The 137387-nt window shown below is 47.6% G+C and overlaps 1 protein-coding gene and 1 long non-coding RNA gene across 2 annotated transcripts; one reads left to right on the top strand and one right to left on the bottom strand.

Moving 5' to 3' along the window:
* Positions 1-15777: 15777 nt before the first annotated feature.
* LOC147119062 (uncharacterized) lies at positions 15778-25933 on the bottom strand. Its single transcript, XR_015077983.1, has 2 exons — positions 25884-25933; positions 15778-16639 (listed from the first exon to the last, which is right to left on the bottom strand). It is a non-coding gene; the product is annotated as an uncharacterized LOC147119062 (long non-coding RNA).
* A 2118-nt stretch (positions 25934-28051) lies between these two features.
* Positions 28052-68009, top strand: LOC147119061 (uncharacterized). Its single transcript, XM_085984760.1, has 3 exons — positions 28052-28262; positions 59858-60272; positions 67570-68009. Exons 1-3 carry the CDS (start codon positions 28104-28106, stop codon positions 68007-68009), a joined length of 1014 nt encoding a protein of 337 aa, XP_085840886.1. The 5' UTR covers positions 28052-28103.
* Positions 68010-137387: the final 69378 nt, after the last annotated feature.

Genomic DNA, 137387 nt, shown 5'->3' with positions numbered 1-137387 from the left:
AACTCCATGGTATGTGTAAAGAAAAAGAACAATGATCTAAGAGTATGCATGGATCCAAAGGACTTAAATGCAAACATAAAACGTGAACACTACCAGATTCCCAAGCGAGAAGAAATCACCAGTGAAATGTCAGGTGCCAGATACTTCACAAAGCTCGATGCCTCAGAAGGATTTTGGCAACTAAAACTGGATGAAGAGAGCACCAAATACTGTACCTTCAACACACCATTTGGCAGGTATTGTTTCCTCAGAATGCCTTTCGGGATAATATCTGCATCTGAAATCTTTCATAAAGCGACGGAATACATAATTGAAGGTCTGGAAGGAGTTCGGATCTATGTTGATGATATCATCATCTGGGGCTCCACACTGAAAGAACACAATGAGAGACTGACTAAAGTGCTACAGAGCATACGCCAGAATGGACTGAAGCTCAACAAAGCCAAGTGTCAGTTTGGCGTCCAGGAAGTCACTTTCCTAGGAGATAATCTATCTGGTAAAGGAATAGAGCCAGATATGGAAAAAGTAAACGCCATACTCAACATGCCCCGACCCACTGACAAAAAAGGAGTGCTATGCATCATGGGGATGATAAACTTCATTGGAAAGTTCATTCCTAACTTGTCAGCCAAGACAGCCTGTCTGCGAGACCTGCTACATAAAACAAATGAGTTCGCATGGACAGAAAGACATGAACAAGAGTGGATGAACCTTAAAACAGTGCTGACAACCACACCTGTACTCACCTTCTTTGACCCAACAAAGAGAATCAAAGTGTCAATGGATGCATCAAAAGATGGCCTAGGCATGGTCTTGCTACAAGCAGAGGGTGAAGATTGGAAGCCTGTTGCCTATGCCTCCAGGTCTATGACTGATTCTGAGTGTCGATACGCCCAGATTGAAAAGGAATGTCTGGGCTTGGTAGTTGGACTAGAAAAGTTCCATGGCTACATATATGGACTTCCCACCTTCACAGTTGAGACAGATCACTGCCCACTGGTTGCCATCATAAAAAAAAACCTGAATGAGATGTCTCCAAGGATTCAACGACTCATGATGAAGCTGCAAAGATATGACTTTGAACTGATCTACACACCAGGCAAACACATAGTGTTAGCAGATGCACTATCCCGAGCACCCACAATGAGTCATGTGAGCTCTACTGAGGAAGACGTGGATGTTCATGTGAGTATGGTCACTGCTGCGCTACCCGTGTCAGACACAAAATCAAAGCAAATAGCAGAAGAAACAGTAAAAGATACAGTGTTACAAACAGTAATAGAGAACATTCATCATGGTTAGCCAAAAGGTTCCTGTCCAAAGTACTTTCACATTAGGTCAGAGTTGAGTGTCGCAAGTGGACTATTACTAAAACAGAACAGAATAGTCATTCCACAGGCTCTACGTCGAGACATGCTCAAAAGGATTCATGAGGGACACCTCGGAATTGAAAAATGCAAAAGGAGAGCAAGAGACACTGTTTATTGGCCTGGCATAAATAAGGACATTGAGAACATGATAGGTGAATGTGAGACATGTCAGAAACACCAAAACAAACAAGCAAACGAACCAATGATAGTAGCTGACTTACCAACAGCACCATGGCAAAAGGTTGGTATGGACCTTTTTCATTTGAATGGTAAAGACTATCTAATAGTGATTGACTACTATTCTAACTATCCTGAGATGGCACTGTTCTCAAGCACATCAGCAAGCAGTGTCATAATGCATGTTAAATCCATCTTCACCAGATATGGAATTCCCAGGATTGCCGTTAGCGACAATGGTCTGTGCTTCAACTGTAAGGAGTGGCAACAGTTTGCAGCACATTATGACTTTCAGCATATCACATCCAGTCCTCTGTATGCTCAGTCAAATGGTAAGGCAGAGCAAGGTGTTCAAGTTCTCAAACAGCTACTGAAGAAAGCAACAGAAAGCAAGTCTGATCCTTATCTCGCCCTGCTGAGCTACCGAGCCTCCCCTTTAGACTGTGGTTCTTCACCTGCTGAACTCCTAATGGGTCGCAAGTTGCGCACCATGCTACCCTGCTGTGCAAAAGAAAAGCAGAGTAAGGAACTGAGACAGAGACTTCAACTGTTAAAGCTGAAACAGAAATCACACTATGACAAGTCATCCAAAACTCTGAAACCATTGACAAGGGATGATGTTGTCAGGATTGAGGATCCAAATGCATGGAACAGGAAAGCTACAGTTCTTGTGGAAGTAGGACCAAGGTCATACACTGTTAGAACTGAGGGAGAACAGATTCTCAGGAGGAACCGCCGTTCCCTCCTGAAAACATAAGAAACTATCCAAGAGCAAATCGATGACAATGCTGCAACTGAATCTTGTCACTCACCACCAGAACAATCTAACACAAACACACATACAGGCTCTCATGCAAACACATCAGACTTACCTGTGCTGAGAAAAAAAGAATGAAAAGCTTAGAGTTCATAAAGTAAAGCTTTGAAAATGTGTTGACTGTTGTGAAGATGTTTATGTCATTATGTAAAAAAAAAACAAGTTCATTCGAAGGTTTATAGAGCACTAACAAAAGTGTTACTGATATCATCTTTATCATTTTTCTTGAAAGTTGATTGATATTGATTTTGTTTAACCTCAAAGAAAGGGGGATGTAATGATCAGTAACATGTCATTCTAGAATGGTACACTAGGTGGAGCTGTATGTTTAGTAGGGGCTACCCACGATGCAGTAGTCAAGATGGATGCTGTACACTAGTCCACATGGCTGAATAAATGACTAGCTCAAGCTAGCTGTTCATAATGAAAACGTCTACTTATTTATGAACATAATAACACTTGTGTCTCTCCAGGTTGGACGATCGGTTGAAGCCTCGTCCACACACAGAACACGTGTACGGTTTCTCCCCGCTGTGAATGGTGCGATGTTTTTTCAGGTTGTGTAACTGGTTAAAGCTCTTTCCACAGTCAGTGCACTGGAACACTCTCACTCGGGTGTGTGTGTCTCCGTGCTTTTCCGGTCACACTGATGTTTGAAATCTTTTCCCACAGACAGAACAGACAAATATTCCTCCTTCCACATTCAAAGGCCGATGATATTCAGGTCCTGATGAATGGAGTGACTCGTTCAGATCTTGATGTGATGTTTGGTTTGAGTTTCCCATCTGCAAATCCTCCCCTTCTAATACCCTGTAAAAGGAGTTTACAAAAGTCATCACTGTAAGTACAGGATAGAAATTCAGAACAGACAATTCTAGTTTCTATGGAACATTCTTTCCTCTCTTGCTCCCACAAAGCTGTAAATCCCCATCCCACACACTCTCCCTCCTCCCTGTGCTGAAATCCAAACCCATCGCACCATCTCCAACATTTCTTTCCTCCACTCCCAGTTTTTCCCCTCCCTCTACTCTGGTTGGGTTCAGTTCGCCACCCACTGTGTGCAGAGTGAGAACAAAATCAATGAGTCAATGATTGTCTCTCCTGGTCACTGGGACCCTGAAGCCCCACCCACTCTCTGTTCCTGTACCAAGATGGCCGCACAAGCGCCGTGCTGCAGGTGGAACCGATCCGTCTTCGCTCCACCAAGATGGCGGCGCGTAAATGATGAGTGGTTTTGATCGAGCAAGTAGGGAGAAACTGTTCACTCTGGCAAGTGGGTCGGTAACCAAAGGTCACAGATTTAAAATAGTTGCTAAAAGAACTAGAGGGAAATGAGGAGAATTGTTTTCACATAGAGGGTTGTTAAGATCTGGAACGCACCATCTGAAAGGATGCTGGAATCAGGTTCCACAGGAACTTTCAAATGGTAATTGGACATGTACTTGAAGAGGACTAGTTTGCAGAGTTATTATGGGGATAAAGCTGGGGTTTGGGACTAAATTGGACAGCTCATTCAAAGAGCCGGCACAGGCACGATGGGCTGAATCACCTCCTTCTGTGCTGTTAGATTCTATGATCAGTGTGAAGACGCTGGTGTCTCTTAAGGCTCTTAGAGCTTTTAAAGCTCTTCCCACAGTCAGAACATTTAAAGAGTCTCGTCAGTGTGAACAAGCTGGTGTGACAGGAGGTTGGATGACTCAGTGAATCCCTTCCCACACATGGAGCAGGTGAACGGCTTCTCACCAGTGTGGAGCAGCCGATATCTCTTCAGCTCCCTGGAGCTTTTAAACCTCTTACCACAGTCAGAACATTTAACGGGTCTCTCTCCAGTGTGAACTCGCTGATGTTCCAGCAGGTGGGATGACTGAGTGAATCCCTTCCCACACACGGAGCAGGTGAACGGCCTCTCACCAGTGTGTAGGTGTTGGTGTCCCTTCAGCTCCTGGAAGCTTTTAAAGCTCTTCCCACAGTCAGAACATTTAAAGGGGTTCTCTCCAGTGTGAACTCGCTGGTGTCTCTTCAGCTCCCCGGAGCTTTTAAAGCTCTTCCCACAGTCAGAACATTTAAACGGTCTCTCATCAGTGTGAGCTAGCTGGTGTTGCTTCAGCTCCTGGGGGCTTTTAAAGCTCTTCCCACAGTGAGAACAGTTAAAGGGTCTCTCGTCAGTGTGAACTCACTGATGTGCCAGCAGGTTGGAGGGCTGAGCGAATCCCTTCCCACACACGGAGCAGGTGAACGGTCTCTCCCCAGTGTGTAGGTATTGGTGTCTCTTCAGATCCCTGGAGCTTATAAAGATCTTTCCACAGTCAGAACATTTAAAGGGATTCTCTCCAGTGTGAACAAGGTGATGTGACAGCAGGTGGGATGATTAAGTGAATCCCTTCCCACACACAAAGCAGATGAATGGCCTCTCCCCATTGTGAACTCGCTGGTGTCTCTTCAGCTCCCCGGGGCTTATAAAGCTCTTCCCACAGTCAGAACACTGAAATGGTCTCTCGTCAGTGTGAACAAGCTGGTGTCGCTTCAGCTCCCCGGGGCTTTTAAAGTTCTTCCCACAGACAGAACACTGAAATGGTCTCGCCTCAGTGTGAACTCGCTGGTGTGTTTGCAGGTGGGATGAACAAACAAATCCCTTTCCACACACGGAGCAGGTGAACGGACTGTCCCTGGTGCGACTGCACTGTTGAACTTCTAATGCAGATGGGGAACTGAATCCCTTCCCGCTGTCCCCACCTTTACCCGGTTTCTCCCCGGTGTGATGGTGCACGTGTCTCGCCAGGTCAGGCGATCGGCTGAATCCGTGCCCACACACTGAACACGTGTGCGGTTTGTCATCGCTGCGATCACTGCTTTCTCCTTCCATGTGCAAAGGCCGATGATATTCTGATGAATCGAGTGACTCTTGTCAGATCTTGACGTTATGTTTGGTCTGAGCTTCCCGCCTGTAACTGCTCCACTTCTATAACCCTGTAAATTGAGATCAGAAAAGGATCAGAGACAAACTGTTGTTTAACTTTCCCCTTTCCGACCCTAGGGGCAGTGAAGCTGATTTTCAGGCCCCAGCTGCTGCACAGATTGGTTGAAAGGATCAGCAGTAATGGCGGCTGCAATACCCACAAGCCCCCGCACTCCAGACAGCGCTCTGTTGACGCTGAGTCCCGCGCATGTGCTCATGGCCCCCGCACTCTCCCTCCAGCTCCATAATCGCCCATCCCGATCGGTCCGCAACGCGCATGCTCAGCGCACAAAACCCCGCGGTTGAAACATCGGGTGCACATGCGAAGCCGCAACATCTGGTACGCGTGCGCGGCTCAGGTGGGGGCGAGTCAGTGTTTCGCCTCAGCCGTCAGGGAGGTACGCATGCGCAGGATGACCCAACATTCTTCCTGTCAGCAATCACTCCCTCGTTTCTTTAATAAAAACAGAAAATGTTGGAAATACTCAGCAGGTCAGGCAGCATCTGTGGAGAGAGAAACAGAGTTAACGTTTCAGGTCGATGACCTTTCGTCAGAACTGCTTGTTCTTTAGTGTCAGCCAGTGGGTAGCACTCTTGCCTCTGAGTCAGAAAGTTGTGGGTTCAAGTCCCACTCCAGAGACTTGAGCACAAAAATCTAGGCTGGCACTCCAGTGCAGTGCTGAGGGAGTGTGGCACTGTTGGAGGTGCCATCTTTCAGATGAGACATTAAACTGAGGCCCCGTCTGCTCTCTCAGGTGGATGTAAAAGATCCCATGTCACTATTTTGAGAAAGAAAGACTTGCATTTATATAGTGCCTTTCATGACCACCAGATGTCTTGAAGTGCTTTACAGCCAATGAAGTACTACAATGAAGTAGTCACTGTTGTAATGTGGGAAAGAGCAGGGCAGTTATCCCCAGTCTCCTAGCCAATGTTTATCTCTCAATCAACATAAAAAGATAGATTATCTGGTCATTATCACATTGCTGTTTGTGGGAGCTTGTTGTGCGCTAATTGACTGCTGCGTTTCCTACATTATAACAGTAACTACACTTCAAAAGTACTTCATTGGCTGTAAAACACTTTGGGATGTCCGGTGGTGGTGAAAGGCGCTAAAGAAATGCAAGTCATTCTTTCTTCACTGGTCTCACCAGCGACCTCTTCTAGCTGTTGGTTGATTGACATTACAAGAGGATTTGAGTACAGGACTAAAGAAGTCTTACTCCAATTATATCGGACCTTGGTGAGACCACACCTGGAGTACTGTGTACAATTTTGGTCTCCTTACCGAAGGAAGGATATACTTGCCATAGAGGGAGTGCAACAAAGGTTCAACGAGATCGATTCCTGGGATGGCGGGACTGTCAGGTCGTAGAGAGAAAACGGGGAATTATAGACCGGTAAGCTTGACATCGGTAGTGGGGAAAATGCTGGAGTCCATTATAAAAGATGTAATAGCAGAACACTTGGAAAACAGTGACAGGATCGGACAAAGTCAATATGGATTTACAAAAGGTAAATCGTGCTTGACTAATCTACTGAAATTTTTTGAGGATGTAACTGGTAAAATAGATAAGGGAGAACAAGTGGATGTGGTGTATTTGGGCTTTCAGAAGGCTTTTGATAAGGTCCCACATAAGAGATTAGCATGTAAAGTTAAGGCATATGGGATTGGGGGCAAGGTACTGACTTGGATAGAGAACTGGTTGGCAGACAGGAAGCGAAGAGTTGGAATAAATGGGCCTTTTTCCAAGTGGCAGGCAGTGACTAGTGGGATCGGTCCTAGGACCCCAGCTATTCACAATATATATAAATGATCTAGACGAGAGAACTAGATGTAATATCTCCAAGTTTGTAGACGACACAAAGCTGGGTGGGTGTGTGTGCTGTGAGGAGGATGCCGAGGAACTCCAGTATGATTTGGACAGGTTGGGTGATTGGGCAGATGCATGGCAGATGCAGTATAATGTGGATAAATGTGAGGTTATCCACTTTGGCGGCAAAAACAGGAAGGCAGATTATTATCTGAACAGCAATAGATTGGGAGAAGGGGGAGTGCAACGAGACCTGGGTGTCCTTGTGCACCAGTCGCTGAAGGTAAGCATGCAGGTGCAGCAGGCGGTTAAGAAGGCAAATGGTATGTTGGCCTTCATAGCAAGAGGATTCTAGTACAGGAGCAAGGATGTCTTGCTGCAGTTGTACAGGGCCTTGGTGAGTCCACACCTTGAGTATTGTGTGAAGTTTTGGTTGCCTTATCTGAGGAAGGATGTTCTTGCCATGGAGGGAGTGCAGCGAAGATTCACCAGACTGATACCTGGGATGGCAGGAATGACGTATGAGGAAAGATTGGGTCGATTGGGCTTATACTCACTGGAGTTTAGAAGAATGAGAGGGGAGCTCATTGAAACTTATAAAATTCTATCAGGACTAGACAGACTAGATGCAGGAAGGATGTTCCCGATGGTGGGGGAGTCCAGAACCAGGGGTCACAGTCTAAGGATAAGGGGTAAGCCATTTAGGACAGAGATGAGGAGGAATTTCTTCACCCAGAGAGTGGTGAACCTGTGGAATTCTCTACCACAGAAGGCAGTTGAGGCCAATTCATTAAATATATTCAAGAAGGAGTTGGATATATTTCTTAAGGCTAAAGGGATCAAGGGATATGGGGAGAAGGCAGGGAAAGGGTACTGAGTTTGGATGATCAGCCATGATCTCATTGAATGGCAGAGCAGGCTCGAGGGGCTGAATGGCCTACTCCTGCTCCTATCTTCTGTGTTTCAATGGTTATCCCTCAGTTAACATAGCAAAATGATAGATTTGCGGCAGAGACCACAAAGGGACAATAAACACAATTCACTTTGTATAGCAATGCTGTGGTATGTACATGCTGGGTTGGGTTATTGGTGCAGGGTCCCTTTAAGAGCATCGGGAACGTGATGACATCATGACGTCGGTTGCGTGATGACGTCATAGCCCCTGCATAGCCCCTGCACGGGGCTGGGCTTAGCAGGCCTCGTGGAGATGTGATTAAAGTAAGACACGTTTTGTTGTTGCCTAAAGAAAAGTCTCAGTCTGTTGTTTTCTGTCGATCCCAACAGATTATCAGATTGCTGTTTGTGGGAGCTTGCTGTGTGCTAATTGGCTGCTGCGTTTCCTACATTACAACAGTGACGACACTTCAAACAGTACTTCATTGGCTGTAAAGCGCTTTGGGACGTCCGGTGGTGGTGAAAGGCGCTATATAAATGCAAGTCTTTCTTTCTTCACTGGTCTCACCAGCGACCTCTTCTGACTGATGGTTGATTGACAGCTGAGAGTCTGCGCATGCGCACGCGGGTCGGCGGTTTGGGCCGAGTCCGGCACAACGACCCCTCCCGGTCACCAAGGGTAATAACTGCGCATGCCCATAGGAGACCAACCCCCTCCCCCACTCGGAGCTGCGCCTGCGCACTGGGACACTGTCGGACGGAGTCGGTGTGCGGCATTCCGGGAAAGGTCTTGGTGTCGGTTACAGAGTCGCAATCAGTGATGCAAAGTGAGTTTTCTCCGCTCCGATTGGGTGGAGAATCGCGCAGGGTGGGGGGGAGGGGTGGATCGGGAGAGAATAAAGAGAAATAGAAAAACCTGAGAGTCCGCGAGGCCCCGGACCGAGCGGCGTCATTTGGACGGCGGACGTGATCTCCTCGGGGACACATGACCCGGGCCCGCGGCCTGATTGACGGGAGCTTCCGACCAATAGGGAGCGAGCGGGGCGGGGCTGGAGGAGCGAGCCGGCGGCGGGTCCTCCAACCAATCGGGGAGCCCGAGGGGCGGGACTAGCGCCGGCTGATTGTCTGATCCGCAGGGCAGCGAGTTTCTCCAGTCCCTTGTTCAGGGCCCGGGGCCAGGGGAGACTGTGGGCCTTTATTCCCCTTATTGGACACAAGGCTCTTTGTCTCATAACACACTGGCTCAGGTTTTAAAAATCAGTTTACAGGGAATAGTGAATTGAAAATTGCAAAACTGAGATTGTTAGAATACAGGATATACGGCACAGAAACTGGCCACTCGGCCCAACCAGTCCATGCTGGTTTTTATGCTTCACTCGAGCCTCCTCCCGTCTTTCCTCATCTAAATCTATCAGCATAACCCTCTATTCCCTTCTCCCACATATGCTTGTCCAGCCTCCCCTTAAATACATCGATACTATTCGCTTCAACCACTCCCTGTGGTAGCGAGTTCCACATTTTCAACACTCTCTGGGTAAAGAAGTTTCTTCTGAATTTCCTATTGGATTTCTTGGTGACTATCTTATATTGATGGCCTCTAGTTATGCTCTTCCCCACAAGTGGAAACATTCTCTCTGTATCCACTCTATCAAAAAAAATTCATAATTTTAAGGACCTCTATTAGGTCACCCCTCAGCCTATTTTCAAGAGAAAAGAGACCCAGCCTGTTCATCCTTTCCTGATCTGTATACCCTCGCATTTCTGGTATCATCCTTCCAAATCTTCTCTGCACTCTCTCCAGGGCCTCGACATCCTATTTATAATATAGTGACCAGAATGTACGCAGTTTTCTAAGGGCTGAATTTTGCCGATGCTCAGAGTGCGGATTTAGAGGCGAGTCCGCTGTCAAAACCACAAAGACTGACAGCGGGTCGTTATCCCTCCTTGTGAGTTTCCTAAGTGTCGGGTCTGTCATCCCTGACCTAGCACAAAGGAAGTTGGCTGTGGTTGTTGGAGGTCATTCATCTCAATCACATGACATCACTGCAGGAGTTCCTCAGGGCAGTGTCCTAGGTCCAACCATCTTCAGCTGCTTCATCAATGACCTTCCCTCCATCATAAGGTCAGAAGTGGGGATGTTCGCTGATGATTGCACACTGTTCAGCACCATTCGAGACTCGTCAGATACTGACGCAGTCCGTGTCCATATGCAGCAAGACCTGGACAACATTCAGACTTGGGCTGACAAGTGGCAAGTAACATTCGCACCACACAAGTGCCAGGCAATGACCATCTCCAACAAGCGAGACTCTAACCATCTCCCCTTGACAGTCAATGGCATTACCATCACTGAATCCCCCACTATCAACATCCTGGGGGTTACCATTAATCAGAAACTGAACTGGACCAGCCATATAAATACTGTGGCTACAAGAGCAGGCCAGAGGCTGGGAATTCTGCGGCGAGTGTCTCACCTCCTGACTCCCCAAAGCCTTTCCACCATCTACAAGGCACAAGTCAGGAGTGTGATGGAATACTCTCCACTTGCCTGGATGAGTGCAGCTCCAACAACACTCAAGAAGCTCGACACCATTCAGGATAAAGCATCCCGCTTGATTGGCACTCCATCCACATTCAACATTCACTCCCTCCACCACCGGCACACTGTGGCTGCAGTGTGTACCATCTACAAGATGCACTGCAGCAACTCGCCAAAGCTCCTTCAACAGCACCTTCCAAACCCGTGACCTCTACCACTTAGAAGGACAAGGGCAGCAGACGCATGGGAACATCACCACCTACAAGCCACACACCACCCTGACTTGGACCTGTATCGCCGTTCCTTCACTGTCGCTGGGCCAAAATCCTGGAACTCCCTTCCTAACAGCATTGTGGGTGTACCTACACCATATGGACTGCAGCGGTTCAAGAAGGCGGCTCACCACCGTCTTCTCAAGGGCAATTAGGGATGGGCACTAAATGCAGGCCTAGCCAGCCAGCGACGCCCACATCCCATCAATGAATGAATAAAAAAGACCCGACACCAAGCGGCAGGTCAGCCAATTTAGATACTTTAAAGCTTGTTAAAAGGTAGTTGGGCACCATTTTCCCATGTACTTACCATTTTCCCAGGTTTTTAACAAGGTTCCCGGAGAGTGACTATCACGTCAGGTAAGTATGTCGGGTTCTCAATGACTGTGGATTGCTGTGAATAGGTGAAAGCTGCAGAAGTGGTCTAAAACCTACCATTTCACAGCTGTTCACTTCCCAATCTTAGAATCTGGAGCATTAATGATTTGGAACCCACTTTTGAGCTTTATGCAAACACGATTTCATAAAACCACGCTGACTCTGCCTAATCATATAATCATTTTCTAAGTGCCCTGTTCCACTTCCTTAATAATGGATTCCAGCATTTTCCCCAGGAATGATGTCAGGCTAACTGGCCTGTAGATCCCTGTTTTCTCTCTCCCTCCTTTCTTGAATAGCAGGGTTACATTTGCTACCTTCCATTCCACGAGGACCTTTCCAGAATCTAGTGAATTTTGGAAGATCACGACCAATGCATCCACTATCTCTGCAGCCACCTCTTTTAGAACCCTAGGATGTAGACCGTCAGGTCCAGGGGATTTGTCGGCTTTTAGTCCCGTTAGTTTCTCAAGTACTTTTTCTCGACTGATATGAATTACTTTAGGTTCCTCACTCTCATTAGTCCCTTGGTTCCCCACTATTACTGGAATCTCAACCTTCTCCAGTGTAGCTCACGTGGCTCCAGCTCGCACAGCCTAAGCCCGGGCTGTCCGCAGTGCGGCCGCAACATGCCCGTAGACTTGTACGAGTGGTCGGGACCTCTCGCCCTGACCGAGGTGGACGAGAAGCCTGCGCAGCCCCTCCGTGTCAAGTATGACAACATGGACAGAGATGTGCTGGGTAAAGTGCTGACCCCAGCCCAGGTACTGACTGCAGCTGAGAGCTGAACACACAGGAACCACTCCAGTGCCTGGAGCCAGCAACAAGAGGCAACAAAAGCAAGGAAGGCACAGAGTACAAAAGCAGAGAAGTTATGATGAACCTTCATAAAACACTGGTTCGGCCTCAACTAGGGTATTATGTCCAATTCTGGGCACCGCACTTTAGGAAGGATGTGAAGGCCTTAGAGATGGTGCAGAAAAGATTTACAAGAATGGTTCCAGGGATGAGGGACTTTCAGTTACATGGATAGACTGGAGAAGCTGGGGTTGTTCTCATAAGAGCAGAGAATGTTGAGAGGAGATTTGATGGAGGTGTTCAAAATCATGAGAGTTCTGGACAGAGTAGATAGAGAGAAACTATTCCCATTGGCGGAAGTGTCGAGAACCAGAGGACACAGATTTAAGGGAATTGGCAGAAGAACCAAAGGCGACATGAGGGAAAACTTTTTTACGCAGTGAGTGGTTAGGATCTGGAATGCACTGCCTGAAAGGGTGGTGGAGGCAGATTCAATCACGGCTTTCAAAAGGGAATTGGATAAGTATCTGAAGGAAAAACATTTGCAGGGCGACGGGGAAAGGGCAGGGGAATGGGACTAGCTGAGGTGCTCTTGCAGAGAGCCAGCACGGGCTCAATGGGCCGAATGGCCTCCTTCTGTGCTGTAACCATCCTCTGATTCTAAGCTTATATTGTGGTTAATAACAGACACACCCTGTTCTTTCCCTGATCTGATTACAGATTCCAACCAGTCGATTCAGTGATAACAACAGAAAATGCTGGAAAAACTCAGCAGGCCAGGCAACATCCATGGAGAGAAAATAGAATGGAATGTCTTATCAGTGATGCAATGGTGACATGTCTGCAGTGAAACACCTGTTTGAGTTTCTAACTCAGACTAAACTTCTCTTTCCCATAATACACACTGGCCCAGAAATTCGGCTCTCCACGGGTGAGTACGCATGGGGTACTCACCCGTAGGCTGAATGGAAGTGCCGGTTTTCTGCATGCACTGCGCATGCGCGGGAAACCGGCACTTCCAATCCTCTGAATGAAGAGGTTCAGAGGTCGAACGCGCGCGCAGGAGAGGCTGCGCATCGAACTTACGTTTTTTTTGCAGGTTTTCCCGGGATCGTAAGCCTGCAGGATTTTGAAATGTAAAAAGCAGGCGTAAGGCCTGCTTTTTACAAGGTAAGTGGTGAATTAATTAAAATTAAAACATTTTTTCCACAGGTTTATTATTTTTAAATACTTTAAAGCAAGGTAAGTTTATTTTTAGCCCCATTAGAATATAAAATAATTATTTTCAAAAATTTAAATTATTGTTTAAAATAGTTATTTCATGTAATTTATAGTTTATTTAAAAAATGTGATTTAAAAAAAATGTATTTGAATGTTTAGTGCTATTTTGGGGCCGTAGTATTTATAAGTTTAGACAGGTCTTCCTGTCAATCTTATGAATGGGCTTTTCCCTCCTCCGGTTGGCTGCCCATGGCCCATGTAATCCCAGGGGACGCATCGCACTAACTGCGCCCCTGGGATACGCAAGCACTGCACGCCGGCAGCTGGGCCAGGCCCCGGAGTGGAATTCCACGGGGCCCTACAGCTCAACGGCCGACGCGCAAGTTAAGTGCAGGTCGGGAAGGCCCCGACCCGAATTTCTGGGCCATTATATCAGACATTTGATGTCAATGTATTTCAGCCATGTTATGTTAATATCTCTAAAATCTACAGGGATATAAGATATAAAAATCTGTAAAAGTTGGAGGACAAGTTTATAAAGTGGTTTAAAAATGTTACCCGAGGTTTTTTATAAATGGGGCGTAGAAAACAAAATCATCGGTTCGGCTGCAGTTAGAATAAGTTTTGGGAATCTTACACTGGGAAGGATGTCGGGGCCACAGAGAGGCTGCAGAATAAATTCACTGAGGTTATACCACGGATGAGAGGCTTTAGTTATCAAAGAATCATAGAATGATACAGCACAAAAGGCGGCCATTCGGCCCATCATGCTTGTACCAGCTCTTTGGGAGAGCTATCCAATTAGTCCCACTCCCTTGCTCTTTCCCCATATCCCGGTAAATGTTTTCCCTTCAAATATTTATCCAATTCCCTTTTGAAAGTTACTCTTGAATCTGCTTCCTCCACCCTTTCAGGCAGTGCATTCCAGATCATAATAACTCACTGGGTAAAGAAATGTTTCCTCATGATGGCCTGTCTGCAGTGAAGTGCCTGTTTGAGTTTCTAACTGAGGTGAACTTCTCTTTCCCAGGAGGAGAGACGAGAGAAACTGGGGCACTTCTCATTAGAACAAAGCAGGGTGAGAGGAGATGTGAGCGAGGTGTTTAAACTTGATCAACGACACCAACCAAAATATCAGAGACACTCCCTATCCTTCAGGACCTGTGTCCAGGGGAGAAGCTGATGGGTTTATCAGATCATCTTTGGGTTAAATGTTGTGCTCGTGGAGCTGAGCCCCTAGTGTCAGCATCAAACACTCTCCAGTCAGGTACAGCACGGGTTAGATACAGAGTAAACCCATCAGCCGCTCCCCGACACAGATACCGAGGGACAGGGAGTGTCCGGGACAATAACATTTCTCACTCAATAAGGTATAAATTGATCCTGTACCTCTCCCCATTAATCCTGGGCTCCACACGGGGCGAATCCTGCTCCTGTTTCCCTTCCTGTAACAGCACTGAGCTAAACCCAGCCCATAATGAGCAGGGCCCAGGGAGGCTGGTTGCTAGGTGCTGCAGTGATGTCATAAAGCAGGGCCATTCAGCCCAGCTGGTTGTCTCCTTGTCCCTTTAAAGGTGGAGAGCCGGGACACCCTGTCTCCAAACACATCCCACCTGTTCATACTGAGAATCCCCGGGGAAGGCCCAAGGCCCAGAGTGTGGAACACAACCAAGGGGGAAAGAGGAGGAGAGAAGGGGAGGTAAATCAAGGAGTCGGGACTGAGGGACGCCAAGCTTCAGTTTTAGAGCCTGTAGACTTCAGGAGGGGAAGAGTGAGTTCAGTAGTTTTAGGATCCCGGGAGAGAACAAGGAGCAGATGGGGAGACTGGTGTGGATTCCAGCACAGTGAGGATGTAGGGGGAGGGAGATTGTGTCGGGCCGTGTATTAGGGGTGTAGGAGGGACAAGAGAGGAAAGGTCAGAGGAGCAATTACTGCAGCAGTGCCCATAAATAGTGAGAGAGAAGGTGGGGGTTCGAGTGGACCAGGGACAGTCTGTTAAACTCTATGTTTGCTGTGACCAGTTTTCCTTCTGTTAAAAATGGCCTCCTGTAGCCCAGTGACACAAACAGCCCATTAAACTCCACCAATGGCCTTTGGTCTGGTGAGGTCTCCCTTTGTGAAACATCGGCTGTTGTTAAAGCTTTTCATTCTGACACGCTCACACTGAGAAATGAGCTGCAGAACTGCCGACACCGTCAGCTTTAAGGAGACGTTTCCCTTTGGAGATCGGATTGTCCATTGAGTTTGATTAAACTGATGTTAAAGTAATAAGGCTGCTTTGCCCCGTGACAATAACAGATTATCAGAATATTTCCCATAGGTTAAAATCCAATATTACAGGGGCTCACTGCCCTGGAGGGTTGAAGTGGACCCTGTGATATAATAGAATTTTCTGTCTTGTCAGACTTGGACATCTTGTAGATCCATCTTTTAAAAAGTTGTGGGATCTCAGTTCTCAGATGGATTCCACTCAGTTTGTAACAAGTCCTCAATCAGCTTGTCTTATTGTCGAGATATCAAGGACTTGACACACTGCGTGTGTGAGAAACAAAGCTCATTTAATTGACATTGATACAGATTAAACTCCAGCCCAGTTATAGCGGTTACTAACATCAGCTGAAACAAACCCCAACTCTCAGAATGAACAAGGTTCACTCCTGGATGTGATTAACAGCAGCAATAACAAAATCCAACCCCTGCAGTCACTTGTGAACTCGCTGGTGTCTCTGCAGGTTGGATGAATCAATGAATCCCTTCCCACACTCGGAGCAGGTGAACGGCCTCTCCCTAGTGTGAACTCGCTGGTGTGTCAGCAGGTTGGATGAATCAATGAATCCCTTCCCACACACAGAGCAGGTGAACGGCCTCGCCCCAGTGTGAATTCACTGGTGTGTCAGCAGGTTGGATGAATCAATGAATCCCTTCCCACACACGGAGCAGGTGAACGGCCTTTCCCCAGTGTGAACTCGCTGGTGTCTCAGCAGGTTGGATGAACGAGTGAATCCCTTCCCACAATCCCCAGATTTCCACGGTTTCTCCGTGGTGCGGGTGTCCTTATGTCCCTCCAGGTTGGACGATCAGTTGAAGCCTCGTCCACACACAGAACACATGAACGGTTTCTCCCCGCTGTGACTGGTGCGATGTTTTTTCAGGCTGTGTAACTGGTTAAAGCTCTTTCCACAGTCAGTGCTCTGGAACACTGTCACTCGGGTGTGGGTGTCTTGGTGCTTTTCCAGTCACATTGATGTTTGAAATCTTTTCCCACAGACAGAACTGACAAACATTCCTCCTTCCACATTCAAAGGCTGATGATATTCAGGTCCTGATGAATGGAGTGACTGTCAGATCTTGACGTGATGTTTGGTTTGAGTTTCCAGTCTGCAAATCCTCCCCTTCTAATACCCTGTAAAAGGAGTTTACAAAAGTCATCACTGTAAGTACAGGATAGAAATTCAGAACAGACAATTCCAGTTTCTATGGAACATTCTTTCCTCTCTTGTTCCCTGAAAGCTGTAAATCCCCGTCCCACACACTCTCCCTCCTCCCTGTGCTGAAATCCAAACCCATTGCACCATCTCCATCATTTTTCCTTTCGGTCGACTTTTCTCCCTCTCCTGAAGGTGCTGACTCTGGCTGGGTTCAGTCCTACACTCACTGGTTCCCCTCCCTCTCCTTCCCTGAAGGTGCTGACTCTGGCTGGGTTCAGTTCTACACTCACTGGTTCCCTCCCTCTCCTTCCCTGAAGGTGCTGATTCTGGCTGGGTTCAGTTCTACACTCACTGGTTCCCCTCCCTCTCCTTCCCTGAAGGTGCTGACTCTGGCTGGGTTCAGTTCTACACTCACTGGTTCTCTCCCTCTCCTCCCCTGAAGGTGCTGACTCTGGCTGGGTTCAGTTCTACACTCACTGGTTCCCCTCCCTCTCCTTCCCTGAAGGTGCTGATTCTGGCTGGGTTCAGTTCTACACTCACTGGTTCCCCTCCCTCTCCTCCCCTGAAGGTGCTGACTCTGGCTGGGTTCAGTTCTACACTCACTGGTTCCCCTCCCTCTCCTTCCCTGAAGGTGCTGATTCTGGCTGGGTTCAGTTCTACACTCACTGGTTCCCCACCCTGTCCTCCCCTGAAGGTGCTGACTCTGGCTGGGTTCAGTTCTACATTCACTGGTTCCCCTCCCTCTCCTCCCCTGAAGGTGCTGACTCTGGCTGGGTTCAGTTCTACATTCACTGGTTCCATTTCCTCTCCTCCCCTGACGGTGCTGACTCTGGCTGGGTTCAGTTCTACACTCAATGGTTCCCCTCCCTCTCCTCCCCTGATGGTGCTGACTCTGGCTGGGTTCAGTTCTACACTCACTGGTTCTCCTTCCCAGAAGGTGCTTACTCTGGCTCTAACCTTCTTTCCAATACTCTGTCCTTCCTTATAAGCTTTTCTTCTGTTATATCTCACTATTTTGGTGAGGGGCACGCCTTGACGTGTCACAATTTCTCTTCCATTTACAGACGCTCCCTGACCAATCTCCCTTTCCCCTTCATTTACAGACACTCCCTGACCAGTCTCCATTTCTCCTCCATTTGCAGACGCTCCCTGACCAGTCACCATTTCTCCTTCATTTACAGACGCTCCCTGACCAATCACCATTTCTCCTCCATTTAGTGACGCTCCCTGACCAGTCACCATTTCTCCTTCATTTACAGACGCTCCCTGACTTTCTCCATTTCTCCTCCATTTACAGACGCTCCCTGACCAGTCACCATTTCTCCTCCATTTACAGACGCTCCCTGACCAGTCACCATTTCTCCTCCATTTACAGATGCTCCCTGACCCCTCGCCATTTCTCCTTTATTTAGACACTCCCTGACCAGTCACCATTTCTCCTCCATTTAACGACGCTCCCTGACCAGTCACCATTTCTCCTTCATTTACAGACGCCCCCTGACTTTCTCCATTTCTCCTCCATTTACAGATGCTCCCTGACCAGTCACCATTTCTCCTCCATTTACAGACGCTCCCTGACCAGTCACCATTTCTCCTCCATTTACAGACGCTCCCTGCCCCGTCTCCATTTCTCCTTTATTTACAGACGCTCCCTGACCAGTCACCATTTCCCCTCCATTTACAGACGCTCCCTGACCCATCTCCATTTCTCCTTTATTTACGGACGCTCCCTGACCAGTCCCCATTTCTCATAGAGTCATACAGCACAGAAAGAGGCCATCGTGTCTGCGCCAGCCATCAAGCCCTGTCCATTCTAATCCCATTTTCCAGCACTTGGTCCGTAGCCTTGTATGTTATGGCATTTCAAGTGCTCATCTAAATGCTTCTTGAATGTTGTGAGGGTTCATAGAAACATAGAAGATAGGAGCAGGTGTAGGCCATTCGGCCCCTCGAGCCTGCTCCGCCATTCAATGCGATCATGGCTGATCATCCAAATTCAATACCCGGTCCCTCCTTTCTCCCCATACCCCTTGATGGCTTTAGCCTTAAGAAATATATCCAACTCCTTCTTGAATATATTTAATGTATTGGCCTCTACTGCCTTCTGTGGTAGAGAATTCCACAGGTTCACCACTCTCTGGGTGAAGAAATTCCTCCTCATTTCTGTCCTAAGTGGCCTACCCCTTATCCTTACACTGTGACCCCTGGTTCTGGACTCCCCGACCATCGGGAACATCCTTCCTGCATCTAGTCTGTCCAGTCCTGTCAGAATTTTATAAGTTTCAATGAGATCCCCTCTCATTCTTCTAAACTCCAGCGAGTACAAGCCCAATCGACCCAATCTCTCCTCATATGTCATTCCTGCCATCCCAGGTATCAGCCTGGTGAATCTTCGCTGAACTCCTTCCATGGCAAGAACATCCTTCCTCAGATAAGGCGACCAAAACTGCACACAATACTCAAGATGTGGTCTCACCAAGGCCCTGTATAACTGCAGCAAGACATCCTTGTTCCTGTACTCAAACCCTCTCGCTACGAAGGCCAACATGCCATTTGCATTCTTAACCGCCTGCTGCACCTGCATGCTTACCTTCAGCGACTGGTGCACAAGGACACCCAGGTCTCGTTGCACTTCCCCTTCTCCCAATCTATTGCCATTTAGATAATAATCTGCCTTCCTGTTTTTGCCACCAAAGTGGATAACCTCACAGTTATCCATGTTATATTGCATCTGCCATGTTTTTGCCCAATCACCCAACCTGTCCAAATCATCCTGGAGTTTCTCGGCATCCTCCTCACAGCACACACGCCCACCCAGCTTTGTGTCGTCTGCAAATTTGGAGATATTACATCTAGTTCCCTTGTCTAGATCATTAATATATATTGTGACTAGCTGGGGCCCAAGGACCGATCCCTACGCTACCCCACTAGTCACTGCCTGCCACTCGGAAAATGACCCGCTTATTCCAACTCTTTGCTTTCTGTCTGTCAACCAGTTCTCTATCCAAGTCAATACCTTGCCCCCAATCCCATGTGCCTTAACTTTACACGCTAATCTCTTATGCGGGACCTTATCGAAGGCCTTCTGAAAGTCCAAATACACCACATCCACTGGTTCTCCCTTATCTATTTTACCAGTTACATCCTGAAAAAATTCCAGTAGATTAGTCAAGTACGATTTACCTTTTGTAAATCCATGTTGACTTTGTCCGATCCTGTCACTGTTTTCCAAGTGCTCTGCTATTACATCTTTTATAATGGACTCTAGCATTTTCCCCACTACCCATGTCAGGCTTACCGATCTGTAATTCCCCGTTTTCTCTCTACCACCTTTTTTGAATAGTGGGGGAACATTAGCTACCCTCCAATCCATGGGTACTGTTCCAGATTCCATCGAATGCTGGAAGATGATCAGCAAAGCATCAACTATTTCTAGGGCCACTTCCTTAAGTACCCTAGGATGTAGATTATCAGGCCCTGGGGATTTATCGGCCTTCAATCCCATCAATTTCCCCAACACCATTTCCCTACAAATACTGATTTCTTTCAGTTCCTCCCTTTCATCAGACCCTATGTTCCCCGACATCTCTTGGAGGTTATTTGTGTCCTCCTTTGTGAAGACAGAACCAAAATATGTATTTAATTGGTCTGCCATTTCTTTGTTCCCCATTACAAATTCCCCTGATTCTGATTGCAAGGGACCTACGCTTGACTTCACCAATCTTTTTGCCTCTACCACCCTTTCAGGCAGTGAGTTCCAGATTCCAACCACCCTCTGGGTGAAAAAGTTTTTCCTCAAATCCCCTCTAAATCTCCTGCCCCTTATCTTGAATCTATGCCCCCTGGTTATTGACCCCTCTACTAAAGGGAAAAGTTCATTTCTATCTACTCTATCTATGCCCCTCATAATTTTGTACACCTCAATCAGGTCCCCCCTCAGCCTTCTCTGCTCTAAGGAAAACAACCCCAGCCTGTCCAGTCTCTCTTCATAGCTGAAACGCTGCAGCCCAGGTAACATCCTGGTGAATCTCCTCTGCACCCTCGCCAATGTAATCACATCCTTCCTACAGTGTGGTGACCAGAACTGCACACAGTATTCCAGCTGTGGCCTAACTAGCGTGTAGTACAGCTCCATCATAACCTCCCTGCTCTTATATTCTATACCTTGGCTAATGAAGGCAAGTATCCCATATGCCTTTTTAACCGCCTTATCTACCTGTCCTGCTGACTTCAGGGATCTATGTACATGCACACCAAGGTCCCTCTGATCCTCTGTCCTTCCTAGGGTCCTACCATTCATTGTGTACTACCTTGCCTTGTTAGTCCTCCCAAAATGCATCACCTCACAATTTTCAGGGTTAAATTCCATTTGTCACTGTTCTGCCCATCTAACCAACCGATCTATATCGTCCTGTAGCCTGAGGCTTCCCTCCTCGCTATTTACCACGCCACCAATTTTTGTGTCATCTGCGAACTTACTGATCATACCTCCTACATTCATATCTAAATCATTAATGTACAGTACAAACAGCAAAGGACCCAGCACCGATCCCTGCGGTACACCACTGGACACAGGCTTCCAGTCACAAAAACAACCTTCGACCATCACCCTCTGCCTCCTGCCACTAAGCCAATTTTGGATCCAATGTGCCAAATTGCCCTGGATCCCATGGGCTCTTACCTTCTTGACCAGTCTCCCATGCTGGACTTTGTCAAAAGCCTTGCTGAAGTCCATGTAGACTACATCAACTGCACTACCCGCATCCACACACCTAGTCACCCCCTCAAAAAATTCAATCAAATTGGTTAGACATGATCTCCCCCTGACAAAGCCATGCTGACTATCCTTGATTAATCCTTGCCTCTCCAAGTGGAGACTAATTCTGTCCCTCAGAATTTTTTACAATAATTTCCCTACCACTGATGTTAGGCTTACTGGCCTGTAATTCCCTGGTTAGCCCTACTACCCTTCTTGAATAATGGTACTACGTTAGCTATCCTCCAGTCCTCTGGCACATCCCCTGTGGCCAGAGAGGTTCTGAAAATTTGTGTCAGAGCCCCTGCAATCTCCTCCCTTGCCTCACACAGCAGCCTGGGATACATCTCATCTGGGCCTGGGGATTTATCCACTTTTAAGCCTGCTAAAACCGCTAGTACCTCCTCCCTCTCAATACTAATTTGTTCAAGTATATCACAATCGCCTGCCTGATTTCTATGCCTACCTCGTCCTTCTCCATAGTGAACACAGATGCAAAATATCCATTTAAAACCTCACCCACATCTTCCGGCTCTACACACAGATTTCCACTTTTGTCCCTAATGGGCCCTACTCTTTCCCTGGTTATCCTCTTGCCCTTAATATATTTATAAAACACCTTGGGATTTTCCTTTATTTTGCCCACCAGTGTTTTCTCATGCCCCCTCTTCGCTCTCCTAATTTCTTTTTTAAGTACCCCCCTGCACTTTCTATACTCCTGTAGGGCTTCCACTGGTTTTAGTCCTTTGTATCTGCCAGAAGCCTCCCTTTTTTTCCTAATCCATTCTTGTATATCCCTTGCCATCCAGTGTTCCCTGGGCTTGTTGGTCCCACCCTTGACCTTTACGGGAACATGTTGGCATTGTACCCTCTCTATTTCCTTTCTGAAAGACTCCCGCTGCTCTGATGAGGATTTTCCTACAAGTGGGGAAAATCCTACAGTCCATTATAAAAGATGTAATAGCAGAGCACTTGGAAAACAGTGACAGGATCGGACAAAGTCAACATGGATTTACAAAAGGGAAATCGTGCTTGACTAATCTACTGGAATTTTTTGAGGATGTAACTGGTAGAATAGATAAGGAAGAACCAGTGGATGTGGTGTATTTGGACTTTCAGAAGGCTTTCGATAAGGTTCCGCATAAGAGATTAGCGTGTAAAGTTATGGCACATGGGATTGCGGGCAAGGTACTGACTTGTATAAAGAACTGGTTGGCAGACAGGAAGCAAAGAGTTGGAATAAACGGTTCTTTTTCCGAGTGGCAGGCAGTAACTAGTGGGGTACCGCAGGGATCGGTCCTGGGACCCCAGCTATTCACAATATATATAAATGATCTAGACGAGGGAACTAGATGTAATATCTCCAAGTTTGCAGATGACACAAAGCTGGGTGGGCATGTGTGCTGTGAGCAGGGTGCCAAGAAACTCCAGGATGATTTGGACAGGTTGGGTGATTGGGCAGATGTATGGCAGATGCAATATAACGTGGATAAATGCGAGGTTATCCACTTTGGTGGCAAAAACAGGAAGGCAGATTATTATCTGAATGGCAATAGATTGGGAGAAGGGGAAGTGCAATGAGACCTGGGTGCCCTTGTGCACCAGTCGCTGAAGGTAAGCATGCAGGTGCAGCAGGCGGTTAAGAAGGCAAATGGCATGTTGGCATTCGTAGCGAGTGGGTTTGAGTACAGTAACAAGGATGTCTTGCTGCAGTTGTACAGGGCCTTGGTGAGACCACATCTTGAGTATTGTGTGCAGTTTTGGTCGCCTTATCTGAGGAAGGGTGTTCTTGCCATGGAGGGAGTGCAGCGAAGATTCACCAGACTGATACCCTGGGATGGTAGGAATGACATATGAGGAGAGGTTGGGTCGATTGGGCTTATACTCGCTGGAGTTTAGAAGAATGAGAGAGGATCTCATTGAAACTTATAAAGTTCTAACAGGACTAGACAGACTAGATGCAGGAAGGATGTTCCCGATGGCCGGGGAGTCCAGAACCAGGGGTCACAGTCTAAGGCTAAGTGGTAAGCCATTTAGGACAGAGATGAGGAGGAATTTCTTCACCCCGAGAGTTGTGACCCTGTGGAATTCTTTACCACAGAAGGCAGTTGAGGCCAATTCATTAAATATATTCAAGAAGGAGTTGGATATATTTCTTAAGGCTAAAGGGATCAAGGGATATGGGGAGAAGACAGGGACAGGGTACTGAATTTGGATGATCAGCCATGATCTCATTGAATGGCGGAGCAGGCTCGAGGGACCGAATGGCCAACACCTGCTCCTATCTTCTATGTTTCTATGTTTCTAAGTAGCTGATCCCAGTCCACTTTGGCCAGATCCTGCCTTATCATATTAAAATCGGCCTTCCCCCAATTTAGAACCTTTATTTCCGGTCCATCTTCCTTTTCCATGACTACCTTAAATCTCACCGAATTATGGTCACTACCACCAAAATGCTCTCCTACGGACACTTCTACCACTTGCCCGGCTACATTCCCGAGAATTAGGTCCAGTACCGCCCCCTCTCTTGTAGGACTTTCTACATGCTGGCTCAAAAAGCTCTCCTGGATACACTTTAAGAATTCCGCACCCTCTAAGCCTTTCACACTCTGACTATCCCAGTTAATATAGGGGAAGTTGAAATCCCCCACTATTATTACGCTATTATTTCTACACTTCTCTGAGATTTGCCTACATATCTGTTTCTCTATCTCCCCCTGACTGTTTGGGGGCCTATAGTACACTCCCAGCAAAGTGCTTGCTCCCTTTTTGTTTTTAAGTACTACCCATATGGCCTCATTAGAAGAATCTGCTAAGATATCATCCCTCCTTACTGCAGTAATTGACTCCTTGATTAATATTGCGACATCCTCTCCTCTTTTACATCCCCCTCTGTCTCGCCTGAAGATTCTATACCCCGGAATATTGAGCTGCCAGTCCTCCATTTACAGACACTCCCTGACCAGTCACCATTTCTCCTCCATTTACAGACGCTCTGTGACCAGTCCTCATTTGTCCTCCATTTACAGACACTCCCTGACCAGTCACCATTTCTCCTCCATTTACAGATGCTCCCTGACCAGTTCCCATTTCTCCTCCATTTACAGATGCTCCCTGACCAGTCACCATTTCTCCTCCATTTACAGATGCTCCCTGGCCAGTCACCATTTCTCCTCCATTTACAGACGCTCCCTGACCAGTCACCATTTCTCCTCCATTTACAGATGCTCTCTGACCAGTCACCATTTCCCCTCCATTTACAGACGCTCCCTGACCAGTCACCATTTCTCCTCCATTTACAGACGCTCCCTGACCAGTCACCATTTCCCCTCCATTTACAGACGCTCCCTGACCAGTCACCATTTCTCCTCCATTTACAGACGCTCCCTGACCAGTCACCATTTCTCCTCCATTTACAGACGCTCCCTGACCAGTCACCATTTCTCCTCCATTTACAGACGCTCCCTAACTCGCTGGGGATTTCCCAGCACTTCCTGGTTGTCCCGGAGTTTGTGTCTTAAACTGGCGGGTAGTTGTGGGGAGGCGGATAATGTTGAGTGTTTTAATAATGGGGGCTGGGGCCGCACTCGAGGTGTGAGCAGCCCGCGTCCCCCCCGGGGTTTATTTATTTATTTATCTTTGTTTTTTTTTTACATAGTTGGATGAATTTTTAATTATAATCAAGGCCACTGATTACAGCTTCTATGCAAATCTGCACATGCTCATAGAATTTGAGCCCTGTAATATTAACACTCCTATAATGGTGTACAATAAAATCACTATTTAACATTTTTCAATCACAGTAATCATTGACCCCACCAGATTGTATTCACCCTGAGCAACGCCATGAGAGATACACTAGTTACCTGAAGATTACTCTCGATTGCATTGGGAAAATAATTTGACTTGCGAGAAGATTAAGATCCCTGTATAAACCTTCATATAAACTCAGATATATTTCACATATCCTGGACTATAGCAGTTGAAATACACGAGCATTCAGTCACCTGTTTGCCAATACAATAGTTTGTTGAATTTGCTGCCTGTCTGTGAGAAGGTCATTGGCGGCAGCTTGGTAAAAGGAGCCCAGGCCAGTTTCTGATTAGACCTTTCATTGGGTCCGATATAAATGTTGTGATCGTTTCTATAGCAACGAAGCCTGTGTGTGGACCTTGTGGGCAGACTGTGTTTCACTCAATGTAACTTCAGGTGCTGCTTCTGTCAGGAGATTTCTGTTTCTCTCTGCCCTGCTTGAGCAGTCTGAGGGAAGGGCCGATCAAGTAGAAGATTGGAATAGCAAAGATTTCACTATTTTACCATGAGCACTGGGCAGAGCCTGTCCACAGTGCGCTCCGACACTCACACTGCTTTCTTGGTGTAATAATTTAACCCGCTCCCTGAGCTCGGGGTGTGAGCGGCCCGCGTCCCCCCGGGGTTCATGAACCCGCTCCCTGACATCTCACCTGATGTGTCAGCGGCTGTTGCCAAGGTCCGCGCATGCTCAGCTCACACTGCCCGGGTGATTGACGGGAGCTCTGGACCAATAGGAAGAGCGGGGCGGGACTGGAGGACCGAGTGGGCGGCGGGTCCTCCAACCAATCGGAGTGTGTGAGGGGCGGGGCTTGACCTTTAAACTTGAACAACAGAAGGTGAGATTCTCAGCAGCTCAGCTGTGCTCGGTGCTGTGTGAACGGGCTGCTCCACACCCCGGCTGCTTACGGGGAATGCCAGTGCGGAGGGCCCAGTGCAGAAGGCCCAGGGTGGAAGACCCAGGGTGGAAGACCCAGAGGGGAAGACCCAGAGGAGAGTGTCCTAGGCTGGAGGCCCAGCACGGAGGACCCCTAGGCGGGGGGCCTAGGGCGGAGTGGCAGGTCGCCAGAAGCGGAGTCGGGAGATGCTGTGGGTGAGCATGCTGCACAGTTTCTAAAGGTGAAGAACGGTCTCCGGCCCGAATGAGTTCCAGCGGCCCGTCTGTGCTCCATCTGGTGGCAGCTGTGAGGCTTTGTTTCGGTGATGGGATCGGGTTTGTACGCCGCCATTTTGGTGGAGGAAAGGCAGACTGTTCCTATCTATAGTATGGCGCTTGAACAGCCATAAGATGGGAAAAGAGAACGGGATAAAAGGAAAATAAAAGACAAAACAAGGTATATCAGCAAGGAATAACGAATGTCTTGATGGCTGGGTCCTGTGAGTGATAACAGCAAGAAGAAGGGAATTTAAGTAGTCGTTTTCTTTTATGGGATTTGAGTAAGTGGTCGGCTTCTTTTCTGTGGAAAGGTCGAAGACTGGATAAGGATTATGACATTATATGGTTGGATGACATCAAGTGAAGACGAGGAGTTATTAGAGTGCCAATAGGACTGGCATTGAACTGGTATTACTTGTTTTTGAAGAAGTTTCGGGTTCTGGTTAAAAGTAGTTTACTTGAAGTCTTAAGTGATTTTTTGATATGGTTGTGGGATTTTCTATATGGTGGTGTTATTTAGTGTTAAAGCCTTCCTTAATCGAACGAACGAACGCTCTAGTGAACGCACGCATGCGGATACAAATATATGCACGCACGCACGCATACACAATGGAACTTACGTTTGACCGAATGAAGGGCCCTCGCTCCCCAGGATGGGGGTCACTCGGTGAGCGTGAGGCCTGCTGGACGGATGAACGAACGCACGCATGCACACAGGTAGACAAATGATACGCACGCATACACAATGGAACTTACATTCAACCGAATGAAGGGCCCTCGCTCCCCAGGTGAAAGTCGGCTTGGTGAGCGTGAAGCCTGCCGGACAGATGAACGAACACTTGCATGCACGCAGATAGAAACGGCACACAAGTACGCAGTCATGCACATGGAACTTGCGCTTGAGCGAATGAACGGACGAATGAATGACTGAATGAACAATGCCAGTTGGACTGGCGTGTACGGATTCTTGGTTTATTAAATAGTTGCAGTTTGTACTGTAAACATTTAATTAAAAAAAAAATGAACCCCGGGGTGACGCGGGCTGCACACACCCCGAGTGCAGCCCCAAGCCCCTTTTATTAAAACACTCAACATTATCCGCTTTACAAACACCCGGGGTGGGCCTCAGGCCCCGAACAAGAGCCTCCGGGCCGGGTGTTTGCCCCGAGCGGGGCGGCAGCTGCGGGGCTTTCTCCCGGTGATGGGCCCGGGGTAACGGCCGCCATCTTGAGAGGCTCAGGGGGCAGTAGGGCGCATGTGCGGCCCCCTTGGCCAGGAACCAGGAGGAGAGAATCTTGTTAATTTCTATCCTGGACTCCGTGATGGCTTTTGTAAACTCCTTTTACAGGCTGTGAGAAGGGCAGCATTTACACACCACAAACTCAGACCAAACGTCACACCTAGATCTGACAAGGTCACTCCATTCATCAGGAACGACTATCATCAGCCTCTGAATGTGGAAGGAGAAATGTTTGCCTGTTCTGTCTGTGGGAAAAGATTTCAAACATCAGTGTGACTGGAAAAGCACTGAGACACACACACACCCGAGTGAGAGTGTTCCAGTGCACTGACTGTGGAAAGAGCTTTAACCAGTTACACAGCCTGAAAAAACATCGCACCATTCACAGCGGAGAGAAACCGTACACGTGTTGTGTGTGTGTGTGCACGAGGCTTCAACTGATCATCCAACCTGGAGAGACACAAGGACACGCGCACCATGGAGAAACCGTGGAAATGTGGGGACTGTGGGAAGCGATTCAATTACCCATCTGAGCTGAAAACTCATCGACGCAGTCACACCGGGGAGAGGCTGTTCACCTGCTCCGTGTGTGGGAAGGGATTCACTCTGTCATCCAGCCTCCATTTACACCAACGAGTTTACACTGATGAGAGACCTTTTAAATGCTCTGACTGTGGGAACTGCTTTAAACTCTCTGCAGATTTTATTAAACATCAGCTTGTTCACACCGACGAGAGACCATTCAGTTGTACTCACTGCGAGAAGAGCTTCAGGCAGTCATCTCACCTCATTCAACACCAGCGAGTTCACACTGGGGAGAGGCCGTTTACCTGTTCTGTATGTGGGAAGAGATTCACTCATGCATCCAATCTTCGAATGCACCAATGGGTTCACACTGGGGAGAGGCCGTTCACCTGCTCCGTGTGTGGGAAGGGATTCACTAAATCATCCCACCTGCTGACACACCAACTTGTTCACCTTGATAGAGCTTTTAAATGTGCTGACTGTGAGAAGAGCTTAAAAAGTGCAAAGGATCTGCTGCCACACCAACGGGTTCACACTGGGGAGAGGCCGTTCACCTGCTCCATGTGTGGGAAGGGAGTCACTCGATCATCTTACCTGGTGAGACACCAGCAAGTTCATAAGTGACTGTAGGGGTCGGATTCTGCTGTTAATCACATCCTATGTTTGTTTCTACCAATGTTGTTAACCCCTATAACTGGGCTGTGTTATGTTTGTTATTTCTCCAAGATAAGGGACTAATTGATGTCCTTTTCTCCTTTTGAATTCTAGATTAGTTCAGTTCTCATACCTTCAGTTCTCACGGACAAGTCCCAGCTCCCCATACCTTCCAGAGTGCCTCTCCTAGCCTTGGTATCCAGGGAAGGTATCGGTGACGTGCCCGGGATCACTAAACACAAAACCCAGTCTGTTAATCACTTTCAGCTACTGGGCTTAGTGTGTGCCCCACAGCATCTCTCTCTCCTTCGATCTGTGAATAGAGCATCACGCCTCAGAACCTGGTTTTAAATTTATTCAGCAAATCTATTGAACAGAAGCTTGCAGGGTGATGAGGCAGTGTTGAGGTGCTGCTGTACCAGCCTTGGCTCAGTGGGCAGCACTCTCGCCTCTGAGTCAGAAGGTTGTGGGTTCAAGTCCCACCCCAGAGACTTGAGCACAAGAATCTCGGCTGACACTCCTGTGCAGTACTGAGGGAGTGCTGCTCTGTCGGAAGTGCCGTCTTTCGGATGAAACATTAAACCGATGCCCCGTCTGCTCTCTCAGGTGGGAAAGATCCCATGGCACTATTGAGAAGAAGAGCAGGGGAGTGATCTCTGGTGTCCTGGCCAATATTTATCACTAAAATAAAACACATGATCTGGTCATTATCATGTTGCTGTTTGTGGGAGCTTGCTGTGCACAAATTGGCTGCCGCGTTTTCTACATTACAACAGTGACCGCTTCAAAAGTACTTCATTGGCTGTAAAGTGTTTTGGGACGTCCTGAGGACATGAAAGAGGCGGTATAAATGCAAGTCTCATCTTTACTCTGCATTGTGCCTGTAATGGAAATAACTGAAGATTAGTCCCAGTGTAACCTTTTGCTGTCATGAAATAAGTGTGTCTTTGAGCCTCGTGTCCTTGCTCATGTCGGCTGTAATTGTGTAGAAAGAGGATGTGTAAAGAGATGGTCTGTGTATGGAGATGTGAAAGAAGGAAACGGTGTGTGTGTGTGTGATAGTGACACAGCCTTGTGGTCACAGTCAGAACAATGACAGATATCCTTGTGGTTATGGTTTGGGCAGGGCCAGATCAATAATGTAGTAAACAAGTTAAATATAAATATCGCCAGTGTAGTCACAGCTTGTTAGAACAGACCTGGGGAGAAGAGAGCTTGGAATCCACTGTGTTTTCCGTGTTCTCCGGATCGGGTAACTATACTCTGTCTGTATCTTTGTAGTGCTGTTAATAAAGTCAGTGAAAGACAATCTGTTGTTGTGAGATTGATTATCTGGTGTCTGAAACCACAAGACTCAAATTTTAAGAGTCAACAAGATGAACAAGTAAACACATCACTGCCCAATACTCCAGCTATATATTCACAGGAAAAAGTCTGTTATCACACTCCTCGAGTGGACAGAATAAAGAAAGATCCCAACTCAAAGAGCCTCTAAAATCATTTGTAAATACCTTTCAAATCCTGACTGATATCAATTGTCAGTGTATGTTCCATTGAAGTCAATAGCTGATGAGAGAGGGGCTGGAGAGTAGGGGTGAAAGAGGAGTTGGGGTGAGGGGGGTTGGAGAGTAGGGGTGAAGAGGAGTTGGGGTGAAAGGTAGGTAAGTTTTAAAGAATGTCTTGAAGGAGGAACGAGAGGCGGAGAGTTGGAGAGGTTTAGGGAGGGAATTCCAGAGCTTGGGGCCTCGACAGCTGAAGGCACGGCCGCCAATGGTGGAGCGATTAAAATCGGGGATGTGCAAGAGGCCAGAATTGGAGGAGGGCAGAGATCTCAGAGGTTGTAGGGCTGGAGGAGTTTACAGAGATAAGGAGAGGGGAGGCCATGGAGGATTCCTCTGGTGCTGGAATCAAGAACAAGAGGCCAGAATCTTAAAATGAGTGCTCGGCCATTCAGGGGTGAAATCGGGCAGCACTTTTTCACACACAGGGTAGTAGAAATGTGGAACTCTCTCCCCCAAAAGGCTGTGGATGCTGGGGGTCGATTGGAGCTTTCAAGACTGAGATGATCGATTTTTGTGAGGTAATTGTTCCAAGGGATGTGGAATAAAGGCGGGTAAATGGAGTTAAGATACGGATCAGCCCTGATCTAATTGAATGGTGGAGCAGGCTCGAGGGGCTGAATGGCCTCCTAATGTTCCTGTGACACCCTCAGAAATGCCCCGGAGCAGTGAAATCCCACTGGGCCCCAGCACATGCTCAATGGAAAGCCCAGGTCAAGGGCAAAGCCAGCGCGCCCTCTCTGAACCCGGTTTGCTGCTCCCTCTGTGCCCAGCACTGCCTGCACCCCCGGCACACGGCAGTGGAATTTCAGCCTCAGTGTTACAAGTTTCAAGACCTGAGCGGCGGAGCGGACCTGGGTGTGGAGCGAGCAACGAGGCGAGGCGGAGCATAAAAGCGGCGGCGAGGTGAGGCTTACCAATTCAGCAGCAGGAGGGAGAGGTAAAAAGTAATCAAAGTGTGATGTCACCAGAAAGCAGGTAAGTGATTGGTTGGTGAGTATTTCTCTCTTTTTAATCTTAAACTCTGGTTTATAGTTACTAAGGTCTCTCTGGTGTAGCGGGGAATGTTGGTAAACCATTTAACTGTAGTGTAATTAGTGGGATTGATTGATTTAATTTAAATTCAATTAATTAAAGGGTAAGTCATGGCAGGACAGCCCGGTCACATGGTATGCTCCTCCTGCGTATGTGGGAACTCAGGGACACTTCCTGTGTCCCTGACAACTACGTCTGCAGGAAGTGCATCCAGCTGCAGCTACTGACAGACTGCATTGCGGCACTGGAGCTGCCATTGGATGCATACTGGAGCGTTCGCGATGCTCGGGACGTCGTGAATAGCACGTTTACGGAGTTGGACACACCGCAGGTAGAGGCTGGACAGGCAGAAAGGGAATGGGTGACCAACAGGCAGAGTACTAGGCGCAGGCAGGTAGTGCAGGGGTCCCCTGTGGACACCCCCCTCTCAGAGATACACCACTTTGAGTACTGTTGGGGATGGCTTATCAGAGGAAAGTAGCAGCAGCCAACTTCCTGGCACCAGGGGTGGCTCTGCTGCACAGGATGGGAGGAAAAAGAGGGGTAGAGCTATAGTAATAGGGGATTCTATTGTAAGGGGAATAGATAGGCGTTTCCGCGGCCGCAAACGAGACTCCAGGATGGTGTGTTGCCTCCCTGGTGCAAGGGTCAAGGATGTCTCAGAGCGGCTGCAGAACATCTTGGAAGGGGAGGGTGAACAGCCAGTTGTCATGGTGCATATAGGCACCAACGATATAGGTAAAAAGCGGGATGAGATCCTAAAAGCGGAATATAGGGAGTTAGGAGGTAAATTTTAAAAATAGGACCGCAAAGGTAGTAATCTCAGGATTGCTCCCAGTGTCACGTGCTAGTCAGAGTGGAAATAGAAGGATATTTCAGATGAATACGTGGCTAGAGGAATGGTGCAACGGGGAGGGATTCAAGTTCTTGGGACATTGGAACCGGTTCTGGGGGAGGTGGGACCAGTTCAAACTGGACGGTTTGCACCTGGGCAGGGCTGGAACCAATGTCCTAGGGGGAGTGTTTGCTAGTGCTCTGGGGGAGGGTTTAAACTAAAATGGCAGGGGGTTGGGAACCTGAGCAGGGAGACGGGAGGAAAGGGAAACAAGGATAAAAGCAAAAGATAGGAAGGAGAAAAACAAAAGTGGCAGTCAGAGAAATCAACGGTTTAAATCAAACGTGGCCACAGTAAATAATAATTCTAATAGGTCTAAGAGCATTAAAAACAAGCCTGAAGGCTTTGTGTCTTAATGCGAGGAGCATTCGTAATAAGGTGGATGAAGTGGCTGCGCAAATAGAGGTAAACGAATATGATTTGGTTGGGATTACGGAAACGTGGCTCAAGGATGGCCAAGGCTGGGAACTCAACATCCAGGGGTATTCGATATTCAGGAAAGATAGGCAAAAAGGAAAGGGAGGTGGGGTAGCATTACTGGTTAAAGAAGGGATTAACACAATTGTAAGGAAGGATATTAGCTCTGATGATGTGGAATCTGTATGGGTAGAATTGAGAAATACTAAGGGGCAGAAAACGTTTGTGGGAGTGGTATATAGACCTCCAAACAGTAAGGCAAAGGTTGGGGATGGCATTAAAAGGGAAATTAAAGAAGCGTGCAATAAGGGCACAGCAGTCATCATGGGTGACTTTAATCTACATATAGATTGGGCTAACCAAATTAGTAATAATACTGTGGAGGAGGAATTCCTGGAGAGTTTACGGGATGGTTTCCTGGACCAATATGTTGAGGAACCAACCAGAGATCAGGCCATCTTAGACTGGGTATTATGTAACGAGAGAGGATTAATTAGCAATCTTGTTGTACGAGGCCCCTTGGGTCGGAGCGATCATAATATGATCGAATTCTTCATTAAGATGGAGAATGAAGTAGTTGACTCAGAAACTAGGGTCCTAAATTTAAATAAAGGAAACTACGATGGTCTGAGGCGTGAGTTGGGTAGGATTGATTGGGGAATGTCACTCAAAGGGTTGACGGTGGATAGGCAATGGCAAACATTCAAAGACCGACTGGATGAACTACAGAATTTGTTCATCCCAGTTTGGCATAAAAATAAAACAAAAACGGTGACTCAACCGTGGCTAACAAGGGAAATTGGGATAGCATAAGATCCAAGGAGAGGACATATAAATTGGCCAGAAAAAGCAAGAATCCTTAGGATTGGGAGCAGTTTAGGATTCAACACAGGAGGACAAAGGGATTAATTAAGAAGGGGAAAATAGAATATGAGAGTAAGCCCGCAGGGAACATAAAAACTGACTGTAAAAGCTTTTATAGATATGTGAAGAGAAAAAGATTGAAGTCAAGCATAGGTCCCTTGCAGTCAGAATCAGGGGAATTTATAATGGGGAATAAAAGAAATGGCAGACCAACTAAATTCATATTTTGGTTCTGTCTTCACAAAGGAGGACACAAATAACCTCCCAGAGATGCTGGGGAACATAGGGTCTGATGAAAGGGTGGAACTGAAAGCAATCCGTATTTGTAGGGAAATGGTGTTAGGAAAATTGATGGGACTGAAGGCCGATATATCCCCAGGGCCTGATAATCTACATCCTAGGGTACTTAAGGAAGTGGCCCTAGAAATAGTAGATGCATTGCTGATCATCTTCTAACATTTGATGGAATCTGGAACAGTACCCATGGATTGGAGGGTAGCTAATGTTACCCCACTATTCAAAAAAAGGTGGTAGACAGAAAACGGGGAATTACAGACCGGTAAGCCTGACATCGGTAGTGGGGAAAATGCTAGAGTCCATTATAAAAGATGTAATAGCAGAGCACTTGGAAAACAGTGACCGGATCGGACAAAGTCAACATGGATTCACAAAAGGTAAATCGTGCTTGACTAATCTACTGGAATTTTTTGAGGATGTAACTGGTAAAATAGATAAGGGAGAGCCAGTGGATGTGGTGTATTTGGACTTTCAGAAGGCCTTCGATAAGGTCCCGCATAAGAGATTAGCGTGTAAAGTTAAGGCACATGGGATTGGAGGCAAGGTATTGACTTGGATAGAGAACTCGTTGGCAGACAGAAAGCAAAGAGTTGGAATAAACGGCTCTTTTTCCGAATGGCAGGCAGTGACGAGTGGGGTACCGCTGGGATCGGTCCTTGGACCCCAGCTATTCGCAATATATATAAATGATCTGGACAAGGAAACTAGATGTAATATCTCCAAATTTGCAGACGACACAAAGCTGGGTGGGCATGTGTGCTGTGAGGAGGATGCCGAGAAACTCCAGGATGATTTGGACAGGTTGGGTGATTGGGCAGAAACATTGCAGATGCGATATAATGTGGATAAATGTGAGGTTATCCACTTTGGTGGCAAAAACAGGAAGGCAGATTATTATCTAAATGGCAATAGATTGGGAGAAGGGGGAAGTGCAACGAGACCTGGGCGTCCTTATGCACCAGTCGCTGAAGGTAAGCATGCAGGTGCAGCAGGCGGTTAAGAAGGCAAATGGTATGTTGGCCTTTGTAGCAAGAGAGTTTGAGTACAGGAACAAGGATGCCTTGCTGCAGTTGTACAGGGCCTTGGTGAGACCACATCTTGAGTATTGTGTGCAGTTTTGGTCGCCTTATCTGAGGAAGGATGTTCTTGCCATGGAAGGAGTGCAGCGAAGATTCACCAGGCTGATACCTGGGATGGCAGGAATGACATATGAGGAGAGATTGGGTCGATTGGGCTTATACTCGCTGGAGTTTAGAAGAATGAGAGGGATGTCATTGAAACTTATAAAATTCTGACAGGACTGGACAGACTAGATGCAGGAAGGATGTTCCCGATGGTCGGGGAGTCCAGAACCAGGGGACACAGTCTAAGGATAAAGGGTAGGCCATTTAGGACAGAAATGAGGAGGAATTTCTTCACCCAGAGTGGTGAACCTGTGGAACTCTCTGCCGCAGAAGGCGGTGGAGGCCAGTTCATTAAATATATTTAAGAAGGAGTTGGATATATTTCTTAAGGATAAAGGGATATGGGGAGAAAGCCGGGACCGGGTACTGAATATAGACGATCAGCCATGATCGCATTGAATGGCGGAGCAGGCTCGAGGGGCCGAATGGCCTACTCCTCCTATCTTCTATGTTTCTATGTTACAGGCTGGAGAGAGGAATAATTCAATCTGACACCGAGCTGTGTGATTGATTCAGTCTCCACTAATATTGACTGTCAGAAATACCCAAGAAGCAGTTTTTGACCAATATCGGCTCCCACAGGGATGAGGAATTGACAGAGTTACAGAGAGTCTGCAGCACAGAAACAGGCCATTCGGCCCAACTGGTCCGTGCCGGTGTTTCTGCTCCACACGAGCCTCCTCCTGCTCCTCTTCATCCAAACCTATCAGCAGATCCTTCTATTCTTTTCTCCCTCATGTACTTATCGAGCTTCCCCTGAAATGTATCCGTGCTATTCACCTCAACCACTCCATGTGGTAGCGAGTCCCACATTCTCACCATTCTCTGGGTAAAGAATTCCACGTTGGATTTATTGGTGACTCTCTTATATTTATGCCCCTAGTTTTGGATTCCCCCACAGGAGGAAACATCTTCTCTACGTCCACCCTATCGAAACTCTTCACAGTTTTAAAGACTTCTATCAGGTCGAGAGAAAAGAGCCCCAGCCTGTCCAGTCTTTCCTGATAAGTACATCCTCTCAGTTCTGGTATAACCCTGTGAATCTTTTTTGCACTGACTCCAGTGCCTTTATATCCTCTTTATAATATGGAGACCAAAACTCTGCAGAGTTCTCCAAGTGTGGTCTAACCAAGGTTCGATACAAGTTTAACAGAACTTCTCGACTTTTCAATTCTATCGCTCTAGAAGTGAAGCCCAGTGCTTGGTTTGCTATTTTTAACGGCCTTATTAACCTGCTCATCGGAAAACCCCGGGTAAGGTGCACCCAGCGAGCCCACTCTGAACCCGGTCTGCTGCTCATCGGAAAACCCCGGGTAAGGTGCACCCAGCGAGCCCACTCTGAACCCGGTTTACTGCTCATCGGAAAACCCCGGGTAAGGTGCACCCAGCGAGCCCACTCTGAACCCGGTTTACTGGTCATCGGAAAACCCCGGGTAAGGTGCACCCAGCGAGCCCACTCTGTACCCGGTTTACTGCTCATCGGAAAACCCCGGGTAAGGTACACCCAGCGAGCCCACTCTGAACCCGGTTTACTGCTCATCGGAAAACCCCGGGTAAGGTGCACCCAGCGAGCCCACTCTGAACCCAGTTTGCTCATCGGAAAACCCCGGGTAAGGTACACCCAGCGAGCCCACTCTGAACCCGGTTTACTGGTCATCAGAAAACCCCGGGTAAGGTACACCCAGCGAGCCCACTCTGAACCCGGTTTGCTCAACGGAAAACCCCGGGTAAGGTACACCCAGCGAGCCCACTCTGAACCCGGTTTGCTCAACGGAAAACCCCGGGTAAGGTACACCCAGCGAGCCCACTCTGAACCCGGTTTGCTCATCAGAAAACCCCGGGTAAGGTACACCCAGCGAGCCCACTCTGAACCCGGTTTGCTCAACGGAAAACCCCGGGTAAGGTACACCCAGCGAGCCCACTCTGAACCCGGTTTGCTCATCAGAAAACCCCGGGTAAGGTACACCCAGCGAGCCCACTCTGAACCCGGTTTGCTCATCGGAAAACCCCGGGTAAGGTGCACCCAGCGAGCCCACTCTGAACTCGGTTTGTTGCTCATCGGAAAACCCCGGGTAAGGTACACCCAGCGAGCCCACTCTGAACCCGGTTTGCTGCTCATCGGAAAACCCCGGGTAAGGTACACCCAGCGAGCCCACTCTGAACCCGGTTTGTTGCTCATCGGAAAACCCCGGGTAAGGTACACCCAGCGAGCCCACTCTGAACCCGGTTTACTGCTCATCGGAAAACCCCGGGTAAGGTACACCCAGCGAGCCCACTCTGAACCCGGTTTACTGCTCATCGGAAAACCCCGGGTAAGGTACACACAGCGTGCCCTCTCTGAACCCGGTTTGCTGCTCCCTCTGTGCCCAGCACTGCCTGCACCCCCGGCCCACGGCAGTGGAATTTTAAAAGAAGGAAGGAATCTGTCAGCATTTGAAAGGCTTTTAGAAAGAATTCAAGGTGTTTTCAGAGAGTTGGGATCTTTCTCTGTTCTCGGGGAGTTAGATATCAGCCTTTCTCCTGTGAATATAGAGCTGCCTTATAGGGCCGTGATCATCTTTTGACAGAGTTGCCAATTAATCCCACTCCCCGGCCCTTTCCCCACAGCCCTGCAAACTTTTCCTTTAAGTAGATCCAATTCCCTTTTGAAAGTTACTATTGAATCTGCGTCCGCCCCTTTCAGTCAGTGCATTCCAGATCACAACAACTCACTGAGTGAAAATGTCTCATCTCCTCTCTCGATTTTTGTCCATTATTTGTTGAGACGTGTTTACTTGTTAAATATATTTTCTGAGTGGAATTAAATTTAAAACCAGGTTTGCAGGTGTGATGCTCTATTCACACATCGAAGGTGAGAGAGATGCTGTGGGGCACACACTAAGCCCAGTAGCTGAAAGTGATTAACAGACTGGGTTTTTTGTTTAGTGATCCCGGGCGTGTTACCGATACCTTCCCTGGATACCAAGGCTAGGAGAGGCACTCTGGAAGGTATGGGGAGCTTGGACTTGTCCATGTGAGTAACCGAAGGTATGAGAACTGAAATAATCCAGAGTTAGAAAGGAGAAAAGGCCCAAAATGGAGCAGTCAGTAACAGGACATCAATTAGTCTCTTCTCTTGGAGAAATCAAATACTCTACACACTGTGTGTTTGAAACAAAGGTGATTTATTTGACATATCAAAATATTAAACTCCAACCCACTTATGGGGGTTATTATCAGCAGAAACAAACCCCAACTATCAGAATGAACACGGTTCAGTCCTGGATGTGATTAACAGCAGAATCCAACCCCTGCAGTCACTTGTGAACTCGGTGTCTCTCCAGGTTGGACGATCAGTTGAAGCCTCGTCCACACACAGAACACATGTACGGTTTCTCCCCGCTGTGAACGGTGCGATGTTTTTTCAGGCTGTGTAACTGGTTAAAGCTCTTTCCACAGTCAGTGCACTGGAACACTCTCACTCGGTGTGTGTGTCTTGGTGCTTTTCCAGTCACAGATGTTTGAAATCTTTTCTCACAGACATAACAGACAAATATTTCTCCTTCCACATTCAAAGGCCGATGATATTCAGGTCCTGATGAATCGAGTGACTGTCAGATCTTGATGTGATGTTTGGTTTGAGTTTCATAAGAACATAAGAAATAGGAGCAAGAATAGGCCATTCGGCCCCTCGAGCCTGCTCCACCATTCAATAAGATCCTGGCTGATCTTCTACCTCGTCTCCACTTTCCTGCACTATCCCCATATCCCTTGATGCCCTTAATATTCAAAAATCTGTTGATCTGTTTTGAATAGACTCAATGACTGAGCCTCCACAGCCCTCTGGGGTAGAGAATTCCAAAGATTCACCACCCTCTGAGAGAAGAAATGTCTCCTCAACTCAGTCCTAAATGGCCGACCCCTTATTCTGATACTGTGACCCCTGGTTCTAGATTCCCCAGCCAGGGGAAACATCCTCCCTGCATCTACCCTGTCAATCCCTGTGAGAGTTTTGTCTGTTTCAATAAGATCACCTCTCATTCTTCTAAACTCTAGTGAATATAGACCTAGCCTACTCAATCTCTCCTCACAGGACAATATCCCCATCCCAGGAACCAGTCTGGTGAACCTTTGTTGCACTCCCTCTGTGGCAAGTATATCCTTCCTTCGGTCAGGAGACCAAAACTGTGCACAATACTCCAGGTGTGGTCTCACCAAGGCCCTATATAATTGCAGTAAGATGTCTTTACTCTTATACTCAAATCCTCCTGTAATAAAGGCCAACGTTTCCCGTTTGCATATTTTCCCTTCCAATAACCTGTAAAAGGAGTTTACAAAAGTCAGCCCTGTAAGTACAGGATAGAAATTCAGAACATTCTTCCCTGTCCTGTTCCCCAAAACTGTAAATTCTCATCTCACTCGCTCTACCTCCCTCTGCGCTGAAATCCAAACTCATCGCACCATCTCCAATGTTCTTTTCCTTCTGGCTCGGCTTTCTCCCCCCCCCCCCTGAAGGTGCTGACTCTGGCTGGGTTCAGTTCTACACTCACTGGTTCCTCTCCCTCTCCTCCCCTGAAGGTGCTGACTCTGGCTGGGTTCAGTTCTACACTCACTGGTTCCCCTCCCTCTCCTCCCCTGAAGGTGCTGACTCTGGCTGGTTACACATAGTGGCACCTCCATTATCCACCAGAAAGAAGGGGAATGGGAATTAGTGGAGAATCGAGAGTCCCCAAATGTTGCCCCTCCCGTCTGGTACAGCAATCCCCTCGGCACGGGAATGGAGACAAGTCCAATCCAAGTAACAGGCTGAGTATCATCAGCCCTTTGAATGTGGAAGGAGGAATGTTTGTCTGTTCTGTCTGTGGGAAAATATTTCAAACATCACTGTGACTGGAAAAGGACCGAGACACACCCAAGTGAGAGTGTTCCAGTGCACTGACTGTGGAAAGAGCTTTAACCAGTTACACAGCCTGAAAAAACATTGCACCGTTCACAGCTGGGAGAAACCATACACGTGTTGGGTGTATGGACGAGGCTTCAACTGATCATCCAACCTGGAGAGACACAAGGACACCCGCACCATGGAGAAACCGTGTATATGTTGGGTCTGCGGGAAGAAATTCATCGACGCACTCACACCGGGGAGATCCTGTTTACCTGCTTTGTGTGTGGGAATGGGTTCAATGGTTCTTCCCACCTGCTGACACACCAGCGAGTTCACAAGTGACTGCGGGGGTTGGATTCTGCCGTTAATCACATCCAGGACTGAGCCATGATCATTCGGACAGTTGGGGTTTGTTTCAGCTGATGTTAGTAACCCCTATAACTGGGCTGGAGTTTAATCTGTGTCAATGTCAAATAAATGAGCTTTGTTTCCCACACACGCAGTGTGTCGGGTCCTTGATATCTCAACAATAAGACCAGCTGATTGAGGACTTGTTACAAACTGAGTGGAATCCATCTGAGAACTGAGTTCCCACAACTTGTTAAAAGATGGATCTACAAGATGTCCAAGTCTGACAGGACAGAAAATTCTATTATATCACAGGGTCCACTTCAACCATCCAGGGCAGTGAGCCCCGGTAACATTGGATTTTAACCTATGGGAAATATTCTGATAATCTGTTATTGTCACGGGGCAAAGCAGCCTTGTTACTTTAACATCAATTTATTCAGACTCAATGGACAATCCGATCTCCAAAGGGAAACGTCTCCTTAAAGCTGACGGTGTCGGCAGTTCTGCAGCTCATTTCTCAGTGTGAGCGTGTCAGAATGAAAAGCTTTAACAACAGCCGATGTTTCACAAAGGGAGACCTCACCAGACCAAAGGCCATTGGTGGAGTTTAATGGGCTGTTTGTGTCTCTGGGCTACAGGAGGCCATTTTTAACCGAAGGAAAACTGGTCACAGCAAACAGAGTTTAACAGACTGCCCCGATCCACTCGAACCCCACCTTCTCTCTCTCTCTCTCACTATTTATGGGCACTGCTGCAGTAATTGCTCCTCTGACCTTTCCTCTCTTGTCCCTCCTACACCCCTAATACACGGCCCAACACAATCTCCCTCCCCCTACATCCTCACTGTGCTGGAATCCACACCAGTCTCCCCATCTGCTCCTTGTTCTCTCCCTGAATCCTAAAACTACTGAACTCACTCTTCCCTCCTGAAGTCTACAGGCTCTAAAACTGAAGCTTGGTGTCCCTCAGTCCCGACTCCTTGATTTACCTCCCCTTCGCTCCTCTTTCCCCCTTGGTTGTGTTCCACACTCTGGGCCTTGGGCCTTCCCCGGGGATTCTCAGTATGAACAGGTGGGATGTGTTTGGAGACAGGGTGTCCCGGCTCTCCACCTTTAAAGGGACAAGGAGACGACCAGCTGGGCTGAATGGCCCTGCTTTATGACATCACTGCAGTGCCTCGCAACCAACCTCCCTGGGCCCTGCTCATTATGGGCTGGGTTTAGCTCAGTGCTGTTACAGGAAGGGAAACAGGAGCAGGATTCGCCCCATGTGGAGCCCAGGATTAATGGGGAGAGGTACAGGATCAATTTATACCTTTATTGAGTGAGAAATGTCATTGTCCCGGACACTCCCTGTCCCTCGGTATCTGTGTCGGGGAGCGGCTGATGGGTTTACTCTGTATCTAACCCGTGCTGTACCCGACTGGAGAGTGTTTGATGCTGACACTAGGGGCTCAGCTCCACGAGCACAACATTTAACACAAAGATGATCTGATAAACCCATCAGCTTCTCCCCTGGACAAAGGTCCTGAAGGACAGGGAGTGTCTCTGGTATTTTGGTCGGTGTCGTTGATCAAGTTTAAACACCTCGCTCACATCTCCTCTCACCCTGCTTTGTTCTAATGAGAAGTGCCCCAGTTTCTCTCGTCTCTCCTCCTGGGAAAGAGAAGTTCGCCTCAGTTAGAAACTCAAACAGGGGCTTCACTGCAGACAGGCCATCATGAGGAAACATTTCTTTACCCAGCGAGTTATTATGATCTGAAATGCACTACCTGAAAGGGTGGAGGAAGCAGATTCAAGAGTAACTTTCAAAAGAGAATTGGATAAATATTTGAAGGGAAAACATTTACCGGGATATGGGGAAAGAGCAAGGGAGTGGGACTAATTGGATAGCTCTCCCAAAGAGCTGGCACAAGCATGATGGGCTGAATGGCCATCTTTTGTGCTGTATCATTCTATGATTCTCTGATAACTAAAGCATCTCATCCGTGGTATAACCTCTCTGAATTTATTCTGCAGCCTCTCTGTGGCCCCGACATCCTTCCCAGTGTAAGATTCCCAAAACTTATTCTAACTGCAGCCGAACCGATGGTTTTGTTTTCTACGCCCTATTTATAAAAAACCTCGGGTAACATTTTTAAACCACTTTATAAACTTATCCTCCAACTTTTAAAGATTTGTGTATCTGATCTGTCTGTAGATTTTGCACCTGCGCTCACTCGGAGGTCGAACTCCAAACCATCATTAACACCTTTACCGAAGCAGACGAGAGCATGGGCCTTACACTAAACATCTGTAAGACAAAAGTCCTCTACCAATTTGTCCCCGTCACAGAGTACTGCCTCCCGATTATCAAAATCCATGACAAGGCCTTGGACAACGTGGACCACTTTCCATACCTCAGGAGCCTACTGTCAACAAGGGCAGACGTCGATGATGAAGTCCAACACCGCCTTCAGTGTGCCAGTGCAGCCTTCGGTCGCCTGAGGAAGAGAGTGTTTGAAGACCAGGACCTCAAACCCGGCACCAAGCTCATGGTCTACAGAGCAGTAGTGATACCCGCCCTCCTGTATGCCTCAGAGACATGGACCATGTACAACCGGCACCTCAAAGCACTGGAGAGGTACCACAAACGCTGCCTCTGCAAGATCCTGCAAATCCATTGGCAAGATAGGCGCACCAATGCCAGTGTTCTCGTTCAGGCCAACATCCCTAGAATATATCCTCTGGTTCTTGACCGTTCCGCCAATGGGAACAGTTTCTCTCTATCTACTCTGTCTGGACCCCTCATGATTTTGAACACCTCTATCAGATCTCCTCCCAACCTTCTCTGCTCAAAGGAGAACAACCCCAGCTTCTCCAGTCTATCCACGTAACTGAAATCCCTCATCCCTGGAACCATTCTTGTAAATCTTTTCTGCACCATCTCTGAGGTTTTCACATCCTTCCTAAAGTGCGGGGCCCAGAATTGGACACAATACTCCAGTTGAGGCCGAACCAGTGTTTTATGAAGGTTCATCATAACTTCCTTGCTTTTGTACTCTGTGCCTTCCTTGCTTTTGTTGCCTCTTGTTGCTGGCTCCAGGCACCGGAGCGGTTCCTGTGTGTTCAGCTCTCAGCTGCAGTCAGTACCTGGGCCGGGCTCAGCACTTTACCCAGCACATCTCTGTCCACGTTGTCATACTTGACACGGAGGGGCTGCGCAGGCTTCTTGTCCACCTTGGTCAGGGCGAGAGGCCCCGACCACTCGTGAGCTACACTGTAGAAAGTTGAGATACCAAAAATAGTGGGGAACCAAGGGGCTAATGAGAGTGAGAAACTTAAAGTAATTAATATCAGTCACGAAAAAGTACTTGAGAAAGTAATGGGACTAAAAGCCGACAAATCCCCTGGACCTGACGGCCTACATCCGAGGGTTCTAAAAGAGGTGGCTGCAGAGATAGTGGATGCATTGGGCGTGATCTTCCAAAATTCACTAGATTCTGGAAAGGTCCTGGTGGAATGGAAGGTAGAGTGGATACAGAGAGAATAATTCCACTTGTGGAGAAGAGCATAACTAGAGGCCATCAATATAAGATAGTCACCAAGAAATCCAATAGGGAATTCAGAAGAAACTTCTTTACCCAGAGAGTGGTGAGAATGTGGAACTCACTGCCACAGGGAGTGGTTGAAGCGAACAGTATCGATGCATTTAAGGGGAGGCTGGACAAGCAGATGAGGGAGAAGGGAATAGAGGGTTATGCTGATAGATTTAGATGAGGAAAGACAGGAGGAGGCTCGAGTGGAGTATAAAAGCCGGCATGGACTGGTTGGGCCGAATGGCCTGTTTCTGTGCCGTATATCCTGTGTAATTCTAACAATCTCAGTTTTGCAATTTTCAATTCACTATTCCCTGTAAACCGATTGTTAAAACCTGAGCCAGTGTGTTATGAGACAAAGAGCCTTGTGTCCAATAAGGGGAATAAAGGCCCCTGACCAGTCACCATTTCTCCTCCATTTACAGATGCTCCCTGACCAGTCACCATTTCTCCTCCATTTACAGATGCTCCCTGACCAGTCACCATTTCTCCTCCATTTACAGATGCTCCCTGACCAGTCACCATTTCTCCTCCATTTACAGACACTCCCTGACCAGTCACCATTTCTCCTCCATTTACAGACGCTCCCTGACCAGTCACCATTTCTCCTCCATTTACAGACGCTCCCTGACCAGTCACCATTTCTCCTCCATTTCCAGACGCTCCCTGACCAGTCAACATTTCTCCTCCATTTACAGATGCTCCCTGACCAGTCACCATTTCTCCTCCATTTCCAGACGCTCCCTGACCAGTCTCCTTTTCTCCTCCATTTACAGATGCTCCCTGACCAGTCACCATTTCTCCTTCATTTCCAGACGCTCCCTGACCAGTCTCCATTTCTCCTCCATTTACAGACGCTCTCTGACCAGTCACCATGTCTCTTCCATTTACAGATGCTCCCTGACTTCCTGTCTGTCCTGGAGTTTGGTGTGGGGCCCCTTTGCTGAGGGCGCAGGCAGGTGGATAATGTTCACTGTTTTTATAATCGGGCCTGGGGTCGCACTCGGTGCAGTGAGGGAGGAAATGCAGTGGGTGTTTAGATGGATTGTCAAAAGGTGTTTGATAAGGTGACGGACGGGAGGCTTGTTGATCAAATTAAGGCTCACGGTATTAAAGAGAGTGAGGCAGCGTGGATAGGAAGTTGGGTAAAGGACAGAAAACAGAGAGTAGTGGTTAATGGATGTTCTTCAGACTGGAGATGTGTGAGGTGATAGATTTAGGAGGAAGAAAAACATTGGAAATGTACATGTAATGGTAAAACTTTGAAAGGAGTGGAGGAGCAGAGAGACTTAGGGTGTAAGATTCTAGCTAATGCCTCGTCTTATTAACTTGCAGGTTCAAACACTCCCAGGGCAGGTACAGCACGGGTTAGATACAGAGTAAAGCTCCCTCTACACTGTCCCATCAAACACTCCCAGGGCAGGTACAGCACGGGTTAGATACAGAGTAAAGCTCCCTCTACACTGTCCCATCAAACACTCCCAGGGCAGGTACAGCACGGGTTAGATACAGAGTAAAGCTCCCTCTACACTGTCCCATCAAACACTCCCAGGGCAGGTACAGCACGGGTTAGAGCCCGAGTAAAGATCCCTCTGTGATTCTGCAATTATTTACACAGGAGATCCCCAGTACCCACATTCCTGATTATCCAGCAGAATTTTCACAGGGATAAACCCTGCAAGAGACTTCACTGCATTGACACTGATCTCCTGTGTGATATACTCGCTGGAGTTTAGAAGAATGAGAGGTGATCTCATTGAAACATACAAGATTCTGATGGGGATTGACAGGGTAGATGCTGAGAGGTTGTTTCCCCTGGCTGGAGAGTCTAGAACTAGGAGTCATAGTCTCAGTATAAAGGGTAGGCCATTTCAGACTGAGATGTGGAGGAATTTCTTCACTCAGAGGGTTATGAATCTTTGGAATTCTCTGCCCCAGAGGGCTGTGAATGCTGAGTCTTTGAGTATATTCAAGGCTGAGATCGATAGATTGTTGGACTCATGGGGAATCAAGGGATATGGAGATTGGGCGGGAAAGTGGAGTTAGAAACATAGAAGATAGGAGCAGGAGTAGGCCATTCGGCCCTTCGAGCCTGCTCCACCATTCAATGAGATCATGGCTGATCATCCAAACTCAATACCCTGTCCCTGCCTTCTCCCCATATCCCTTGACCCCTTTAGCCTTAAGAAATATATCTAACTCCTTCTTGAATATATTTAATGAATTGGCTTCTGTGGTAGAGAATTCCACATGTTCACCACTCTCTGGGTGAACAAATTCCTCCTCATCTCTGTCCTGAATGGCTTACCCCTTATCTTTAGACTGTGACCCCTGGTTCTGGACTCCCCGCCATCGGGAACATCCTTCCTGCATTTAGTCTGTCTAGTCCTGTTAGAATTATATAAGTTTCAATGAGATCCCCTCTCATTCTTCTAAACTCCAGCGAGTATAAGCCCAATTGATCCAATCTCTCCTCATACGTCATTCCTGCCATCCCAGGTATCAGTCTGGTGAATCTTCGCTGCACTCCCTCCATGGCAAGAACATCCTTCCTCAGATAAGGCGACCAAAACTGCACACAATACTCAAGGTGTGGTCTCACCAAGGCCCTGTACAACTGCAGCAAGACATCCTTGTTCCTGTACTCAAACCCTCTCGCTACGAAGGCCAACATACCATTTGCCGCCTTAACCGCCTGCTGCACCTGCATGTTTACCTTCAGCGACTGGTGCACAAGGACACCCAGGTCTCATTGCACTTTCTCTTCTCCCAATCTACTGCAGTTCAGATAATAATCTGCCTTCCTGTTTTTGCCACCAAAGTGGATAACCTCACATTTATCCACATATGGCAGATGCAGTATAATCACCCAACCTGTCCAAATCATACTGGAGTTTCTCGGCATCCTCCTCACAGCACACATGCCCACCCAGCTTTGTGTCGTCTGCAAACTTGGAGATATTACATCTAGTTCCCTCGTCTAGATCATTAATATATATTGTGACTAGCTGGGGTCCTAGGACCAATCCCTGCGGTACCCCACTACTCACTGCCTGCCACTCGGAAAAAGACCCGTTTGTTCCAACTCTTTGCTTCCTGTCTGCTAACCAGTTCTCCATCCAAGTCAGTACCTTGCCCCTAATCTGTTATGCGGGACCTTATCGAAAGCTTTCTGAAAGTCCAAATACACCACATCCACTGGTTCTCCCTTATCTATTCTACCAGTTACATCCTCAAAAAATTCCAGATTAGTCAAGCACGAGTTGAGGTCGATGATCAGCCATGATCTTATTGAAGGCTTGAGGGGCCCAATGGCCCACTCCTCCTATTTCTTATGTTCTTAACCCCAATCACTGCCACCAATCTCCTCCTGTCTGATATAAACCAGCCCCACAGTCACTGACACCAATCTCCAGTGTATGTCAGACTGAAGTTGTTTACAATCCTCATGAGCTTTTACGCTATTCCAAGTTGAGTTCGAGATCTCCAATGAAACACTCCACGCACCTTAATCCCCCTGAGCACAGGCTTTATTTTAATATGTAGATTCTACAGTAATACAACTCCTATACTAAATCAGTGCAAAATATTTACATGGGAGATTCTACAAAAGAATATTTATTGTAATATTTACAATACTGCAGTTCTATAGTAAGACTCATAATCTAAGAAGCTGTATCCATGAACTCAGACTTTGATAATTGCCAAGACTGAGAGGCACGAAAGGATGTTCGACTCTTTTAAAATGCCAATTAGAATGACATTGTCTTCAATCGATGTCACATTACCGAGAGAGCCCCCTTTTTAAAGGGGCACAATCAACTCCCAATTATAATTAAATCAGATCCGAATACTGTTGCTGATGTTGACAATTGACTCCAGTTCCTCCGGTGCCCACCAGTCACGGAAGGCCTCCAGCATCCCGGTGGACACCGCGTGCTCCCTCTCCAGGGACAGCCCGAAGGATGTTCCACCTCGGCTGTAGCCGTCAGCTTTCTTCTTCCCGGGGTGCTCTCTGACCTGAGCTGCAAACTGTTCCTGTATTTAAAGCCCAATTAGGTACAGCCCATGTGACCCTGGTTACCTCGGCCAATCAAACCATTGAGCTGAAAGACATTTATCAAACAAAGCATTCCATTGGATGGCTGTTTAGGGTTCATCGAGTAACTGCTTCCTTTTCATTGGAGCTACGAGGAATCTGCGAGTCAGAACAATATCAGAGTTTGCTTTTACTGGGGCATTTCAAGAAACAAATGGCCTTCACGGTTCCACTCAGTCCACACAGGCAGAGTTCTCCGCTCTGCTGGTTCTGTTCACACGAGGTCTGTTTCAGCTTAAAAGGGATAATTAGAACCTGTTCTGTCTGAGGTGATTACAAGCTAATAGTTCACTAGACACGGGTCTTTAATACAAAGTTTACTCATATTAAACATACATGTACATAAAACTAGGAAGACTTTACTTTTATGACTCTATTTCATATTAAATCTGATCTAATAAAACCCAGCTTTCTTACCGTCCACTCCTGGAGGCCCCACTCCCTGAGCCTACAACCTTCAGCAGGGTCAGTGCTGGAGTTCCACAGTGCGAGTGATCCCAGAGTAACTGTCGGGATTGTACCCCCGTGGATGTTACGGTCATGTATTTTTAGTTATCCTGGTGTCTAACACACACACATCAATAAAACAGGGAATTCCTGGAAACACGCTGCAGGTCCTTCTTTATCTAGCGATCAAATGTCTGTTGTATAATTGTACCAGCAGTTAACAGGCTCCTGTGAACTCCTCCGTCTGCTATTTTAATGTAGGCTTTAACCAATTTATTTTAAACGGGTTTATATTAAATGGGTTAATGCCTGCCTTAAAATAGTAGACTCAGGACTGTCACACAATCATGTTAAATCTTCGTGGAATAATTACCTGTGATTTTTAGACTAGAAACTTAAACCTGCCGTGTCACTTTCAGTCAGGAGCAGACCGCAGTTTTACACCAATCGCTGATTTGACAGCACGTTTCCAGCATTCACCGTTGTTCTTCCTGACTCTAAACACAGTTGTAAAGGATCCTTCTGTTCCATGCCTAGGAGCTCTGAACCATGGAAGGGAGCGGCTGGGAAACATTTCTTACACGCCTCGAGATTAACCCACACGGGGACTTTGCTGTCAGTGAAGAGAGACGAGAAAGACCAAAGTGCCGTTTGTCCCTCTCAGTGTGGCCCTGAAGGACTGTGTCCAGGCTGAAGTTCTGTTCCCGCCGTACGATCCTCCCCCAGATTGTCCTTTCTGAGCTCCAGCCAGGTGATGCTAAACACTCAGGTGGGAAAGAAGAAAATCTACAACAATGTGTTTAAAACAAAGCTGATTATTTGACATTTATAAAAGAAAGACTTGCATTTCTATAGCGCCTTTCACGACCTCAGGACATCCCAAAGCACTTACAGGCAATGAAGTACTTTTGAAGTGGAGTCACTGTTGTAATGTGGCAGCCAATTTGCATACAACAAGCTCCCACAAACAGCAACATGATAATGACCAGGTAATCTTATTTTTTTTGTTATGTTGATTGAAGGATAAATATTGACCAGGACACCGGGGATAACTCCCCTGCTCTTCTTCGAAATAGTGCCATGGGATATTTTACATCCACCTGAGAGTGCAGACGTCTCCTGAATATTATCCAGAATATTAAATTCTAGCTCACTTATAGGGGTTATTAACATCAGCAGAAACAAACCCCAACTGTCAGAATGAACACGGTTCAGTCCTGGATATGATTAACAGCAGCAATAACAGCAGAATCCAACCTCTGCAGTCACATGTGAACTCACTGGTGTCTCAGCAGGTTGGATGAATCAGTGAATCTCTTCCCACACATGGAGCAGGTGAATGGTCTCTCCCCAGTGTGAACTCGCTGGTGTGTCAGCAGATCCTTTTGGCTTTTAAAGCACTTCTCGCAGTCAGAACATTTAAAAGGTCTCTCATCAGTGTGAACAAGCTGGTGTTTAGTGAGCTGGGATGACTGAATGAATCCCTTCCCACACACAGAGCAGGTGAACGGCCTCTCCCCAGTGCGGGTGCGCTGGTGTACAGTGAGGTCAGATGTTCGCCTGAACCCAGTCCCACAGTGAGAGCACCTGAACGGTCTCTCGTCAGTGTGAACACGTTGATGACACGTCAGTTCCCTGGAACTTTTATAGCACAGTCCGGGCATTTAAAAGGTCTCTTGTCAGTGTGAACTCGCCGGTGTTTCAGCAGGGCAGAGGAATGAGTGCATCCCTTCCCACACTCGGGGCAGGTGAACAGTGTCTCCCCGGTGTGACTGCGTCGATGAATTTCCAGCTCAAACGGGTAACTGAATCCCTTCCCACAGTCTCCACATTTACACGGTTTCTCCCCAGTGTGACTGCGCTTGTGTCTCGACAGGCCAGATGATCGACTGAAGCCTCGTCCACATTGAGAACACGTGTACGGTTTCTCCCTGCTGTGAACGGTGCTTTTTGCTTCCATGCTCAAATCTGATGATATTCAGGTCCCAATGAATCAAGTGACTCTTGTCAGATCTTGATGTGATGTTTTGTTTGAGTTTCCCTTCTTCAAATCCTCCCCTTCTAATACGTGTAAAATTAATTTAAAACAGGAAAAGGGAGCGTGAGAGAGAACACACAAACACAAAGGCAAGTTGTGAAATTGAGCTCAATGAATCTGGTCATTTGTGGGGTCGGCACCAGAAAAAAGTGACCATGAAAGCTGCCGGATTGTTGTAAAATCCCAACTGGTTCACTGATGTCCTTCAGGGAAGGGAACCTGCCACCTGGTCTGGGCCTACACATGACTCTGGCCTCTATGGGAGGAGAGAGAGAGAGAGGTGGGAGTGGGAGGGGTCAAAGGAGAGAGACTTTATACATCTGCAGCTCGACAACAACTTTGACAAAAACTCCCAAACCCGCAACCTCCAGCTCGTAGAAGGACAAGGGAAGCAGGTACATGGGAACACAATCACCACCAAGTTCCCCTCCAAGTCATTCACCATCCTGACTTGGACAAATATCACCGTTCGTTGCTGAGTCAAAATCTGGTAACACCTGGCATTGTGGGAGTATCTTCACCACACGGACTGCAGCGGTTCAAGAAGAAGGCCCACCATCACCTTCTCAACGGGACACTGGGGATTGGCAATATATGCTGGCCTTGCTAGCGATGCCTATATCCCAAGAATTAATTTTTAAAATCTGTATGTAAAACAGATTAAAAGCCTTTACAAAAATACTTGTTCCTAAAACAATACTCTTTTACACTGTGCGAACAGTGTCTGCTTAGCAACCTAATCTCCCCCAGAATCCACCTCCCTTGACAGTCTCACATTGGAAATTGTTGGGTCCTCCTGGGCTCAGAAGTACTGGGTGTTAAACCCAGCAGCTTCTCCTCTATCTCCACTCCAGCTCAAACTGAAGCAACAAAAAGACCTACACAGGCGGCCAGGAACCGACTTCCGTCAGCCTGCAATAAAACTCTTCCCGTCAGCCTCTGACTAATGGCGGCCGCAGCACCCACAATTCCCCGCGCCCCAGAAACCGCTCTGATTCTGATTGAGTTTTTTGATGAGGTAACAGAGAGGGTTGATGAGGGCAATGCACTTAATGTGGTGTACATGGATTTACAAAAGGCGTTTGACAAAGTGCCACATAATAGGCTTGCCAGCAAAGTTGAAGCCCATGGAATAAAAGGGACAGTGACAGCATGGATACGAAATTGGCTAAGTGACAGAAAACAGAGAATAGTGGTGAATGGTTGTTTTTCGGACTGGAGGAAGGTACACAGTGGTGTTCCCCAGGGGTCGGTACTAGGACCACTGCTTTAACATAAGAACATAAGAAATAGGAGCAGGAGTAGGCCAATCGGCCCCTCGAGCCTGCTCCACCATTCAATAAGATCATGGCTGATCTGATCCTAACCTCAAATCTTCTATCACTCTCCATCCCACCCGAACCCATGTGATCTCCCGGGAGAGGCGAAAAACCAGATAAAAAACCCAATGGCCAATTTGGGAGAAAAAATCTGGGAAATTCCTCTCCGGCCCATCTAGGCGATCGAAACTCGTCCAGGAGATCACTCTGCCCCTATATTTTCTACAGTACTTACCTTCTGTAAAGGCGATCTCCACCCCAGCCAGCAACAGGAATAAAACCATCTCCTGAAATCTAACACAGAATTAGAACACAAGAAGTAGGAGCAGAACCAGGCTACACGGCCCCTGGGCCCGCTCCACTACCCACAGGGCCATGACCATTCCGAACCAAGACTCATGTCCAATTTCCTTCCCGCTCCCCATAACCCTTAATTCCCTTTACTTCTAGGAAACTGTCTATTTCTGTTTTAAATTTATGTAATGATGTAGCTTCTACAGTTTTTTGGGGCAGCATATTCCATGGACCTACCACCCTCTGAGTGAAGTAGTTCCTCCTCATCTCAGTTTTGAAAGAGCAGCCCCTTATTCTAAGACTATGCCCCCTAGTTCTAGTTTCACCCATCATCGGGAACATCTTCCCTGCATCCACCCGATCCAACCCCTTCACAATCTTATATGTTTCAATAAGATCGCCTCTCATTCTTCTGAACTCCAATGAGTAGAGTCCCAATCTACTTAACCTCTCCTCATATGACCACCCCCTCATCCCCGGGATTAACCGAGTGAACCTTCTTTGTACTGACTCGAGAGCAAGTATGTCTTTTCTTAAGTATGGACACCAAAACTGTATGCAGTATTCCAGGTGCGGTCTCGCCAATACCTTGTACAACTGCAGCAATACCTCCCTGTTTTTATATTCTATCCCCCTAGCAATAACAGCCAACATTCCATTGGCCTTCTTGATCACTTGCTGCACCTGCATACTAACTTTTTGAGTTTCGTGCACCAGGACCCCCAGATCCCTTTGTACTACAGTACTTTCCAGTTTCTTGCCATTAAGATAATAACTTGCTCTATGATTTTTCCTGCCAAAGTGCATAACCTCACACTTTCCAGTATTGTATTCCATCTGCCAAATTTCTGCCCACTTACTTAACCTGTCTATGTCCCTTTGCAGGTTTTTTATGTCCTCCTCACTCACTACTTTCCCTCCCATCTTTGTATCATCTGCAAACTTTGATATGTTACACTCGGTCCCCTCCTCCAAATCGTTAATATAGATTGTAAAGAGTTGGGGACCCAGCACTGACCCCTGCGGAACACCACTAGTTACTGATTGCCAGTCTGAGAACGAACCATTTATCCCAACTCTCTGCTTTCTGTTAGAGAGCCAATCCTCCACCCACGCCAGAATATTACCCCCAATCCCGTGATTTTTTATCTTGAGCAATAATCTATTGTGTGGCACCTTGTCAAATGCCTTTTGGAAGTCTAAATACACCATGTCCACTGGTTCCCCTGTATCCACCCTGTATGCTACTTCCTCAAAGAACTCAAGCAAATTTGTCAAACATGACTTCCCCTTCATGAAACCATGCTGAATTTGTCCTATTTAATTATGTTTATCCAAATGTCCCATTACTGTCTCCTTAATAATGGACTCTAACATTTTACCAACCACAGATGTTAGGCTAACAGGTCTATAGTTTCCAGCCTTCTGCCTACTACTCTTTTTAAATAAGGGTGTTACATTAGCAGTTTTCCAATCTGCCGGGACCTTTGCTGAGTCCAGGGAGTTTTGGAAAATTATTACCAATGCATCCACAATCCCTACCGCCACTTCCCTCAAGACCCTAGGATGTAAGCCATCAGGTCCAGGGGATTTATCTGCCTTGAGTCCCATTATTTTACCAAGTACCACTTCCTTAGTGATTTTAATCGTATTTAGCTCCTCCCCCCCCCCCCCTAGAGCCCCCTGTTTGTCCAGTGTTGGGATATTCTTAGTGCCCTCTACTGTAAAGACTGATACAAAATATTTGTTCAGTGTTTTTGCCATCTCCATGTTTCCCACCATTAATTTTCCAGTCTCATCCTCTAAGGGACCAACATTTACTTTAGCCACCCTTTTTCTTTTTATATAACTATAGGAACTTTTGCTATCTGTTTTTATATTTTTTGCTAATTTACTGTCATACTCTATCTTCCCTTTCTTAATCAATCTTTGAGTTATTTTTTGCTGTCTTTTAAAGACTTCCCAATCTTCTATCCTCCCATTAGATTTGGCTACCTTATATGCCCTTGTTTTTAGTCGGATACTATCCTTAATTACTTTACTTAGCCACGGATGGCTATATTTTCTTTTACACCCTTTTTTCCTCAGTGGAATATATTTTTTTTGGAAGTTGTAAAATAACTCCTTAAATGTACACCACTGATCATGTACCATCTTACCCTTTAATCTATCTTCCCAGTCCACTCTAATCAATTCCGCTCTCATACCTTCATAGGCTCCTTTATTCAAGCTTAGCACGCTTGTTTGAGATCCAACCTTCTCACCCTCGAATTGAATATGGAATTCAACCGTGTTATGGTCACTCATTCCAAGGGGATCCTTTACTAGGACATTTTTAATTGAACCTGTCTCATTACACAGGCCCAAATCTAAGGTTGCTTGCCCCCTGGTTGGTTCAGTTACATACTGCTCAAGAAACCCATCCCTAATACACTCAATGAACTCATCCTCAAGGCTGCTCTGCCCAATTTGATTTGTCCAGTTAATATGATAGTTAAAATCCCCCATAATTATAGCTGTTCCCTTATTACAAGCCGCAACTATTTCCTGATTAATACTCCGTCCAACAAAGTTGCAACTGTTCGGAGGCCTATAGACTACGCCCACTAGTGTTTTTTTCCCCTTATTATTCCTTATCTCCACCCAAACTGTTTCACTATCCTGCTCCTTTGACCCAATATCATTTTTCCGTATTATAGTGATTCCTTCCTTTATTAACATAGCCACCCCACCTCCCTCCCTTCCTGCCTGTCCTTCCTGATTGTTAAATAACCTGGTATGTTTAATTCCCAGTCATTGTCACCCTGTGGCCATGTTTCTGTAATGGCCACAAGATCATACCCATATGTAGTTATTTGTGCCGTTAACTCATTCATTTTGTTACGAATGCTACATGCATTCAAATAAAGAACTTTCAAATATGTTTTGTAACACTTAGTTCCTGTTTTTTCCCTTTTTAGTACTTTACCTTTTACTCCATACCTTCTGTCCCTTCCTGGCACGTTCTGTTTTTTAATTCCCCCACTGCTACCTAAGTCTATGACCTTCTCCGTTGTCATTTCTATTATTTGCTCTCTAGAAACCTCCCCTCCACTAATTAGTTTAAAGCCCTCTCTACAGCCCTAGTTATATGATTCACCAGGACTCTAGTCCCAGCACTGGCCAAGTGGAGTCCATCCCAATGGAACAGCTCCCTCCTGTCCCAGTACTGGTGCCAGTGTCCCAAGAAGCAAAACCCATTTCTCCCACACCAGTCTTTGAGCCACGCATTTAACTCTTTAATTTTATTTATCCTAGCCAAATTCGCTCGTGGCTCAGGTAATAACCCAGAGATTATTACCCTTGAGGTTCTGTTTTTTAATTTGACCCCTAGCTGCTCATACTCCTTTAACAGAACCGTCTTCCTTGTCCTATCTACGTCATTTGTACCAACATGGACCACGACAACTGGATCCACCCCCTCCCACTCCAAGTTTCTTTCCAGCCCAGAAGAGATGCCCGTAACCCTGGCACCGGGCAGGCAACACAGCCTTCGGGACTCCCGCTCTTGACTGCAGAGAACCCTATCTATCCCCCTAATGATACTATCCCCTGCCACTACAACATTTCTTTTTACTCCCTCCACTTGAATGGCCCCTTGTACCATGGTGCTGTGGCCAAGTTGCTCATCCTCCCTGCAGTCCCCGCTCCCGCCCTCACAGGGAGTAAGAACCTCGATCCTGCTTGACAAGAGCAAGGGCTGCGGCTCCTTCAACACTACCTGCTGGATCCCTGTACCTGCCTCACTCATAGTCACACCGTCCTGTCCCTGACCACGGACTACATCTGCATTAATTAATTTCATAGGTGTGACCACCTCCTGAAACATAGAGTCCAGGAACTTCTCCCCCTCCCTGATGTGTCGCAGTGTCTGAAGCTCAGTCTCAAGCTCTTTAACATGGAGCTTGAGTTCCTCTAGCAGCAAACACTTATCGCAAATGTAATCACCGTGAGCCTCAATGGGGTCCACCAGCTCCCACATTTCGCAACAGTGACACATCACCTGTTCACCCATATCTATGTAATTAATTAAATTTCTTATTATTAGTTATGAAGACCCTCTGCCCCGATATAGATGAGAATATTACACCACTATTCAATAGGACTTACCAACTTAAAGGTATAAAAGAGAAGGAAGAAAACCAACCAACCAGCTGATCACCAGCCTCCTCCTTGAATACTGTCTGTGGGGCCTGTTTGGTTGACTCGTCTCGCTGCTCCGCTTCCGCAGTGCTGTCTAAGGCTGGGAGTGGGGAATAAAACAGAGCAAAAAACACACCCTCACCTCCCACTTGCCCGAACTCTCCAACTTACCAAACTCTCGCAGCACTCAATGCCACAGCACTCTGTGCAGCAGCACTAGTCCCGCCCCTTTTATACCCGGATTCTACTTTCGGTTTAAAATCCCCGGCAGTTTAATATACACTAAAAAATTAAACTCACTTCAAATACTTAACTTTTTAACACACTAAAATTCACAAAATACACTTAAATGACTTTTCTCCCACTTACCAAACTCGCACAACACTCAATGCCACTTGATATATATTAATGACTTAGACTTGGGTGTACAGGACACAATTTCAAAATATGCAGATGACACAAAACTTGGAAGTATAGTGAACAGTGGGGAGGATAGTGATAGACCTCAAGAAGACATAGACAGGCTGGTGGAATGGGCGGACACGTGGGAGATGAAATTTAACGCAGAAAAGTGCGAAGTGATACATTTTGGTAGGAAGAACGAGGAGAGGTAATATAAACTAAAGGGTACAATTCTAAAGTGGGTGCATGAACAGAGAGACCTGGGGGTATGTGTGCACAAATCGTTGAAGGTGGCAGGGCAGGTTGAGAAAGCGGTTAAAAAAGCATACGGGATCCTGGGCTTTATAAATAGAGGCAGAGTCCAAAAGCAAGGAAGTTATGATGAACCTTTATAAAACACTGGTTCGGCCTCATCTGGAGTGTTGTGTCCAATTCTGGGCATCGCATTTTATGAAGGATGTGAAGGCCTTAGAGATGGTGCAGAAAAGATTGACAAGAATGGTTCCAATGATAAGGGATGAGGGACTTCAGTTACGTGGATATACTGGAGAAGCTGGGGTTGTTCTCCTTAGAGCAGAGAAGGTTGTAACCATTCTATGATTCTATAAAATATTAGAAAGTTTGTGCCACAGAAGCACGGGGTTTATCTGCTTTTATTGATGAATTTAAAAAGTCTCTATTAAAACCTGAGCCAGTGCGTTGTGAGACAAAGAGCCTTGTGTCCAATAAGGGGAATAAAGGCCCACAGCCTCCCCTGGCCCCGGGCCCTGAACAAGGGACTGGAGAAACTCGCTGCCCTGCGGATCAGACAATCAGCCGGCGCTAGTCCCGCCCCTCGGGCTCCCCGATTGGTTGGAGGACCCACCGCCGGCTCGCTCCTCCAGCCCCGCCCCGCTCGCTCCCTATTGGTCGGAAGCTCCCGTCAATCAGGCCGTGGGCCCGGGTCACGTGTCCCCGAGGAGATCACGTGTACCGTCCAACTGACGCCGCTCGGTCCGGAACCTCGCGGACTCTCAGGTTTTTCTATTTCTCTTTATTCTCTCCCGATCCACCCCTCCCCCCACCCCGCGCGATTCTCCACCCAATCGGAGCGGAGAAAACTCATTTTGTGTCACCGATCGCGACTCTGGAATCGACGCCAAGGCCTTTCCCAGAATGCCCCGCGCCGACTCCGTCCGACAGGATCCGAATGCGCAGGCGCAGCTCCGAGTGGGGGAGGGGAGTTGGTCTCCTCTGGGCATGCACGGTTATTACCCTTGGTGACCGGGAGTGGTCACTGTGCCGGACTCGGCCCAAACCGCCGTCCCGCGTACGCATGCGCGGACTCTCGGCTGTCAATCAACCAACAGCCAGAAGAGGTCGCTGGTGAGGCCAGTGAAGAAAGAAAGATTTGCATTTATATAGCGCCTTTCACCACCACCGGACGTCCCAAAGCGCTTTACAGTCAATGAAGTACTTTTGAAATGTAGTCACTGTTGTAATGTAGGAAACGCGGAAGTCAATAATAGCACAGCAAGCTCCCACAAACAGCAACGTGATAATGACCAGATAATCTATCTTTTTGTTATGTTAATTGAGGTATACACATTGGCTAGGACACCGGGGATAACTCCCCTGCTCTTTCCCACATTATAACAGTGACTACACTCCAAAAGTACCTCGTTGGTTGTTAAGCACTTCAAGACGTCTGCTGGTCATGAAAGCACTGTATAAATACAAGCCTATCTTTCTCGAAATAGTGTCATGGGATCTTTTACATCCACCTGAGAGAGCAGACAGGGCCTCAGTTTAATGTCTCATCCGAAAGACGGCACCTCCGACAATGCAGCACTCCCTCAGCACTGCACTGGAGTGTCAGCCTCGATTTCTATGTTCAAGTTTCTGGAGTGGAACTTGAACCCACAACTTTCTGACTCAGAGGCGAGAGTGCTACCAACTGAGTCACTGGCTGACACTAAAGAACAAGCTGTTCTGACGAAAGGTCATTGACCTGAAACGTTAACTCTGTTTCTCTCTCCACAGATGCTGCCTGACCTGCTGAGTATTTCCAGCATTTTCTGTTTTTATTAAAGAAACGAGTGAGTGATTGCTGACAGGAAGAATGTTGGGTCGTCCTGCGCATGCGCACCTCCCTGGCGGCTGAGGCGAAACACCGACTCGCCCCCACCTGAGCTGTGCACACGTACCAGATGTTGCGGCTCCGCATGCGCGCCCGGTGTTCCAACCGCGGGGTTTTGTACGCTGAGCATGCGCGTTGCGGACAGATCGGGATGGGCGATTGTGGAGCAGGAGGGAGAGCGCGGGGGGCCATGAGCACATGCGCGGGACTCAGAGTCAACAGAGCGCTTCCTGGAGCGCCGGGGCTTGTGGGTATTACAGTCGCCATTACTGCTGATCCTTTCAACCAACCTGTGCAGCAGCTGGAGCCTGAAAATCAGCTTCACTGTCCCTTGGTTCGGAAAGAGGAAAATTAAACAACAGTTTGCCTCTGATCCTTTTCTGATCTCAATTTACAGGGTTATAGAAGTGGAGCAGTTACAGGCGGGAAGCTCAGACCAAACATCACGTCAAGATCTGACAGAGTCGCTCGATTCATCCGGACCTGAATATCATCGGCCTTTGCACATGGAAGGAGAAAGCAGCAATCGTAGCGATGACAAACCGCACACGTGTTCGGTGTGTGGACGTGGATTCAGCTGATTGCCTGACCTGGCGAGATACATGCACCGTCACACCGGGGAGAAACCGGGTAAAGGTGGGGATGGTGGGAAGGGATTCAGTTCCCCGTCTGCATTGGAAGTTCAACGGCGCAGTCGCACCAGGGACAGTCCGTTCACCTGCTCCGTGTGTGGAAAGGGATTTGTTTGTTTATCCCACCTGCAAACACACCAGCGAGTTCACACTGGGGAGAGACCATTTCAGTGGTCTGACTGTGGGAAGAGCTTTAAAAGCCCCGGGCATCTGAAACAACACCAGCGAGTTCACACTAACGAGAGACCATTTCAGTGTCCTAACTGTGGGAAGAGCTTTAAAAGCCTCGGGAAGCTGAAGCGACACCAGCTTGTTCACACTGATGAGAGACCATTTCAGTGTCCTAACTGTGGGAAGAGCTTTAAAAGCCCCGGGGATCTGAAGGAACACCAGCGAGCTCACACTGATGAGAGACCATTTCAGTGTCCTAACTGTGGGAAGAGCTTTAAAAGCCCCCGGGAACTGAAGGAACACCAGCAAGCTCACACTGATGAGAGGCCGTTTAACTGTCCTGACTGTGGGAAGAGCTTTAAAAGCTCCGGAGAGCTGAAGGGGCACCAGCTTGTTCACACTAACGAGAGACCGTTTAAATGTTCTGAGTGTGGGAAGAGTTTTAAAAGCCCCCGGGAGCTCAAGCAACACCAGCGAGTTCACACTGGGGAGAGGCCGTTCATCTGTTCTGAATGTGGGAAGGGATTCACTGAATCATCCAGCCTGCAGACACACCAGCGAGTTCACACTGACGAGAGACCCTTTAAATGTTCTGACTGTGGGAAGAGATTTAAAAGCTCCCGGGAGCTGAAGAGACACCAACACGTACATACTGGGGAGAGGCCGTTCACCTGCTCCGTGTGTGGGAAGAGATTCACTGATTCATCCAACCTGCTGGCACATCAGCTTGTTCACACTGGAGAGAGACCATTCACCTGCTCCGTGTGTGGGAAGGAATTCACTCAGTCATCCACCCTGCTGGTACACCAGCGAGTTCACACTGTTGAGAGACTGTTTAACTGTTCTGACTGTGAGAAGAGCTTTAAAAGCCCCAGGGATCTGGTGTGGCACCAGCTTGTTCACACTGATGAGAGACCATTTCAGTGTCCTAACTGTGGGAAGAGCTTTAAAAGCGCCAGGGAACTGAAGGGACACCAGCTTGTTCACACTGATGAGAGGCCATTTAAATGTTCTGACTGTGGGAAGAGCTTTAAAAGCGCCAGGGAACTGAAGCATCACCAGCTTGTTCACGCTGATGAGAGACCCTTTAAATGTTCTGACTGTGGGAACAGCTTTAAAAGTTTGAAGAGCCTTACGGGACACCAGCGTGTTCACACTGATCATAGAATCTAACAGCACAGAAGGAGGTGATTCAGCCCATCGTGTCAGTGCCGGCTCTTTGAAAGAGCTGTCCAATTTAGTCCCAAACCCCAGCTTTATCCCCAGAACTCTGCAAACTAGTCCTCTTCAAGTACATGTCCAATTACCGTTTGAAAGTTCCTGTGGAACCTGATTCCAGCATCCTTTCAGATGCTGCGTTCCAGATCTTAACAACCCTCTGAAAACAATTCTCCTCATTTCCCTCTAGTTCTTTTAGCAACTATTTTAAATCTGTGACCTTTGGTTACTGACCCACTTGCCAGAGTGAACAGTTTCTCCCTACTTACTCGATCAAAACCCCTCATCATTTTGAATGCCTCTATTAGGTCTCCTCTTAACCTTCTCTGCTCTAAGGGGAACAATCCCAGCTTCTCCAATGTCTCCACATAACTGAAGTCCCTCATCCCTGGTACCATCCTGGTCAACCTCCTCTGTACCCTCTCCAAGGCCTTGACATCCTTCCTAAATTGTGGTGCCCAGAACTGTACACAAGACTCCAGCTGAGGCCAAAACCCTGCAGCTGTACAAAACCCTGGTTAGACCACACCTGGAGTACTGTGAGCAGTTCTGGGCACCACACCTTAGGAAGGATATATTGGCCTTGGAGGGAGTGCAGCGTAGGTTTACCAGAATGATACCTGGACTTCAAGGGTTAAGTTACGAGGAGAGATTACACAAATTAGGGTTGTATTCCCTGGAATTTAGAAGGTTAAGGTGTGATCTGATGGAAGTTTTCAGGATATTAAGGGGAACAGATAGGGTAGATGGAGAGAAACTATTTCCGCTGGTTGGGGATTCTAGGACTGGGGGCATAGTCTAAAAATTAGAGCCAGACCTTTCAGGAGTGAAACTCGGAAACACTTCTACACACAAAGGGTAGTAGAAGTTTGGAACTCTCTTCCGCAAATGGCAATTGATGCGAGATCAATTGTTAATTTTAAATCTGAGATTGATAGGTTTTTGTTACCCAAAGGTATTAAGGGATATGGGCCAAAGGCGGGTGAATGGAGTTAGGTCGCAGATCAGCCATGATCTCATTGTATGGTGGAACAGGCTCGAGGGGCTGAATGGCCTCCTCCTGTCCTATGTTCCTAACTAGTGATTTGTAAAGGTTTAGTGTAACTTCCTTGTTTTTGTATTCAATGGCCCTATTTACAAAGCCAAGTATCCCATACGCTTTCTGAACCGCCTCACCAACTTGCCGTGGCACTTTCAAAGATTTGTGAATATGGACCCCCAGGTCCCTCTGCTCTTGCACCCCCTCAAAATAGTTCCATTTAGATTATACGGCCTCTCCCTGTTGTTTCTCCCAAAGTGCATCACTTCACACTTATCCTCATTTAATTTCATCTGCCTTGTGTCTGCTCATTTCACAGTCTGTCTCTGTCCTCCTGAAGTCTGCTACTACTATGCTCACTATTTACTACATTGCCAAGTTTTGTATCATCCGTAAACTTTGAAATTTTACACCTATACCCAAGTCCAGGTCAGTTATATATAACAAGAAAAACAATGGTCCTAATCCCGAACCCTGGGGGAACCCACTGCATACTTCCCTCCAGTCAGAGAAACATCCCTCAGCACAGCTCACTGCCTCCTCTCCCTGAGCCAATTATACCCAAATTACCATCAGCCCTTTAATTCCCTGTGCTTCTATTTTCCGAGTGAGTCTCTTGTGTGGTACTTTATCAAATGCCTTTTAAAAGTCCATATATACAACATCTGCTGCACTACCTTCATCAACCCTCTGTTACTTCATCAAAGAACTCAATCAGGTTAGTCAGACACGATTTACCTTTAACAAATCCACACTGGCTGCCCCTTATTAACCCATGCTTCTCCAAGTGAGAATTAATTTTGTCCTTGACAATGGTCTCTAGTCGTTCACCCATCACTGACATTAGACTGATTGGCCTGCAGTTACCAGGTTTATCCCTCTCCCCTTTTTTAAACAGGGTGTAACATTTGCAATCCTCCAGTCTTCTGGCACCACTCCCATATATCTGAGGGAGAAAGATTGTGGTCGGAGCTTCTGCTATCTCCACCCTAGCTTCCCTCAGCAACCTAGGATGCATCGCATCTGGACCGGTGACTTGTTAACTTTGAGTGATGACAACCTATTTAGCACCTCCTTTCTATCTATTTTTATCCAGTTTCTCTACTCCCCCCTCCTCTACTGTGACATTAACTTCATCCTCTTCTTTTGTGAAGACAGATGCTAAGTACTCATTCAGTACCTCAGCCACGCCCTCTGCCTCCGTATGATGAGCTCCTATTTGGTCCCTAATCGGCCCCACCATTCCTTTAACTATCCTTTTACTTTTCATATGTTTATAGAAGATTTTTGGGTTTTCTTTTATGTTACCCGCTAATCTTTTCTCATATTGTCTCTTTGCCGTTATATCCTGTTTCATTTTCCCCCACACTCTCTGTATTCTGCCTGGTTTTTGACTGTATTCTGTACCTGACATTTGTCGTAAACCTCCTTTTTCTGTTTTATTCTAACCTCGATATCCTTTGTCATCGGGAGCTCGAGCTTTGGACGCTCCATCTTTCCTCCTTATGGGAATATGCTTGGTTTGTACCCGAACTATCTCAGCCTTGAAGGCCTGCCATTGGTCATTCACTGTTTTCCTGGACAAACTAATGATATTGTGATCACTGTTAACCAGATCCCTCCTGCCCCAGAACCGATGAGAGACCCTTTAAATGATCTGACTGTGCAAAGAGGTTTCAGAGGTCATCCAACCTGCTGAGTCAACAGCAAGTTCACACAGATCTTCAAAGAAAGCAAGATGTTTTAGAAAGGCTGGCAGCACTAAAGGTTCGCAGCCATCTCAGAGTAGTGTCCCTTTAATTACAATCTCACAGAACAAGGAGAATCACTGTCCCTTTAACTACCACAAATCCCTGTGTGGAGGAGAGGGGGAGATACAATCTGTCCCAGTAAGTGTCGCAGAACAGAATTAGCGACCCTGTACCATAAGGGTTTGACCCTCCCCACTCCCTGCTTTTCCTCAACTGTCTCATCCTTAAAATTCTCGTCCTTGTTTTCAAATCCCTCCGTGGCCTTGCCCCTCCCTATCTCTGTAATCTCTTCGAGCTCCACAACCCCCCACTCCCGAGATATCTGCACTCCTCTAATTCCGGCCTCTTGAGCATCCCCGATTTTAGTCGCTCCACCATTGTTGGCCGTGCCTTCAGTTGCCTGGGCCCTAGGCTCTGGAATTCCTTCCCTAAACCTCTCCATCACTCTACCTCTCTCTCCTTCTTTAAGATGCTCCTTAAAACCTACCTCTTTGACCAAGCTTTTGGTCGTCTGCCAGAATATCTCCTTATGTGGCTTGGTGTCAAATTTTGTTTTATAACGATCCTGTAAAGAGCCTTGGGATGTTTTACTACATTAAAGGTGCTTTATAAATACAAGTGGTTGTTGTTGTTTCCTGAAACTAATAATAAATTCCCCAGAGGGAAAGAAACTTGTACTTTTACTCCCAAATATTAAAAAGTTTGTTCCACAGAAGCACGGGGTTTATCTGCTTTTATTCATGAATTTAAAAAGTCTCCATTAAAACCTGAGCCAGTGTGTTGTGAGACAAAGAGCCTTGTGTCCAATAAGGGGAATAAAGGCCCACAGCCTCCCCTGGCCCCGGGCCCTGAACAAGGGACTGGAGAAACTCGCTGCCCTGCGGATCAGACAATCAGCCGGCGCTAGTCCCACCCCTCGGGCTCCACGATTGGTTGGAGGACCCGCCGCCGGTTCGCTCCTCCAGCCCCGCCCCACTCGCTCCCTATTGGTCGGAAACTCCCGTCAATCATGCCGCGGGCCCCGGTCACGTGTCCCTCGCCGACGTTACCCAGAAAACACCGCGCGGCCGCCTGGCGGAGCTGCAGGTCGGCGGGAGCGGGGTCGGGAGATTAATAAACTGCGGGTAGGCCACGCCGCAGGGTTTATAAAGTTGGAGAACGGCCTCAGGCCTGAATGAGATCCAGCTGCCGAACGTGTTCCACCGGACGGCAATGGTGAGGCTTTTTCTCGGTGACATGCCCGGGTTACGCGCCGCCATCTTGGTGGAGGAAAGACAGACGGGTTCCCCCTGCAGCACAGCGCATGCGCGGCAATCTTCTCTCCTGAAGCGGTCCCTGGGACCGAGGATAATGCGCGTCCGCTAACAATGGGTTGTCAGGTGACTGATGAGCGCGGCACCAGGAAACCCGGACAGGAGAAACCACAACTGGATCGACACAGCAGAGCCGCCAATCCAGAGCCGGCTTGTATCAGGGCAGGCGCTGGATGCGGAAGTCGGTCCCTGGCCGCCTGTGTAGGTCTTTTTGTTGCTTCAGTTTGAGCTGGAGTGGAGATGGAGGTGAAGCTGCTGGGTTTAACCCCCAGTACTTCTGAGCCCAGGAGGACCCAACAATTTTCAATGTGAGACTGTCAAGGGAGGTGGATTCTGGGGGAGATTCGGTTGTTAAACAGTCACTGTCCCTACAATGTAAAAGATTATTGTTTTAGGAACAAGTATTTCTGTAAAGGCTTTTAATCTATTTTACATATGCAGAGTTTTTTATTAATTCTTGAGATGTGGGCGTCGCTGGTAAGGCCAGTATTTATTACCCATCCCTCGTTCCCCATTTAGAAGGTGGTGGTGAGCCGCCTTCTTGAGCCGCTGCAGTCCGTGTGGTGAAGGTGCTCCCACAGTGCTGTTAGGGAGGGAGTTCCAGGATTTTGACCCAGTGACAATGAAGGAATGACGATATATGTCTAAGTCAGGATGGTGTGTCAATTGTAGATGATGGTGTTCCCATGCATCTGCTGCTCATTTCCTTCTAGGTGGTAGAAATTGTGGGACAGGTAGGGTGGCAGGTTCCCTTCCATAAGAACACAAGAATTAGGAGCAGGAGTAGGCCATACGGCCCCTCGAGCCTGCTCTGCCATTCAATGCGATCATGGCTGATCATCCAAATTCAGTACCCTGTCCCTGTTTTCTCCCCATATCCCTTGATCCCTTTAGCCTTAAGAAATATATCTTACTCCTTCTTGAATATATTTAATGAATTGGCCTCTACTGCCTTCTGTGGTAGAGAATTCCACAGGTTCAACACTCTGGGTAAAGAAATTCCTCCTCTTCTCTGTCCTAAATGGCTTACCCCTTATCCTTAGACTGTGACCCCTGGTTCTGGACTCCCCGACCATCGGGAACATCCTTCCTGCATCTAGTCTGTCTAGCCCTGTTAGAATTTTATACGTTTCAATGAGATCCCCTCTCATTCTTCTAAACTCCAGTGAGTATAAGCCCAATCGACCCAATCTCTCATATGTCATTCCTGCCATCCCAGGTATCAGCCTGGTGAATCTTTGCTGCACTCCTTCCATGGCAAGAACATCCTTCCTCAAATAAGGCGACCAAACCTGCACACAATACTCAAGATGTGGTCTCACCAAGGCCCTGTACAACTGCAGCAAGACATCCTTGTTCCTGTACTCAAACCCTCTCGCTACGAAGGCCAACATACCATTTGCCTTCTTAACCGCCTGCTGCACCTGCATGCTTACCTTCAGCGACTGGTGCACAAGGACACCCAGGTCTCGTTGCACTTCCCCTTCTTCCAATCTATTGTCATTCAGATAATAATCTGACTTCTTGTTTTTGACACCAAAGTGGATAACCTCGCATTTATCCATGTTATATTGCATCTGCCATGCTTCTGTCCAATCACCCAACCTGTCCAAATCATACTGGAGTTTCTCGGCATCCTCCTCGCAGCACACATGTCCACCCAGCTTTGTGTTATCTGCAACTTGGAGATATTACATCTAGTTCCCTCGTCCAGATCATTAATATATATTGTGAATAGCTGGGGTCCAAGGACCGATCCCTGCGGTACCCCACTAGTCACTGCCTGCCACTTGGAAAAATAGCCGTTTATTCCTCGAGCCTGCTCTGCCATTCAATAAGATCATGGCTGATCTTCGACCTCAACTTGACTTTCCCGCCCGATCCCCATATCCCTGAGGGACATTAGTGAACCAGTTGGGATTTTACGACAATCCGGCAGCTTTCATCGTTACTTTTTTTCTGGTACCGGCCCCACAAATTCCCAGATTCATTGAGCTCAATTTCACAACCTGTCTTTGTGTTTTTGTGGGTTCTCTCTCATGCTCCCTTTTTCTTGTATTATATTCATTTTACAGGGTATTCGAAGGGCAGGATTTGTAGACGGGAAATTTTAACTCGAACATCACATCAAGATCTGACAGAGTCACTCTATTCATCAGGACCTGAATATCATCAAACATAACATGGAAGTAAAAAGCACCATTCACAGTGGGGAGAAACCGTACACGTGTTCTGTGTGTGGGCAAGGATTCAGTCGATCCTCTGGCCTGGCGAAACACAAGCGCAGTCACACCGGGGAGAAACCATGGAAATGTGGGGACTGTGGGAAAGGATTTGATTACCCGTATCAGCTGGAAGTTCATCGGCGCAGTCACACCGGGGAGAGACCATTCACCTGCTCTGTGTGTGGGATTGGATTCACTCAGTCAAGTGACCTGCTGACACACCAGCGAGTTCACACTGGGGAGAGGCCGTTCACCTGCTCCGTGTGTGAGAAGGGACTCACTCAGTCATCCCAGCTACTGAGACACCAACTTGTTCACACAAACATGAGACCTTTTAAATGTTCTGACTGTGAGAAAAGCTTTAAAAGCAAAAGGGATCTGCTGCCACACCAGGGAATTCATTCTGGGGAGAGGCCATTCACCTGCTCAGTGTGTGGGAAAGGATTCACAAATTCAACCACCTTTCTGACACACCAGCGAGTTCACACTGGGGAGAGGCCGTTCACCTGCTCCGTGTGTGGGAAGGGATTCACAAATTCATCCCACCTACTGACACACCAGCGAGTTCACACCGGGGAGAGGCCGTTCACCTGCTCAGTGTGTGGGAAGGGATTCACTCAGAACTCCAGCCTGCTGACACACCAGCGAGTTCACACTAGGGAGAGGCTGTTCACCTGCTCAGTGTGTGGTAAGGGATTCACTCAGAACTGCAGCCTGCTGGCACACCAGCGAGTTCACTCTAGGGAGAGGCCATTCACCTGCTCAGTGTGTGGGAAGGGATTCACTCAGAGCTCCATCCTGCTGAGACACCAGCGTACTCACACTGGGGAGAGGCCATTCACCTGTTCCGAGTGTGGGAAGGGATTCACTCGGTCATACAACCTGCTGACACACCAGCGAGTTCACAAGTGACTGCAGGTGTTGGATTCTGCTGTTAATGCTGCTGTTAATCACATCCAGGACTGAATCATGTTCACTCTAACAGTTGGGGTCACTCCTGCTGTTGAACTCCACCACTGACCCTTCTGAAGGCTCAGGGAGTGGGGCCTCCAGGAGTGGACAGTAAGAAAGCTGGGTTCGGTATCCTGACAAATATATGGTGAGGAACCAGAGGAATCCTTACTGAGGAAATGACTGGGGTTCTACCGGGCAGCGTAGGTCTAGGGGTGAATGATGCCTGACTCCCTGAACTATCTTACATTGTGTGGAGATGCCGGTGTTGGACTGGGGTGGACAAATGTAAGAAGTCACACAACACCAGGTTATAATCCAACAGTTTTATTTGAAATCACAAGCTTTCGAAGCATTGATCCTTCATCAGGTGAAGTGGAGAGATGCATAAAGACACAACTTATATAGTCAGATGATTACAGGTAATCTTTCTAACTGCCATTTATCACATCTCGGCAGAGATAATCACAGCAATCAAAGGTGTGAATGGTGTCCAAACAGGTCAGTCAGGAAAACATTACATCAAAGAACAATGAGGTGGGGTCACAAGGGGTCAAATGTTGCAGATGCTGGGGTCTGTATGAAAAACAAAAAACAGAAAAAAACATTTTTTTGCTGGAAATCACAGCAGGTCCGGCCGCATCTGTGTAGAGAGAACAAGCCAACGACGACTTGAGTCTGGATGACCCTACATCAGGTGGGGTTACATGTAGCGTGACATGAACCCAAGGTCCCGTTTGAGGCTGTCCTCATGAGTGCGAAACTTGGCTATCAGTTTCTGCTCTACGATTTTGCGTTGTCGTGTGTCTTGAAGGCCGCCTTGGAGAATGCTTACCCAAAGATTGGAGACTGAATGTCCTTGACTGCTGAAGTGTTCCCCGACTGGGAGGGAACACTCCTGCCTGGCGATTCTTGCGCGGTGTCCGTTCATCCGTTGTCGCAGTGTCTGCATGGTCTCACCGATGTACCATGCTCCGTGGCATCCTTTCCTGCAACGTATGAGGTAGACAACGTTGGCCGAGTCACATGAGTATGCACCATGTACCTGGTGGGTGGTGTCCTCACGTGTGATGATGGTATCTGTGTTGATGATCTGGCATGTCTTGCAGAGGTTGCCGTGGCAGGGTTGTGTGTTGTCGTGGTCGCTGTTCTCCTGAAAGCTGGGTAATTTGCTGCGAACGATGGTCTGTTTGAGGTTAAGCGGCTGTTTGAAGGCGAGTAGTGGAGGCGTGGGGATGGCCTTAGCGAGGTGTGATTTCCAGCAAAAAAAAATGTTTTTTTGTTTTTTTTGTTTTTCATACAGACCCCAGCATCTGCAACATTTGACCCCTTGTGACCCCACCTCATTGTTCTTTGATGTAATGTTTTCCTGACTGACCTGTTTGGACACCATTCACACCTTTAATTGCTGTGATTATCTCTGCCGAGGTGTGATAAATGGCAGTTAGAAAGATTACCTGTAATCATCTGGCATTATTCTCCGACTATATAAGCTATGTCTTTATGCATCTCTCCACTTCACCTGACGTGGAGATCAGTGCTCCGAAAGATTGTGATTTCAAATAAAACTATTGGACTATAACCTGGTGTTGTGTGACTTCTTACATTTATCTTACATTGAACCCAGTTGAGATCAAGATGAATTCAGTTTACAGGAGAATAGAGAGAAATATCACCCACAGTTGAGGGAGACAAAAGCAGCCATTAGAGAAGCTCAGAGATATTTGGAAAAGAAGATGGTGCTCAATTGTGGTAATAATGGCAAAATCTTTCCCAGCTCCGTCAGGAGGCAGAATCCAGTTAAAGATGGTTTCGGGCAGGGGTGGGCAATGATTTGGGCTGGAGGGCCACTTAACAAGTTGTGGTTAGCTGTTGAGGGCCGCACACCAATGTTGCCCCTAAGGTACGCGGCTGCACGGTGGCGCAGCAATGGCGAGGCCCCGCGCAGGCCGCTCACCAGCTCCTGCCGCTGGGAGAGTAACCGCGCAGCACATTTAAAGGGCCCGCGCACGTTGGTGAGAGCAAAGTGTTCAATTGGTGAGTCGGAAACAGTCCAACTCTTAGTGTTGAGCATCGCACCACTTCTACCCTCCCAATAATTTATCAACATCAATTCAGATAGTCCTCAGATACTATCTTAAATACACAGAATGTGGTGTAAGATAGTAAAATCTGCCATTACTAAATGAATGAAATGAGTGATCGATCGATCGATGGATTATATGTTGGACTGAAAGTCCATGTGGCTGTTTGGCTGAGCGGCTCGAGTCTTTTGAAACACAAGTAACTCTTTGTGGACACTGTTTCTGCTTCAAAAAACTGAAGAACGTCAGAAGCATAGAAACATAGAAGATAGGAGCAGGAGCAGGCCACTCGGCCCTTTGAGCCTGCTCCGCCATTCAACGAGATCATGGCTGATCATCCAAACCCTAGCACCCGGTCCCTATACCGACAGCCATCCCACCCAAGCCCTATCCCCGTAACCCCACGTATTTAATCCCCCCTAACACTAAGGGTCAATTTTTAATTTTTTTTATCATGGCCAATCAACCTAACCTGCACATCTTTGGACTGTGGGAGGAAACCGGAGCACCCGGAGAAAACCCACGCAAACACGGGGAGAATGTGCAAACTCCACACAGACAGTCACCCGAGGCCGGATTTGAACCCTGGTCCCTGGCGCTGTGAGGCAACAGTGCTAACCACTATGCCACCGAGATGGGCACAGCATGCCAGTTCAACAAATGGCACCAAAGAATGGTGGGATGTGGGTTTATGCCCATTCTCCCTCACACTGCAAATCCTTAATCCCCACTGGACTGTCGGGAAGAAAGAGGGGGGTCAACAGAAAGTGAGCGTGTCCCCGCAAGGAAGTACGTTTGGAGGGTGAGACCCCACGGGTCACAGTAGAACAGCAGGGTCAGAGCAAGGTGCCCACCTGTTCCCTCAGCTGAGAATGCTTTGGTTGTGTGCAGGGACCTAAAGAGAGAAAAAAACACACAAAAAGTAAAAGCCAAACGAAAACTTCAAAGGATTTGCTTAAAGTAAGAAAATACTATATTTGTAAAATAACTGCAGGTAGTTCTTTGGCTAAACTCTTACTTAGTCAAACAATCATATTCCAATAAGTGATATTGCAGCTTGCTGTTGATGATAATTAGAGATGTACTTTGTAGATAAATAGTGTACGAGGTTAAAAAGCAGAAAGCTTCCCATTTGGGGATTCGTGTTGCTGCGGAACTGCTCAGGCTGTTTCCATAGTTATTTTATTGTCCTTTTGGCCATTTTTAGTAGTTCAGATATGCTGGGGGTAATTTGAACCTCCCCCACCTGACGGGATTGAATTTCCTGCCCGTTTTACACCTTCCCTGATTTTGCTCTCCAATGATTTCAGTCGAAAGTGAAATCGGGCGGGTGTAAAACAAACGGCCGATCTGATCGCATTAGTTTCCCACCGGGTACATGAGGTTAAAATCAGCCCCTGCTGTTTCCAAACACAACCCAAGCAAATTTCTCCTGACAATAGTTTGGTTCTGATCCTTAATAATGTTCCAGCTACTCTTATCACCACAATTGCTGTAATTCTGACATTTGGCCTGTGATCTGACAGCAAAGCAGTGATCTCTTCACATGCAGTGAGCAAATGGGAACAAACTGGAGGTCCATTGTGCAGGAAGAAACCCAGACACGCGACGACCTTTTCTCTCATTTGAAGATGTGCATTGCTGAAGAGGATAAGACAGCTTGTAATGTGGAGGACAATCTAGTGTCAGGCAGTGTGCTTGGAGATGTCCAAATATTTATCATCATCCAGTCTGGTCCTCCGCATTGAAAACTCTTGGAACATCTCGGATTTGTGAAACATTGAGGTTGATTTTATTGGAAATATCAAATTCAGCTCTGATTTGCAAACCTTTATTATCGCAATGCTCTTGCCATTGAGATGCATCAGTCAGCTGAATAAGGTAGATTTGATATTTTCAGTAAATACAGGGTTCAGTTTCATATTTCCAAATATGATTGGCTTCCCAAGTCCATTAAACACCACAGATCAGATCATTCAGTCAGGCTCATTTTCAAAGAAAGGCTCAATTGCAACTGGCACATGGGCAAGAATGGAATGTCGATCCTTTTCTTGCAGCTGATCGGGGCTCTTGGATGTGTTTGACATTGCTGAGATTGCTGAGTTTAGACTTCTTGGGGCTGATTTTCACTCTGGGTGGACATCGGGCGAGCGGTGCGATGGTGCTGCCTGTCCAATGTCCTCGGCGAGAGGACCCAGCCATTTTGATGGCCGGGCCTCATCTGTGCAATATCCAGCTCCAACCACTAACCCAGGGCTGACAGGGAGCTTGCAGATCGGAGGGTGGGGGGTGGGTGAAACTGGAAATCTGCCGGTTCCTCCATGGAACAGAGCCAGACACATTGATGCAGCAAATGGCAGATTCCATTTGCCTGCCTCTGTTTGTGGTTGTGACTCCCCTGGTGCCTCGGAGACAATGACCCGCCTCCTGATGTTATGTGGTCTGGGTCACGTCCTGCAAACCTGCTTGAGTTTTTTAAAGGAAATTTAACCCTTTTAGCACCGATATAATTCTGGTGAATCAGCGCTGCGACCCCTCTCCAAGGCCAATATATCCTTCCTAAGGTGCGGTGCCCAGATCTGAACGCAATACTCCAGGTGGGTTCTAACCAGAGCTCTGTACAGCTCCCAGCTGCTGAGACACCAGCGAGTTCACACTGGGGAGAGGCAGTTCACCTGCTCCGTGTGTGGGAAGGGATTCACTCAGTCATTCACCCTGCTGAGACACCAGCGAGTTCACCAGTGACTGCAGGGGTTGGACTCTGCTGTTTTTGCTGCTGTTAATCACATCCAGGACTGAACCATGTTCATTCTGACAGTTGGGGTTTGTTTCTGCTGATGTTAATTGGGCTGGAGTTTAATATTCTGGATATAAGTCAAATAAATCTGCTTTGTTTCAAACATACTTAATGTCGAGTCGTTGATGTCTCTAAGAGGAGACTAATTGATGTCCTGTTACTGACTGTTCCATTTTGGGCCTTTTCTCCTTTGTTAAAGAAAGGCTTGTATTCATACAGCACCTTTCACAACTTCAGGACATCCCAAAGTGCTTTACAGCCAATGAAGTACTTTTGAAGAGCAGTCACTGTTGTAATGTAGGAAATGCAGCAGCCACGTTGTGCACAGCAAGCTCCCACAGACAGCAATGTGATGATGACCAGATGATCTGTTTCAGTGATCATCCAAATTCTGTACCCTGTCCCTGCCTTCTCCCCATATCCCTTGATCCCTTTAGTCTTAAGAAATATATCTAACTCCTTCTTGAATATATTTAATGAATTGGCCTCAACTGCCTTCTGTGGTAGAGAATTCCACAGGTTCACCACTCCCTGGGTGAAGAAATTCCTCCTCATCTCTGTCCTAAATGGCTTACCCCTTATCTTTAGACTGTGACCCCTGGTTCTGGACTCCCCGCCATCGGGAACACCCTTCCTGCATTTAGTCTGTCGAGTCCTGTAAGAATTTTATGTTTCAATGAGATCCCCTCTCATTCTTCTAAACTCCAACGAGTATAAGCCCAATCGACCCAATCTCTCCTCATATGTCATTCCTGCCATCCCAGGTCTCAGTCTGGTGAATCTTCGCTGCAGTCCCTCCATGGCAAGAACATCCTTCCTCAGATAAGGCGACCAAAACTGCACACAATACTCAAGATGTGGTCTCACCAAGGCCCTGTACAACTGCAGCAAAACATCCTTGTTCCTGTACTCGAATCCTCTCGCTACGAGGGCCAACATACCATTTGCCTTCTTAACCGCCTGCTGCACCTGCATGCTTACCTTCAGCGACTGGTGCACAAGGAAACCCAGGTCTCGTTGCACTTCCCCTTCTCCCAATCTATTGCCGTTCAGATAATAAACTGCCTTCCTGTTTTTGCCACCAAAGTGGATAACCTCGCATTTATCCACATTATACTGCATCTGCCATGTATCTGCCCAATCACCCAACCTGTCCAAATCATACTGGAGTTTCTCGGCATCCTCCTCACAGCACACACGCCCACCCAGCTTTGTGTTGTCTGCAAACTTGGAGATATTACATCTAGTTCCCTCGTCTAGATCATTAATATATATTGTGTATAGCTGGGGTCCAAGGACCGATCCCTGCGGTACCCCACTAGTCACTGCCTGCCACTCGGAAAAAGAGCCGTTTATTCCAACTCTTTGCTTTCTGTCTGCCAACCAGTTCTCTATCCAAGTCAGTACCTTGCCCCCAATCCCTTGTGCTTTAACTTTATACGCTAATCTCTTATGCAGGACCTTATCAAAAGCCTTCTGAAAGTCCAAATGCACCACATCCACTGGTTCTCCCTTATCTATTCTACCACTTGCATCCTCAAAAAAAGTCCCAGCATAAGAGACAAATCCCAGCTCCCCATACCATCCAGGGTGCCTCTCCTAGCCTTGGTATCCAGGGAAGGTATCAGTAACACGCCCCTGTACCTGCCCTGGGAGTGTTTGATGGGACAGTGTAGAGGGAGCTTTACTCTGTATCTAACCCGTGCTGTACCTGCCCTGGGAGTGTTTGATGGGACAGTGTAGAAGGAGCTTTACTCTGTATCTGTATCTAACCTGTGCTGTACCTGTCCTGGGAGTGTTTGATGGGTCAGTGTAGAGGGAGCTTTACTCTATATCTAACCCGTGCTGTATCTGCGCTGGGAGTGTTTGATGGGACAGTGTAGATCAGGGGTTCTCTGAGGCCCCTCCTGTGTTATAAAAATTCCCCGGACCCCCGTAACACAACACAAGTATCCATTGTCTGTAAAGCGCTTTGGGACATCCTGCAATCACAGAAGCCTCTCTATGAATCTAAGTCTTCCCATTTGAAATCACTGTGCTTTATTTTTTGAAATAAATAGTTATTTGGCGATTAAGTGCGGTAATAGTATGTTTTAAACTCCCTCCCCCTTGATTCTCCTATACAAGAGGCCCAGTGACCTCACAAGCTGCCTTGTGGCCGCCTTTCTTCCAGCCCACGTGATCTGCTCACCTGAGCAAAGCCCAGGCGGAGGCGGGGAGTGCACTGATTGGCGCTTTATCATCCCGCCCATCCCGGCAGCCACCAATCGGAGAGTGAGCAGTGTGCAGTGGGCGGGGCTGGCCTTTGATTGACAGTTTGAGCTCCCGCTATGGGCGCTTTGAATTTCGCCCCAACAATGGACGGCGGTTGGAGGCGGGAGCTGGGTCAAGCGGATTGGCTGCTGGCCTTTGATTGACAGTTGACGGGACCAATCCCCGGGGCCGCGGGCTGTCCTGCTCAGTGGCGCCGCCTGGTGTGGGGGCGAGCGGCGGCTGGAGCTGCAGGTCCTGCAAATTGTGCCTGCGCACTGCTCCTGTTCGAGTGGGAGAAGGTGTTTAACGGGCTGGGCTCCTGGGATTGGGAATGGCCCCACCCTCCAATAAACCCCAGCCTGGATTTGTAGGGGGGAAGGGGGGAGATGGGGGCAACAGGCTGGATGGAGATGATGCGAATCTGGATCAACCCAATTGGCAGCGAGCGAGGGGCGGCTTCCACAGCCTTGGCCCCATCGCGCCCCACATCGCTTCCCCCGCAGCTGCTCAATGGGAACTGAGCCGACGCCCGGTGTGAGGGCTGTTTGTGAGAGAAAGAATGAAAGAGGGAGAGAGTTTCTGGGCCCACCCCTTGAAACCTTCTCACGGACCCCGGTTGAGACCCGCTGATCGACAAGAGGCGCTGCAGCAACTCGCCAAGGCTTCTTCGGCAGCACCTCCCAAACCCGCCACCTCCACCACCCAGAGGGACGAGGCAGCAGGCGCAGGGGAACACCAGCACCTCCAAGCTCCCCTCCAAGTCACACACCATCCCGACATGGAAATATATCGCCGGTCCTTCATCGTCGCTGGGTCAAAATCCTGGAACTCCCTAACAGCACTGTGGGAGCACCTTCACCACACGGACTGCAGTGGTTCAAGGTGGCGGCTCACCACCACCTTCTCAAGGGCAATTAGGGATGGGTAATAAACACTGGGCCATCCAGCGACGCCCACATCACATGAATGAATAAAAAAAATATTTTCTACCACAGTCGTTAAATATAGGAATACCATATCTTCTCCAACTTTGACTAGTTTATCCTGTCCAACCAACCAGTCACTGACCCCAGTCTCCTCCTGTCTGATATAAACCAGCCCCACAGTCACTGACACCAATCTCCTCCTGTCTGATAAAAACCAACCCCAGTCACTGAAACCAATCTCCTCCTGTCTGATATAAACCAACCCCACAGTCACTGACACCAATCTCCTGTCTGATAAAAACCAACCCCAGTCACTGAAACCAATCTCCTCCTGTCTGATATAAACCAGCCCCACAGTCACTGAAACCAATCTCCTCCTGTCTGATATAAACCAGCCCCACTGTCACTGACACCAATCTCCTCCTGTCTGATATAAACCAACACCAGTCACTGACACCAATCTCCCCCTGTCTGATATAAACCAACCCCACAGTCACTTACACCAATCTCCTCCTGTCTGATATAAACCAACCCCACAGTCACTGACTCCAATCTCCTCCTGTCTGATATAAACCAACCCCACAGTCACTGACACCAATCTCCTCCTGTCTGATATAAACCAGCCCCTAAGTCACTGACACCAATCTCCTGTCTGATATAAACTGACCCCAGTCACTGACACCAATCTCCTCCTGTCTGATATAAACCAACCCCACAGTCACTGACACCAATCTCCTCCTGTCTGATATAAACCAACCCCACAGTCACTGACACCAATCTCCTCCTGTCTGATATAAACTGACCCCAGTCACTGACACCAATCTCCTCCTGTCTGATATAAACCAACACCACAGTCACTGACACCAATCTCCTCCTGTCTGATATAAACCAACCCCACAGTCACTGACACCAATCTCCTCCTGTCTGACATAAACCAATCCCACAGTCACTGACGGCAATCTCCTCCTGTCTGATATAAACCAACCCCACAGTCACTGACACCAATCTCCTCCTGTCTGATATAAACCAACCCCAGTCACTGACACCAATCTCCTCCTGTCTGATATAAACCAACCCCACAGTCACTGACACCAATCTCCTCCTGTCTGATATAAACCAACCCCACAGTCACTGACAACAATCTCCTCCTGTCTGATATAAACCAACCCCACAGTCACTGACACCAATCTCCTCCTGTCTGATATAAACCAACCCCACAGTCACTGACACCAATCTCCTCCTGTCTGATATAAACCAACCCCAGTCACTGACACCAATCTCCTCCTGTCTGATAGGACGGGGCTTGATGGCCGGCGCGGACACGATGGGCCGAAGGGCCTCTAACCGTGCTGTATTACTCTATGACTCTATGACTCCCAATCTCTCTCTCTCACTCCCAATCTCTCTCTCTCTCACACTCCCAATCTCTCTCTCTCACACTCCCAATCTCTCTCTCACACTCCCAATCTCTCTCTCTCACACTCCCAATCTCTCTCTCTCACACTCCCAAACTCTCTCTCACACTCCCAATCTCTCTCTCTCACACACTCCCAATCTCTCTCTCTCACACTCCCAATCTCTCTCTCTCACACTCCCAATCTCTCTCTCTCACACTCCCAAACTCTCTCTCTCTCACACTCCCAATCTCTCTCTCTCACACTCCCAATCACTCTCTCTCTCACACTCCCAATTTCTCTCTCTCACACTCCCAATCTCTCTCTCTCTCACACTCCCAATCTATCTCTCTCACATTCCCAATCTCTCTCTCTCACACTCCCAATCTCTCTCTCTCACACTCCCAATCTCTCTCTCTCACACTCCCAATCTCTCTCTCTCTCACACTCCCAATCTCTCTCTCTCAAACTCCCAATCTCTCTCTCTCACACTCCCAATCTCTCTCTCTCTCACACTCCCAATCTCTCTCTCTCACATTCCCAATCTCTCTCTCACACTCCCAGTCTCTCTCTCTCTCACACTCCCAATCTCTCTCTCACACTCCCAATCCCTCTCTCTCACACACTCCCAATCTCTCTCTCTCACACTCCCAATCTCTCTCTCTCACACTCCCAATCTCTCTCTCTCACACTCGCAATCTCTCTCTCTCTCACACTCCCAAACTCTCTCTCACACTCCCAATCTCTCTCTCTCACACACTCCCAATCTCTCTCTCTCACACTCCCAATCTCTCTCTCTCTCACACTCCCAATCTCTCTCTCTCACACTCCCAATCTCTCTCTCTCACACTCGCAATCTCTCTCTCTCACACTCCCAATCTCTCTCTCACACTCCCAATCTCTCTCTCACTCCCAATCCCTCTCTCTCACACACTCCCAATCTCTCTCTCTCACACTCCCAATCTCTCTCTCTCACACTCCCAATCTCTCTCTCTCACACTCCCAATCTCTCTCTCTCTCACACTCCCAAACTCTCTCTCACACTCCCAGTCTCTGTCTCTCTCTCACACTCCCAATCTCTCTCTCTCACACTCCCAATCTCTCTCTCTCACACTCCCAATCTCTCTCTCTCTCACACTCCCAAACTCTCTCTCACACTCCCAATCTCTCTCTCTCACACACTCCCAATCTCTCTCTCTCACACACTCCCAATCTCTCTCTCTCACACTCCCAATCTCTCTCTCTCTCACACTCCCAATCTCTCTCTCTCACACTCCCAATCTCTCTCTCTCTCACACTCCCAATCTCTCTCTCTCTCACACTCCCAATCTCTCTCTCACACTCCCAATCTCTCTCTCTCACACTCCCAATCTCTCTCTCTCACACTCCCAATCTCTCTCTCTCTCACACTCCCAATCTCTCTCTCTCTCACACTCCCAATCTCTCTCTCTCACTCCCAGTCTCTCTCTCTCTCACTCCCAGTCTCTCTCTCACACTCCCAATCTCTCTCTCTCTCACACTCCCAATCTCTCTCTCTCTCTCACACTCCCAATCTCTCTCTGTCACACTCCCAATCTCTCTCTCACACTCCCAATCTCTCTCTCTCTCTCACACTCCCAATCTCTCTCTCTCACACTCCCAATCTCTCTCTCTCTCACACTCCCAATCTCTCTCTCTCTCACACTCCCAATCTCTCTCTCTCTCACACTCCCAATCTCTCTCTCTCTCACACTCCCAATCTCTCTCTCTCACTCCCAGTCTCTCTCTCTCTCACTCCCAGTCTCTCTCTCACACTCCCAATCTCTCTCTCTCTCACTCCCAATCTCTCTCTCTCTCTCACACTCCCAATCTCTCTCTGTCACACTCCCAATCTCTCTCTCACACTCCCAATCTCTCTCTCTCTCTCACACTCCCAATCTCTCTCTCTCACACTCCCAATCTCTCTCTCTCACACTCCCAATCTGTCTCTCTCTCACACTCCCAATCTCTCTCTCACTCCCAATCTCTCTCTCTCTCACACTCCCAATCTCTCTCTCTCTCTCCTTTTAATAGGATAAGGCAGGATTTGGCCAAAATGGACTGGGATCAGCTACTTGTAGGAAAATCCGCATCAGAGCAATGGGAGGCTTTCAGAAGGGAGATTGAGATCATACAATGGCAACATGTTCCCGTAAAGGTCAAGGGTGGTTCCAAAAACCACAGGGAACCTTGGATGTCAGGGGATATACGAGAATGGATTAGGAAAAAAAGGAGGGCTTTTGGCAGATACAAAAGGCTAAAGACGGAGGAAGCCCTAGAGGAGTACAAAAAGTGCAGGGGGATATTTAAAAAAGAAATTAGGAGATCAAGGAGGAGCCATGAAATAACACTGGCGAACAAAATAAAGGAAAATCCAAAGATGTTTTATAAGTATATTAAGGGTAAGAGGATAACTAGGGAAAAATTAGGGCCCATTAGGGACAAAAGTGGCAATCTGTGTGTGGAGCCGGAAGATGTAGGAGGGGTTCTAAATGAATTTTTTGCATCTGTTTTCACTATGGAGAAGGACGATGTAGACATAGAAATAGGGCGGGGGGACTGTGATATGCTTGAACATATTCACATCGAGAGGGAGGAGGTATTGGCGGTTTTAGCTGGCCTAAAAATGGATAAATCCCCAGGCCCGGATGAAATGTATCCCAGGCTGCTGTGTGAGGCACAGGAAGAGATTGCGGGGGCTCTAACACATATATTCAGGACCTCTCTGGCCACAGGGGATGTGCCAGAGGACTGGAGAACCGCTAATGTAGTACCATTATTCAAGAAGGGAGGTAGGGAAAAACCGGGGAACTACAGGCCAGTGAGCCTAACATCAGTGGTAGGAAAATTATTGGAAAAATTCTGAGGGACAAAATTTGTCTCCACTTGGAGAGGCAAGGATTAATCAGGGATAGTCAACATGGCTTTGTCAAGGGAAGATCATGTCTGACTAATTTGATTGAATTTTTTGAGGGGGTGACTAGGTGTGTGGATGAGGGTAACGCAGTGGATGTGGTATATATGGATTTCAGTAAGGCCTTCGATAAAGTCCCGCACAGGAGACTGGTCAAGAAGGTAAGAGCCCATGGAATCCAGGGTGCCTTGGCACATTGGATACAAAACTGGCTTAGTGACAGAAGGCAGAGGGTGATGGTCGAAGGTTGTTTTTGTGACTGGAAGCCTGTGGCCAGTGGGGTACCACAGGGATCGGTGCTGGGTCCCTTGCTGTTTGTGGTCTACATTAATGACTTGGATATGAATGTAAAAGGTATGATCAGTAAGTTCGCGGATGATACAAAAATTGGTAGGGTGGTAAATAGCGAGGAGGGTAGCCTCAGTCTGCAGGACGATATAGATGGGTTGGTCAGATGGGCGGAACAGTGGCAAATGGAATTTAACCCGGAAAAGTGCGAGGTGATGCACTTTGGGGGGACTAACAAGGCAAGGGAATACACAATGAATGGTAAGACCCTAGGCAAGACGGAGGGTCAGAGGGATCTGGGTGTGCAAGTACACAGATCCCTGAAGGCGGCGGAACAGGTGGATAAGGTGGTAAAAAAGGCATATGGGATACTTGCCTTCATTAGCCGAGGCATTGAATATAAGAGCAAGGAGGTTATGATGGAACTGTATAAAACACTGGTTAGGCCACAGCTGGAATACTGTGTGCAGTTCTGGTCGCCACACTACAGGAAGGATGTGATCGCGTTGGAGAGGGTGCAGAGGAGGTTCACCAGGATGTTACCGGGGCTGGAGCGCTTCAGCTATGAAGAGACACTGGGCAGATTGGGTTTGCTTTCCTTGGAGCAGAGGAGGCTGAGGGGGGACATGATTGAGGTGTACAAAATTATGAGGGGCATAGATAGGATGGATGCTGAGGAGCTTTATCCCTTAGTAGAGGGGTCAATAACTAGGGGGCATAGATTCAAGGTAAAGGGCGGGAGGTTGAGAGGGGATTTGAGAAAGAACCTTTTCAGCCAGATGGTGGTTGGAGTCTGGAACTCACTGCCTGAAAGGGTTGTGGAGGCAGGAACCCTCACAACATTTAAGAAGCATTTGGATGAGCACTTGAAATGCCATAGCATACAAGGCTACGGACCAAATGCTGCAATATGGGATTAGATCAGACAGGGCTTGATGGCCGGCGCGGACACGATGGGCCGAAGGGCCTCTATCCGTGCTGTATTACTCTATGACTCTATGACTCTATGACTCCCAATCACTCTCTCTCACACTCCCAATCACTCTCTCTCACACTCCCAATCTCTCTCTCTCACACTCCCAATCTCTCTCTCACACTCCCAATCTCTCTCTCTCACACTCCCAATCTCTCTCTCTCACACTCCCAATCTCTCTCTCTCACACTCCCAATCTCTCTCTCTCTCACTCCCAATCTCTCTCTATCACACTCCCAATCTCTCTCTCTCTCACACTCCCAATCTCTCTCTCTCTCACACTCCCAATCTCTCTCTCTCTCACTCCCAATCTCTCAGTTCAAATGCTTTATTGGCATGAAAGTTTACAGAGAACCATATTGCCAAAGCTTACATAGCAAAAAGGTACAGTTTTCCAACATTCTGTAGGTGTCAATCGATTTGACATTTGTTGGGTATATACAATATTACTTTTAAACACTATTAATTTTAAACAGTCTTTCTACTTCATTTGGTACGTTCAATATTAATTTTAAACAGTCTTACTTTTAAACAGTCCTCAGGTTGTGACATGTTGTTACATATTTAGCCCCAAGGTATGGTCTGTCTCCTTCTCCTAGGACTAATCTCAATTTTGACAGATCATCCAATTCCTTGAAATCTGGGGTTGTTTGGCTTAGCTTGTTGAATAATATGTTTCTTGATGTGTTGAATTTTTCGCATTTTAGGAGGAAATGCATTTCTGTTTCAACCTCGCCAGCCAGACATTGATCGCATATTCTATTCTCTCTAGGCTGCCAGGATTTCTTGTATCTGCCTTTTTCAATTTCCAGTTGGTGGTCGCTTAGTCTGTACCTGGTGAGGGTCTGTCTCTGTTTTGTGTCTCTGATGGTCGTGAGGTAGTCTGCCAGTTTATATTCTCTTTTTAGGGCCCGGTAACATTCTAATCTGCTTTGGCTTTCGGTTATTTTGTTCCAATGTTCCAGGTAGGTTTCTTTGCATTTTTTAATGATTTGGTTCACTCGGATTGGTGTTTGGACGGCTGTGTTGGTCTGGGGCTGGTCAGGGTCCGGCTGAGTACTTAGTTTCAGTAGCAGCTGACTCAGGGGACTCTTTTCTGGGTTTAGCTCTTGGGTCTGAAAGGCTTTGAAATGAAGGGTGTCTGGGGAGCTAGATTTGAGGTGATTTAGGAAGTTTAGTGCTCGTTTTTGGATGTTTATTATCAGTGGGTATCTGCCTAGTTCGGCTCTGCATGCATTTGTTGGCGTTTTTCTTTGGGTGCGAAGGATGCTTCGGCAGAATTCTGCATGTAGGGCTTCTATTGTGTGTTTTTCCCATTTAGTGTAGCTTTGGTGATTTAGCGGGCCCCATACTTCACTACCGTACAGTGCAATGGGCAGGATTATGCTGTCAAAAATGTTGAGCCAGATTTTGATTGGGATTTGGATGTTGTAGAATTTTCTTTTTATTGCATATAGGGCTCTTCGGGTTTTTTCTTTTAGTGCATTCACTGCTATGCTGAAGCTCCCTGATGCTGTAATAGTTAGACCAAGGTAGGTGTAGCTCATTGTGTGTCCTATAGTGGTATCTCTGAGGGTAAACTGGTATTTGTTTTCCTGACATCTGGGACTTTTCTGAAAAATCATGATGTTGGTTTTCTTTAGATTTACTGTTAGAGCCCAATTTTGGCAGTATTTGTCGAGTAGGTCTAGTTGTTGCTGTAATCCCTGTTCTGTGGGAGACAGCAGAACCAGGTCGTCCGCATAGAACAGGGATTTCACTTCTCCATCCAGGAGGCGGAGACCTGGTGACTCGCTTTGCTCCAGCATGTCTCTCTCTCTCTCTCACACTCCCAATCTCTCTCTCTCTCACACTCCCAATCTCTCTCTCTAACACTCCCAATCTCTCTCTCTCTCACACTCCCAATCTCTCTCTCTCTCTCACTCCTAATCTCTCTCTCTCTCACACTCCCAATCTCTCTCTCTCTCCCAATCTCTCTCTCTCTCTCACACTCCCAATCTCTCTCTCTCACACTCCCAATCTCTCTCTCTCTCTCACTCCCAATCTCTCTCTCTCTCTCACACTCTCAATCTCTCTCTCACTCCCAACCTCGCTCTCTCTCACACTCCCAATCTCTCTCTCTCACACACTCCGAATCTCTATCTCTCTCTCTCACACTCCCAATCTCTCTCTCTCTCACACTCCCAATCTCTCTCTCTCTCACAATCCGAATCTCTCTCTCTCACACTCCCAATCTCTCTCTCTCACACTCCCAATCTCTCTCTCTCACACACTCCCAATCTCTCTCGCTCACACTCCCAATCTCTCTCTCTCTCACTCCCAATCTCTCTCTCTCTCACACTCGTGATGGTCGAAGGTTGTTTTTGTGACTGGAAGCCTGTGGCCAGTGGGGTACCACAGGGATCGGTGCTGGGTCCCTTGCTGTTTGTGGTCTACATTAATGACTTGGATATGAATGTAAAAGGTATGATCAGTAAGTTCGCGGATGATACAAAAATTGGTAGGGTGGTAAATAGCGAGGAGGGTAGCCTCAGTCTGCAGGACGATATAGATGGGTTGGTCAGATGGGCGGAACAGTGGCAAATGGAATTTAACCCGGAAAAGTGCGAGGTGATGCACTTTGGGGGGACCAACAAGGCAAGGGAATACACAATGAATGGTAAGACCCTAGGCAAGACGGAGGGTCAGAGGGATCTGGGTGTGCAAGTACACAGATCCCTGAAGGCGGCGGAACAGGTGGATAAGGTGGTAAAAAAGGCATATGGGATACTTGCCTTCATTAGCCGAGGCATTGAATATAAGAGCAAGGAGGTTATGATGGAACTGTATAAAACACTGGTTAGGCCACAGCTGGAATACTGTGTGCAGTTCTGGTCGCCACACTACAGGAAGGATGTGATCGCGTTGGAGAGGGTGCAGAGGAGATTCACCAGGATGTTACCGGGGCTGGAGCGCTTCAGCTATGAAGAGACACTGGGCAGATTGGGTTTGTTTTCCTTGGAGCAGAGGAGGCTGAGGGGGGACATGATTGAGGTGTACAAAATTATGAGGGGCATAGATAGGATGGATGCTGAGGAGCTTTATCCCTTAGTAGAGGGGTCAATAACTAGGGGGCATAGATTCAAGGTAAAGGGCGGGAGGTTTAGAGGGGATTTGAGAAAGAACTTTTTTACCCAGATGGTGGTTGGAGTCTGGAACGCACTGCCTGAAAGGGTTGTGGAGGCAGGAACCCTCACAATATTGAAGAAGCATTTGGATGAGCACTTGAAATGCCATAGCATACAAGGCTACGGACCAAATGCTGCAATATGGGATTAGATCAGACAGGGCTTGATGGCCGGCGCGGACACGATGGGCCGAAGGGCCTCTATCCGTGCTTTATTACTCTATGACTCTATGACTCCCAATCTCTCCTCTCACTCCCAATCTCTCTCTCTCTCACACTCCCAATCTCTCTCTCTCACACTCCCAATCTCTCTCTCACTCACCCAATCTCTCTCTCTCACACTCCCATCTCTCTCTCTCACACTCCCAAACTCTCTCACACACTCCCAATCTCTCTCTCTCACACTCCCAATCTCTCTCTCTCACACTCCCAATCTCTCTCTCTCACACTCCCAAACTCTCTCTCACACTCCCAATCTCTCTCTCACACACACTCCCAATCTCTCTCTCTCACACTTCCCAATCTCTCTCTCTCACACTCCCAATCTCTCTCTCTCACACTCCCAATCTCTCTCTCTCACACTCCCAATCTCTCTCTCTCACACTCCCAATCTCTCTCTCTCTCACACTCCCAATTCTCTCTCTCACACTCCCAATCTCTCTCTCTCTCACACTCCCAATCTCTCTCTCTCACACTCCCAATCTCTCTCTCTCACACTCCCAATTTCTCTCTCTCACACATCCCAATCTCTCTCTCTCTCACAACACCCAATCCTCTCTCTCTCACACTCCCAATCTCTCTCTCTCACACTCCCAATCTCTCTCTCTCTCACACTCCCAATCTCTCCTCTCACACTCCCCAATCTCTCTCTCTCTCACACTCCCAATTTCTCTCTCTCACACTCCCAATCTCTCTCTCTCTCACACTCCCAATCTCTCTCTCTCACACTCCCAATCTCTCTCTCTCTCACCTCCCAATCTCTCTCTCTCACTCCCAATCTCTCTCTCTCAACACTCCCAATCTCTCTCTCTCTCACACTCCCAATCTCTCACTCTCACACTCCCAATCTCTCTCTCTCACACTCCCAATCTCTCTCTCCTCACACTCCCAATCTCTCTCTCTCTCCCAATCTCTCTCACACACTCCCAGTCTCTCTCTCTCTCCACACTCCCAATCTCTCTCTCACACTCCCAATCCCTCTCTCTCACACTCCCCAATCTCTCTCTCTCACACTCCCAATCTCTCTCTCTCTCACACTCCCAATCTCTCTCTTCTCACACCACCAATCTCTCTCTCTCTCACACTCCCAATTTCTCTCTCTCACACTCCCAATCTCTCTCTCTCTCACACTCCCAATCTCTCTCTCTCACACTCCCAATCTCTCTCTCTCACACTCCCAATCTCTCTCTCTCACACTCCCAATCTCTCTCTCTCACACTCCCAATCTCTCTCTCTCTCACACTCCCAATCTCTCTCTCTCACACTCCCAATCTCTCTCTCTCACACTCCCAATCTCTCTCTCTCTCACACTCCCAGTCTCTCTCTCTCTCACACTCCCAATCTCTCTCTCACACTCCCAATCCCTCTCTCTCACACACTCCCAATCTCTCTCTCTCACACTCCCAATCTCTCTCTCTCACACTCCCAATCTCTCTCTCTCACACTCGCAATCTCTCTCTCTCTCACACTCCCAAACTCTCTCTCACACTCCCAATCTCTCTCTCTCACACACTCCCAATCTCTCTCTCTCACACTCCCAATCTCTCTCTCTCACACTCCCAATCTCTCTCTCTCACACTCCCAATCTCTCTCTCTCACCACTCGCAATCTCTCTCTCTCACACTCCCAATCTCTCTCTCTCACACACTCCCAATCTCTCTCTCACTCCCAATCCCTCTCTCTCACACACTCCCAATCTCTCTCTCTCACACTCCCAATCTCGCTCTCTCACACTCCCAATCTCTCTCCTCACACTCCCAATCTCTCTCTCTCTCACACTCCCAAACTCTCCTCTCACACTCCCAGTCTCTCTCTCTCTCTCTCACACTCCCAATCTCTCTCTCTCACACTCCCAATCTCTCTCTCTCACACTCCCAATCTCTCTCTCACACTCCCCAAACTCTCTCTCACACTCCGAATCTCTCTCTCTCTCACACTCCCAATCTCTCTCTCTCACACACTCCCAATCTCTCTCTCTCACACTCACAATCTCTCTCTCTCTCACACTCCCAATCTCTCTCTCTCTCACACTCCCAATCTCTCTCTCTCTCACACTCCCAATCTCTCTCTCTCTCACACTCCCAGTCTCTCTCTCTCACACTCCCAATCTCTCTCTCACACTCCCAATCTCTCTCTCTCACACTCCCAATCTCTCTCTCTCACACTCCCAATCTCTCTCTCTCTCACACTCCCAATCTCTCTCTCTCTCACACTCCCAATCTCTCTCTCTCACTCCCAGTCTCTCTCTCTCTCACTCCCAGTCTCTCTCTCACACTCCCAATCTCTCTCTCTCTCTCTCACACTCCCAATCTCTCTCTCTCACACTCCCAATCTCTCTCTGTCACACTCCCAATCTCTCTCTCACACTACCCAATCTCTCTCTCTCTCTCACACTCCCAATCTCTCTCTCTCACACTCCCAATCTCTCTCTCTCTCACACCTCCCAATCTCTCTCTCTCTCACACTCCCAATCTCTCTCTCACTCACACTCCCAATCTCTCTCTCACTCCCAATCTCTCTCTCTCTCACACTCCCAATCTCTCTCTCTCTCTCCTTTTAATAGGATAAGGCAGGATCTGGCCAAAATGGACTGGGATCAGCTCCTTGTCGGAAAATCCGCATCAGAGCAATGGGAGGCTTTCAGAAGGGAGATTGAGATCATACAATGGCAACATGTTCCCGTAAAGGTCAAGGGTGGTTCCAAAAACCACAGGGATCCTTGGATGTCAGGGGATATACGAGAATGGATTAGGAAAAAAAGGAGGGCTTTTGGCAGATACAAAAGGCTAAAGACGGAGGAAGCCCTAGAGGAGTACAAAAAGTGCAGGGGATATTTAAAAAAGAAATTAGGAGATCAAGGAGGAGCCATGAAATAACACTGGCGAGCAAAATAAAGGGAAAATCGAAGATGTTTTATAAGTATATTAAGGGTAAGAGGATAACTAGGGAAAAAATAGGGCCCATTAGGGACAAAAGTGGCAATCTGTGTGTGGAGCCGGAAGATGTAGGAGGGGTTCTAAATGAATTTTTTGCATCTGTTTTCACTATGGAGAAGGACGATGTAGACATAGAAATAGGGCGGGGGGACTGTGATATGCTTGAACATATTCACATCGAGAGGGGAGGAGGTATTGGCGGTTTTAGCTGGCCTAAAAATGGATAAATCCCCAGGCCCGGATGAAATGTATCCCAGGCTGCTGTGTGAGGCAAAGGAAGAGATTGCGGGGGCTCTAACACATATATTCAGGACCTCTCTGGCCACAGGGGATGTGCCAGAGGACTGGAGAACCGCTAATGTAGTACCATTATTCAAGAAGGGAGGTAGGGAAAAACCGGGGAACTACAGGCCAGTGAGCCTAACATCAGTGGTAGGAAAATTATTGGAAAAAATTCTGAGGGACAAAATTTGTCTCCACTTGGAGAGGCAAGGATTAATCAGGGATAGTCAACATGGCTTTGTCAAGGGAAGATCATGTCTGACTAATTTGATTGAATTTTTTGAGGGGGTGACTAGGTGTGTGGATGAGGGTAACGCAGTGGATGTGGTATATATGGATTTCAGGAAGGCCTTCGATAAAGTCCCGCACAGGAGACTGGTCAAGAAGGTAAGAGCCCATGGAATCCAGGGTGCCTTGGCACATTGGATACAAAACTGGCTTAGTGACAGAAGGCAGAGGGTGATGGTCGAAGGTTGTTTTTGTGACTGGAAGCCTGTGGCCAGTGGGGTACCACAGGGATCGGTGCTGGGTCCCTTGCTGTTTGTGGTCTACATTAATGACTTGGATATGAATGTAAAAGGTATGATCAGTAAGTTCGCGGATGATACAAAAATTGGTAGGGTGGTAAATAGCGAGGAGGGTAGCCTCAGTCTGCAGGACGATATAGATGGGTTGGTCAGATGGGCGGAACAGTGGCAAATGGAAATTAACCCGGAAAAGTGCGAGGTGATGCACTTTGGGGGGACCAACAAGGCAAGGGAATACACAATGAATGGTAAGACCCTAGGCAAGACGGAGGGTCAGAGGGATCTGGGTGTGCAAGTACACAGATCCCTGAAGGCGGCGGAACAGGTGGATAAGGTGGTAAAAAAGGCATATGGGATACTTGCCTTCATTAGCCGAGGCATTGAATATAAGAGCAAGGAGGTTATGATGGAACTGTATAATACACTGGTTAGGCCACAGCTGGAATACTGTGTGCAGTTCTGGTCGCCACACTACAGGAAGGATGTGATCGCATTGGAGAGGGTGCAGAGGAGATTCACCAGGATGTTACCCGGGGCTGGAGCGCTTCAGCTATGAAGAGACACTGGGCAGATTGGGTTTGTTTTCCTTGGAGCAGAGGAGGCTGAGGGGGGACATGATTGAGGTGTACAAAATTATGAGGGGCATAGATAGGATGGATGCTGAGGAGCTTTATCCCTTAGTAGAGGGGTCAATAACTAGGGGGGCATAGATTCAAGGTAAAGGGCGGGAGGTTTAGAGGGGATTTGAGAAAGAACTTTTTTACCCAGATGGTGGTTGGAGTCTGGAACGCACTGCCTGAAAGGGTTGTTGAGGCAGGAACCCTCACAATATTGAAGAAGCATTTGGATGAGCACTTGAAATGCCATAGCATACAAGGCTACGGACCAAATGCTGCAATATGGGATTAGATCAGACAGGGCTTGATGGACGGCGCGGACACGATGGGCCCGAAGGGCCTCTATCCGTGCTTTATTACTCTATGACTCTATGACTCCCAATCTCTCTCTCTCACTCCCAATCTCTCACTCTCTCACACCACCCCAATCTCACTCACTCACACACCCAAACTCACTCACACACTCCAACCCTCTCTCTCACACTCCCAACTCTCTCTCTCACACCCCCAAACTCACTCACACACACCCAATCTCCTCACTCACAACACTCCCAAACTCACTCTCTCACACTCCCAATCACTCTCTCACACACTCCCCAAACTCACTCACACACTCCCAAACTCTCTCTCTCACACACACCCCAACCTCTCTCACTCACACTCCCAATCTCTCTCACACACACTCCCAACTCTCACTCTCACACTCCCAATCTCTCACTCTCACACTCCCCAATCTCTCTCTCTCACACTCCCCAATCTCTCTCTCTCTCACACTCCCAATCTCTCTCTCTCACACCACCCAATCTCTCCCTCTCTCACTCTCCCAATTCTCACACAACACACACCCCAATCACTCACTCCACCCACACCCCACTCTCTCTCTCACACACCCCAATCCTCTCTCTCACACACTCCCATCTCTCTCTCACACACTCCCAATCACTCACCACTCACACTCCAACCTCTCCTCACTCACAACTCCCAATCTCTCTCACTCACACACCCAATCTCTCTCTCTCACAACTCCCAATCTCTCCTCTCTCTCACACCTCAATCTCTCTCTCTCACACTCCCAATCACTCTCTCACACTCCCATCTCTCTCTCTCTCACACTCCCAATCTCTCTCTCACACTCCCAATCCCTCTCTCTCTCACACTCCCAACTCCTCTCTCACACACTCCCAATCTCTCTCTCTCTCACACTCCCAATCTCTCTCTCTCACACTCCCAATCTCTCTCCTCTCACACTCCCAATTCTCTCTCTCACACTCCCCAATCTCTCTCTCTCTCACACTCCCAATCTCTCTCTCTCACACTCCCAATCTCTCTCTCTCACACTCCCAATCTCTCTCTCTCACACTCCCAATCTCTCTCTCTCACACTCCCAATCTCTCTCTCTCTCACACTCCCAATCTCTCTCTCTCACACTTCCCAATCTCTCTCTCTCCACACTCCCAATCTCTCTCTCTCTCACACTCCCAATCTCTCTCTCTCTCACACTCCCAATCTCTCTCTCACACTCCCAGTCTCTCTCTCTCTCACACTCCCAATCTCTCTCTCACACTCCCAATCCCTCTCTCTCACACACTCCCAATCTCTCTCTCTCACACTCCCAATCTCTCTCTCTCACACTCCCAATCTCTCTCTCTCACACTCGCAATCTCTCTCTCTCTCACTCCCAAACTCTCTCTCTCACACTCCCCAATCTCTCTCTCTCACACACTCCCAATCTCTCTCTCTCACACTCCCAATCTCTCTCTCTCATCACACTCCCAATCTCTCTCTCTCACACTCCCAATCTCTCTCTCTCACACTCCAATCTCTCTCTCTCACACTCCCAATCTCTCTCTCTCTCACACTCCCAATCTCTCTCTCACTACCAATCCCTCTCTCTCACACACTCCCAATCTCTCTCTCTCACACTCCCAATCTCTCTCTCTCACACTCCCAATCTCTCTCCTCACACTCCCAATCTCTCTCTCTCTCACACACCCAAACTCTCTCTCACACTCCCATTCTCTCTCTCTCTCTCACACTCCCAATCTCTCTCTCTCACACTCCCAATCTCTCTCTCTCACACTCCCAATCTCTCTCTCTCTCACACTCCCAAACTCTCTCTCACACTCCGAATCTCTCTCTCTCTCACACTCCCAATCTCTCTCTCACACACTCCTCCCAATCTCTCTCTCTCACACTCACAATCTCTCTCTCTCTCACACTCCCAATCCTCTCTCTCTCACACTCCCAATCTCTCTCTCTCTCACACTCCCAATCTCTCTCTCTCTCACACTCCCAGTCTCTCTCTCTCACACTCCCAATCTCTCTCTCACACTCCCAATCTCTCTCTCTCACACTCCCAATCTCTCTCTCTCTCACACTCCCAATCTCTCTCTCTCTCACACTCCCAATCTCTCTCTCTCACTCCCAGTCTCTCTCTCTCTCACTCCCAGTCTCTCTCTCACACTCCCCAATCTCTCTCTCTCTCACACTCCCAATCTCTCTCTCTCTCTCACACTCCCAATCTCTCTCTCTCACACTCCCAATCTCTCTCTCACACTCCCAATCTCTCTCTCTCTCACACTCCCAATCTCTCTCTCTCACACTCCCAAACCTCGCTCTCACACTCCAATCTCTCTCTCTCACACACTCCCAATCTCTCTCTCTCACACTCCCAATCTCTCTCTCTCACACTCCCAATCTCTCTCTCTCACACTCCCAAACTCTCTCTCACACTCCCAATCTCTCTCTCACCACACTCCAATCTCTCTCTCTCACACTCCCAATCTCTCTCTCTCACACTCCCCAATCACTCTCTCTCACACTCCCAATCTCTCTCTCTCACACTCCCAATCTCTCTCTCTCACACTCCCAATCTCTCTCTCTCACACTCCCAATCTCTCTCTCTCTCACACTCCCAATCTCTCTCTCTCACACTCCCATCTCTCTCTCTCACACACTCCCAATCTCTCTCTCTCACACTCCCAATCTCTCTCTCTCACACTCCCAATCTCTCTCTCTCACACTCCCAATCTCTCTCTCTCACTCATCTCTCACACTCCCAATCTCTCTCTCTCACACTCCCAATCTCTCTCTCTCACACTCCCAATCTCTCTCTCTCTCACACTCCCAATCTCTCTCTCTCACACTCCCAATCTCTCTCTCTCACACTCCCAATCTCTCTCTCTCACACTCCCAATCTCTCTCTCACACTCCCAATCTCTCTCTCTCACACTCCCAATCTCTCTCTCACACTCCCAATCTCTCTCTCTCACACTCCCAATCTCTCTCTCTCACACTCCCAATCTCTCTCTCTCATCTCACACTCCCAATCTCTCTCTCTCACACTCCCAATCTCTCTCTCTCACACACTCCCAATCTCTCTCTCTCTCACACTCCCAATCTCTCTCTCTCTCACACTCCCAATCTCTCTCTCTCACACTCCCAATCTCTCTCTCTCACACTCCCAATCTCTCTCTCTCACACTCCCAATCTCTCTCTCTCACACTCCCAATCTCTCTCTCACACTCCCAATCTCTCTCTCTCACACTCCGAATCTCTCTCTCTCACACTCCCAATCTCTCTCTCTCACACTCCCAATCTCTCTCTCTCACACTCCCAATCTCTCTCTCTCACACTCCCAAACTCTCTCTCTCACTCCCAATCTCTCTCTCTCTCTCACACTCCCAATCTCTCTCTCTCACACTCCCAATCTCTCTCTCTCACACTCCCAATTCTCTCTCTCTCACACTCCCAAACTCTCTCTCACACTCCCAATCTCTCTCTCTCTCACACTCCAATCTCTCTCTCTCACACTCCCAATCTCTCTCTCTCACACTCCCAATCTCTCTCTCTCACACTCCCAATCTCTCTCTCTCTCACACTCCCAATCTCTCTCTCTCACACACTCCCAATCTCTCTCTCTCACACTCCCAATCTCTCTCTCTCTCACACTCCCAATCTCTCTCTCTCACACTCCCAATCTCTCTCTCTCTCACACTCCCAATCTCTCTCTCACACTCCCCAATCTCTCTCTCTCACACTCCCAATCTCTCTCTCTCTCACACTCCAATCTCTCTCTCTCACACTCCCAATCTCTCTCTCACACTCCCAGTCTCTCTCTCTCTCACACTCCCAATCTCTCTCTCACACTCCCAATCCTCTCTCTCTCACACTCCAATTCTCTCTCTCTCTCACACTCCCAATCTCTCTCTCTCACACTCCCAATCTCTCTCTCTCACACTCCCAATCTCTCTCTCTCTCACACTCCCAAACTCTCTCTCACACTCCCAATCTCTCTCTCTCAACACTCCCAATCTCTCTCACACTCCAATCTCTCTCTCTCACACACTCCCGATCTCTCTCTCTCACACTCCCAATCTCTCTCTCTCACACTCGCAATCTCTCTCTCGATCACACTCCCGCAATCTCTCTCTCTCTCTCTCACACTCCCAATCTCTCTCTCACTCCCACATCCCTCTCTCTCACACACTCCGAATCTCTCTCTCTCACACTCCCAATCTCTCTCTCTCACACTCCCAATCTCTCTCTCTCTCACACTCCCAAACTCTCTCTCACTCACTCCCAGTCTCTCTCTCTCTCTCACACTCCAATCTCTCTCTCTCACACTCCCAATCTCTCTCTCTCACACTCCCAATCTCTCTCTCTCTCACACTTCCCAAACTCTCTCTCACACTCCCAATCTCTCTCTCTCTACACTCCCAATCTCTCTCTCTCACACACTCTCCCAATCTCTCTCTCTCACACTCCCTAATCTCTCTCTCTCCTCTCTCACACTCCCAATCTCTCTCTCTCTCACACTCCCAATCTCTCTCTCTCACACTCCCAATCTCTCTCTCTCACACTCCCAATCTCTCTCTCTCTCACACTCCCAAACTCTCTCTCACACTCCCAATCTCTCTCTCTCTCACACTCCCAATCTCTCTCTCTCACACACTCCCAATCTCTCTCTCACACTCCCAATCTCTCTCTCTCACACTCCCAATCTCTCTCTCTCACACTCCCAATCTCTCTCTCTCTCACACTCCCAATCTCTCTCTCTCTCACACTCCCAATCTCTCTCTCTCACTCCCAGTCTCTCTCTCTCTCACTCCCAGTCTCTCTCTCACACTCCCAATCTCTCTCTCTCTCACACTCCCAATCTCTCTCTCTCTCTCACTCTCCCAATCTCTCTCTGTCACACTCCCAATCTCTCTCTCACATTCCCAATCTCTCTCTCTCTCTCACACTCCCAATCTCTCTCTGTCACACTCCCAATCTCTCTCTCTCACACTCCCAATCTCTCTCTCTCTCACACTCCCAGTCTCTCTCTCTCTCACACTCCCAATCTCTCTCTCACTCACACTCCCAATCTCTCTCTCACTCCCAATCTCTCTCTCTCTCACACTCCCAATCTCTCTCTCTCTCTCCTTTTAATAGGATAAGGCAGGATCTGGCCAAAATGGACTGGGATCAGCTACTTGTAGGAAAATCCGCATCAGAGCAATGGGAGGCTTTCAGAAGGGAGATTGAGATCATACAATGGCAACATGTTCCCGTAAAGGTCAAGGGTGGTTCCAAAAACCACAGGGAACCTTGGATGTCAGGGGATATACGAGAATGGATTAGGAAAAAAAGGAGGGCTTTTGGCAGATACAAAAGGCTAAAGACGGAGGAAGCCCTAGAGGACTACAAAAAGTGCAGGGGGATATTTAAAAAAGAAATTAGGAGATCAAGGAGGAGCCATGAAATAACACTGGCGAGCAAAATAAAGGAAAATCCGAAGATGTTTTATAAGTATATTAAGGGTAAGAGGATAACTAGGGAAAAAATAGGGCCCATTAGGGACAAAAGTGGCAATCTGTGTGTGGAGCCGGAAGATGTAGGAGGGGTTCTAAATGAATTTTTTGCATCTGTTTTCACTGTGGAGAAGGACGATGTAGACATAGAAATAGGGCGGGGGGACTGTGATATGCTTGAACATATTCACATCGAGAGGGAGGAGGTATTGGCGGTTTTAGCTGGCCTAAAAATGGATAAATCCCCAGGCCCGGATGAAATGTATCCCAGGCTGCTGTGTGAGGCAAAGGAAGAGATTGCGGGGGCTCTAACACATATATTCAGGACCTCTCTGGCCACAGGGGATGTGCCAGAGGACTGGAGAACCGCTAATGTAGTGCCATTATTCAAGAAGGGAGGTAGGGAAAAACCGGGGAACTACAGGCCAGTGAGCCTAACATCAGTGGTAGGAAAATTATTGGAAAAAATTCTGAGGGACAAAATTTGTCTCCACTTGGAGAGGCAAGGATTAATCAGGGATAGTCAACATGGCTTTGTCAAGGGAAGATCATGTCTGACTAATTTGATTGAATTTTTTGAGGGGGTGACTAGGTGTGTGGATGAGGGTAACGCAGTGCATGTGGTATATATGGATTTCAGTAAGGCCTTCGATAAAGTCCCGCACAGGAGACTGGTCAAGAAGGTAAGAGCCCATGGAATCCAGGGTGCCTTGGCACATTGGATACAAAACTGGCTTAGTGACAGAAGGCAGAGGGTGATGGTCGAAGGTTGTTTTTGTGACTGGAAGCCTGTGGCCAGTGGGGTACCACAGGGATCGGTGCTGGGTCCCTTGCTGTTTGTGGTCTACATTAATGACTTGGATATGAATGTAAAAGGTATGATCAGTAAGTTCGCGGATGATACAAAAATTGATAGGGTGGTAAATAGCGAGGAGGGTAGCCTCAGTCTGCAGGACGATATAGATGGGTTGGTCAGATGGGCGGAACAGTGGCAAATGGAATTTAACCTGGAAAAGTGCGAGGTGATGCACTTTGGGGGGACTAACAAGGCAAGGGAATACACAATGAATGGAAAGACCCTAGGCAAGACGGAGGGTCAGAGGGATCTGGGTGTGCAAGTACACAGATCCCTGAAGGCGGCGGAATAGGTGGATAAGGTGGTAAAAAAGGCATATGGGATACTTGCCTTCATTAGCCGAGGCATTGAATATAAGAGCAAGGAGGTTATGATGGAACTGTATAAAACACTGGTTAGGCCACAGCTGGAATACTGTGTGCAGTTCTGGTCGCCACACTACAGGAAGGATGTGATCGCGTTGGAGAGGGTGCAGAGGAGGTTCACCAGGATGTTACCGGGGCTGGAGCGCTTCAGCTATGAAGAGAGACTGGGCAGATTGGGTTTGTTTTCCTTGGAGCAGAGGAGGCTGAGGGGGGACATGATTGAGGTGTACAAAATTATGAGGGGCATAGATAGGATGGATGCTGAGGAGCTTTATCCCTTAGTAGAGGGGTCAATAACTAGGGGGCATAGATTCAAGGTAAAGGGCGGGAGGTTTAGAGGGGATTTGAGAAAGAACTTTTTTACCCAGATGGTGGTTGGAGTCTGGAACTCACTGCCTGAAAGGGTTGTGGAGGCAGGAACGCTCACAATATTTAAGAAGCATTTGGATGAGCACTTGAAATGCCATAGCATACAAGGCTACGGGCCAAATGCTGCAATATGGGATTAGATCAGACAGGGCTTGATGGCCGGCGCGGACACGATGGGCCGAACGGCCTCTATCCGTGCTGTATTACTCTATGACTCTATGACTCTATGACTCCCAATCTCTCTCTCTCACACTCGCAATCTCTCTCTCTCACACTCCCAATCTCTCTCTCTCTCACACTCCCAATCTCTCTCTCACTCCCAATCCCTCTCTCTCACACACTCCGAATCTCTCTCTCTCACACTCCCAATCTCTCTCTCTCACACTCCCAATCTCTCTCTCTCACACTCCCAATCTCTCTCTCTCTCACACTCCCAAACTCTCTCTCACACTCCCAGTCTCTCTCTCTCTCTCACACTCCCAATCTCTCTCTCTCACACTCCCAATCTCTCTCTCTCACACTCCCAATCTCTCTCTCTCTCACACTCCCAAACTCTCTCTCACACTCCCAATCTCTCTCTCTCTCACACTCCCAATCTCTCTCTCTCACACACTCCCAATCTCTCTCTCTCACACTCCCAATCTCTCTCTCTCTCACACTCCCAATCTCTCTCTCTCTCACACTCCCAATCTCTCTCTCTCTCACACTCCCAATCTCTCTCTCTCTCACACTCCCAATCTCTCTCTCTCACACTCCCAATCTCTCTCTCTCACACTCCCAATCTCTCTCTCTCTCACACTCCCAAACTCTCTCTCACACTCCCAATCTCTCTCTCTCTCACACTCCCAATCTCTCTCTCTCACACACTCCCAATCTCTCTCTCACACTCCCAATCTCTCTCTCTCACACTCCCAATCTCTCTCTCTCACACTCCCAATCTCTCTCTCTCTCACACTCCCAATCTCTCTCTCTCTCACACTCCCAATCTCTCTCTCTCACTCCCAGTCTCTCTCTCTCTCACTCCCAGTCTCTCTCTCACACTCCCAATCTCTCTCTCTCTCACACTCCCAATCTCTCTCTCTCTCTCACACTCCCAATCTCTCTCTGTCACACTCCCAATCTCTCTCTCACATTCCCAATCTCTCTCTCTCTCTCACACTCCCAATCTCTCTCTGTCACACTCCCAATCTCTCTCTCTCACACTCCCAATCTCTCTCTCTCTCACACTCCCAGTCTCTCTCTCTCTCACACTCCCAATCTCTCTCTCACTCACACTCCCAATCTCTCTCTCACTCCCAATCTCTCTCTCTCTCACACTCCCAATCTCTCTCTCTCTCTCCTTTTAATAGGATAAGGCAGGATCTGGCCAAAATGGACTGGGATCAGCTACTTGTAGGAAAATCCGCATCAGAGCAATGGGAGGCTTTCAGAAGGGAGATTGAGATCATACAATGGCAACATGTTCCCGTAAAGGTCAAGGGTGGTTCCAAAAACCACAGGGAACCTTGGATGTCAGGGGATATACGAGAATGGATTAGGAAAAAAAGGAGGGCTTTTGGCAGATACAAAAGGCTAAAGACGGAGGAAGCCCTAGAGGAGTACAAAAAGTGCAGGGGGATATTTAAAAAAGAAATTAGGAGATCAAGGAGGAGCCATGAAATAACACTGGCGAGCAAAATAAAGGAAAATCCGAAGATGTTTTATAAGTATATTAAGGGTAAGAGGATAACTAGGGAAAAAATAGGGCCCATTAGGGACAAAAGTGGCAATCTGTGTGTGGAGCCGGAAGATGTAGGAGGGGTTCTAAATGAATTTTTTGCATCTGTTTTCACTATGGAGAAGGACGATGTAGACATAGAAATAGGGCGGGGGGACTGTGATATGCTTGAACATATTCACATCGAGAGGGAGGAGGTATTGGCGGTTTTAGCTGGCCTAAAAATGGATAAATCCCCAGGCCCGGATGAAATGTATCCCAGGCTGCTGTGTGAGGCAAAGGAAGAGATTGCGGGGGCTCTAACACATATATTCAGGACCTCTCTGGCCACAGGGGATGTGCCAGAGGACTGGAGAACCGCTAATGTAGTACCATTATTCAAGAAGGGAGGTAGGGAAAAACCGGGGAACTACAGGCCAGTGAGCCTAACATCAGTGGTAGGAAAATTATTGGAAAAAATTCTGAGGGACAAAATTTGTCTCCACTTGGAGAGGCAAGGATTAATCAGGGATAGTCAACATGGCTTTGTCAAGGGAAGATCATGTCTGACTAATTTGATTGAATTTTTTGAGGGGGTCACTAGGTGTGTGGATGAGGGTAACGCAGTGCATGTGGTATATATGGATTTCAGTAAGGCCTTCGATAAAGTCCCGCACAGGAGACTGGTCAAGAAGGTAAGAGCCCATGGAATCCAGGGTGCCTTGGCACATTGGATACAAAACTGGCTTAGTGACAGAAGGCAGAGGGTGATGGTCGAAGGTTGTTTTTGTGACTGGAAGCCTGTGGCCAGTGGGGTACCACAGGGATCGGTGCTGGGTCCCTTGCTGTTTGTGGTCTACATTAATGACTTGGATATGAATGTAAAAGGTATGATCAGTAAGTTCGCGGATGATACAAAAATTGATAGGGTGGTAAATAGCGAGGAGGGTAGCCTCAGTCTGCAGGACGATATAGATGGGTTGGTCAGATGGGCGGAACAGTGGCAAATGGAATTTAACCTGGAAAAGTGCGAGGTGATGCACTTTGGGGGGACTAACAAGGCAAGGGAATACACAATGAATGGAAAGACCCTAGGCAAGACGGAGGGTCAGAGGGATCTGGGTGTGCAAGTACACAGATCCCTGAAGGCGGCGGAATAGGTGGATAAGGTGGTAAAAAAGGCATATGGGATACTTGCCTTCATTAGCCGAGGCATTGAATATAAGAGCAAGGAGGTTATGATGGAACTGTATAAAACACTGGTTAGGCCACAGCTGGAATACTGTGTGCAGTTCTGGTCGCCACACTACAGGAAGGATGTGATCGCGTTGGAGAGGGTGCAGAGGAGGTTCACCAGGATGTTACCGGGGCTGGAGCGCTTCAGCTATGAAGAGAGACTGGGCAGATTGGGTTTGTTTTCCTTGGAGCAGAGGAGGCTGAGGGGGGACATGATTGAGGTGTACAAAATTATGAGGGGCATAGATAGGATGGATGCTGAGGAGCTTTATCCCTTAGTAGAGGGGTCAATAACTAGGGGGCATAGATTCAAGGTAAAGGGCGGGAGGTTTAGAGGGGATTTGAGAAAGCACTTTTTTACCCAGATGGTGGTTGGAGTCTGGAACTCACTGCCTGAAAGGGTTGTGGAGGCAGGAACGCTCACAATATTTAAGAAGCATTTGGATGAGCACTTGAAATGCCATAGCATACAAGGCTACGGACCAAATGCTGCAATATGGGATTAGATCAGACAGGGCTTGATGGCCGGCGCGGACACGATGGGCCGAACGGCCTCTATCCGTGCTGTATTACTCTATGACTCTATGACTCTATGACTCCCAATCTCTCTCTCTCACACTCCCAATCTCTCTCTCTCTCACACTCCCAAACTCTCTCTCTCTCACACTCCCAATCTCTCTCTCTCTCACACTCCCAATCTCTCTCTCTCACACTCCCAATCCCACTCTCTCACACTCCCAATCTCTCTCTCTCTCACACTCCCAATCTCTCCCTCTCTCTCTCACTCCCAATCACTCTCTCTCTCACTCCCAATCTCTCTCTCACACTCCCAATCTCTCTCTCACACTCCCAATCTCTCTCTCACACTCCCAATCTCTCTCTCTCACACTCCCAATCTCTCTCTCTCACACTCCCAATCTCTCTCTCTCTCATACTCCCAATCTCTCTCTCTCTCACACTCCCAATCTCTCTCTCACACTCCCAATCTCTCTCTCTCACACACTCCCAATCTCTCTCTCTCTCACACTCCCAATCTCTCTCTCTCACACTCGCAATCTCTCTCTCTCTCACACTCCCAAACTCTCTCTCACACTCCCAATCTCTCTCTCTCTCACTCCCAATCTCTCTCTCTCACACTCGCAATCTCTCTCTCTCACACTCCCAATCTCTCTCTCTCACACTCCCAATCTCTCTCTCTCTCACACTCCCAAACTCTCTCTCACACTCCCAATCTCTCTCTCTCACACTCCCAATCTCTCTCTCTCACACTCGCAATCTCTCTCTCTCTCACACTCCCAAACTCTCTCTCACACTCCCAATCTCCAATTCCAATTCCAATTCCAATTAAAATGCTTTATTGGCATGAAAGTTTACAGAGAACCATATTGCCAAAGCTTACATAGCAAAAAGGTACAGTTTTCCAACATTCTGTAGGTGTCAATCGATTTGACATTTGTTGGGTACATACAATATTACTTTTAAACAGTATTAATTTTAAACAGTCTTTGTACTTCATTTGGTACGTTCAATATTAATTTTAAACAGTCTTAATTTTAAACAGTCCTCAGGTTGTGACATGTTGTTACATATTTGGCCCCAAGGTATGGTCTGTCTCCTTCTCCTAGGACTAATCTCAATTTTGACAGATCATCCAATTCCTTGAAATCTGGGGTTGTTTGGCTTAGCTTGTTGAATAATATGTTTCTTGATGTGTTGAATTTTTCGCATTTTAGGAGGAAATGCATTTCTGTTTCAACCTCGCCAGCCAGACATTGATCGCATATTCTATTCTCTCTAGGCTGCCAGGATTTCTTGTATCTGCCTTTTTCAATTTCCAGTTGGTGGTCGCTTAGTCTGTACCTGGTGAGGGTCTGTCTCTGTTTTGTGTCTCTGATGGTCGTGAGGTAGTCTGCCAGTTTATATTCTCTTTTTAGGGCCCGGTAACATTCTAATCTGCTTTGGCTTTCGGTTATTTTGTTCCAATGTTCCAGGTAGGTTTCTTTGCATTTTTTAATGATTTGGTTCACTCGGATTGGTGTTTGGGCGGCTGTGTTGGTCTGGGGCTGGTCAGGGTCCGGCTGAGTACTTAGTTTCCGTAGCAGCTGACTCAGGGGACTCTTTTCTGGGTTTAGCTCTTGGGTCTGAAAGGCTTTGAAATGAAGGGTGTCTGGGGAGCTAGATTTGAGGTGATTTAGGAAGTTTAGTGCTCGTTTTTGGATGTTTATTATCAGTGGGTATCTGCCTAGTTCGGCTCTGCATGCATTTGTTGGCGTTTTCCTTTGGGTGCGAAGGATGCTTCGGCAGAATTCTGCATGTAGGGCTTCTATTGTATGTTTTTCCCATTTAGTGTAGCTTTGGTGATTTAGCGGGCCCCATACTTCACTACCGTACAGTGCAATGGGCAGGATTATGCTGTCAAATATTTTGAGCCAGATTTTGATTGGGATTTGGATGTTGTAGAATTTTCTTTTTATTGCATATAGGGCTCTTCGGGCTTTTTCTTTTAGTGCATTCACTGCTATGCTGAAGCTCCCTGATGCTGTAATAGTTAGACCAAGGTAGGTGTAGCTCATAGTGTGTCCTATAGTGGTATCACTGAGGGTAAACTGGTATTTGTTTTCCTGACATCTGGGCCTTTTTTGAAAAATCATGATGTTGGTTTTCTCTCTCTCACACTCCCAATCTCTCTCTCTCACACTCGCAATCTCTCTCTCTCTCACACTCCCAATCTCTCTCACACACTCCCAATCTCTCTCTCTCACACTCCCAATCTCTCTCTCTCTCACACTCCCAATCTCTCTCTCTCTCACACTCCCAATCTCTCTCTCTCTCACACTCCCAATCTCTCTCTCTCTCACACTCCCAATCTCTCTCTCTCTCACACTCCCAATCTCTCTCTCTCTCACTCCCAATCTCTCTCTCTCTCACACCCAATCTCTCTCTCTCTCACTCCCAGTCTCTCTCTCTCTCACTCCCAGTCTCTCTCTCACACTCCCAATCTCTCTCTCTCTCACACTCCCAATCTCTCTCTCACACACTCCCAATCTCTCTCTCTCACACTCCCAATCTCTCTCTCTCTCACACTCCCAATCTCTCTCTCTCTCACACTCCCAATCTCTCTCTCTCACACTCCCAATCTCTCTCTCTCTCACACTCCCAATCTCTCTCTCTCTCTCACTCCTAATCTCTCTCTCTCTCACACTCCCAATCTCTCTCTCTCTCCCAATCTCTCTCTCTCTCTCACACTCCCAATCTCTCTCTCTCACACTCCCAATCTCTCTCTCACACTCCCAATCTCTCTCTCACACTCCCAATCTCTCTCTCTCACACTCCCAATCTCTCTCTCTCACACTCCCAATCTCTCTCTCTCACACTCCCAATCTCTCTCTCTCACACTCCCAATCTCTCTCTCTCTCACACTCCCAATCTCTCTCTCTCTCACACTCCCAATCTCTCTCTCACACTCCCAATCTCTCTCACACACTCCCAATCTCTCTCTCTCTCACACTCCCAATCTCTCTCTCTCACACTCGCAATCTCTCTCTCTCTCACACTCCCAAACTCTCTCTCACACTCCCAATCTCTCTCTCTCTCACTCCCAATCTCTCTCTCTCACACTCGCAATCTCTCTCTCTCACAGTCCCAATCTCTCTCTCTCACACTCCCAATCTCTCTCTCTCTCACACTCCCAAACTCTCTCTCACACTCCCAATCTCTCTCTCTCACACTCCCAATCTCTCTCTCTCACACTCGCAATCTCTCTCTCTCTCACACTCCCAAACTCTCTCTCACACTCCCAATCTCTCTCTCTCACACTCCCAATCTCTCTCTCTCTCACACTCCCAATCTCTCTCACACACTCCCAATCTCTCTCTCTCACACTCCCAATCTCTCTCTCTCTCACACTCCCAATCTCTCTCTCTCTCACACTCCCAATCTCTCTCTCTCTCACACTCCCAATCTCTCTCTCTCTCACACTCCCAATCTCTCTCTCTCTCACACTCCCAATCTCTCTCTCTCTCACTCCCAATCTCTCTCTCTCTCACACCCAATCTCTCTCTCTCTCACTCCCAGTCTCTCTCTCTCTCACTCCCAGTCTCTCTCTCACACTCCCAATCTCTCTCTCTCTCACACTCCCAATCTCTCTCTCACACACTCCCAATCTCTCTCTCTCACACTCCCAATCTCTCTCTCTCTCACACTCCCAATCTCTCTCTTTCACACTCCCAATCTCTCTCTCTCACACTCCCAATCTCTCTCTCTCTCACACTCCCAATCTCTCTCTCTCTCTCACTCCTAATCTCTCTCTCTCTCACACTCCCAATCTCTCTCTCTCTCCCAATCTCTCTCTCTCTCTCACACTCCCAATCTCTCTCTCTCACACTCCCAATCTCTCTCTCTCAGTTCAGTTCAAGTTCAGTTCAGTTCAAATGCTTTATTGGCATGAAAGTTTACAGAGAACCATATTGCCAAAGCTTACATAGCAAAAAGGTACAGTTTTCCAACATTCTGTAGGTGTCAATCGATTTGACATTTGTTGGGTATATACAATATTACTTTTAAACAATATTAATTTTAAACAGTCTTTCTACTTCATTTGGTACGTTCAATATTAATTTTAAACAGTCTTACTTTTAAACAGTCCTCAGGTTGTGACATGTTGTTACATATTTAGCCCCAAGGTATGGTCTGTCTCCTTCTCCTAGGACTAATCTCAATTTTGACAGATCATCCAATTCCTTGAAATCTGGGGTTGTTTGGCTTAGCTTGTTGAATAATATGTTTCTTGATGTGTTGAATTTTTCGCATTTTAGGAGGAAATGCATTTCTGTTTCAACCTCGCCAGCCAGACATTGATCGCATATTCTATTCTCTCTAGGCTGCCAGGATTTCTTGTATCTGCCTTTTTCAATTTCCAGTTGGTGGTCGCTTAGTCTGTACCTGGTGAGGGTCTGTCTCTGTTTTGTGTCTCTGATGGTCGTGAGGTAGTCTGCCAGTTTATATTCTCTTTTTAGGGCCCGGTAACATTCTAATCTGCTTTGGCTTTCGGTTATTTTGTTCCAATGTTCCAGGTAGGTTTCTTTGCATTTTTTAATGATTTGGTTCACTCGGATTGGTGTTTGGACGGCTGTGTTGGTCTGGGGCTGGTCAGGGTCCGGCTGAGTACTTAGTTTCAGTAGCAGCTGACTCAGGGGACTCTTTTCTGGGTTTAGCTCTTGGGTCTGAAAGGCTTTGAAATGAAGGGTGTCTGGGGAGCTAGATTTGAGGTGATTTAGGAAGTTTAGTGCTCGTTTTTGGATGTTTATTATCAGTGGGTATCTGCCTAGTTCGGCTCTGCATGCATTTGTTGGCGTTTTTCTTTGGGTGCGAAGGATGCTTCGGCAGAATCTCTCTCTCAATCCCAATCTCTCTCTCTCTCGCACACTCTCAATCTCTCTCTCACTCCCAATCTCTCTCTCTCTCACACTCCCAATCTCTCTCTCTCACACACTCCGAATCTCTATCTCTCTCTCTCACACTCCCAATCTCTCTCTCTCTCACACTCCCAATCTCTCTCTCTCTCACAATCCCAATCTCTCTCTCTCACAATCCCAATCTCTCTCTCTCACACTCCAATCTCTCTCTCTCACACACTCCCAATCACTCTCTCTCACACTCGCAATCTCTCTCTCTCTCACATTCCCAGTCTCTCTCTCTCTCTCACACTCCCAATCTCTCTCTCTCACACTCCCAATCTCTCTCTCTCTCACACTCCCAATCTCTCTCTCTCTCACACTCCCAATCTCTCTCTCTCTCACACTCCCAATCTCCCTCTCTCACACTCCCAATCTCTCTCTCTCTCACACTCCCAATCTCTCTCTCTCACACTCCCAATCTCTCTCTCTCACACTCACAATCTCTCTCTCTCTCTCACACTCCCAATCTCTCTCTCTCACACACTCCCAATCTCTATCTCTCTCTCTCACACTCCCAACCTCTCTCTCTCTCTCTCACACTCCCAATCTCTCTCTCTCTCACACTCCCAATCTCTCTCTCTCACACTCCCAATCTCTCTCTCTCACACACTCCCAATCTCTCTCTCTCTCACACTCCCAATCTCTCTCTCTCTCACACTCCCAATCTCTCTCGCTCTCACACTCCCAATCTCTCTCTCTCTCACACTCCCAGTCTCCATCTCTCACACTCCCACTCTCTCTCTCTCTCTCACTCCCAGTCTCTCTCTCTCTCTCACTCCCAATCTCGCTCTCTCACTCCGTCTCTCTCTCTCTCACTCCCAGTCTCTCTCTCTCTCTCACACTCCCACTCTCTCTCTCTCTCTCACTCCCAGTCTCTCTCTCTCTCTCACTCCCAATCTCGCTCTCTCACTCCGTCTCTCTCTCTCTCACTCCCAGTCTCTCTCTCTCTCTCACATTCCCAGTCTCTCTCTCTCTCTCACTCCCAACCTCGCTCTCTCACTCCGTCTCTCTCTCTCTCACTCCCAGTCTCTCTCTCTCTCTCTCTCACACACTCCCAGTCTCTCTCTCTCTATACCACTCCCAGTCTCTCTCTCACACACTCCCAGTCTCTCTCTCTCTGTCTCACTCGCAGTCTCTCTCTCTCTCTCTCTCTCACACACTCCCACTCTCTCTCTCTGTTTCTCACACTCCCGCTCTCTCTCGCTCTCTCTCACACACTCCCTCTCTCTCACACACTCCCTCTCTCTCTGTCTCACACTCCCAGTCTCTCTCTGTCTCACACTCCCAGTCTCTCTCTCTCACACTCCCAGTCTCTCTCTCTCACTCCCAGTCTCTCTCTCTCTCTCTCACTCCCAGTCTCTCTCTCTCTCTCACACACACTCCCACTCTCTTTCTCTCTCTCACACACACTCCCACTCTCTCTTTCTCACACTCCCGCTCTCTCTCTCTCACTCACACTCCCGCTCTCTCTCTCTCACTCTTTCTCACACTCCCGCTCTCTCTCTCTCACACACTCCCTCTCTCTCTCACACTCCCTCTCTCTCTGTCTCACACTCCCAGTCTCTCTCTCTCTCACTCCCAGTCTCTCTCTCTCTCTCTTTCACTCTCTCTCACACTCCCAGTCTGTCTCTCTCTCTCTCTCTCTCACTCTCCCACTCACACTTCCAGTCTCTCTCTCTCTCTCACTCCCAGTCTCTCTCTCTCTCTCACTCTCCCACTCACACTTCCAGTCTCTCTCTCTCTCTCACACTCCCAGTCGCTCTCTCTCTCTCACACTGCCAGTCTCTCTCTCGCTCTCTCTCTCTCCCACTCACACTTCCAGTCTCTCTCTCTCTCTCACACTCCCAGTCTCTCTCTCTCTCTCTCTCCCACTCACACTTCCAGTCTCTCTCTCTCTCACACTCCCAGTCTCTCTCTCTCTCTCACTCTCCCACTCACACTTCCAGTCTCTCTCTCTCTCACACTCCCAGTCTCTCTCTCTCTCCCACACTCCCAGTCTCTCTCTCGCTCTCTCTCTCTCCCACTCACTCTTCCAGTCTCTCTCTCTCTCTCACACTCCCAGTCTCTCTCGCTTCCCCCAATCTCTCTCTTTCTCTTCTCCCCCCAATCTCTCTCTCTCTCTTCTCCCCCCGTCTCTCTCGCTCTCTCCCCCAGTCTCTCTCTCTCTCCTTCCCCCTCTCTCTCTCCTTCCCCCTCTCTCTCTCCTTCCCACTCTCTCCTTCCCTCTCTCTCCGTCCCTCTCTCTCTCTCTCCTTCCCTCTCCCTCTCCTTCCCTCTCTCTCCTTCCCTCTCTCTCTCTCCTCCCATCTCTCTCTCCTTCCATCTCTCTCTCTCTCTCTCTCTTTCCCTCTCTCTCTCTCTCCTTCCCTCTCTCTCTCTCTTCCCCCCAGTCGCTCCCTCTCTCTCTTCCAACAACAACATGCCCTCAAAAAAGCCTCGGCACTGCCGGGCACCCCCAGCTAGTCTATATATATAAGAGCTCTTCTGTCTGTCTTTCTTTCTGTCTGTCTGTCTGTCCGTTCTCTATATGTTCGAAAGTTATAGAGCGTACCTACATGCGCGTCACATCAAAAGGTTACGATTACGGACCGGTCGTAGGCGTATTTACATTTCGGCCGGACAAAAATTGCGCCCGCGGTATCCAAAAAACTTTCAAAATTCTGCTCATTAGCATCTCATTATCCGCTCATTAGCGATAGAGTGACGTCGAGGTCAACCAATCATACGCCGGGTCCCTGGCGCATGCGGGCGGGCCCTCCTACAGTCGAGTGACGGGACGATTGACCAATCCTGCGCTTCGGTGACCTGATGGTCGACCAATCGGTGCGTGTATGGGCGGGCCTTATCGTTCTGAACCGAGGTGAGTGTCAGCCATCTTGATTCCATTCTTTTTCCCGCTTTCTGCGTTTTACTTTTCAAACCTTCATTTCCAGCCAAAAAAAATTGCTTTTATTAAATTGTTTTAAAAAAAACTTAATTCATTTGTAAATATTTTCTCTAACCTGAAGATTCTTTTTCCTACCTTTCTCCGTTTTTGTAAGGCCTCAGAACCTAGGCCTCAAAGCCTGGGCCTCTCCTGCCCAGCCACGCCCGAGCTAGGTAATTGTCCCACGGCTTCTGCTAAGCTCCCCCCCCACCGCCCCCCCATCGTCACGTTACCCGGGGCAACGGCGTCAGACACGAGGGTCACGGGACATACACAGGGTGCGCGCGCAGCAGGAGCAGCTGAGACGTGGCGTCTCTCTCTGTTCCCCGCTCGGCTCGGGCGGGGGGGCGGGGCTCTCGGGAGTGCGGATCTCGGGCGGGGCTTGGAGAGCGGGAAGGGTTACCCCGGCAACCGGGCCCGCCGGCCGTCTCTCACAGCCGCAATCGGCGGCCTTGAAACCAGCTCGGGAGGGCGGGGCTCCGGAGAGCGGGAGGGCGGAGCTCCGGAGAGCGTGAGGCCGGTGCTCGGGAGGGCGGGGGGCGGGGCTCGGGACATCGGGGGGCGGGGCTCACGACATCGGGAGACGGGAGATCGGGGGGCAGGACATCGGGAAATCGGGGGGCGGGACATCGGGAGATCGGGGGGCGGGACATCGGGAGGCGGGACATCGGGGGGCGGGACATTGAGAGATCGCGGGGCGGGACATCGGGAGATCGGGGGATGGGAGATCGGGATGCAGGACACCGGGAGATCAGGGGATGGGAGATCGGGGGGCGGGAGATCGGGGGGAGGGGCTCGGGGACTCCCCCTCTCCTCCTCCCCCCTCTTCCTCCCCTTCCTCCTACCCCCTTCACCCGCCCCTCCCCCCTCCCCCCTTCCCCCCCTCCCCCAATTCCCCCCTTCCCCCCTCGCCACATTCCCCGCTCTTTCCCCCCTCCTCCCCTCCCTTTCCCCCCTCCCCCCTTCCCCCCAGTCGCGCTCTCTCTTCCCGTCGCTCTCTCTCTTCCCGCCCAGTCGCTCTCTCTCTTCCCGCCCAGTCGCTCTCTCTTCACCCCCAGTCGCTCTCTCTCTTCCCCCCCAGTCGCTCTCTCTCTTCCCCCGCAGTCGCTCTCCCTCTCTTCCCCCCCGTCGCTCGCTCTCTCTTCCCCCCGTCGCTCTCTCTCTCTTCCCCCCAGTCGCTCTCTCTCTCTTCCCCCCAGTCGCTCTCTCTCTCTTCCCCCCAGTCGCTCTCTCTCTTCCCCCCGTCGCTCTCTCTCTCTTCGCCCCCAGTCGCTCTCTCTCTTCCCTCCCAGTCGCTCTCTCTTCCCCCCCAGTCGCTCTCTCTCTTCCCCCCCACTCGCTCTCTCTCTTCCCCCCCACTCGCTCTCCCTCTTCCCCCCCAGTCGCTCTCTCTCTTCCCCCCCAGTCGCTCTCTCCCTTCCCCCCCAGTCGCTCTCTCTCTTCCCCCCCCAGTCGCTCTCTCTCTTCCAACAACAACATGCCCTCGAAAAAGCCTCGGCTCTCTCCTTCCCTCTCCATCTCTCTCTCTCTCTCCTTCCATCTCTCTCTCTCTCCTTCCCCCTCTCTCTCTCTCTCCTTCCCTCTCTCTCTCTCTCCTTCCATCTCGCTCTCTCTCTCCTTCCCTCTCTCTCTCTCTCTCTCTCTCTCTTTCCCTCTCCCTCTCTCTCTCTCTCTCCTTCCCTCTCTCTCTTCCCCCCAGTCGCTCCCACTCTCTCTTCCAACATGCCCTCAAAAAAGCCTCGGCACCGCCGGGCACCCCCAGCTAGACTTCTATATATATCAAAGACCTCTTCTGTCTGTCTGTCTGTCCGTCCGTCCGTTCTCTATACGTTCGAAAGTTATAGAGCGTACCTACACGCGCATCACATCAAAAGAAAGCTTACGATTACGGACCGGTCATAGGCGTATTTACTTTTCAGTCAGACAAAAATCGTGCCCACGGTATCCCAAAAACGTTCAAAATTCCGCTCATTAAATGGGAAAAGTTCCGCTCATTTGCTCATTAGCATTGAGTGACGTGAAGGTTGACCAATCGTGCGGTCGAGCGACCTGACAGTTGACCGACGGTTGGCCAATCGCTGCATCACGGGGGCGGGTTCATTGCGCTTGCGGGCGGGCCATCCTACAGTTGAGTGTTGAGTGACTTGACAATTGACCAATCCTACAGTTCAGTGACCTGACGGTTGACCAATCGGTGCGTGTGTGGGCGGGCCTCATCGTTCTGAACCGAGGTGAGCGGCCGCCATCTTGATTCTTCACGATTTTTTTCCCACACTTTTTGTGTGTTAGGGAACTAAGGAAAATAACAATTTATTTGAGTTTTAAATTGTATTTAGCAACAGTAGGAAATGAAGTGATCCCCTGCCCTTCACCCGGAGGCTCGCCTACTTTGACGGTCGTTTCGAGCGGCTGTGCCGGTGCTGGGCGCGGCCTAGCAGCCCGGGATGCCTGGGCCTTGAGTTGCGGGCCGTGCCGGGAGCCGCCGCGCACAAAACTTCCCCGCGGCGTCAACAGCCCCGCCCGAGAGCCCGACCCAAAGCCACCAGGTCACCGGCCGCGGCGGGCCGTGCCGGGAGCTGCCGCGCTCAAAACCTCCCCGCGGCGTCAACAGCCCCGCCCCAGAGCCCGACCCAAAGCCATCAGGTGAGCGGCCGCGGCGGCCCAGTCTCTCTCTCACACACCCAATCTCTCTCTCTCTCTCACACTCCCAATCTCTCACACTCCCAATCTCTCTCTCACTCCCAATCTCTCTCTCTCTCACACTCCCAATCTCTCTCTCTCACACTCCCAATCTCTCTCTCTCACACTCGCAATCTCTCTCTCTCTCACACTCCCAATCTCTCTCTCTCACACTCCCAATCTCTCTCTCTCTCACTCCCAATCTCTCTCTCTCTCACTCGCAATCTCTCCCTCTCACACTCCCAGTCTCTCTCTCTCTCACACTCTCAATCTCTCTCTCTCTCACTCGCAATCTCTCCCTCTCACACTCCCAGTCTCTCTCTCTCTCACACTCTCAATCTCTCTCTCACACTCCCAATCTCTCTCTCTCTCTCACTCCCAGTCTCTCTCTCTCACACACCCAATCTCTCTCTCTCTCTCACACTCCCAATCTCTCACACTCCCAATCTCTCTCTCACTCCCAATCTCTCTCTCTCTCACACTCCCAATCTCTCTCTCTCACACTCCCAATCTCTCTCTCTCACACTCGCAATCTCTCTCTCTCTCACACTCCCAATCTCTCTCTCTCACACTCCCAATCTCTCTCTCTCTCACTCCCAATCTCTCTCTCTCTCACTCGCAATCTCTCCCTCTCACACTCCCAGTCTCTCTCTCTCTCACACTCTCAATCTCTCTCTCTCTCACTCGCAATCTCTCCCTCTCACACTCCCAGTCTCTCTCTCTCTCACACTCTCAATCTCTCTCTCACACTCCCAATCTCTCTCTCTCTCTCACTCCCAGTCTCTCTCTCTCACACTCCCAATCTCTCTCTCTCTCTCACTCCCAATCTCTCTCTCTCTCACTCGCAATCTCTCCCTCTCACACTCCCAGTCTCTCTCTCTCTCTCACTCCCAGTCTCTCTCTCTCGCACTCCCAATCTCTCTCTCTCACTCCCAATCTCTCTCTCGCACACTCCCAATCTCTCTCTCTCACACTCTCAATCTCTCTCTCACACTCCCAATCTCTCTCTCTCACACTCCCAATCTCTCTCTCTCACACTCCCAATCTCTCTCTCTCTCTCTCACTCCCAGTCTCTCTCTCTCACACTCCCAATCTCTCTCTCTCACACTCCCAATCTCCCTCTCACACTCCCAATCTCTCTCTCTCACACTCCCAAACTCTCTCTCACACTCCCAATCTCTCTCTCTCTCACACTCCCAATCTCTCTCTCACACTCCCAATCTCTCGCTCTCTCTCACTCCCAATCTCTCTCTCTCACACTCCCAATCTTTCTCTCTCTCACTCCCAATCTCTCTCTCTCTCTCACTCCCAATCTCTCTCTCTCTCACACTCCCAATCTCTCTCTCTCTCACTACCAATCTCTCTCTCTCTCACACTCCCAATCTCTCTCTCTCACACTCCCAATCTCTCTCTCTCACACTCCCAATCTCTCTCTCTCACTCCCAGTCTCTCTCTCTCACACTCCCAATCTCTCTCTCTCTCACACTCCCAATCTCTCTCTCTCTCACACTCCCAGTCTCTCTCTCTCACACTCCCAATCTCTCTCTCTCTCTCTCACTCCCAGTCTCTCTCTCACACTCCCAATCTCTCTCTCTCTCACACTCCCAATCTCTCTCTCTCTCACACTCCCAATCTCTCTCTCTCACACTCCCAATCTCTCTCTCTCTCTCACTCCCAATCTCTCTCTCTCTCACACTCCCAATCTCTCTCTCTCTCTCACACTCCCAATCTCTCTATCTCACACTCCCAATCTCTCTCTCTCACACACCCAATCTCTCTCTCTCTCACACTCCCAATCTTTCTCTCCCTCTCACTCCCAGTCTCTCTCTCTCACACTCCCAATCTCTCTCTCTCTCTCACACTCCCAATCTCTCTCTCTCTCACACTCCCAATCTCTCTCTCTCACACTCCCAATCTCTCGCTCTCTCTCACTCCCAATCTCTCTCTCTCACACTCCCAATCGCTCTCTCTCACACTCCCAATCTCTCTCTCACACTCCCAATCTCTCTCTCTCACACTCCCAATCTCTCTCTCTCACACTCCCAATCTCTCTCTCTCTCACACTCCCAATCTCTCTCTCACACTCCCAATCACTCGCTCTCTCTCACTCCCAATCTCTCTCTCTCACACTCCCAATCTCTCTCTCTCTCACTCCCAATCTCTCTCTCTCACACTCCCAATCTCTCTCTCTCTCACACTCCCAATCTCTCTCTCTCTCACTCCCAGTCTCTCTCTCTCTCACACTCCCAATCTCTCTCTCTCTCACACTCCCAATCTCTCTCACTCACACTCCCAATCTCTCTCTCTCACACTCCCAATCAGTTCAGTTCAGTTCAGTTCAAATGCTTTATTGGCATGAAAGTTTACAGAGAACCATATTGCCAAAGCTTACATAGCAAAAAGGTACAGTTTTCCAACATTCTGTAGGTGTCAATCGATTTGACATTTGTTGGGTACATACAATATTACTTTTAAACAATATTAATTTTAAACAGTCTTTCTACTTCATTTGGTACGTTCAATATTAATTTTAAACAGTCTTACTTTTAAACAGTCCTCAGGTTGTGACATGTTGTTACATATTTGGCCCCAAGGTATGGTCTGTCTCCTTCTCCTAGGACTAATCTCAATTTTGACAGATCATCCAATTCCTTGAAATCTGGGGTTGTTTGGCTTAGCTTGTTGAATAATATGTTTCTTGATGTGTTGAATTTTTCGCATTTTAGGAGGAAATGCATTTCTGTTTCAACCTCGCCAGCCAGACATTGATCGCATATTCTATTCTCTCTAGGCTGCCAGGATTTCTTGTATCTGCCTTTTTCAATTTCCAGTTGGTGGTCGCTTAGTCTGTACCTGGTGAGGGTCTGTCTCTGTTTTGTGTCTCTGATGGTCGTGAGGTAGTCTGCCAGTTTATATTCTCTTTTTAGGGCCCGGTAACATTCTAATCTGCTTTGGCTTTCGGTTATTTTGTTCCAATGTTCCAGGTAGGTTTCTTTGCATTTTTTAATGATTTGGTTCACTCGGATTGGTGTTTGGACGGCTGTGTTGGTCTGGGGCTGGTCAGGGTCCGGCTGAGTACTTAGTTTCAGTAGCAGCTGACTCAGGGGACTCTTTTCTGGGTTTAGCTCTTGGGTCTGAAAGGCTTTGAAATGAAGGGTGTCTGGGGAGCTAGATTTGAGGTGATTTAGGAAGTTTAGTGCTCGTTTTTGGATGTTTATTATCAGTGGGTATCTGCCTAGTTCGGCTCTGCATGCATTTGTTGGCGTTTTTCTTTGGGTGCGAAGGATGCTTCGGCAGAATTCTGCATGTAGGGCTTCTATTGTGTGTTTTTCCCATTTAGTGTAGCTTTGGTGATTTAGCGGGCCCCATACTTCACTACCGTACAGTGCAATGGGCAGGATTATGCTGTCAAATATTTTGAGCCAGATTTTGATTGGGATTTGGATGTTGTAGAATTTTCTTTTTATTGCATATAGGGCTCTTCGGGCTTTTTCTTTTAGTGCATTCACTGCTATGCTGAAGCTCCCTGATGCTGTAATAGTTAGGCCAAGGTAGGTGTAGCTCATAGTGTGTCCTATAGTGGTACCACTGAGGGTAAACTGGTATTTGTTTTCCTGACATCTGGGTCTTTTTTGAAAAATCATGATGTTGGTTTTCTTTAGATTTACTGTTAGAGCCCAATTTTGGCAGTATTTGTCGAGTAGGTCTAGTTGTTGCTGTAATCCCTGTTCTGTGGGAGACAGCAGAACCAGGTCGTCCGCATAGAACAGGGACTTCACTTCTCCATCCAGGAGACGGAGACCTGGTGACTCGCTTTGCTCCAGCATGTCTGCTAATTCATTTATGGATATGTTGAACAGGGTCGGGCTCAAATTGCAGCCCTGCCGGACGCCTCTTCTCTGGGTGAAGAAATCGGTGCGTTTGTCTCCAATTTTGACCCCGCATTTGTTTTTCAGATACATTGATTTAATAAGGTCATAGACTTTGCCCCCTATTCCACACTGAAGAAGTTTATAATAGAGCCCTTCGTGCCATATAGAGTCAAAGGCTTTCTTGAAGTCGATGAAACAGGCGAATATTTTCCCATTTTTTGTTTGGTGTATATGTTTTTCAATGAGGGTGTGAAGGGTATAGATATGGTCGGCGGTGCGGTGTTTTGGAAGAAAGCCTATTTGGTTTTTTCTGAGGATATTATGTTTGTTAAGAAAATCAAGTAATCTACTATTTAGAATACTGCAGAATAACTTCCCTAGACAACTGTTGACACAGATGCCGCGGTAGTTATTTGGGTCTGATTTGTTTCCACTTTTATATATGGGGGAGATTAGTCCTTGGCACCAGATATCGGGAAAACAGCCTGAACGTAATATGATGTTGAATAGTTTGAGTATCGCACCCTGCATCTCCATATTGCTGAACTTGAGCATTTCATTTTTGATGTTGTCTGGGCCACAGGCTTTCTTTAGGTGGAGAGATTTTGTTTTTGTGGCCAGTTCTTTCCATGTGATTGGGGAGTCTAGAGGGTTTTGGTTGTCTTTAATTGTTGCTTCTAATGTGTGGAGTTTTTCTGTGACCTGATGTTGACTTGGGTTTGTTTCGTTTATTGGGATGTCTTTGTAGAGGTTTTCAAAATGTGTTCTCCAGATGTCGCCATCTTGGATTGGTAATGCTTGCAATTGTGTTGTACTCAGGTTATTCCACATTTCCCAGAATTGTTTTGGATTGGTGGAGTTTTCAATTTCTTCGAGTATTTTGTGGGTATAGTTTTGTGTTTTGTTCCTAATGGTGTGTTTATATCTTTTGAGGGTTTCATTGTATCTAGTACGTAGGTCCGGATTGTTTGGTTGCCGATGCTTTTGGTTTGATATTTTTCTCAGGTCTTTTCTGGCATTTTTGCATTCGTGGTCAAACCATTTCATATTTTTATTTTGTCTTTTGTGACGCTTCCTCTTCTGTTTCACGAGGTCGGCTTTTACAGCTGCCTCATGGAAGATCATATTTATATCCTCTATGGCCGTGTTTACACCATCTCTGGTGATCTCATATAGATTTTCTTTAAATTTTGAAATTTTACTTGTGAGATCAGGTGAATTTAGTGCTGTGATGAATTTATCTCCACTGTCTGGGGCCCATCTGTATGTCTGGTTTATTTTATGTAGCTTACTGGGTTCCTTTTTTGTGTCTGTAGTTTGGGCAGAAAGTTTAAGGTACACATTTATTTGGTTATGGTCTGAGAGGGGGGATTGCTGCCTGACAGTGAATGCGTTGATATCGCAGGGGTCCAGGTCAGTGATTGTATAGTCCACCACACTAGACCCAAGAGTTGAGGAGTATGTGAGTCTCCCTAGGGAGTCCCCTCTGAACCTACCATTAACTATGTACAGGCCTAAGGCTCGGCAGAGTTGCACTACCTCCCTACCGCTTTTATTTATTTCACGATCAAGGTTGTTCCGATTTGCGATGGCTGGTGTGACATCTAAAGGGGTCTGGCCAAACACATGGTTGTTTCCCTGTGGGTCTATGAAGTCAGGTTCACAACCGGTCCTTGCATTTAGGTCCCCACATATTATCACCTTTCCTTGGGCCTGGAAATGGCTGATTTCCATGTGGAGAGTATCAAATAACTCCTCTTCGAAATATGGCGAATCTATTGGAGGTATGTAGATCGCACATAAGTAAACATCTTTTTTTGCTATTCCTATATTTTTATCTAGTTTTAGCCATACGTGTGATTTCCCCTGTTTTACCGGTGAGATGTGTTTGTCCAGTTCTCCCTTATACCACACGAATATTCCCCCGGAGGTTCTGCCCTTGCGTGTTTTAGTGTTCTTTACTGAGGGCACAATGATTTCATGGTACATTGGAGGACAGTGGGTCGGCACGTCCTTTTGGCACCATGTTTCTGTTAACACAATTCTCTCTCTCACACTCCCAATCTCTCTCTCTCTCACACTCCCAATCTCTCTCTCTCTCTCACACTCCCAATCTCTCTGTCTCTCTCACATTCCCAATCTCTCTCTCTGTCACACTCCCAATCTCTCTCTCTCTCACACTCCCAATCTCTCTCTCTCTCTCTCACACTCCCAATCTCTCTCTCCCTCTCACTCCCAGTCTCTCTATCGCACACTCCCAATCTCTCTCTCTCACTCCCAATCTCTCACTCTCACAATGTCTCTCTCTCTGACACTCCCAATCTCTCTCTCTCTGACACTCCCAATCTCTCTCTCTCTCTCACACTCCCAATCTCTCTCTCACACACTCCCAATCTCTCTCTCTCACACTCCCAATCTCTCTCTCTCACACACTCCCAATCTCTCTCTCACACACTCCCAATCTCTCTCTCTCTCACTCCCAATCTCTCTCTCTCACACTCTCAATCTCTCTCTCACACTCCCAATCTCTCTCTCTCGCACTCCCAATCTCTCTCACTCACACTCCCAATCTCTCTCTCACACTCCCAATCTCTCTCTCTCACACTCCCAATCTCTCTCTCACACTCCCAATCTCTCTCTCTCACACTCCCAATCTCTCTCTCACACTCCCAATCTCTCTCTCACACTCCCAATCTCTCTCTCACTCCCAATCTCTCTCTCTCTCACACTCCCAATCTCTCTCTCTCACACTCCCAATCTCTCTCTCTCTCACACTCCCAATCTCTCTCTCTCACACTCCCAATCTCTCTCTCTCTCACACTCCCAATCTCTCTCTCTCTCACACACCCAATCTCTCTCTCTCACACTCCCAATCTCTCTCTCTCTCTCAATCCCAATCTCTCTCTCACACTCCCAATCTCTCTCTCTCTCACACTCCCAATCTCTCTCTCTCACACTCCCAATCTCTCCCTCTCTCACACTCCCTGTCTCTCTCTCTCACACTCCCAATCTATCTCTCTCTCTCACTCCCAATCTCTCTCTCACACTCCCAATCTCTCTCTCTCTCACACTCCCAATCTCTCTCTCTCTCACACTCCCAATCTCTCTCTCTCTCACACTCCCAATCTCTCTCTCTCTCTCACTCCCAATCTCTCTCTCTCTCACACTCCCAATCAGTTCAGTTCAGTTCAGTTCAAATGCTTTATTGGCATGAAAGTTTACAGAGAACCATATTGCCAAAGCTTACATAGCAAAAAGGTACAGTTTTCCAACATTCTGTAGGTGTCAATCGATTTGACATTTGTTGGGTATATACAATATTACTTTTAAACAATATTAATTTTAAACAGTCTTTCTACTTCATTTGGTACGTTCAATATTAATTTTAAACAGTCTTACTTTTAAACAGTCCTCAGGTTGTGACATGTTGTTACATATTTAGCCCCAAGGTATGGTCTGTCTCCTTCTCCTAGGACTAATCTCAATTTTGACAGATCATCCAATTCCTTGAAATCTGGGGTTGTTTGGTTTAGCTTGTTGAATAATATGTTTCTTGATGTGTTGAATTTTTCGCATTTTAGGAGGAAATGCATTTCTGTTTCAACCTCGCCAGCCAGACATTGATCGCATATTCTATTCTCTCTAGGCTGCCAGGATTTCTTGTATCTGCCTTTTTCAATTTCCAGTTGGTGGTCGCTTAGTCTGTACCTGGTGAGGGTCTGTCTCTGTTTTGTGTCTCTGATGGTCGTGAGGTAGTCTGCCAGTTTATATTCTCTTTTTAGGGCCCGGTAACATTCTAATCTGCTTTGGCTTTCGGTTATTTTGTTCCAATGTTCCAGGTAGGTTTCTTTGCATTGTTTAATGATTTGGTTCACTCGGATTGGTGTTTGGACGGGCTGTGTTGGTCTGGGGTTGGTCAGGGTCCGGCTGAGTACTTAGTTTCAGTAGCAGCTGACTCAGGGGACTCTTTTCTGGGTTTAGCTCTTGGGTCTGAAAGGCTTTGAAATGAAGGGTGTCTGGGGAGCTAGATTTGAGGTGATTTAGGAAGTTTAGTGCTCGTTTTTGGATGTTTATTATCAGTGGGTATCTGCCTAGTTCGGCTCTGCATGCATTTGTTGGCGTTTTTCTTTGGGTGCGAAGGATGCTTCGGCAGAATTCTGCATGTAGGGCTTCTATTGTGTGTTTTTCCCATTTAGTGTAGCTTGGTGATTTAGCGGGCCCCATACTTCACTACCGTACAGTGCAATGGGCAGGATTATGCTGTCAAAAATTTTGAGCCAGATTTTGATTGGGATTTGGATGTTGTAGAATTTTCTTTTTATTGCATATAGGGCTCTTCGGGCTTTTTCTTTTAGTGCATTCACTGGTATGCTGAAGCTCCCTGATGCTGTAATAGTTAGACCAAGGTAGGTGTAGCTCATAGTGTGTCCTATAGTGGTATCACTGAGGGTAAACTGGTATTTGTTTTCCTGACATCTGGGTCTTTTCTGAAAAATCATGATGTTGGTTTTCTTTAGATTTACTGTTAGAGCCCAATTTTGGCAGTATTTGTCGAGTAGGTCTAGTTGTTGCTGTAATCCCTGTTCTGTGGGAGACAGCAGAACCAGGTCGTTCGCATAGAACAGGGACTTCACTTCTCCATCCAGGAAGACGGAGACCTGGTGACTCGCTTTGCTCCAGCATGTCTGCTAATTCATTTATGGATATGTTGAACAGGGGTCGGGCTCAAATTGCAGCCCTGCCGGACGCCTCTTCTCTGGGTGAAGAAATCGGTGCGTTTGTCTCCAATTTTGACCCCGCATTTGTTTTTCAGATACATTGATTTAATAAGGTCATAGACTTTGCCCCCTATTCCACACTGAAGAAGTTTATAATAGAGCCCTTCGTGCCATATAGAGTCAAAGGCTTTCTTGAAGTCGATGAATCAGGCGAATATTTTCCTCCCATTTTTTGTTTGGTGTTTATGTTTTTCAATGAGGGTGTGAAGGGTAAGATATGGGCTCTCTCTCACACTCTCGCAATCTCTCTCTCTCACACTCCCAATCTCTCTCTCTCACACTCCCAATCTCTCTCTCTCACACTCCAATCTCTCTCTCTCACTCCCAATCTCTCTCTCTCACACACTCCCAATCTCTCTCTCTCTCACACTCCCAATCTCTCTCTCTCACACACTCCCAATCTCTCTCTCTCACACACTCCCAATCTCTCTCTCACACACTCCCAATCTCTCTCTCCTCACACACTCCCAATCTCTCTCTCTCACACACTCCCAATCTCTCTCTCTCACACCTCCCAATCTCTCCTCTCTCACACTCCCAATCTCTCTCTCTCTCACTCCCAATCTCTCTCTCTCTCACACTCCCAATCTCTCTCTCTCTCACACTCCCAATCTCTCTCTCACACACTCCCAATCTCTCTCTTCTCACACTCCCAATCTCTCTCTCACACTCCCAATCTCTCTCCACACTCCCAATCTCTCTCTACACTCCCAATCTCTCTCTCACACTCCCAACTCTCTCTCACACTCCCAATCTCTCTCTCTCTCACACCCAATCTCTCTCTCTCTCACACTCCCAATCTCTCTCTCTCTCACCTCCCATCTCTCTCTCTCACACTCCCAACTCTCTCTCTCACTCCCAATCTCTCTCTCTCCAATCTCTCTCTCTCACGACACTCCCAATCTCTCTCACTCTCACACACTCCCAATCTCTCTCTCTCTCACACTCCCAATCTCTCTCTCTCTCTCACTCTCCCAATCTCTCTCTCTCTCACACTCCCAATCTCTCTCTCTCACACTCCAATCTCTCTCTCTCTCACACTCCCAATCTCTCCCTCTCTCACACTCCAATCTCTCTCTCTCTCACAGTACCACTCTCTCTCTCTCCCATCTCTCTCTCTCTCTCACACTCCCAATCTCTCTCTCTCTCTCTCACACTCCCAATCTCTCTCTTTCACACACTCCCAATCTCTCTCTCTCACACTCCCCAATCTCTCTCTCTCTCACACTCCCAATCTCTCTCTCTCTCACACTCCCAATCTCTCTCTCTCTCACACTCCTAATCTCTCTCTCTCACACACTCCCAATCTCTCTCTCTCTCACACTCCCAATCTCTCTCTATCTCACACTCCCAATCTCTCTCTCTCTCACACTCCCAATCTCTCCCTCTCTCTCTCACACTCCCAATCTCTCTCTTTCACACACTCCCAATCTCTCCCTCTCTCACACTCCCAATCTCTCTCTCTCTCACACTCCCAATCTCTCTCCCTCTCTCACACTCCCAATCTCTCTCTTTCACACACTCCCAATCTCTCTCTCTCACACACTCCCAATCTCTCTCTCTCTCACACTCCCAATCTCTCTCTATCTCACACTCCCAATCTCTCTCTCTCTCACACTCCCAATCTCTCCCTCTCTCACACTCCAATCTCTCTCTCTCTCTCACAGTACCAATCTCTCTCTCTCACACACTCCCAATCTCTCTCTCTCTCTCACACTCCCAATCTCTCTCTCTCTCTCTCACACTCCCAATCTCTCTCTTTCACACACTCCCAATCTCTCTCTCTCACACTCCCAATCTCTCTCTCTCTCACACTCCCAATCTCTCTCTCTCTCACACTCCCAATCTCTCTCTCTCTCACACTCCTAATCTCTCTCTCTCACACACTCCCAATCTCTCTCTCTCTCACAACTCCCAATCTCTCTCTCTCTCACACTCCCAATCTCTCTCCCTCTCTCACACTCCCAATCTCTCTCTTTCACACACTCCCAATCTCTCTCTCTCACACACTCCCAATCTCTCTCTCTCTCACACTCCCAATCTCTCTCTATCTCACACTCCCAATCTCTCTCTCTCTCACACTCCCAATCTCTCCCTCTCTCTCTCACACTCCAATCTCTCTCTTTCACACACTCCCAATCTCTCTCTCTCTCTCTCACACTCCCAATCTCTCTCTATCTCACACTCCCAATCTCTCTCTCTCACTCCCAATCTCTCCCTCTCTCTCTCACACTCCCAATCTCTCTCTCTCACACTCCCAATCTCTCTCTCTCTCACTCCCAATCTCTCTCTCTCTCACACTCCCGTTCTCTCTCTCTCACACTCCCAATCTCTCTCTCTCGCACACTCCCAATCTCTCTCTCTCTCACTCCCAATCTCTCTCTCTCTCACACTCGCAATCTCTCTCTCACACTCCCAATCTCTCTCTCTCTCACGCTCCCAATCTCTCTCTCTCACACTCCCAATCTCTCTCTCTCACACACTCCCAATCTCTCTCTCTCACACTCCCAATCTCTCTCTCTCTCTCACACTCCCAATCTCTCTCTCTCTCACACTCCCAATCTCTCTCTCTCTCACTCCCAATCTCTCTCTCTCTCTCACACTCCCAATCTCTCTCTCTCTCACACTCCCAATCTATCTCTCTCACACTCCCAATCTCTCTCTCTCTCACACTCCCAATCTCTCTCTCTCACACTCCCAATCTCTCTCTCTCACACTCCCAATCTCTCTCTCTCTCACACTCCCAATCTCTCTCTCTCACACTCCCAATCTCTCTCTCTCACTCCCAATCTCTCTCTCTCTCACACTCCCAATCTCTCTCTCTCACACTCCCAGTCTCTATCTCTCACTCCCAATCTCTCTCTCTCTCACACTCCCAATCTCTCTCTCTCACACTTCCAATCTCTCTCTATCACACTCCCAATCTCTCTCTCTCTCACACTCGCAATCTCTCTCTCACACTCCCAATCTCTCTCTCTCACACTCCCAATCTCTCTCTCTCACACTCCCAATCTCTCTCTCTCACACTTCCAATCTCTCTCTCTCACACTCCCAATCTCTCTCTCTCTCACACTCCCAATCTCTCTCTCTCTCACACTCCCAATCTCTCTCTCTCACACTCCCAATCTCTCTCTCTCACACTCCCAATCTCTCGCTCTCACACTCCCAATCTCTCTCTCACACTCCCAATCTCTCTCTCTCTCACTCCCAGTCTCTCTCTCTCTCACTCCCAATCTCTCTCTCTCTCACTCCCAGTCTCTCTCTCTCTCACTCCCAATCTCTCTCTCTCTCTCACACTCCCAATCTCTCTCTCTCTCACACTCCCAATCTCTCTCTTTCTCACACTCCCAATCAATTCAATTCAATTCAATTCAATTCAAATGCTTTATTGGCATGAAAGTTTACAGAGAACCATATTGCCAAAGCTTACATAGCAAAAAGGTACAGTTTTCCAACATTCTGTAGGTGTCAATCGATTTGACATTTGTTGGGTACATACAATATTACTTTTAAACAATATGAATTTTAAACTGTCTTTGTACTTCATTTGGTACATTCAGTATTAATTTTAAACAGTCTTAATTTTAAACAGTCCTCAGGTTGTGACATGTTGTTACATATTTGGCCCCAAGGTATGGTCTGTCTCCTTCTCCTAGGACTAATCTCAATTTTGACAGATCATCCAATTCCTTGAAATCTGGGGTTGCTTGGCTTAGCTCACTCTCTCTCACACTCCCAATCTCTCTCTCTCACACTCCCAATCTCTCCCTCTCACACTCCCAATCTCTCTCTCACACTCCCAATCTCTCTCTCTCACACTCCCAATCTCTCTCTCTCTCGCACTCCCAATCTCTCTCTCTCACACTCCCAATCTCTCTCTCACACTCCCAATCTCTCTCTCTCTCACACTCCCAATCTCTCTCTCTCTCACACTCCCAATCTCTCTCTCTCACACTCCCAATCTCTCGCTCTCTCACACTCCCAATCTCTCTCTCACACTCCCAATCTCTCTCTCTCTCACTCCCAGTCTCTCTCTCTCTCTCACTCGCAATCTCTCTCTCTCTCACTCCCAGTCTCTCTCTCTCTCACACTCCAAATCTCTCTCTCTCACACTCCCAATCTCTCCCTCTCACACTCCCAATCTCTCTCTCACACTCCCAATCTCTCTCTCACACTCCCAATCTCTCTCTCTCTCACACTCCCAATCTCTCTCTCTCTCACACTCCCAATCTCTCTCTCACTCCCAATCTCTCTCTCTCTCTCACACTCCCAATCTCTCTCTCTCTCACACTCCCAATCTCTCTCTCTCACACTCCCAATCTCTCTCTCTCTCACACTCCCAATCTCTCTCTCTCACACTCCCAGTCTCTATCTCTCACTCCCAATCTCTCTCTCTCTCACACTCCCAATCTCTCTCTCTCACACTTCCAATCTCTCTCTATCACACTCCCAATCCCTCTCTCTCTCACACTCGCAATCTCTCTCTCACACTCCCAATCTCTCTCTCTCACACTCCCAATCTCTCTCTCTCACACTTCCAATCTCTCTCTCTCACACTCCCAATCTCTCTCTCTCTCACACTCCCAATCTCTCTCTCTCTCACACTCCCAATCTCTCTCTCTCACACTCCCAATCTCTCTCTCTCACACTCCCAATCTCTCGCTCTCACACTCCCAATCTCTCTCTCACACTCCCAATCTCTCTCTCTCTCACTCCCAGTCTCTCTCTCTCTCACTTCCAATCTCTCTCTCTCTCACTCCCAGTCTCTCTCTCTCTCACTCCCAATCTCTCTCTCTCTCTCACACTCCCAATCTCTCTCTCTCTCACACTCCCAATCTCTCTCTTTCTCACACTCCCAATCAATTCAATTCAATTCAATTCAATTCAAATGCTTTATTGGCATGAAAGTTTACAGAGAACCATATTGCCAAAGCTTACATAGCAAAAAGGTACAGTTTTCCAACATTCTGTAGGTGTCAATCGATTTGACATTTGTTGGGTACATACAATATTACTTTTAAACAATATGAATTTTAAACTGTCTTTGTACTTCATTTGGTACGTTCAGTATTAATTTTAAACAGTCTTAATTTTAAACAGTCCTCAGGTTGTGACATGTTGTTACATATTTGGCCCCAAGGTATGGTCTGTCTCCTTCTCCTAGGACTAATCTCAATTTTGACAGATCATCCAATTCCTTGAAATCTGGGGTTGCTTGGCTTAGCTCTCTCTCTCTCACACTCCCAATCTCTCTCTCTCACACTCCCAATCTCTCCCTCTCACACTCCCAATCTCTCTCTCACACTCCCAATCTCTCTCTCTCACACTCCCAATCTCTCTCTCTCTCACACTCCCAATCTCTCTCTCTCGCACTCCCAATCTCTCTCTCTCACACTCCCAATCTCTCTCTCACACTCCCAATCTCTCTCTCTCTCACACTCCCAATCTCTCTCTCTCTCACACTCCCAATCTCTCTCTCTCACACTCCCAATCTCTCGCTCTCTCACACTCCCAATCTCTCTCTCACACTCCCAATCTCTCTCTCTCACTCCCAGTCTCTCTCTCTCTCACTCCCAATCTCTCTCTCTCTCACTCCCAGTCTCTCTCTCTCTCACTCCCAATCTCTCTCTCTCTCACACTCCCAATCTCTCTCTCTCTCACACTCCAAATCTCTCTCTCTCACACTCCCAATCTCTCCCTCTCACACTCCCAATCTCTCTCTCACACTCCCAATCTCACTCTCACACTCCCAATCTCTCTCTCTCATACTCCCAATCTCTCTCTCTCTCACAATCCCAATCTCTCTCTCAATTCAATTCAATTTTTCAATTCAAATGCTTTATTGGCATGAAAGTTTACAGAGAACCATATTGCCAAAGCTTACATAGCAAAAAGGTACAGTTTTCCAACATTCTGTAGGTGTCAATCGATTTGACATTTGTTGGGTACATACAATATTACTTTTAAACAATATTAATTTTAAACAGTCTTTCTACTTCATTTGGTACGTTCAATATTAATTTTAAACAGTCTTAATTTTAAACAGTCCTCAGGTTGTGACATGTTGTTACATATTTGGCCCCAAGGTATGGTCTGTCTCCTTCTCCTAGGACTAATCTCAATTTTGACAGATCATCCAATTCCTTGAAATCTGGGGTTGTTTGGCTTAGCTTGTTGAATAATATGTTTCTTGATGTGTTGAATTTTTCGCATTTTAGGAGGAAATGCATTTCTGTTTCAACCTCGCCAGCCAGACATTGATCGCATATTCTATTCTCTCTAGGCTGCCAGGATTTCTTGTATCTGCCTTTTTCAATTTCCAGTTGGTGGTCGCTTAGTCTGTACCTGGTGAGGGTCTGTCTCTGTTTTGTGTCTCTGATGGTCGTGAGGTAGTCTGCCAGTTTATATTCTCTTTTTAGGGCCCGGTAACATTCTAATCTGCTTTGGCTTTCGGTTATTTTGTTCCAATGTTCCAGGTAGGTTTCTTTGCATTGTTTAATGATTTGGTTCACTCGGATTGGTGTTTTGACGGCTGTGTTGGTCTGGGGTTGGTCAGGGTCCGGCTGAGTACTTAGTTTCAGTAGCAGCTGACTCAGGGGACTCTTTTCTGGGTTTAGCTCTTGGGTCTGAAATGCTTTGAAATGAAGCGTGTCTGGGGAGCTAGATTTGAGGTGATTTAGGAAGTTTAGTGCTCGTTTTTGGATGTTTATTATCAGTGGGTATCTGCCTAGTTCAGCTCTGCATGCATTTGTTGGCGTTTTTCTTTGGATGCGAAGGATGCTTCGGCAGAATTCTGCATGTAGGGCTTCTATTGTGTGTTTTTCCCATTTGGTGTAGCTTTGGTGATTTAGCGGGCCCCATACTTCACTACCGTACAGTGCAATGGGCAGGATTATGCTGTCAAATATTTTTAGCCAGATTTTGATTGGGATTTGGATGTTGTAGAATTTTCTTTTTATTGCATATAGGGCTCTTCGGGCTTTTTCTTTTAGTGCATTCACTGCTGTGCTGAAGCTCCCTGATGCTGTAATAGTTAGACCAAGGTAGGTGTAACTCATAGTGTGTCCTATATTGGTATCACTGAGGGTAAACTGGTATTTGTTTTCCTGACATCTGGGCCTTTTTGAAAAATCATGATGTTGGTTTTCTTTAGATTTACTGTTAGAGCCCAATTTTGGCAGTATTTGTCGAGTAGGTCTAGTTGTTGCTGTAATCCCTGTTCTGTGGGAGACAGCAGAACCACTCTCTCTCACTCCCAATCTCTCTCTCTCTCACACTCCCAATCTCTCTCTCTCTCACACTCCCAATCTCTCTCTCTCACACTCCCAATCTCTCTCTCTCACACTCCCAATCTCTCTCTCTCACACTCCCAATCTCTCTCTCTCACACTCCCAATCTCTCTCTCTCTCACACTCCCAATCTCTCTCACACTCCCAATCTCTCTCTCTCACACTCCCAATCTCTCTCTCTCTCACACATCCCAATCTCTCTCTCACACTCCCAATCTCTCTCTCTCACACTCCCAATCTCTCTCTCTCACACTCCCAACCAATTCAATTCAATTCAATTCAAATGCTTTATTGGCATGAAAGTTTACAGAGAACCATATTGCCAAAGCTTACATAGCAAAAAGGTACAGTTTCCAACATTCTGTAGGTGTCAATCGATTTGACATTTGTTGGGTACATACAATATTACTTTTAAACAATATTAATTTTAAACAGTCTTTCTGCTTCATTTGGTATGTTCAATATTAATTTTAAACAGTCTTACTTTTAAACAGTCCTCAGGTTGTGACATGTTGTTACATATTTGGCCCCAAGGTATGGTCTGTCTCCTTCTCCTAGGACTAATCTCAATTTTGACAGATCATCCAATTCCTTGAAATCTGGGGTTGTTTGGCTTAGCTTGTTGAATAATATGTTTCTTGATGTGTTGAATTTTTCGCATTTTAGGAGGAAATGCATTTCTGTTTCAACCTCGCCAGCCAGACATTGATCGCATATTCTATTCTCTCTAGGCTGCCAGGATTTCTTGTATCTGCCTTTTTCAATTTCCAGTTGGTGGTCGCTTAGTCTGTACCTGGTGAGGGTCTGTCTCTGTTTTGTGTCTCTGATGGTCGTGAGGTAGTCTGCCAGTTTATATTCTCTTTTTAGGGCCCGGTAACATTCTAATCTGCTTTGGCTCCCAATCTCTCTCTCTCACACTCCCAATCTCTCTCTCTCTCACACTCCCAATCTCTCTCTCTCTCACACTCCCAATCTCTCTCTCTCACACTCCCAATCTCTCGCTCTCACACTCCCAATCTCTCTCTCTCTCACTCCCAATCTCTCTCTCTCTCACTCCCAATCTCTCTCTCTCTCACTCCCCGTCTCTCTCTCTCTCACTCCCAATCTCTCTCTCTCTCTCACACTCCCAATCTCTCTCTCTCTCACACTCCCAATCTCTCTCTCTCACACTTCCAATCTCTCTCTATCACACTCCCAATCTCTCTCTCTCTCACACTCGCAATCTCTCTCTCACACTCCCAATCTCTCTCTCTCACACTCCCAATCTCTCTCTCTCACACTCCCAATCTCTCTCTCTCACACTTCCAATCTCTCTCTCTCACACTCCCAATCTCTCTCTCTCTCACACTCCCAATCTCTCTCTCTCTCACACTCCCAATCTCTCTCTCTCACACTCCCAATCTCTCTCTCTCACACTCCCAATCTCTCGCTCTCACACTCCCAATCTCTCTCTCACACTCCCAATCTCTCTCTCTCTCACTCCCAGTCTCTCTCTCTCTCACTCCCAATCTCTCTCTCTCTCACTCCCAGTCTCTCTCTCTCTCACTCCCAATCTCTCTCTCTCTCTCACACTCCCAATCTCTCTCTCTCTCACACTCCCAATCTCTCTCTTTCTCACACTCCCAATCAATTCAATTCAATTCAATTCAATTCAAATGCTTTATTGGCATGAAAGTTTACAGAGAACCATATTGCCAAAGCTTACATAGCAAAAAGGTACAGTTTTCCAACATTCTGTAGGTGTCAATCGATTTGACATTTGTTGGGTCCATACAATATTACTTTTAAACAATATGAATTTTAAACTGTCTTTGTACTTCATTTGGTACGTTCAGTATTATTTTTAAACAGTCTTAATTTTAAACAGTCCTCAGGTTGTGACATGTTGTTACATATTTGGCCCCAAGGTATGGTCTGTCTCCTTCTCCTAGGACTAATCTCAATTTTGACAGATCATCCAATTCCTTGAAATCTGGGGTTGCTTGGCTTAGCTCTCTCTCTCTCACACTCCCAATCTCTCTCTCTCACACTCCCAATCTCTCCCTCTCACACTCCCAATCTCTCTCTCACACTCCCAATCTCTCTCTCTCACACTCCCAATCTCTCTCTCTCTCACACTCCCAATCTCTCTCTCTCGCACTCCCAATCTCTCTCTCTCACTCTCCCAATCTCTCTCTCACACTCCCAATCTCTCTCTCTCTCACACTCCCAATCTCTCTCTCTCTCACACTCCCAATCTCTCTCTCTCACACTCCCAATCTCTCGCTCTCTCACACTCCCAATCTCTCTCTCACACTCCCAATCTCTCTCTCTCACTCCCAGTCTCTCTCTCTCTCACTCCCAATCTCTCTCTCTCTCACTCCCAGTCTCTCTCTCTCTCACTCCCAATCTCTCTCTCTCTCACACTCCCAATCTCTCTCTCTCTCACACTCCAAATCTCTCTCTCTCACACTCCCAATCTCTCCCTCTCACACTCCCAATCTCTCTCTCACACTCCCAATCTCACTCTCACACTCCCAATCTCTCTCTCTCATACTCCCAATCTCTCTCTCTCTCACAATCCCAATCTCTCTCTCAATTCAATTCAATTTTTCAATTCAAATGCTTTATTGGCATGAAAGTTTACAGAGAACCATATTGCCAAAGCTTACATAGCAAAAAGGTACAGTTTTCCAACATTCTGTAGGTGTCAATCGATTTGACATTTGTTGGGTACATACAATATTACTTTTAAACAATATTAATTTTAAACAGTCTTTCTCCTTCATTTGGTACGTTCAATATTAATTTTAAACAGTCTTAATTTTAAACAGTCCTCAGGTTGTGACATGTTGTTACATATTTGGCCCCAAGGTATGGTCTGTCTCCTTCTCCTAGGACTAATCTCAATTTTGACAGATCATCCAATTCCTTGAAATCTGGGGTTGTTTGGCTTAGCTTGTTGAATAATATGTTTCTTGATGTGTTGAATTTTTCGCATTTTAGGAGGAAATGCATTTCTGTTTCAACCTCGCCAGCCAGACATTGATCGCATATTCTATTCTCTCTAGGCTGCCAGGATTTCTTGTATCTGCCTTTTTCAATTTCCAGTTGGTGGTCGCTTAGTCTGTACCTGGTGAGGGTCTGTCTCTGTTTTGTGTCTCTGATGGTCGTGAGGTAGTCTGCCAGTTTATATTCTCTTTTTAGGGCCCGGTAACATTCTAATCTGCTTTGGCTTTCGGTTATTTTGTTCCAATGTTCCAGGTAGGTTTCTTTGCATTGTTTAATGATTTGGTTCACTCGGATTGGTGTTTGGACGGCTGTGTTGGTCTGGGGTTGGTCAGGGCCCGGCTGAGTACTTAGTTTCAGTAGCAGCTGACTCAGGGGACTCTTTTCTGGGTTTAGCTCTTGGGTCTGAAATGCTTTGAAATGAAGGGTGTCTGGGGAGCTAGATTTGAGGTGATTTAGGAAGTTTAGTGCTCGTTTTTGGATGTTTATTATCAGTGGGTATCTGCCTAGTTCGGCTCTGCATGCATTTGTTGGCGTTTTTCTTTGGATGCGAAGGATGCTTCGGCAGAATTCTGCATGTAGGGCTTCTATTGTGTGTTTTTCCCATTTGGTGTAGCTTTGGTGATTTAGCGGGCCCCATACTTCACTACCGTACAGTGCAATGGGCAGGATTATGCTGTCAAATATTTTTAGCCAGATTTTGATTGGGATTTGGATGTTGTAGAATTTTCTTTTTATTGCATATAGGGCTCTTCGGGCTTTTTCTTTTAGTGCATTCACTGCTGTGCTGAAGCTCCCTGATGCTGTAATAGTTAGACCAAGGTAGGTGTAACTCATAGTGTGTCCTATATTGGTATCACTGAGGGTAAACTGGTATTTGTTTTCCTGACATCTGGGCCTTTTTTGAAAAATCATGATGTTGGTTTTCTTTAGATTTACTGTTAGAGCCCAATTTTGGCAGTATTTGTCGAGTAGGTCTAGTTGTTGCTGTAATCCCTGTTCTGTGGGAGACAGCAGAACCACTCTCTCTCACTCCCAATCTCTCTCTCTCTCACACTCCCAATCTCTCTCTCTCTCACACTCCCAATCTCTCTCTCTCACACTCCCAATCTCTCTCTCTCACACTCCCAATCTCTCTCTCTCACACTCCCAATCTCTCTCTCTCACACTCCCAATCTCTCTCTCTCTCACACTCCCAATCTCTCTCACACTCCCAATCTCTCTCTCTCACACTCCCAATCTCTCTCTCTCTCACACTCCCAATCTCTCTCTCACACTCCCAATCTCTCTCTCTCACACTCCCAATCTCTCTCTCTCACACTCCCAACCAATTCAATTCAATTCAATTCAAATGCTTTATTGGCATGAAAGTTTACAGAGAACCATATTGCCAAAGCTTACATAGCAAAAAGGTACAGTTTCCAACATTCTGTAGGTGTCAATCGATTTGACATTTGTTGGGTACATACAATATTACTTTTAAACAATATTAATTTTAAACAGTCTTTCTACTTCATTTGGTATGTTCAATATTAATTTTAAACAGTCTTACTTTTAAACAGTCCTCAGGTTGTGACATGTTGTTACATATTTGGCCCCAAGGTATGGTCTGTCTCCTTCTCCTAGGACTAATCTCAATTTTGACAGATCATCCAATTCCTTGAAATCTGGGGTTGTTTGGCTTAGCTTGTTGAATAATATGTTTCTTGATGTGTTGAATTTTTCGCATTTTAGGAGGAAATGCATTTCTGTTTCAACCTCGCCAGCCAGACATTGATCGCATATTCTATTCTCTCTAGGCTGCCAGGATTTCTTGTATCTGCCTTTTTCAATTTCCAGTTGGTGGTCGCTTAGTCTGTACCTGGTGAGGGTCTGTCTCTGTTTTGTGTCTCTGATGGTCGTGAGGTAGTCTGCCAGTTTATATTCTCTTTTTAGGGCCCGGTAACATTCTAATCTGCTTTGGCTTTCGGTTATTTTGTTCCAATGTTCCAGGTAGGTTTCTTTGCATTTTTTAATGATTTGGTTCACTCGGATTGGTGTTTGGACGGCTGTGTTGGTCTGGGGCTGGTCAGGGTCCGGCTGAGTACTTAGTTTCAGTAGCAGCTGACTCAGGGGACTCTTTTCTGGGTTTAGCTCTTGGGTCTGAAAGGCTTTGAAATGAAGGGTGTCTGGGGAGCTAGATTTGAGGTGATTTAGGAAGTTTAGTGCTCGTTTTTGGATGTTTATTATCAGTGGGTATCTGCCTAGTTCGGCTCTGCATGCATTTGTTGGCGTTTTTCTTTGGGTGCGAAGGATGCTTCGGCAGAATTCTGCATGTAGGGCTTCTATTGTGTGTTTTTCCCATTTAGTGTAGCTTTGGTGATTTAGCGGGCCCCATACTTCACTACCGTACAGTGCAATGGGCAGGATTATGCTGTCAAAAATTTTGAGCCAGATTTTGATTGGGATTTGGATGTTGTAGAATTTTCTTTTTATTGCATATAGGGCTCTTCGGGCTTTTTCTTTTAGTGCATTCACTGGTATGCTGAAGCTCCCTGATGCTGTAATAGTTAGACCAAGGTAGGTGTAGCTCATAGTGTGTCCTATAGTGGTATCACTGAGGGTAAACTGGTATTTGTTTTCCTGACATCTGGGTCTTTTCTGAAAAATCATGATGTTGGTTTTCTTTAGATTTACTGTTAGAGCCCAATTTTGGCAGTATTTGTCGAGTAGGTCTAGTTGTTGCTGTAATCCCTGTTCTGTGGGAGACAGCAGAACCAGGTCGTCCGCATAGAACAGGGATTTCACTTCTCCATCCAGGAGACGGAGACCTGGTGACTCGCTTTGCTCCAGCATGTCTGCTAATTCATTTATGTATATGTTGAACAGGGTCGGGCTCAAATCTCTCTCTCACACTCCCAATCTCTCTCTCACACTCCCAATCTCTCTCTCTCACTCCCAATCTCTCTCTCACACTCCCAATCTCTCTCTCTCTCACACTCCCAATCTCTCTCTCTCACACACTCCCAATCTCTCTCTCTCTCACACTCCCAATCTCTCTCTCTCACACTCCCAATCTCTCCCTCTCACACTCCCAATCTCTCTCTCACACTCCCAATCTCTCTCTCTCACACTCCCAATCTCTCTCTCTCTCACACTCCCAATCTCTCTCTCTCACACTCCCAATCTCTCTGTCTCACACTCCCAATCTCTCTCTCTCTCACACTCCCAATCTCTCTCTCTCTCACTCCCAATCTCTCTCTCTCACACTCCCAATCTCTCTCTCTCACACTCCCAATCTCTCGCTCTCTCACACTCCCAATCTCTCTCTCTCACACTCCCAATCTCTCGCTCTCTCACACTCCCAATCTCTCTCTCACACTCCCAATCTCTCTCTCACACTCCCAATCTCTCTCTCTCTCACTCCCAGTCTCTCTCTCTCTCACTCCCAATCTCTCTCTCTCTCACTCCCAGTCTCTCTCTCTCACACTCCCAATCTCTCTCTCTCTCACACTCCCAATCTCTCTCTCTCTCACACTCCCAATCTCTCTCTCTCTCACACTCCCAATCTCTCTCTCTCTCACTCCCAATCTCTCTCTCTCTCACACTCCCAATCTCTCTCTCTCACACTCCCAATCTCTCTCTCTCTCACACTCCCAATCTCTCTCTCTCACACTCCGAATCTCTCTCTCACACTCCCAATCTCTCTCTCTCTCACACTCCCAATCTCTCTCTCTCACACTCCCAATCTCTCTCTCTCACACTCCCAATCTCTCTCTCTCTCACACTCCCAATCTCTCTCTCACTCACACTCCCAATCTCTCGCTCTCTCACACTCCCAATCTCTCTCTCACACTCCCAATCTCTCTCTCTCTCACTCCCAGTCTCTCTCTCTCTCACTCCCAATCTCTCTCTCTCTCACTCCCAGTCTCTCTCTCTCTCACTCCCAATCTCTCTCTCTCTCTCACACTCCCAATCTCTCTCTCTCACACTCCCAATCTCTCTCTCTCTCACACTCCCAATCTCTCTCTCTCTCACACTCCCAATCTCTCTCTCTCACACTCCCAATCTCTCTCCCTCACACTCCCAATCTCTCCCTCTCACACTCCCAATCTCTCTCTCACACTCCCAATCTCTCTCTCACACTCCCAATCTCTCTCTCACACTCCCAATCTCTCTCTCTCACACTCCCAATCTCTCTCTCTCACACTCCCAATCTCTCTGTCTCACACTCCCAATCTCTCTCTCTCACACTCCCAATCTCTCTCTCTCTCACTCCCAATCTCTCTCTCTCACACTCCCAATCTCTCTCTCTCACACTCCCAATCTCTCGCTCTCTCACACTCCCAATCTCTCTCTCTCACACTCCCAATCTCTCGCTCTCTCACACTCCCAATCTCTCTCTCACACTCCCAATCTCTCTCTCACACTCCCAATCTCTCTCTCTCTCACTCCCAGTCTCTCTCTCTCTCACTCCCAATCTCTCTCTGTCACTCCCAGTCTCTCTCTCTCACACTCCCAATCTCTCTCTCTCTCACACTCCCAATCTCTCTCTCTCTCACACTCCCAATCTCTCTCTCTCTCACACTCCCAATCTCTCTCTCTCTCACTCCCAATCTCTCTCTCTCTCACACTCCCAATCTCTCTCTCTCACTCTCCCAATCTCTCTCTCTCTCACACTCCCAATCTCTCTCTCTCACACTCCCAATCTCTCTCTCACACTCCCAATCTCTCTCTCTCTCACACTCCCAATCTCTCTCTCTCACACTCCCAATCTCTCTCTCTCACACTCCCAATCTCTCTCTCTCTCACACTCGCAATCTCTCTCTCACACTCCCAATCTCTCTCTCTCACACTCCCAATCTCTCTCTCTCTCACACTCCCAATCTCTCTCACACTCCCAATCTCTCGCTCTCTCACACTCCCAATCTCTCTCTCACACTCCCAATCTCTCTCTCTCTCACTCCCAGTCTCTCTCTCTCTCACTCCCAATCTCTCTCTCTCTCACTCCCAGTCTCTCTCTCTCTCACTCCCAATCTCTCTCTCTCTCTCACACTCCCAATCTCTCTCTCTCACACTCCCAATCTCTCTCTCTCTCACACTCCCAATCTCTCTCTCTCTCACACTCCCAATCTCTCTCTCTCACACTCCCAATCTCTCTCCCTCACACTCCCAATCTCTCCCTCTCACACTCCCAATCTCTCTCTCACACTCCCAATCTCTCTCTCACACTCCCAATCTCTCTCTCACCCTCCCAATCTCTCTCTCTCACACTCCCAATCTCTCTCTCTCTCTCACACTCGCAATCTCTCTCTCACACTCCCAATCTCTCTCTCTCTCACACTCCCAATCTCTCTCTCTCTCACACTCCCAATCTCTCTCTCACCCTCCCAATCTCTCTCTCTCTCACACTCCCAATCTCTCTCTCACACTCCCAATCTCTCTCTCTCACACTCCCAATCTCTCTCTCACACTCCCAATCTCCAATTCCAATTTCCAATTCCAATTCCAATTCAAATGCTTCATTGGCATGAAAGTTTACAGAGAACCATATTGCCAAAGCTTACACAGCAAAAAGGTACAGTTTTCCAACAGTCTGTAGGTGTCAATCGATTTGACATTTGTTGGGTACATACAATATTACTTTTAAACAATATTAATTTTAAACAGTCTTTGTACTTCATTTGGTACGTTCAATATTAATTTTAAACAGTCTTAATTTTAAACAGTCCTCAGGTTGTGACATGTTGTTACATATTTGGCCCCAAGGTATGGTCTGTCTCCTTCTCCTAGGACTAATCTCAATTTTGACAGGTCATCCAATTCCTTGAAATCTGGGGTTGTTTGGTTTAGCTTGTTGAATAATATGTTTCTTGATGTGTTGAATTTTTCGCATTTTAGGAGGAAATGCAACTCTGTTTCAACCTCGCCGGCCAGACATTGATCGCATATTCTATTCTCTCTAGGCTGCCAGGATTTCTTGTATCTGCCTTTTTCAATTTCCAGTTGGTGGTCGCTTAGTCTGTACCTGGTGAGGGTCTGTCTCTGTTTTGTGTCTCTGATGGTCGTGAGGTAGTCTGCCAGTTTATATTCTCTTTTTAGGGCCCGGTAACATTCTAATCTGCTTTGGCTTTCGGTTATTTTGTTCCAATGTTCCAGGTAGGTTTCTTTGCATTTTTTAATGATTTGGTTCACTCGGATTGGTGTTTGGACGGCTGTGTTGGTCTGGGGCAGGTCAGGGTCCGGCTGAGTACTTAGTTTCAGTAGCAGCTGACTCAGGGGACTCTTTTCTGGGTTTAGCTCTTGGGTCTGAAAGGCTTTGAAATGAAGGGTGTCTGGGGAGCTAGATTTGAGGTGATTTAGGAAGTTTAGTGCTCGTTTTTGGATGTTTATTATCAGTGGGTATCTGCCTAGTTCGGCTCTGCATGCATTTGTTGGCGTTTTTCTTTGGGTGCGAAGGATGCTTCGGCAGAATTCTGCATGTAGGGCTTCTATTGTGTGTTTTTCCCATTTAGTGTAGCTTTGGTGATTTAGCGGGCCCCATACTTCACTACCGTACAGTGCAATGGGCAGGATTATGCTGTCAAATATTTTGAGCCAGATTTTGATTGGGATTTGGATGTTGTAGAATTTTCTTTTTATTGCATATAGGGCTCTTCGGGCTTTTTCTTTTAGTGCATTCACTGCTATGCTGAAGCTCCCTGATGCTGTAATAGTTAGACCAAGGTAGGTGTAGCTCATAGTGTGTCCTATAGTGGTATCACTGAGGGTAAACTGGTATTTGTTTTCCTGACATCTGGGCCTTTTTTGAAAAATCAACATGTTGGTTTTCTTTAGATTTACTGTTAGAGCCCAATTTTGGCAGTATTTGTCGAGTAGGTCTAGTTGTTGCTGTAATCCCTGTTCTGTGGGAGACAGCAGAACCAGGTCGTCCGCAAAGAACAGGGATTTCACTTCTCCATCCAGGAGACGGAGACCTGGTGACTCGCTTTGCTCCAGCATGTCTGCTAATTCATTTATGTATATGTTGAACAGGGTCGGGCTCAAATCTCTCTCTCACACTCTCAATCTCTCTCTCACACTCCCAATCTCTCTCTCTCACTCCCAATCTCTCTCTCACACTCCCAATCTCTCTCTCTCTCACACTCCCAATCTCTCTCTCTCACACACTCCCAATCTCTCTCTCTCTCACTCCCAATCTCTCTCTCTCTCACACTCCCAATCTCTCTCTCTCTCTCACACTCCCCATCTCTCTCTCTCTCTGACTCCCAATCTCTCTCTCTCACACTCCCAACCTCTCTCTCTCTCTCACACTCCCAATCTCTCTCTCTCTCACTCCCAATCTCTCTCTCTCTCTCACACTCCCAATCTCTCTCTCTCACACTCCCAATCTCTCTCTCTCTCTCACACTCCCAATCTCTCTCTCTCTCACTCCAAATCTCTCTCTCTCTCTCACACTCCCAATCTCTCTCTCTCACACACTCCCAATCTCTCTCTCTCTCTCACACTCCCAATCTCTCTCTCTCTCTCACACTCCCAATCTCTCTCTCTCTCACACTCCCAATCTCTCTCTCTCTCACACTCCCAATCTCTCTCTCACACTCCCAATCTCTCTCTCACACTCCCAATCTCTCTGTCTCACACTCCCAATCTCTCTCTCT

The sequence above is a fragment of the Somniosus microcephalus genome, chromosome 4 (assembly GCF_052327205.1).
Source record: "Somniosus microcephalus isolate GS21.2 chromosome 4, FLI_Smic_1.0, whole genome shotgun sequence".
Lineage (NCBI taxonomy): Eukaryota > Metazoa > Chordata > Chondrichthyes > Squaliformes > Somniosidae > Somniosus > Somniosus microcephalus.
The sequence above is the reverse complement of the archived record's forward strand: the minus strand, read 5'-3'. Positions and strand labels throughout refer to the sequence as shown.

Bases quoted from the DNA above. Each gene is read 5' to 3' on its own strand.
- LOC147119061 (XM_085984760.1), top strand. From the start codon at position 28,104: ATGGAGAAACCGTGGAAATGTGGGGACTGTGGGAAGCGATTCAATTAC. The intron at 28,263-59,857 runs GTTTACACTGAT...AAGGAACACCAG, and splicing joins GCCTCCATTTACACCAACGA to CAAGCTCACACTGATGAGAG. The intron at 60,273-67,569 runs ATCAGCTTGTTC...CCTTTCTGACAC, and splicing joins TTCATCCAACCTGCTGGCAC to ACCAGCGAGTTCACACTGGG.